Raw genomic sequence first — 144,179 nt, 5'->3', positions numbered from 1 at the left:
GACTAATAGATTGTGGGAGAGAACGAAAAGTGATTTATTACAGAAAAGTTCTCTTCTTGTGCTGGATCAGTTTAGCAATGATTTGAAAAATTCTGTGAAAGAGAGACTGAGACAGAGAAATACAGAGCTTGCTGCTGTTCCGAGAGAACTTACTTCACCATTGCAACCTCTTGATGCCTCGATAAATAAACCGTTTAAAGTGTGCCTGAGAGAGGAAAGGAACAAATGGATGATGGATGAAACACAGCATGAACTCACACAGAAGGGAGCTTTAAAACGATCTGCAATCAAACAAGTGTGCCAGTGCAAAAAACAGTCGTGGTCTAGAGAGAGAGAAGACATTATTGTTAAGACATTCAACAAGTGCCTCGCAAGAAACGCTCTCGATGGCACTGAACACCATCTTATATATGAAGAGGACAACCATGACGACGAGGGAAAAGAAGAAGAAGATGATGATGACGATGATGAAGAAGAAGAAAGCACAGATGATTTTCAGGAATTTTAAAAGTCAGTTAGGTTTTAAAAACTAAGAGTCTTTTCAATCTGTCTTTGCAGTCTCATAATAAAAATGGTAAAAATGTTACTTCTTAACAAATTGTTTAAAAATTAAGGGGCTTCTTATAGTCCATAGCTTCTTATTGTTCGTCAAATATTGACAGCAGCAATTAATGTCGAGTTTCAAACAGATTGTGTTCGACAAGGTGTAACACCAGTCATTGGTCTCTGTCGGTTAGTATCTTTTTCAAGTCCACTGTTCTTACTCCCTGTTACATGCTTGTGAGTTGCTGACTATGCTTTTTGGACACGTTGCACAGTCTGCGATGATACAGCAACAAAACGAGTAACTCCATTCATGGTGTCGCAAGGTGCTCGTCGAATAACGATAAATAACGGACCGACGAACTGCGACCCGCGATGTCGTAATGTGGGACTGGTAAAACCATGTTTCTTTTTGATATGACGCATTGAAAGAAACAATCAGAAATCTTCTGTGCTTACTAGCTGCAGCGCTCGGTGTTGCCTGGTCACACAAAGTAATTGGCCCTGTGCCATCTTCATATACGCAGCGAATGCAAGCCGCATGGAAAACTACGATCGCTTTAAGAAAGGCATATTTGAATCTCAGGGTGTCAATGGAATGCGACGAATGTATACGGCCTCACCTGTGTGAAAATTTGATTTGTTGATAAGTATCTCATTGTGTTTTGGGAGATTTCGCCTTCCATTGTTTCAGCGGTTTTCACTGTTTCAAGCAGGGTTGTCTTTGAGCACGACTCGAACTGCTCGAACAGCTTACACCAATGTTTGGGAAATCTTGGTTTCTGTTCGATCTTTGGATCGGCCTGAGATCTAGTGACTTCTGTTGGTAGTATATCCACGACCTGCCTTAGCGTTTGCATGCTACTGTGGAGTTTAATAAGAAAAACAATTTTGAAACATGGACTAACATGTCTTCTAGGACATACGTCATTTGTAACAATGGCAACTAATCAATAAATAAGAGTTTGCAACTAAGTTTATGTCAAGATCATGAACTTTCGCTTGTCCCACGATCTAGTCATGTCTGTTCGTACTATCTCCAAGACGGGTATTGCCGCTGCAATTTATTCTCGCAGTAGGTATTACAGTCAGTTTACCACTGTATGTTTCTCTCCTTAGGCATTTAATTTTTCATTCATTTTCTTCATTCTTTCATCTGAATGTAGAAATTTGCAACAAATCGGCTAAGAGCTTTGAAGTAGTTCGGTTAAGCCACGCAAAGATAAGTGTGCATCGTCATAAGAAAAGACAATAATAGAAATATATGCCTTTCATGCATGAAATATGTGATTATATTCCATTCCTTTCATCTCAATATACAGCAAGTATACGCATTTTAAGTCACAAAATGAAGTAGAAAAATAATTAACAACCAACTTTAATCTTAGTGCTGGCTTTCTGGCTACTAGGTTCGCTAAAGTCGTTTCAACTGTCAGACGATAACAGCTTCCACAGCACTGAGCGTCGTGGGTGTATAAACTAGAATGTGGTTAAACTCACTAAGATCTGGCAAAACCGGAAAATATCCAGTGCCAGGAAGATGAGCTTAGTGGAATCATGTGTGTTTCCGTGTTCTTGTATGGCTACGAGACATGGACGAAGGAAGATAGTGGTCAGTGCCAAATTAATGCCTTCGAGAAGTGGTGTAGGCGCAAGATCTTAACGCCTACCACGAGCAGGAAAAAGAACCAAAGCTTCCATTATAGAAGAGCTTCGCATCACAAGAAGTTCATCTTGGCGTGTCAGCCAAAAATACTTCTAGTTCCTTGAGCGTATTTTGAAAAGAGAAGGGAATAATTTAGAAAAGGTCAAGGCAAAATCGAAGACAAGGAAGAGCAACAAGTAGATGGTTGAATCAACCGGTAGACATTACCGGCATACCTGAAGATCGCTGTGGATAGAGGCTTCTAGTCGAAGATTCTATTACACAAGAAATACTTATAAAAAAATTGAAATTTGTGGTGTTCCTATGAGACCAAACTGCTGAGGTCATCGGTCCCTGCGCTTACACTCTACTTAATCTAACTAACTCACGCTAAGGACAACACACACACCCATGCCCGAGGGAGGATTCGAACCTGCGACGGGGGAGTCACGCGAACAATGACGAAATGATCTCACGACACTCAGCAGTGAGTAAACGACTAATTATGATAAAACGTACAACCAAAAACGTCACACTGCCCATTCACATTAATACTATGTTGTGTCATACGATATGGTCCCATTTTCCTGTACTGTCTACTTCGAAAGAAAGTTACCTATCAAAACTTTGCAGTGCATACGCCATCTTTCTTCGTATTTTTCAGCGACGAGGTAATGAGACGTAACGCAGTTCCAGAAGATGCAACTTGGAGCAGTAGTTACATTAACTTCAGCTCTAGTGATACACAAAACAGATGGCAAGCTCATTTGGCCTATACGAGATGATTGTATAAGCAAAGTTCATAGTGCGCTAAGATATTGGTTAAAAATGGGTATACCTAATATTTAATCCATGTTCATCAGAAATATTTCACAAAAAACCTGTTATGCCGAATCAGATTACGTTGCCAGAGATACATATGTAAATCTGAGGGTCTAAATCAGGATAAAAGTTGAAACATCGTGGCAGATTAAAACTGTGTGCCGGTCCGAGACTCGAACTCTTGACCTTTGCCTTTCGCGGGCAAGTGCTCAACCATCTGAGCTACCGAAGCACGACTCACAGCCGGTACTCATAGCTTTACTTCTGCCAGTACCTCGTCTCCTACCTTCCAAACTTTACAGAAGCTCTCCTGGGAACCTTCCATAACTAGCACTCCTGAAAGAAAGGATATTGCGGAGACATGGCTTAGCCACAGCCTGGGGGATATTTCCAGAATGAGATTTTCACTCTTCAGCGGAGAGCTCGCTGATATGAAACTTCCTGGCAGATTAAAATTGTGTGCAGAGTGAAAATCTCATTCAGGATAAAACTTGTTGAAAATTTCTTTTCAACATTTAGTTGAAAATTTTCAAGACGGGGTAGGGTTTCAAACTTTATTTTTGTGAGGTGATAATTAAAAACTTTTTACTACACTCGTATAATAACAGTGAAACACCGGAAAGATTCCTTAACATAGTCAACGCTTCTTTGAGCAAGGCCCCATCTGTGTTCACTGTCTACTATTGCTCCATGTACGACAATTCTGATATTTACATAATGCCAGACCATAACGTTCCTTTCCTCCTTTCTTCCTTACAACTTACCTGCAACTCTCTTCTACTGCTTTACCATCCCAAAGACTGCACTTACTCCGATAAAGCTCGTTGATTGGATATCGCACGTAATACTAACAGCGTTTCTCTCACGTTATGTGAAACCACAGCGTGGCGAGTAATTGTCGCCTGCTCGCACACTAGACTTGATGACACGAGAGACCTCTCTGTAAACAAACTTGATCTTGTACCTGAAAACAGAGAGGCAGCTCGCACAGGCCTTCAGCGATGCCACGATGTCGGCACTTAACTCTTCACCCCAGCTTCGAACAATTTTGACAAGAACTATTAGACAGGAGAGAACAATGGAGGGTGGTAATTATGGAGGGAACTATGTTTTATGCGAGATCCGTGACCGTTCAAGCCCCTCCGTTCACCGCTCATGTCAGATCATTTACCTGTCGTGCAATTGCTCTGCTCTCGAGCAAAGCACCACCACGTTATACCAGAGTTCCCTGTGAAAGTACAGAGTCGAGCGAGCCTTCTAGGTAGCTGACATATGTAGGAGAAAGTAAGGTGATTTTTCTATGACGGGGTTTCAACGCTACAGCTTCAGAGGTTGTACATCAATGCTATCAATGTGTACGATTTAAACAGATAAGCACAAATCGCAAATACGTTTCGTGGAGCTACGGTCTAATACAACAGCTAGTCAGCGACGAGCGAGCAGAAATGTGTTGGGTAAGCAAATGTGGTTTGAGGTCATAACAATCATTTGCAAGATGTCAGGAATTTTTGAAAGGCTGCGCCAGTTATTTATTCGACGATGCAAATTTTACATCGACGGTGGGGGCAGGATTTTCGACTATTCCCTGTAAAAAAGTGACGAAAAAAAGGTTCTTAAAAATTTAGTTACTGTTTTTCGCCACTGACTTAGTTCAACTTAGTGTTCACTGTAACTTCTTTCAGGGTCTCTTACACTGAGAAATTTTTTTAAAACAATAACATTGCAACGTACAGTACCACACGTCAAATATCTTATTCCAGTGCTGTTTCTACGGTACGGCTAACCTTAAATTAATGACATTACAGCAGCTTTAGTGTAGTTGATTTATTGGTCAGGTCTTACCCATTCCGATCTAAAGGTATCAGCTGTGGTTAGGATTTTAAAATTTGCCTATGTTTGATTGTCCAACTGAATCCATTATCCTCAGCTACTGAGCTCTTTACGGGAACAGCTATCTCTTGACGCGAGTCATTTGAGTGCGCTACACTTCATCGTCTCACATGCTGGCAGTCGTTTTGTGGCAACAGCAGTTCCGACCAAAGGTAAAGGCTCTGACCTTGTTGTCACGTAGTATTCCTCCACCTCGCATATTACATTCACAGTACAAAAATATCTTAGAATGAGTAACACTTCCTAAATAAGATTTGTGATTGGATTGAGGTCTTTCTTGCAGACAGTATTCAACATGTCGTTCATAAAAGAACGCAACCGACAAAACACGACGTTGTCGTATACAGGAAAGTTGTAATTCCAGAAGCCTGAAACCATATGTGGACTACCAGAGCATCGATGTTTGGAACGGGGCTTGCTGTTGACCCTCGACCCAAATAAACGTAACGGACTGCGCATAGACAGGCGAAAAGATCAGAAAAGCTCCAGGGTCGAGACAGTCATCATTTGCCACGAAGTTTCAGGCGAAGAGATCAATTACTGTTCTAGAATGCTACTGACGAAAGATAATTGGAAACAATAACTATCGTATAATGGCTGGGTGTAGCCGTCCGGAATACTTGTATCGGAATGATCGTAAAATACCTGGTTGTAACAATGCGGAGAGACCTACATTGGAATGACGACATAAACCTAACTAACGGAAATGTAGTTACCAGGCTGAGATTCATTGGAACAATCACGTGGCGGCTTCCGTACTTAAAAAAATAATCTGAATAATAATCGTATCCTGAGCTCTGAAGTTCAAGTTTTTATAGTCCATTTCGAGCGAGCCACTGCTGTAATAGGCCCGAAATGAAAAATCCCCGGAAATATTAAAATCACAACTGTGGCTCTAGAATACGCATCTGAGCACGGGTAATACTGTTCCGCCACTCCGAGACCCTCCAAGCCCCAAAGAATACTAAATGATGAATGAAGGTAGTCCATGAGGTTTTGTGAATGCAGCCGAATGACGTCAACATCTTCCCATGTCAACAAAAACACCCTGAAGAAGGTCAATTGCAACAGTGACCGAAACATCGCCAGTTTAACATACTGACAATGCGGTCACAAAACCAGGAGACTTTCACTGACTGTTCGTGGAATACTCTTTACGCGGGAGACACTTCAGGGGTAACGCTGGAAGAGGGAATAACGAACTGTCTCATTTCCAGGAAGAACTTAATTGTGCTCAGTTACAAGAAACAGTTCATACATATAAGCTACTCTACCGTTTACAACCAAACTTCGTACACATATTAGTTACCAACTGTCAGAGGGGTTGGGATGAAGAAGAAGGGTAACCCACAACACGTAAATATTCAGACTTAATTTATCCAGTATTTGCAAATGAAAGCACTTGGTGACTTGCAACAAGCCATACACTTTATTTCAAACCTTTATGAAATATTTCCTCGCTGACAGCCCACACGAAGTGACAAAAGAAAAAAGTTTGTGGCTTACTACATTTTCGCTATTCATTCTACAATACTGCCATATAAGGCATGGCGTTTTCACATTACTTCTTTACTATTAACTGTATTCGCGACACATTTTGTACACAGTGTTTCCATATACCACTGAACGTACCAGCAAAATTATGTCATTGTACAACAATTAGCTCAGAAGATATTACGTCATCAACATTGAATTGTGTGAAAGCGAAACTACGAGGCGAAATCTGAAAGAAGTAAATGTGAAATATGCAAATAAATACGAGTGAAATATGTGTAAAATATAAGTTACATATAGGTATGCGGGCAAAGCCAAAAGTAAGAGGCTCCGCTTGAACCCCTGGATCGATCACAACCAAATTTGGTACACATACTACTTATCATCTGCAAAGAAATACTTTGGGATTAAGAACGAGCAACTTGCTGTTGGGTGGGAGTGATAACATGAAGACAGAATGGGGGAGGGTAAGATAATCAGAGAAGGATAAGGAGGAAATGGACATATACAGTAGGGAAGAGAAGAAGCACAAAGAAGGGCAATGAGGAAATGGAGATGGATAGAGAGAGAGAGAAAGGGAGGGAGGAAATGGACAGAGACAGGGGAAGCAAGAGATAGGCAGAGAGAGAGAGGGAGGCAGACATGGGGACAGAGAGAAGGAGGAGGTGATGGACAGTGAGAGAGGAGGGTAAGAAAAGTTTAGAATAGAGAGTAGGAGGAGAAAATGGACAGAAAGATGTGAGAGGACGAGATGGGCAGAGAAAGAAAAGAAGAGGAGATCGTCATAGAAGTGGGAGGGGGAAATGGGTAGAGAAAGGGAAGAGAAGGAGATGGACAGATAGAGGGGGAAGGAGATAGACAGAGACAGGAGGGACAGAGAGGAGAATGAGATGGGTGGCAAAAGGGCAAGAGGACGTGGGGAGTAAGAAATGGAGAGGAGAAGGGGAGGAGGGTTTGGGTACAGAAAGTGGGAGAAGAAGATGGACAGAGAGAGAGATGGCAGGAGGACAGAGAAAGGAAACTGGAGGTGGCCACAGAGAGGAGGACAGAGGATCTGAAGAGAGGTGGAGGTGGATGGACACGGAGAGAGGAAGGACAGATGGGTAGGAGGAGATGGATAAAGTGCAGATAGACATAACGGGAAGGAGTAGATGGACAGAGATGGGAGGGAATGGAGGAGATGGATGGAGAGAGGGGGGTGGGGGTGTAGCAGACAGACAGGGAGAGGGGCAGGAGGAATAGACTTATAGAACACTGGAATAGTCATATACTGGGCAATGTTGGATATTCAGCTAGTACTAGAATATTTTCAAATTAGTTCGCTTTGAAAAATGAAACGACTGGTTACTGGGTTAATAACAAATGATATGCTCCTTAAAGAAGATGACAGGCGCTGACACTAGCCCTATGATGCCTCAAATATAAACACATCAGTCTAGAATGGAAAAACAAACACTGACTATATATTGTTTAATTTCTTGTTGTTCCTTGCAGACAACTGTAAGATGTTGTTACACCACTTCTTATTTGATGGTTCCACGCCTACACCACAAAAACACAAACACACACACATACACACACACTAAGTTGGGTGGCGGTTCGAAAGTTGTTGGAATGAAAAAGGTTTTTTTCAAAAATTGTTAATAGAAGGGTATCTCCCAAGTGTCGTCCTTCTCCCATCACTCAACAACACTTTGAAGTTAATGTTTTTCCTAAGTTATATTTGAAATTAATATTTTAGAAAGGAATAAAAGAATCTTAATATTTTGGTTGCAGTCACATCAGAATTTTGTAGGGTAATGACCTTATCTACTTACGCGATAATGGCGTTTAGTCTTTTACTTGCTTTCTGTCATCACATCATACATATTTTGATTTTGCAAAGTTATCTGATTTAGGTCTTGTACGCACGACCCGGTGGAAGACTTGTTTCGAGCCCTCTAAGCAGGGTCACCGTGGCCCAGCGGTAAAAAATGGCCATGCTTAAAGGAGGGCTTCGATTTAAATCCCCATCCGCCCACCCGGGTTTAGAATCCCCTCTCTTTCCCATGGAGTATTCTTCTGGCAGCATCGTCTTCGAGAAATTCTGCGACTTACATCGTAGAGTGCACTGTTCAACTATTTCCTTCAAATCAGTGCTCTTTAAACATTAAAATGCATTTGCTTTTATGTTACTTGTCTCTCTCTGAAAGGCAGTGAGATAAATAGAGATGAATATACCAGGAACTTCCATAGTCATCTCCTGTAACTGCGTATTTTTATTGCATTAATGGGCAGTTGAGTAACCATCCTCCAGTTACGTCACATTCGGCGTCATAATTTGAAAGAAATGAGTACGCATCAAATGGTGCGAAGACTTTACTCACTTGTCCAAGGAATGTTAGTTTGATGACCTGTAATAAGTAACAAATGCAATAATAGCGTTCTCCGGTGTTTATGGGCGTCTCCTGTCAACTGGCGAGTAGTTTTCCGTGTCGTTATTAGCACCATTACATTACTCTTTATTTGCCGCAGTTTCCATCTTGTAAGCAGTTCATCTTGTCATAATTGGGGACGTCTCAAGTCGCGAATGCATTCTACCGTCACCGGGAGACGCCGCAGTGTAATAGCGGTAAACACGCCATGTGGGTGGCAAGACGGCAAGTGGACAATGTCCCGTCGACGAGTTCATTAGAGCATGTGTACTGCTTGGGCAAGGATGGGGAAAAAAAGATTCCTTTCAGAAAAACGTACCGACCTCCAGCGTAACTGGTTTAGGTGAAAACTTCAATGACGATGGAGATTTAGTTTTTTAATTTCTTTGCTGTGTATGCTTTGGGGGCCTGCTTCCTGGAAGCTGTAGCAGGTTGTACAGGCCACATTACGAAGTTGTTGGGCCCATTAACCAGCAAACGGAGACCACAAATTTCGATAATCGCTCTTGACCTACCAGCGTTAAGGGTATCCTAAGCTGGATTTAGCGGCTACTGACTTCATTGTACACTGCCCAATCACATTAATATGACCACCTGTCAAAAGCATGAATAACTACCTGTTGCAGAGGCGTGCAGGAAGAGAGACAGTTTCCTGAGGACATCGACAGGGATGTGGAGCCATGCCGTCTCCAGCGCAGTGGCCATCCACGCTATGTGTGGTGTCACCGTCAGACACCACACTTGCTAGGTGGTAGCCTTTAAATCGACCGCTGTCCGTTAGTATACGTAGGACCCGGGTGTCGCTACTATCAGTGATCGCAGACCGAGCGCCTCCACACGGCAGGTCTAGTCTAGAGGGACTCCCTACCACTCGCCCAGTCGTTCAGCCGACTTTGCTAGCGATGGCCAGTGATGTACAACAGTTGTCTCGGCGTTGGTTTTGTGTAACCTTTTCCATGCACATACGCTTTAACCCATTATATCCCATCGTATGATTTATCATATGCTTGCTCTTCTCAGGCATATTTGTTTTCAGAAGCTCTTTGTCAACAACTGAAATATTTCTTTTATGTTTTATTGTTAGATTGAAAGTCCATTGTTGAAATTGATAGTAGGACTGGAGATCAGGATTGTTTATTTCCTGGTGGAAAGCATTTGGTCTAGTGCTATTGATTTTGCTGCTTCTCGTCGGGGACAGGCGGTATGTAATTATAAAATTATGATGTGCAGGTTCATAATTTCGCTCATATTATTACAGCTTAGTAATTTGAATACTTAAATGCAATATATAGGCACAAATTGGAAAATAGTACTTTATCTGCTTTGTTATGGTATTGGCTTGTAGCTTTATGTATGAAATATCATACGGTGGGCAGTAAGGGGTCATTTTCTCGCAGTTGGTCCGCTGTAATTTGGAAAAGGAGAGGGCCTTAGAAGAGGTTCTAAATATCGTGTTCTTGACGGAAGAAGATAATGAAACTTTGTCTGACATATTTGATACACGTCAAGAGCCTGAAGTGTACTTGTTCCGCCAAATGATTGTGAGGATATTGATAAAGATGATGCAGAAGGACGCCCTGCGACTGTTCCTGGTTTGGAGGTGAAGGCCCTGGGACAAAGTGCAGTGATAAGATCAGTAAATACTGACGGCCTAGCTGAAATTGCTACATCTTTATCCACTCAAGAGGAAAATCCCTGCTGTTCCAAATCACGATCGCGGTTCCGAGTTAGGGATGCAAGACAGTGGACAGTAGGAAGACTCTTCACAAAAATTTGAGGCATCTTGTGATCCTACACCGGATATAACAGAACATCTCTGCACATCAAACTCGACTCCGATAGATCTTTTTCGTAAAGTTTCCGATGCTGATTTGGTTGAGATTCTGACGAGAGACAGTAAAATATGCTGCTCAAAAGGGACACAACATACAAATAAGTCATGTTGGCATCTATACATACATCGCTATTTTGCTGTTATCCGGATATTGTAAGGTCATACATAGACGTATGTACTGGGAGATCAGACATGACACAAATAATGTTCTTGTTACGAATTCTAGCACCAGAAATAAGTTTGACAAAATTCATAGATTCTTCCATGTCAATCACAGAGACAGCATTGAAAAAGAAGATAAAGTTTATAAGGTTCGGCCATTAATTTCACATCCAAATAAGAAATTTCAAGACATCACAAAGCCTCTGGTATCAAACTTCTACTTGGATGAGGCCATGGAGCCTTATTATGGCGATCATTTTGTGAAACGGTTTATAAGAGAGAAGCCTATTCGCTATGGTTTCAAATGGTGGTGTATAGCTACATCTAATGGGTATCTCATCAGATTTGTCATTTGTCCTTTATCATTACAGTGTCTTACTTTGTTCACGTAATGCAGTACAGTTATTTTGTTACTATATGGATTTGCCATGTATACTTGGTGTATAATCCTGCCTCGGGCATACATGTGTGTGATGTCCTTAGGTTAGTTAGGTTTAAGTAGTTCTAGGTCTAGGGAAATGATGATCTCAGATGATAAGTCCAAGAGTCCTTAGAGCCATTTCAACCATTTGAACTTGGTGTATAAATAAATAATGTAAACTTAAAATATAAATAAATTGAACATTACAATACCTGGAAATTATTATTGTACTTTTCCTTCATTTATTCGTTTAATAAATGATAATCACAAACAATTCTACATATTAGTTGTGGTAAAGTTGTGCAAGGAATTCTACCCCTTACTGCCCATCGTCTGATATATCATACCTCAATAACTTTACCCTCTACGTTCATGTTGTATCCATGTGTGATGTATTCAACGACACGGAGGAGTTGTTGTGTTGTTGAGTGGTGATTCCTGAAGCCGAATTGCTCCCTTCTCAGGGTGTCGTTTGTTATGCAGTGCCTAGTGAGTCGTTTTAGTATTACCTTCTCAACGATCTTACTGAGTGCGCTCAGCAGACTGATGGGTCGGTAATTTTGTGGGAGGGAGTAGTCTTTCCCCGGCTTCCTGAACACCAGGACCTTGGCCGTCTTCCAAAAGGCGGGGAAGTGTTGGTGTTTTACTATGGCATTCGTGATATGTGTGAGGTATTCTACAGCTTTATCCGTGAACTCCTGGAGAACACGGTTTTGAATGCCATCATGGCCAGGGGCTTTCCTAGCAGCGGTATGCATTATAGCCCAGGAGACTTCGGCTGTGCTAGCATGTCGAATGTCATCGCGCGATGGTTGGGCTAAAATGCGTGTAACCTCCTGGTCAGTAGCAAGTGTGAGCACTGGATCTGATGGTACCAGGTTCGGAGTGAATGACGCTGCGAGTGTGCGGGCCATCAGTTCTGCTTTCTCCTCCGCTGAGTATGCAGATCCGTCTGGCCCTTGTAGCGTTGGGGTGTACATTTTCTCTCTGGTGGAGTGTCGGGCTAGACGATCTTCCAACCACACACAACACGACGGTGGCAATCTACGCGGATGACACCGCCATCCTCGCGCAAGATTGGAAACCATCAAACATTACGTCACGATTACAGACTGCACTCAGAGCAGCTGAGCCTTGGCTGGAGAAATGGCGTGTTAAAGTAAACGTCGACAAGTGCGAAGCCGTTCTGTTCACAAGAAGACCGAAACATCTGCGCAAACATCGGCACTGCAGATCAATAACACTACATGCACGCCCAATACGTTTCTGCGAGAAAGTCAAATACCTTGGTGTCTGGCTGGACCGGAAACTACTCTGGGGGGACCACATACAACACATGACCAACAGAGCAAGCGCGAGGCTCAGACAACTCTACCCTATGCTCAACAGGCGTAGTACACTGAACAGACGGGTGTCGAGGTCCCTATACATGACACTTATTCGACCCCTGATGACGTATGCAGCCCCTGTCTGGGGATACGCTGCGCCCACACGTCTGCGCCGTCTGCAGATCATACAAAACAAAATACTCAAAATCATAAGCAATGCTCCACGATACACACCCATCGCGGATCTTCATCGGGAATACCGCCTTGAGACTCTCACGGAGGTAATCCATAAACTCGCCACGAGACTATACAGAAACTCTAGACACTCGCAGAACCCGTTTATTCTGAATCTGGGGAACTACGACCACAACCATAGATGGAAACATAACAGACCAAAAAAGATACTTGCTAGGACCTAACATCTATGGCCAAGTGCACGCAAACACAACGGTACAGGTGAGCCCCTGCCTATCAGCCACGACTACTGGATAACCAGCTGTAACACACCTGCCGAAGAACCGGCAACACGCAGGGAAGCCGTATCGTACACAACATGCAGACAAGCTACACCCACCCCTCACACAGTGAGATGATTTTTGGCCAATCACCCACTAATATATAACGAACCTTGATTGTTTCAGGACTGTTTCAGGAATGCAGCAGCAGCAGCAGACCAGGACACATCGCCATTGCGTCACGGTATGATGCATGATACCCACACTAACAAACCCAACCTTGCATGAACTGTCGCAGCTAGTAAGCCACTACTGCTCTTACTACCCATCCCACTGTCGCAGAGGTTTTTTTCCCTCGACACGAGCCTTGGCACTTTTTTTCCTCTGCTCTTCAAATCGCTACCCTCATTCGCGTTTCGCCCACAATCTATCACCTGATGGACCGTGTTAATGCGTAATCTTACCCAGACGCACGGAAAACATCACAGCCCAGCATCCTGTGATCCACTAATTAGATAACTAACAAGTTGACGGAGGTGACAGTAGAACTTTTGGTTTGGTCACCACGTTGGTGTGGGCGTGGAGGGGCCCCATCTCTTTTTTTACCCATCGTATGATATATCATACGTTAAAAAAATATGAAATTAAGGCCATCATCATAAATTAACATTCATAATGTGATTATTAACCCATGTGGGTAGTGGATCTGAAATTTTATCAAAATATAAAAAAAAGTTACTTCTGGGATATAATGGGTTCCGCGGCAGCATGCGAACAACGTTCAAACCGGAAACGCACCCCTCAATGCTTATCCAGTTTCGGGCGTCAGATACAATGCTCTGTTTTCACATTACGACAACGAGTGCACTGTTTTCCGCAATTATACGTTGTCGTGTTGGGAGTCAGATCTGGAAGCTAGAGAGATCTGTAGAGATTGAATGAGAGTCCCTAACCGTTCTGTCCATCAGCCTGTCGGGTCCTAAAGTTGTGTGCCCAGCGCAGAAGACAGCTCGTCGGTCGTGGGGTCTTCTTCGGTGGAAGCTGCTATGCTTTAATCTCGAACTTTCACCTGCGTTTGTGCTTTTTTTAGTGGTATGCCACTTGCCCAGGTTAGTCTCTGTATCTACAGAGGGCAAGATCTCTAGTACTGACAATGATGGTAGGTGACACCGCTCAATAATGTATACTGTTTGTTTATTTTTTTTTAAATATCACTTTTTACACTGTCTTCCACAACACTCGACATAGCTTTCTTAATAGTACGATAACTTTTCTGACAACTTCTGATGTAGAGGGTGGTCCATTGATCGTGACCGGGCCAAAAATCTCACGAAATAAGCGTCAAACGAAAAAACTACAAAGAACGAAACTTGTGCAGCTTGAAGAGCGAAACCAGATGGCGCTATGGTTGGCCCGCTGGATGGCGCTGCCATAGGTCAAACAGATATCTACTGCGTTTTTTAAAATAGGAACACCCATTTTTATTTCATATTCGTGTAGTACGTAAAGAAATATGAATGCTTTAGTCGGGCCATTAACTTCACTTCGTCATAGATGGCGCTGTAATAGTCACAAACATTAAATTTTGAACATTTTATTTCGGTTGTTCCAATGTGATACATGTAGCTTTGTGAACTTCTCATTTCTGAGAACGTATGCTCTAACAGCGTAATTACCTGTAAATACCACATTAATGCAATAAATGTTCAAAATGATGTCCGTCAACCTCAATGCATTTGGCAGTTCGTAACGACATTTGTCTCAACACCGAGTAGTTCGCCTTCCGTAATGTTCGCATATGCATTGACAATGCGCTGACGCATGTTGTCAGGCGTTGCCGGTGGATCACGATAGCAAATATCCTTCAACTTTCCCCATAGAAAGAAATCCGGGGACGTCAGATCCGGTGAACGTGCCGGCCATGGTATGGTGCTTCGACGACCAATCCACCTGTCATGAAATATGCTATACAATACCGCTTCAACCGCACGCGAGCTATGTGCCGGACGTCCATTCGCCATTCTGTCATGCAGTAAAACATCTTGTAGTAACATAGGTAGAACATTACGTAGGAAATCAGCATACATTGCTCCATTTAGATTACCATCGATAAAATGGGGGCTAATTCTCCTTCCTCCCATAATGCCGCACCATACATTAACCAGCAAAGGTCGCTGATGTTCCACTTGTCGCCTCCATCGTGGATTTCCCGTTGCCCAGTAGTGCATATTATGCCAGTTTACGTTACTGCTGTTGGTGAATGGCGCCTCGTCGCTAAATAGAACGCGTGCAAAAGACTGTCATCGTCCCGCAATTTTTGCCCAGTGGTTGAACTGTACACGACATTCAAAGTCGTCGCCATGCTATTCCTGGTACATAGAAATTTGATACGGGTGCAATCGATGTTGATGTAGCATTCTCAACACCGACTTTTTTTAGGTACCCGTACTTATACGTTTGTGACTATTATAGCGCCATCTATGACAAAGCGAAAAAAGTGGTCCAACTAAAACATTCATATTTCTTTATGTAGTACACGAATATGTAATAAAAAATGGAGGTTCCTTTTTTTGAAGAAACGCAGTCGACACCCGTGTAATGTTGTTGCTTTAATTTGTTATGTGAAAGCGGTGCTGATAGACAAGACAATAAAAGCGGGTTAAAAGCTGTGAGCTATCTGAGGAAGTTAACGTTGCATTACTGAGCAACTGTTTCACCAGGTATCCAGTCTAGGTTACCAAATTTACAACCAGACTAACATTAATTATAATCTTTTAATAGTCATACGAAAACCGGTGATACATATATAAAAAAGAGAATTTAAATAAAAAGAAATAAATCAGTTTATATTTGGAAATTTATTTTAACATTGATCATTGAAATTTCAGCATATTAAACTTGAGTCATAACTAAGCTGCTGCCTTATTTAGGATTGTGAAAATGTGAATTTGTAATCTTACGGAACACATCAAATAGGGATCCAAGATTGGGAGACTGCATACAACACTACATTCATAAAATAACACACGAAGAACATTGAAACATATGCAAGAGGAAGTTAACCATAACCAACCGATTCAATTTTCACCCAAAGAAGTTACATTTGTAGCGCAATCCTGTCCGTCATGTAATTACCACACACTGGTATACTAAATTCATACTAACTCTCTGAGAAATCTTCCCGAAAAGAATAGCTGAGGGCTACTTTGATGATTACACCACATGCTTCACGTGGTCAACTTGGTTTACACAAAGAGTGTTACTCCACAATAATGTTGATAATTAAAATAAATTAGATCGAAAAGCAATTTACAAAAGAAAAACCTCGAACTGGTTACTATCGTCTTACTATTAACCTGATGGGTCAAACAACTGTATAAGCACGTGGTACTGGTCTCACAAAGTACACCCCACGTGGGTTGAACATAAAGAAAAGTTGCTATATTGAAAAATATTGTCAAGACGAGACGTTATAATCTCACGAACATTCGCATTTAAGATTGATGATCTTAGTTACAGTTACTGATCAACACGTGGTTCCACGTTACTCACAAAGTAGTGACGAAGCAACTACTGGAAGATATTCTGAAGTTGTCACTCGAAATACACTGTGTTGCAATTTATGATAACATTAGATATTTTAGAGCTAAAACCTGATATAAAGGTGATTAAATTTTCAGTTAGGCTGAACTTAAGAAATCCATTGTCCTGCGGACTTAGCAGACACGCGCTTAGCCGGAGATCTTACCACTTCAGACGCTCGCCGCGGACAGACTGACCTGCGCTCCTACCGAGCGTGCTTCCCGATACAAAACGGAAGTGACCAGAGAGGCAGCTTCCTATACCAAAATGACAAGGGACGGACAGAACCATACAAAGGATAGAAACGTCTTTGCTTTTAAAAAGCGTAGGTACCTGTTCCGACGTTGGTCCTACTGTTCTCTAGCAGACAGGCTGGTCTGCTACACTCAAGCATGCAACTAGAAATACATTTGCTCATTCATCCTTTCACACAGAAGGGAAGGGGGATGACAGTATCTTATCATATACAGTATATAAAAGAAAGCGGATGTAGGTTGCGTATGAGACTGTGTGACATGAATTTCATATAAACTGTGTTTTAAAGTGTAGTAGTGTGACAGATCGTTCTCGTTTATGTGTAAAAGTAACACGTTCCACTACTCAGTCTCCTCGCAAATAGTCAGAAACTCCACAGTGAATTTAGAAGAGGAATTTATGCCGTAAATGACAACAGATTTAAGAAATTAACATGAAAGGGATCCAACAGAGACCTTTCACCCGTTTGACCTCTGGCAACGCCATCCAGCGGGCCAAACATAGCGATATCTGGTTTCCCTCTTCAAGCGAGTTTCGTTCTTTTTTTTATTTTTTTCGTTTGATGCTTATTTCGTGAGCTATTTGTCCCGGTCACTATCAATGGACCACCCTGTAGAGTACGGCATGTCCGTCCAAAACAGAGATACACGTCCGGCTTTGAACTAACACCCGAAACAGAGTGACTAGTGCACTTGAACTACTTCGTCTCCCAGGGGCGCCCAGGCGACTGGAAGGCGTCCGAAGCTCATCGGTTGTAATATCATTACTCTTATGCTTCTCAAAACTAGTGAAATTTAATAACGGTAGACCTGTAGGGCAACCATGAGAGATGTCATACTCAAAAACTGTGTTAAAGACAATGAAAAGTATATAAATAATTAATAAGAGAATTTAGGCGTTTTGACACCTAACACCCGAATGTGCCGACGAATCAGAAGCAAGTTCAGTACGGCTGGCGGACTGTCGCTCGATAATGGTACGTACTGTACCATCTGCTGCTTGCACCTCGCTCCACTTTTGTACCATATGCTACTTCAGATGTATCAAGCTGCATCAAGGCGAGCTTTTACCAAGGTAAAATACTGGCGGCCACAGCCAGGAACATCACAGCATCCTCCCGACATGGTTCATATACCTTCCATTGCTCGTGCTGCCATGTGTTGCCTCTGAGTGGATACTGCACGTTGACATCGAACAAAGGCATTGGTCACATTAACTTGACAAGATCGTATACAAGCAAGAATGAGTCGAATGGCTCGAGTCTTTGTTGATGCTGCACCAGCGACAGGAGGCAACCATTTCAAAGTACGATCACAAAACTGGGTCCATCGCTGTGATGCAGAAACTACAGTCCAGTTGTGGTGTGCGTACTGTAAGACCTTCGGTACACACACCATCAGATTATTTGACTTGTCGCTCAAACGAAGTAGGCGAGTGTCAGCAAAATGTCTCATGGTGTTATCGTGGCGTGTTTATCTTCTGCCGTTAGGTCAGACGATAGAAATGCCACTTGCACGCTTAGAGTAGCAGATTGACGGTGACCAACTTTAAACAGAACTTGATTAATTTTCACACAAATTTATTAAAATAATAACAAGCATAAAGTTACTTAAGTTGATTCTGGATGCTATTTACAATTGAGAACCTGAAGTTCCTTTGGTCTTGGTACATTAATCTTATTCTCACCTATCTCTGATACTTGACAAAGTGTTTATACATTTCTCTTCATGGTTATGAACAGGAATATGATAATCTTATTAAGTGCAGACTGAAACTTGACTATAGACTGGTACAGACAAATGCAGACTGGTACAGACTAATGCAGACAAATGCAGAATGACTAATTGGAGGTCTGTACACTCATTATAATACCTCGCGAGTGTGATCCGCGAGGAGAAAAGGTTCTGTGTTAGCAGCAATCTCATTGGCTGCGTTACATATTAATACACGGAACGGCGGAAGCAGATTTTGGTCCGTCTCTAAGGCGGCGCCATCTTGTAGTGCAGAGACGGACGAGCGCTGCGCCTGCGCTGTTGTGCTTAGCGGGGCGCCCTCTATTGGGAAAGTTGTGTACGCACTGACTATGTGGAACTATGTACACAACACCAGTCAAAACAGTGGAAGCATCTGGAGGTATCCAAAAAGACAAGAGCCCCATCTTTGACAGGTTAAGTTATTGACCAAAGGCGCAGGTATCATCATGGACCAGCCTTACTTTCTAGGAAAAGTTATTACGATTCCAAGGACATTATTTCATTCCAGCGGAATCTGTGGTGGCGGCAGCGAGACACTCTCTAATGTGAATCTCTGCAGGCTGGAAGAACAGCTGCGCCGTTCGACACAGCACAATAGAGGAATATTAAGAAAATGCAGCTCATCAGCGAAAGAGGTGGATTACAAAACAGTTGTTCGGCCGATTATTGAGTATTACTCATCAGTATGGGACTTTTACCACGTAGAATTAATAAAAGAGAGAAGATCCAATGAAGAGGGCGAATTTGCTCACTGAGTCGTTTAGTTTGCGTAACACCATTTCAGAAATGCTCAGAAAACTCAAGTAAGAGGCTTTGTGAATCACGGGGTTCGCTAGTGAAATTCCGAAAAAGTACATTCCCTGTAGAGTTCCCCCTCTAACATACGACTCGCGAAGTGAACGAGACAATTCGAGAAACTGGAGCAATAACATAGGTTTAACGACAATCATTCTCTGCACGCCCAAGTCGCGAATTAAACACAGTTTGGGGGGGGGGGGGCGAGAGAGAGAGAGAGAGAGAGAGAGAGAGAGAGAGAGAGAGAGAGAGAGAGAGAGAGAGAGATTATATGTAAAGGAAAAAAGGTCTACATACTACTTTTTATCACTCTAACACACACACTCACAGAAAATCTTCATTACACGAACTACAGTGGTACAGCAAGCACCAATAGAGCCAGCTAAATAAAAGATTCTGACTACTGTAGGCTCTAACTACTAACAGGCATGTGGTTAGAAAAGGAAAGATTTTACTGTAGAGCAAACAATGTATTTAGCAAAATTTACCTTAATAATGTGACATCCAGTTCAAAGAATTATATAATCGTCCGTGACATCCAGTTCCAAATATTATGTAATCGTCAACAGTAATACATTTCCATGACAGACACACTTCCAGATCGTCAGCTTGCGCTAACACTTCTGACCTCTAACCTCCATCAGTGCTAACTATAAACTTCCAACCTCCATCACTGCTGGCCATTCACCTCTATCTTCCATCACTGCTGGCTATTCACTACCAACTGCGATTCCGACCAGCAACAGACTCTCTTACAGAGGGCACGCAGCGCTGTCAGAGTTATTAATGCAGTTTATCGCGCTGCCAGCATATAAACAGGCTACTTAGAACTGGATCACAATTTTGACATTCAAGTATGTATATTTCTGATCCCTGGAATTTGTCTCTCTGGTTTGTTCGTGGCCCTTTGATTGACTGGGGGACTTGCACAGTTTTATATGCTGTATGGAAGCACTGTTTCTTTAGTATATTTGCCACTGTGTGTGTTAATTTATGTGTGCAAGACATAGTGTACCATCTGTTTCTTTTCTGCGTGGTGTTGACATTGTGTATATGTGTTGATTGTGTTTGTGGGTTTGGGGCTTCTGAGTTTTCCTGCATTCTGGAGATGTTGTGTTTCTTTTTCATTGTTCAAAAAATGGTTCAAATGGCTCTGAGCACTATGGGACCTCTGAGGTCATCAGTCCCCTAACCTAAGGACATCACACACATCCATGCCCGAAGCAGGATTCGAACCTGCGACCGTAGCGGCGGCGTGGTTCCAGACTGAAGCACCTAGAACCGCGCGGCCACTCCGGCAGGCGTTTCTTTTTCATCTGTGTTTTGATTTTTTGACTGAATCTGTGTAGTATGTGAGCGTCACACCCACAGTAAAGTCGAATCCCGTTTATTCATATAACATGTGTCTTAGTATTGCAAGCTTCTGGTTTATAGAGATAATTAGAAGTGGAATTTATTATTGTGTGTCATTGCGGGGTTTCTGAAAATGTTAAACGAATGTTTGCCGATTTCCATTATTACCTTTGTGCCGAGAAAATTTATTTCAGTGTGCTTTGTTGATTTTTTAGATTTTGATTCATCTGTCTTTTTTTTTTCATTTGGCTCATCTACCTAACAAGTAATGTCATCCATGTATCTGTACCAGTATATGATTTCATACCTTTCATTTTTGATTTTCAAATACCTGATTTCCTAAATGACTGATAAAAATGTTTAAAAGTTACTGATATTGGCAGTCCATCACTTTGCAGATAATATTCATCCTGCGAGGATACCTGCTATTTTTGTTATTAATTCCTTAGTGAGATTTCAGTCGGGTGTGAGATTTTGGTCTGTTTTCTATTATAGGGGTGGAGACATACGTATTTTCTACATCGAATGAAATGAGCGATGCTGTGTGTGAATTTTTATGCTCGGATGTGTTATATTTGGTCTCCTGTGTACATCCTGTTCTGTTGTTTTCTATTTTATAGTGTATTTGATTATCTTTTAGAGATGTTTGGCCCAGTAGTATGTTGAGGCTTACTTTAAATTAATAACTTATCGCATTGGTGTATCGTGTTTCTAAATTTTTGTTTGGCAGCGGAATGTTGGTGTTTGTGAGTTCTTCTGTGTTGTGTCTTACATTTATCCGTGTGTGCATGTTCAATGCTTTTCAGTATTCTCTTCGCATTTGCCAGAAATTGCGTGGGTGGATCTGATTTCAGGTTTTGTGTGGTGTCTGAACTCGTACGTATTCCTTGGTTGTTGTGATGTTTAGTTATTTATCCATGAGTATTGTTACATTCAATTTGTCCACTTACGTTATTATATATTTACTGATTATCAACGTGCGTTTCAATGTTTTCATGGTGACTGCTTTTCTTTGGTTGTTCTTATTCCATTTCTTTACGCTTTTTATTTCCTTTTCTACTAGTTATCTTGTCCGTGGCATGTCTACTTCACCGTTATTGTAGTGTTCTTCAAGTGCGAGGATGTGTTCAATTTCTACTACGAGATTTTCTAAGTATTGGTTGCTTAACGTACTACTGGTGTAGTGTTTCAACCCTTTTTCCAAGAGCAGTTTTTAGTCTTCGTGTAGTTCTGTCTCTCTTAGATTTGCTAAACGCAGATGAAGTGCATGTTGAAGTTCTTGTGCTTTCTCATTGCAAATGCAAATTTGTGTTTGTGTCTGTTTTACTGTTAGTTTTGTTACTTTCTGTTTATGCGTATTTTGTATATGTTTCACGCGTGTGTATGTGTAGTGTTCAGTTTTTTTTCTGTTTGTGCCATGAGGAGTGTGGGGTTTCCTATGTGCTGTGCTAACTCTAAAGTAGTGTCGTACAGTATCACGTTTAAGTTCTGTTTTTTTTCCGAATATATAGCATCTTAATTTCATTTAGTAAACAATACCGTTCTTCATACTATTTCTACTTTTGTGCCATTGTGTAACTGTTTTTAAATATTGCAGTAATGTAACTTCTGATTAAGTCGTTCTTTTTGCAATTTTTGTTGAATGTTATATGCTGCGTCGTCTTATGAAGCTTCAGGTGTATTTCCTTGGCCTGTTGTACATTTTAACAGGGAATGCTTGACATAGCTGTGGCAATGTGTTCAACTTTTGTAGTCCTGTTGTCCTCAGTCGCGTACGATTTTACGATATGCTGTTAATCATCAGTTTGCGAACAGTCTAATTACAAGTGAATGAAACACAATTTCATGCCATACGAGTTTCGCCTTTACTCTTTGCAGTGGCCTGGAATGTATATATATATTGTTTATACTATTTAGTTTACATTTAGGACATTGCATATGCACAGGTTATAAACAGTTACGACGCTTTTTTGCTTTTCTGTGAAGCAGTAATAATTTAAAATTATGCTTCGGTCTTCGTGCATGTTGATCTACATGTTGTGTTTTCGTTCCTTTGTTATCGCTATTCTACTTCTTATAACGAGCATTAGAAATTTTTATTTCAGACTTCACAGCACTAGAAACATTAGTTTTGATGTTTTGATTTGATTGGTGTTGCCCACTGTCGAATATGTTGTCTCTCACTTTGTATTAACGACAGAAACATTACCCTCTGATAGGAGGTATAGTTATACAGGTACGTATATTGGGTGCGAGCTACAGCACCTTCACTGGCACATATCGCGATAAAAAGGAACACCGCCCTATCTACAGTATTCCATATCATAGACACCGTGGAGTAAATAGTCCTCCTGTTAAGTCAACAATACAATGGCTCTGAGCACTATGGGACTTAACATCTGTGGTCATCAGTCCCCTAGAACTTAGAACTACTCAAACCTAAATAACCTAAGGACATCACACACATCCATGCCCGAGGCAGGATTCGAACCCGCGACCGTAGCAGTGGCGCGGTTCCGGACTGAACGCCTGGAACCGCATGACCACCGCAGCCAGCCTGTTAAGTCAACAATACAGACAAGCAGACTAACAAGTTAAGACCTTCTTGTTCTCGATCATACGTTTGTCACACTTCCATTGCGAAGTTGCTAAAGTTAGAGAGAAAACGCAACGGTTACGCTTTTACATCCCAATACAGTTCATTTTTTAAAAAAAATAATGTATGACTGCATTCATTTTCACACTTCTACTTGAGCACTGGCCAATAAAAAAGCTTTTTCGATCGAAAAATTATTCTACTACCATGAGACCTATTTAAACTGGCATCCTGAAACGAAAGTAAAGGTATTAAGCTCCATCTGAAACATAAAGTAGAAGCTAAACCAAATCACACTCTTAGTGTGTTTCTATCTTACTTAATACACAGAACAAGATTCCGGCCAGTTACAAATTTTCAAAAGATCGTGGGTTAGCAACTTTAAGAATAAAAAGAAAAAAAAGGAAAATTAAAAAGTAAAAAACTATTGAAGTGGGATATAAAACATGCGGGTTATGACTCTGTGAAAGAAAAGGGAAGGACTTATACCACATCAACTTAAGCAACAACTATTGTATCACAGATAAGGCAGATTATACAAATAAAGACATTTCAATTATAAAACGAAACTATATAGTCGACATCACAACCCATCACTACAGCCGAGAGCATTAAAGTGCAGATTTCCGGATACGAGGAAACGAGCCTGCCCCGGATCGTTTCCGCATTGCCGATTAATGATTTGGGCTGGTGAGCCGGTTACCATGCATGTGGTACCCACGTACAGCTTCATATAGCCTACACAAACATTTAGGTAACTTTCGCTCACTTGAGATTAACTCTAGGCGGAAACAGATGACGTATGCAAGACTTCGGTGCGGGGGAGTGATAGTACAAGGCAGGAGATCTGGCCCAGAATACTTCACGGCGGCCCACCAAGCAGCTCTGCTGGGCTACGGGCTCCACTGGCCCAGTCCGTAGACGTGAGGTGGCGTGACGTAACGTGACGTGACGTGACCGCACTGCCGGCCCGCAGCACTTGCTGCTCAGCCCGCTGCACCGGACGGGCTGCGCCGACTGTCAAAAATACTGTACACCGACCAGCCATCTGTGGCGTGGATAACTGTGGCGTCGCGTTCTGGTATGGAAGCAATGAGGTCTTGGTGGGCCACTGGAGGGAGTTGGCGCCACATCTGCATACACAAGTCACCTGATTCCCATAAATTCCGCGAAGGGTGGTGATGAACTCTGGAGCCACGCTCAATCACACACAGATGCACTCGATCGGAATCAGATCTGACGAGTTGGGGGGCCCAGAAAATCTACTGGAACTCGCCACTGTGTTCCTCGAACCACTCCATTACACTCTTGGCCTTGTGACATGGCGCATTATCTTGTTGAAAACTGCCACTGCCGTCGGGAAACATGATTGTCATGAAGGGGTGTACATGATCAGTGTGCAATACTCTTTGGCCATCATGGTCCCATGCACGAACTCCACTGGACCAATGGATGTCCAAGTTAATGTTCCCCGGAGCATAATGGAGCCGCCGCCAGCAGGTCTCTGTCCCACAATATATGTGTCGAGGAGCTGTTCCCGTAGAGGATAATGAAGAAGGTATCGTGATTCGTCAGACCATGCACCGTTCTGCCAGAGCACGAACGTCCAGCGCCGATGGTCAAGTGCCCATTTCTTTCGTAGTTGCCGATGTCGTCATGTTAACATTGGCACATGCGTTGGTTTTCGGCTCCAGAGGCCCTTCATTGGGAGTGTTCGGTGCACTGTGTGTTCAGACACACTTGTCCTCTGCCCATCTCTGACGTTAGTTAAGCCAAAGTTCGCCGCCTGCCCTGTTTTACCAGTCTGCCCAGATTACAACGTCCGACATCTGTACTGAGGGGATTCAATACACTTACGAGGTCCGGATGTGGCTTCACCTTGGAAGCACTCTTCGAACTGCCGAGAAGTCGTGCAGTTTCCGAAATGTTCCTGCAGAGCCTGCGGCCACCACACTCAGCCCTTGTTCAAAATCTGATAGATCGCGCTCCTTCCCCATTCTACACGCTGACAGCACGGTCACTGACACAACATCCTCTGTACGTGTGTGTCACTGTTGCCTGGAAGCGTTTATATAGATAACACGTTGGTGGTCATAATATTCTGATTGATCATTGTATATCCCGCCCGACGTACCAATCTCTGCCTCTCTCAGCCGCTGGCCGCTGTGGCCGAACGGTCCTAGACCCTTCAGTGTGGAAACGCGCTGCTGCTACTGTCGCAGGTTCGAATCCTGCCTCGGGCATGGATGTGTGTGATGTCCTTAGATTAGTTAGGTTTAAGTAGTTCTCAGTCTAGGGGACTGGTGACCTCAGATGTTAAGTCCCATAGTGCTTAGAACTAACTGAACCCTTTGAACTCTCTTAGCGAGAGATTTTCATAAATGCCGTGAAATGCGTTTAACACAGAATTGAGGGGTCGATGCATTTTTACCCGTTAAAAGAATTTCGTTTTACGATAAGTGCGAAATAAATGCTTCAGCAATATATTCGACGCAATGTCTCTAATATATAGACATTCAGTTGGTAATACATATGAGCGATACGTTTGTCTACACTTTGAATATCTTCATTTCAGGCGAATTCTTTCCTCTGCCATTAAACACGTAAATTATATTCCGACACACAAGCATCTTCGACACATCCAGAATTGTATTTGAAAACTAACTAAATCTGCCCGTAAGCAGTACTGTTTAATTTGTTCGAACAAACAAAAGTAAGACAACTTCTGAGTGTTGATGTGACTGCATAAAGTAGGTACTGAATATGTACTTTATCCGAGAAGCGACTTATTCTCACGTCAAACCATTTTTGTTTTGTCCTATAGGAAACTGAAGTATGGCATTACGCCTCGCTGACGGTACTATTTGGTGTCAAAAGATAATTCATATTAACCGTTTTTATGTTTAACGATTTTCACTGCACTAAATTCAAAACATGATTTCTTGCTGTGAGATGAAACCGCAAACATCGCATCTACAACGCAATAAGGAAATAGTTTCCTATATTCTGCTGAAATAAATCAATACTAATTTGACAATCTGCATAAATGAAAGCTACTTGACAAACAGGTACAATAAGCGACAACCGATTTACAGATGACATAAAACAAAACATGGCGAGCAAAAATATTTACAACATATCTTTTCATTCATTTTCTGTGATAACGGAGTTGCTGTTAGGAAAGAGAAGAACACCAAAATTGTCGGGATTCCAAGGTAACCGTAGCGCACTTAGAAAAACTTGGAGAATTAATATTTCTCTCTGATGCAAAGCTGGATAATAGCACAAACCAAATTTTTCTGGCAATTTTCTGAAGGCCGGAAAAATATTGCCATTTTCATTCCAGTAAAACACCATATTTACGAGCAATTAACAATTCTGGTTTAAGTACCTATGTAATTCATCTGTGAGCGTCAAATTATCGTCAATATCTGCCCACAAAGCAAACTGCTCTGCTTTTGTTGGCTGCAGTACTTGACGCGAATCTGTTGAGTACATTGTTTCTTCGGTTTTCGCGCTTGCATCTTTCAGCATAAGGGTTTTCAAATATTTGGAAAAACAAAGCACAGACTTTTAATATACCATACGGCTCATCAGCAAAATATGAAAGTACTATTGAAAACAAAATCAAATGTTCCGCTCTTATAAATATTTGAATTATTTTCCAGTGTTTCAGAACTTCATCAAAGCCGCTCTCAGATGTTGCGTAAACAGGGTGACAAACACTTTACATGTAATTCGCTAATCTTTAAGTGAGAATATACCTGAGGTGACCACCTTTTCTACGGCAGAATTTGGTTTTGTTTCGTAGACTTCACTTGGGTAGGCGACATCCTTCTGTAACTCGTTACTTGGAGTTGTCCGTCCCTGGTAGCTGAGTGGACATTCTCGCTTCGCGCGTCGGGCGACTAGGTCGTGCTCTTAGTTCCGCCTCTACCGTAGCGCAGCGTGTTTTCCTCGTCAGTTTAGTGCCGTGTTGGTCTCCGTGCGCGTCGCATCGCTGGTTGTCGGCTGGTGTTTGGTGTTCGTGCGGCCCTTCCTGTCGCGGCGTCGTCTCTCGCCGTGATGTCCACCATGGTTCCCACGAAAGTTCCGCGTACAGGTACAGTCAGTTTTACCTTTGACAAATCCACGCGTCACGTCCAGCCTGGTTCTTTGGAGATACATGACTGGTTAGTCGATACAGTTAAGGTCACTACTGATCAGGTGCATACCGCATATTTCGACAGCGAATTATATGTGTTTTTTGTTAAGTTTCTTGACCCGCTCCAGGTTGATAGGCTACTTTCTCGCCATGGTTCTCAGGTACCCTTTACGCACCGTGATGGTTCCACTAGTATGGTTCTCTTGGCAAATGCAGAAGTGATATATACGAATGTTCGGGTATTTAACCTTCCGCCCGAGGTTGACGACTCTTTTCTGAAGTCCGTTTTGCTTCCTTATGGGGACGTACGCCCTATTCGAAAGGAACGCTGGTCTGCTCAGCACCGCTTACAGGTATATAGTGGTATTCGGTCGGTGGAAATGGTGGTCAAAAAACCTATTCCTTCTCACCTACAGGTATGTGGTTATAGGGTCCATATCACGTACAGTGGCCAGGAAGGAACATGTTATTATTGTAATGAAACTGGTCATTTCCGTACTAATTGTCCGCGGCGTGTGGTGGTATTAAAACCTACATACGAACAGCGTAAAAAATTGACTTTAGCTGATCTTCTCCCGCAAGGATCTCGGACTGAATCGCTCACTGTTACTGAGGGACGCAGTGATCCGTTGCCCGACAACGGCCGTGATTTTCCCCCGTTGTCCTTGAGTAGGGATGTTGCTGCCCTTAATTCCGATGTTCCCGCGCTGATTTCTCACAACAAGCGTCGGCGAACACAGGATGATGCGGCTGATGAATCTTCCTTATTGGCTCGCCCTTCCGATGGGCCTCCGGTAAAGGACTCTCTTTCTCAGTCGGAAATCGTGGATGAGGAAGCCACAGGTGCTATCACGCCTTTGCAGAAGCTCCCTGACACCTTATCTGACGTTGTTCCTGCTACCGCGGCAGCCTCTTCGGAGACGCCCGTGACGGAACCTGCTTCTGGTTGCCACGTGTCTTCTCCGGTGCTCTCTGACACTTCTCCTATTGACTCTGTTTCGCATCCCCCTTCTGGAACTTCTGTCGCCCCCTCTGGGTCACAGCCTCCTCCCATCAAACAACTGATTGATTCTCCAGAGCCAGTGGATCCCGTTGTTATTCACCAACTGTCCCACCGTGAACCCATGTCTGCGGACGAGTGGGATGTAGAGGCCTCTCTCTCGCAATCTGACACGGAATGTCTACATGATGCTCCTACGCAGCCGAACGCTGCAGCGTCGGCACCGCGGAGCCGCAGTCGAATCCGTAAACAGCCACGGAGAGCCGCGTCACGGCCGAAGAAAAAGCAGTGGGAAGATGAGGGTTCTGTTTCGTAGTTTTTCTCTCTGTGGTTCAGCGCTTGTTTCTGGTATGATTACTTGTATGCTGCTCCGTCAGCTGACGGCTCTCTACCGATCTTTGTTTTTCTTTCTAGGTTGAAGTTCCATGCAAGCATATACATTTCTTACTCTGAATATTAACAGAATATGTTCTGAGCTTCGGCTCGCCGCTTTGCGACAGTTTATCTATCAGTCTGGGGCAGATGTTGTTTTTTTACAGGAAGTCCTATTCGACCAGTTTTCCATTCCTGGGTTCTCGACGTTTTTTAATGTCGCTTCCGAACTTTCTACGGGCACTGCCTTGTTTTATAGAGAAGGCATTCCGTTGATGAATTTCGAAGTACTCGAAAGTGGAAGGGGGATCGGGTGCACGTTTTATGATCTCAGTTTACTCCTTCTTTATGCCCCTTCTGGTTCGGGTTGTACTACCGCACGCTCGAGTTTCTATAAAGAAGAAGTCATTTACCTGCTTCGTAAATCCCCGACAAAGATAATTTTAGGTGGGGACTTCAATTGTGTTCTACGGCCGGTAGATCAGTCTCCTAATTTTAATTTCAGTAAAGAACTCGACGACCTTGTGCGCTCCTTGCACCTGCGTGACGTGTGGGTTTCTCGCTATCCTACACTTGTGCGACATACCTACTTTACTCCCACGTCTAGCAGTCGCCTCGATCGCTTTTACCTTTCCGATTCCTTGTGTGGGCAACTTCTGGCTGTTGATGTGATACCAGCCTGTTTTACTGATCATTGCGCTGTAGCCGTTACGTTTAATTACGAGCGACAACCGGTAAAATTGTTTCGTCCTCCTTGGATGCTCAATATCGCGTATTTGCAAGATACCTCCCTTGGTATCGTCCTGGAGGACATTTGGACTCGTTGTTCTCGTACTATGGACCGGTACCCGTCTATCGTGGCATGGTGGACACTGTATGCAAAACCACACATCCGTAGGGCTCTCATGCGTTTTGGGGCTGCGAAGGTGGCAGAAGATCGACGAACGCAAGAATTTTACTATTCTGTCTTACGTCAACTGTACGATAGTGCTACGCATGCTCCCCTCCGGGTTACTGATATACAGCGCATCAAAGCCAAATTGCTGCAGCTCAAACGCATTCAAATGGAGGGCCTGCGGACGAGGTCTCAACCACGTTCCCTTCTACAAGAGGAACTGACGTCACTCTACCATCTAGTCCGTTTACGGTCGCGCCGGAAACGTGGGTGCCTTGCCTCCCTCACAACCGCTGACGGCCGCGTGTTCACCTCTCACCGTGACATTTCTGACTTCGTTTACACCTATTTTACTGATCTGTACGATACTCATGTCCCGGCGGAAACCTCTCTTGACGACTTTACCTCCTTGCTGCCTCGCGTCGTCACTCCTCAATTAAACGACGCCTTTCTGCGTCCCTTTCAGAAGGATGACATATATGATGTTGTTGCAGGATCGCAGTCCCGCAAGTCGCCTGGATTAGATGGTATTCCTAAGGAGTTCTATGTTCAATTTTGGCCGCTCATTGGTGACACCTTAACGTCAATGGTAAATGAAGTGATGCGGGGAGTCTCACTTCCTGCTCCTTTTCAGGAAGGCAGAATGGTCCTCCTCCCGAAATCCACAGGTCGACCTGCAATTGATTCCCTCCGTCCTATTACTCTCCTTAACATTGATTATAAACTTGTCGCTCGAGCAATTAATATCCGTCTCTCTAAGCTGCTCGATACCATTATTGCCGCCCACCAAAGCTGTGTGCCTGGACGCACGATACTGACTTCCGTTCTCGAATGTCGCGATGTAATCTCGGTGGCGGCTGCCGCTAATATCCCAGGGGCTTTGCTTTTTCTTGATTTCCAAAAAGCGTTCGATCGCGTCAGCCATGATTTTTTATCGAGAGTGCTCACCGCTGTTGGCTTTAATAATGATGCTCGACAAGTCTTAACTAATCTTTTTACCGGTATCAGTGTCTCGGTGATTGTGAACGGTCACCCTACCCCCCGGATATCGATCAGACGGGGGTTACCCCAGGGAAGCCCCTTATCCATGTCACTTTTTGTTCTATCCTTAGAGCCCTTACTTCGCCATCTCACCATGCACTTACGTGGCTGGAATATATTGGGAGAAATTTTTGCAGTCCGTGCATACGCCGATGACGTCATGGTTTTAGTACGACATGCCGAGGATATACCGCGGCTTAAGGATACCTTGGATTCATTTTGTGGTCTTGCTGGTGCTCGCATTAATGATCGCAAATGCACGTTCCTGCCGTTGAGAGGCTTTGATCATGTCGTCATTCCTTGGGCGACGGTTGTCGATCGCCATAAGACCTTGGGGATCATAGTGGATCGTAATCCGATCAAAATGGCGGCACTAAATTGGCGTGAGGTTACGAGTCGTGTTCACGGGGCGATCCTTGAACATGACCGCCGTTCCCTTAGCCTCCTTCACAAGGCACGGGTTTTAGAGACCTATGTCTTCAGTAAAATATACTACGTTGCGCAGGTCTTCCCGCTTCCCGCGATGATGGCCCGCAGGCTGAAACAGCTGTCTAGTCGATTTCTGTGGCGCCGCCATGTCTTCCGTGTCCGGTATGAAGTTGTGGCCAGGCCTCGGAAGCTTGGAGGATTGGGTCTTTCAGATATCAAAGTGAAGACGTCCATCTTATTTGCCCGCCGCAATGTTTTAACCTGTACGCGGGCTCCGCATTCAGTCACCTCTCGTTTACTTTCCCGCCTCCGGCCGGCCAGTCTGACCCCTCCTGTTGATGTTGGACGGATTAATCCTAAATTGCGGCACATTCGTGAATACTTTGTACTTGTCGGTATTCTGGGTGCTGATATACTTTCTATGACGCATATTACTACCAACATGCTACAAATCCGTTGGGGTACAGCATGTTTCCCTTCTTCTGTTGAACTTGCTTCCCCGTCAACGTCATGGAAAACGGTCTGGTCTCATCTTAGTCTTCCCATTTTGCCGATGGAGATTGTTTCAACGTGGTATAAGGTCATTTACCGTCTGATACCTACTGGTGATCGTCTTTTTCGTATTGGCCTTCGTCCGACTGATCAGTGTGAGGAATGTCATCAAACTGACACCTTACTTCACAGGCTAGTTGCTTGCGGACGGGATCATTGGCTCTGGGCCCGCCGTCAATTAGCTTTTCTTACTAGAGGGGCTGAAACCGCATTCCCAGACGACATCTTCTTACATCCGGACATCTCTTATTTTCCTCAGACGAAAACGAACACGATTGTCTGGCTCTTGGGTTACTATGTCCATTACGTCATTGAAGGCGGTAATGACCCAGATCCCCGCGTTTTTCACCATTATTTGTCAACTGCACATTGGAAATGGCAGCGGTTACCACAATACCGAACGCTTTTTGCGAATATGCTTTTTCTTGTGTTTAACCGTCAAGGGGTTGGTTAAGTTCCCCTGTGATTCCTGTTTCTTCCCTGAGCTCGAGTCCCCCTCCCTTGTTGTATTTTTTCGTAATTTTTTTTATTTTTATTTTTTTTCTCTCTCTCTCTCTTTTGCATGTATATATATACACCCAACATTCATACGGGTGGGGTAACGGGTTGGTCTTCCCCTTCAGAAGAAATGTTTTATTTGTGTTTCACCTAATTTGTTGATTTTCTTTTTGCAGCTAATATTAAATGATGATTTGACTATGGTTGTCTGAATTCTCGTGAAATATACCAAGTCAATCTGATAATAAAAAAAAAAAAAGTGGTCAGCACGACGGAATGTCATACCTTACGGCCCGGGTTCGATTCCCGGCTGGGTTGGCTATTTTCGCCGCCAAGGGACTGGGTGTTCTGTTGTCCTTATCGTCATTATTTCATCCTCATCGACACGCAAGTCACCAAATTGGCGTCACCTCGAAAGACTTGCAGGCGAACGGTCTACCCGATGGGAGGTCCTAGTTACGTGGCATTTACATTTCCAATTGGAATAGTTCATGTATCAGTTTACACATTGTACACCTTACCTCTTATATGTCATCACGGCTCTCAGATACATACAGCATTTTCAGATGGCGGAAAGGTGCCCACACGAAAGACATAGCTCGTGGTGCTCTAACTTTACCTCTACATAATTTTTAAGTCAGATTCACAAATGGTTTGTTTCAGATGCTTCTCCGTCCTGAGGTTCTTTACTTAAGCGTTTCGCCGGCCGCGGTGGTCTCCCGGTTCTAGGCGCGCAGTCCGGAACCGTGCGACTGCTACGGTCGCAGGTTCGAATCCTGCCTCGGGCATGGATGTGTGTGATGTCCTTAGGTTAGTTAGGTTTAAGTAGTTCTAAGTTCTAGGGGACTGATGACCACAGCAGTTGAGTCCCATAATGCTCAGAGCCATTTGAACCATTTTTTGAACTTAAGCGTTTCACGAGCGCCACCTTCTATGGTAACAGGAGGTGTCATGTAGGCGCTTTCTCAGTCTGTACTTCCTTCGAGGCGTCCTTGAAGGTCTGTAAAGAAAAAAGCTCTACAGGATACATACCAAAATGGTTCAAATGGCTCTGAGCTCTATGGGACTCAACTACTGTGGTCATCAGTCCCCTAGAACTTAGAACTACTTAAACCTAACTAACATAAGGAGGCAGGATTCGAACCTGCGACCGTAGCAGTCGCACGGTTCCGGACTGCGCGCCTAGAACCGCGAGACCACCGCGGCCGGCTAGGATACATACCGTCAGAGGAGAAATCAGTTCGTCCATTAGCGTGATATGAATACCATCTATTTTCTCTGTTTCTTCTTTCTCAGAGAACGTTGCACACAATGCCAAGTATTGGCGTTTGACCCATTCGATCGTGGTCCCTCGCGTGTTCCAACCCGACTGCTCCAGAGTTCTCTCAAGACTATGAACAAGGCCACTTCGCTTTGCATATGTCTCAAGTTCCTCCACCGCAGTCAGAACAAAATTGAGTTGAGGGCAATTGGACGACATGTACTGCACATTAAATGCATTTCTTAGCACTTTATACATCATATGACAGGAACAATTCAGTCTAGAATATCCATGAAGAGCGGTGATAATGTTAGCATCTCAACCAGTCTTAGACAGTACATCTTTGAAAGTATTCTCGTGAATACCAAGGGAGATAAATCATGACAACAATTCCTTTCTAATATTGTCTCCTGTTTCTGACTTGTCTGGAAACCTCGTCGTAGACAACTGAGGTCCCAATTAACAAAATAGGAAACTGTATATGTTAGGTAATGATTTGTCCTTGCAGTATGCGTCCACATGTCTGTGGTCACCGAACATTCACCTCTGTTCACCTCATGTATTACCTCAAGCATTATTTTATCCCAAGCCTTTTCACTTTTTCTGTCACATGTCGTAAGACGGTTCGGGGGGTGAGGCACAATAGCTTTTGCGGATAGTTTTCCTTATGTCGCTGTATTGTCAGCTAATGTTTGAGCCAGCTGCAAAAATCCTTCATGTCCAATAGCTTCAAATGATCCCAAGTCTCTTGCACATATGGACTGACATTTGTCAGTAAACTTGTCCTGACCAGATCTGAGAAGGTGTTTTGGTCAACACATGTCACTTGTTTATTACACACGCGAATGGGGTGAAATATGCGAAGCACCAGATCAGCCGTTAGCATGCAAATTAAGTTCACTACATTTCACACAATACACATAGTTTTAACAGTGTGGCCATCACCATCTGATATAGCCGTAAACACTGACCAAACTGAACTTTCGAAATTTGGATCAGGACCTGTGGTTCTGTACTCACCAGGCGTTAGTTTGTTTAATTTTCCATTTTCTGGACATACTTTCCTTTCTTTTCGAGCCACTTGCAATTTAGGCACTCACATCCTATAATAAGAAAAGCGTGAAACTCTGTTAATACAAGGTCAGTATCATACCATCACTTTTATCTGAAAAAATAATTAGACAAAGTATATTTGTAATACCATAAATACGAAGTTTTATAAACCATTTCCTACAATTTATCAACGATTCACGCCTCAGTTTCTCGCCTCCACCTTAATACCGTTATTACTAACTGTGTTGGTGCAGCCGTAACACAAAACATCTACTTTAGTATGAAGCCGGCACTGTGTTGTAAAACTGCCGCCTGCCTAGTTAAAAAAAAAGCGTAAACAAAATGTATGAGCATACACGCGGAGATTAGCGTCATTAGGGAAGGCGATAAAGTAGCCGATGTGAAGAAAGACACTAACGAACTAACGAGCAATTATAACACACTTCATTATGTGTTAACATTTTTTATGTAATGTTTTGACATAATGCACACACCATTGGAGAATGATCTTTATTAAAAGGCTTAAGCACACACGGAGACAAATCTTCAACTTACGCTAATTTTATTGCGAGTTCACAACGACACACGCCTTTGCCCCGTATGTTACCGACCTAGAGACGTCAAAATTCTTTAGTACGCGGACGACGTCCGTATATATTCTCACTCGCCGTGCTTTTGGGTAAACGCCTATAGTTTACCGACGTATGTGAAATGGTGGCCGCATGGACGTTCAAAAATGGGCCCACTTCGTCTCCTGACAATTCGGTTGTAATGATATTCGTTTCATCTGTTCTTCACGCCAGCCCCTGTGGCAAACCTGTCGTCCGATTTCCGAACGGAGTGTTTTCTCAGTATAAAATGGCGACAGTGCTCCCACAGCTATACGAACGGTTCCAGATCTGAGGCGGGTGTGAGATACGCCTTCTTTATCCCTTCTAGTGACGCCTAAACGGTTTGCACTTCAACCTGAATCTTCTATCTACACGGGGGAGCTACTGGCCATCAGGAAAGCTATACATTATGATACCAGACATTCAAGTTCATCCTGATCGTTACGAACTCTCAAAGAATACTGCATAAATTGCAACATCCCTCGTTTGAAAAAACAGACCAACAGGTACGTTACGGACGTCTTGGGGGCCGTAAGAGACGCACGGACCTTGGACATTGCCGTTCAGTTACTCTGGAGTAAGGGACATCGTGTCATACTTCGTTCTGAAGCTGTTGACCGTCTTGCCAAGATGAGTATTACGGAAGGCTGGTATGCCCAATGCCGGTCCATAATGCGGATCTCTCTTCGACGATGCTGGAGGCTACTGATCACTCTTGGAACTATGAATGGCTTGCCTTTCAGCACTCTAATGGCGGCCACATGGTGGGCATGCAACCGAACGTATCTTCTCGACCATGGTTCGCCTCATTGCAGCTTCGTAGGCGTCATCTGACTTCTATCATTCGCTGGAGGCTAGGACATGGGTGTTATCCCGCGCTCCTGTATCGGTTTAAGATTATCACGTCTGGACCCTGCGATAAGGACACAACAGCAATAGCGGATCTTAGCCATATAATATTGGCATGTGCAATCAGACTTGTATAAAAAATTAGTTACGAGAGGGTATCCCCACCAGTGTTGCTGTATTACTCCACCGTTTTGATAAACATAAATTGCTCACAGGCTGTTTGAAAGTCGCTAGCACCCAAAATTATGCGTTGCCTATGTCTTCATTTTCACATGGCATCAGCCCGGTTCGTAATCGGGTGCGTAATTTTGCGTACAGACCCCTTTTTCTTACATTAAATTTTCACTATTGCTCTATTGTGCATTTTATGTCACTATTCTACATACCGTTCGTTGTATTGTGTTTGTCATTTTGTGTTTTTCTTTTCTTTGAAGTGCGCCTGTCTGTATGCTACACTTCTCGTATTGTTCTGTGGTTTGCAATTTTGTTCTTCAGCCATTTTTGTACGTATTGCCCTTTAATGTTTTGCCTTTCACTATAACAGCATATGCATGTTTGTCATAATGGTGTACAGCGCTATTCGTAACTCTGTTCCAGTGTCACTGCCAACACTGCCCCGGCGCTTTTATCTTACTTTAAGAGTGTTTTTGTGTGCTGATTCCGTAATTTTTCGCTATTCTGCTTTTTTGCTATTACGTTTATTTCTCACTTTATAGCTGTTATTGGCTGTAAGCCCCTTGTAGTTAAAATCCTAAATAAATAACTAAAAAAAGAGCAGACACCAGTATTGGAAATGTAAAGCACTATTTTTTTCAGTTCAAATACATGTACGACAGGACATTAGCATTTCTCACAGCGTATTTCGTCATACTTCAGCTTCAGACACTACAAAAACTATTCGTAGTTTCAGAAACTTTGATTTGCTGAAATTAATAAAAGATCTAGTAAAGAATTAAATTGAATCTTACGGCATGGCAGCTGCGTGTAGGATTTGTAGCCACAACAGTGAGCTACTACATATGTTGACTGAAACTTACTCCCCAACAATCCTGTAAGTATACTGTGATTGGCCCTTAGTTTTGATTAAATTGTAAAAGTAAAACTTCATTTTTGAAAAAAAAAAAAACATTTCGTTCAAACGGCTCTGAGCACTATGGGACTCAACTTCGGTCATCAGTCCCCTAGACTTAGAACTACTTAAACCTAACTAACCTAAGGACATGACACACATCCATGCCCGAGGCTGGGTGTCGAACCTGCGACCGTAGCAGTCGCGCGGTTCCAGACTTTAGCGCCTAGAACCGCTCGGCCACCCCGGTCGGCTCATTTATGAAACGGAAGTACATAAATTAGCGGAAAAATGAAGTGTTGTTTTCCAGTTATGAGGATGAAAGGTAAAATTATTGTAAAAAGCTTTAAAATGATTGTAGAGGCGTGCAAACTTCTTCCGTGCTGTGCGCAGCAACCTGCCCGTATGTTGACGTCACGGCCTTCTATCTTCCGACAGTCTATTGCCGAGTGCGGAGCAGTTCGGTGTCAACTATGTGTCCTATTTATATGAAGGAGCGAGAGGGCTGCCCCAGACCACCACACGCTGCTGACAAACCAACGCCGACTCAAAGGAAGGCCTCGGCGCTTGTTGGTGACGTCAGGTCAGCTAGGCACGACGAACGCCAGGTCTGTTGCAGGCAGAAACGCCTGGGCGTGCTTATCACTATAAATCTCTTATTATTGGACAAAATGTTTGGTATTGTTTTGGATTCTGCAGTTTTATTTAGATGAAAGATTTTCTTACTATCGTAAAGCTATAAATGAAGATCATACTTCTGTACTACTGAATCCTGTCGAAACAAACGTAGATCAATATGAGAAGATGCTTTTCCCCATTGCAAGGTTCGTAAATTTTACATTCAAGTAACTATATTTGCTTGATGCATTTTGTTATCTGAACTTACCCCAACCTCCTTACAATGAACTCGTTTCTTTTATTTATTTATTTATTTTCATTTGACATCGTCACTGGAAATGTGAACTAATTTACATGTGTAAATGTCCAACTGTTGCCAGTCATTAGATTACAGTAGTTTTCAACGAAAGAAATTCTAAACAGGAAACAATATAGCTTCATACATCGAAAATACTGCTGAGCTTAAACTTTTTTAAACATGCCCATTAGAAAAGATAAATATTCCCCTCTTGCAACTGAAAGGAGAAACTTTATAAGATAAAAAATTTTATTTAATAAAACAAGTATCTCTCTTTTGCCTCTTCCTCTGTCCCCCACCCCTTCCCCCAACGTGTACAATCGCAAGATATTTCATTAACGTTCAGTGCTCCTCACCCCATAGTCAACCAAGATACCTAAAGAAGAGCACCAATATGTTCACACTTTCTTGTAAAAGCAACCCAGTAAAAACGTAACTTCCTCAGATTTACAAATAAGGTAAAGAAGCACGAATTCTGTTGCTGTTGGACCATGAAATTGTTTTTGTATGTCAATCCTTAAAACAGGTGGAAATTTAAGTTCAGGAGTACACTATTTCTTAAGAAGTGTAATGAATTGCACAGTTAACTGATTGCAGAAATCTCTCAGAACAATGTGTGTTGGCCAACTACCGCCAATAGTTTGACATTTTCCTGTGTCAGAGAGGGAGACACCACCATTATGAGTATGCCTGCAACAGACCTGGCGTTCGCGGTGCCTAGCTGACGTGACGTCACCAACAAGCGCCGAGGTCTTCCTTTGAGTCGGTGTTCGTGGCACCCGCCTGTGACACCAGCCGCTTTGCAGGACTCTGATCTGGCCACCAACTGTGACTACCATTGCCTGAAACCATACAACAATGACAACTCAAGAGAAAATCAGGAGAAAGCCAGAGAAAGAAGAAATACACAGTCGACAGCACAGCACGTTGCAGTCGCGAATAAAGCAAAAGAAATCGAAATCTCAAATGATTCGAGGCGAGTGCTAAAGAGGACAGAGAATATTAGCATTTTAGCGATAAATACATTTCGTATTCACAATTGTTACCGCATGCTGAAGATTTGAGTCTACTAGTTACAGGTCTTATGAGTAAATCATTGGACCCGTATTTTCTTACGAAAGTGACACGTCGGGACTTCAGCTAGCGAACATCACGGACGCTTAGTCGATTTTAAGTATTGACGATGTACGCTAACGTTGATGACTATGTGACGCGTTACTTTCATAAGAAGATACTGGTTTGGATGATGACTCATAAGGGCCGAAACACGTAGATTATCACAACTCCACCACAGGGGGAAAAGACAATTGTGAATAAAAAGGATAATAGATTTTGTGCTCTAGGTTGATAATGTTTTTTTTATTAAACGATGGTACAGAGAAATCATTACAAAAGAAATGTGTTACCCTTCAGTTTTCTTTAGTAGGTAAGATTTCATTTTTTTCTGTGCCGTCTATTACCTTGAAAGGCCACAAACACAACGTCAAGAGTGAACGTCGCAGCCTTTCTTCCCAAGTTCCTACTGGCAAAGTATGCACACAGAGACCTAACAGCTCTTGAGTTACTTCCGATAGACTCATACCGTGCAGCCTAAAAGAAACACCCACTCCCAGCTGGTCTTTTTAATATGGATGTTGAACAGTGAAGCCGGTGGGAAGATGTTATCTAACTGCTTAACGGCCATTCCTATCTGCGACCTAACGCCGTCGTTAGTGTGTTTACTAAATGAGATAGCATCAGATCTCCGATAACTTATTTCGAATGTTATGGTCACGACCGGGCGTGTAAAACGTTTCGCTCCAGAACATAGTGTACACTATTTACACTTAAAATCCCTGTAATTGGATCGAAGTGCCTCCGACATTCCGTAACAGGAAAAATAAGAAATGGGAACGCTGGCAGGATTACAGCTGTAACTACGTGCTACGGCAATCAGACGGGTGTCAGGAGTGGGTGCAGCCGAGGAGGCAGAGACGCCCAGCCAGAGGAACGCGCCGGCAGTAAAAAGGGAGCTAGCTGCAGCGGCGGCTGAGGCAGTAAAAGACCCTGCGCCAACGTCGATCTGCATTCCAACGGCGCCGCGCCGTAACAGTGCCTCAGCCCCCAGGGTTTCCAGCCAGCTAGCGGCTCGTCCGTGGACTCCACGTAGCCGCATAGGACCGTATCTACAAGTGTGTGAAACTCTTAGATGGCAGACCTCTCCCTAGTCCTGAATCGGTAGAAGTCGGTAAACGTCGGGAGGCTTCGGTAGGCACGCAGTTTCGACTGCTGCCAACATAAAGTAGCTGACTGTGTTGTACAAGGTAGCAATTGTTGTCTGCTTCGTAATTGTTTTGCGCTGTACTGTTCTGCGTGTTTTTATTGTGCAGTTGTGCTAAACATTATCAAAATGGGTGAAGAGGGAGTTGATAGGCCGTCTCAGGAGTCGCCAACAACTCCTACCGGTAGGCCTACGGTTAGAAGGAAACCAGTATTATACGAAACGATGCTCGCAAAATTATATTGCGTGTGATTGAATGCTGCGAAAGGGAAATGGAGCAGAAAAAATTGCTTCACCCCATTTACAAATCTTCAGTCAGAGCTGCTACATACACAGGACAAAGCATGCGTAGCATTGGAAGATACAAACAGTTTTCTAAGAATCGTCCTGGAGTAACACCACAAACGCCTGGCAAGGAAAGGTGAGTTTCCATTTCAGATATTTTGATCGCGATCGCTTTGAAGGAGCCCCCTATTTCTTCCGAATTACCTTATATTTCATTTTTCCTTGCTATCGTATTGCTTTGTATGGAAACACCACTGGTTACTGTATTATTTCGAAACACACTGATATTACAGTACTTTGCAATCGGATGAATGCTTTGTGAGCGCATAGTAGACAAACACACCCACCCACACACACACACACACACATATATATATATATATATATATATATATATATATATATATATATATATATATGACGATTTCAGTTTCGTTTAAGAACAACATTTAAAGCGAGTTTACTTCCAAGCCTTTCGTCTGCTTTCGTGTAAGCATGACGCGCAATTTTTAGTGCCAGCACTGCAACTGGTAGGCGTGCCTTGCCCCCCCCCCCCCCCCCCCACTTCCCTCCAGCAACTCCACTCCCCTCGGCAGCCACTGCGTGCTTCCTCCTCTCCCCGCACTCCCAACACAACACAGCCGTCTTACAGTTAACGCACTGTACTCACGTAGCGGTACTTACGGGGTTTGATGCGGTGCCCCACTGCACACTGTTGACCAAAGTCTGAGCATATTGTTTAGGTTCTGAGGTATGTGAGCGGCTTGAAAACTTTTTAAGCAATAAAACACTGTAGGTGGTTGTCGGTGGTGAGCGACAAGGGTATCATCAGGAGAGCCCCAGGGAAGTCTGATAGGACCGTTCTTGTTCTCTATTCATGGTGTTTCAGGAGTACTAGTAAATATTTTAGGAGTGGGTATTATAGATGAATTGCAATAACAAATGCCATATAAAATGTGTCAAATTTTTATTGAGTACAGAGATGCAGTTGTTAGTATGCATTGTATTGTATTGTATGTTAACCGGGGACCTAGAACGACGGACAGGCTCTGTCCCCGCCGCAGCCGCAGTGGTCCACAACCCCACAACTACCGCAGTCCATTTCACCCCTCCGTCGCCACACACCGAACCCAGGGCTATTGTGCGGTTCGGCCCCCCATCGACCCCCCCCCCAACCCCCGCCCCCCCCCCCCCCCAGGGAACGTCTCACACCAGACGAGTGTAACCCCTGTGTTTGCGTGGTAGAGTAATGGGGGTGTACGCGTACATGGAGAACTTGTTTGCGCAGCACTCGTCGGCATAGTGTAGCTGAGGCGGAATAAGGGGAACCAGCCCGCATTCGCCGAGCCAGATGGAAAACCGCCTAAAAATCATCCACAGACTGGGCGGCTCACCGGACCTCGACACAAGTCCGTTGGGCGGATTCGTGCCAGGGACCAGGCGCACCTTTCCACTCCGGAAAGCCGTGCGTTAGATCGCTCGGCTAACCGGGCGGGCGCTGTTAGTATGTGACGCAAACAAACTTGATGCAAAGGCAAGTGAGGGCGTTAGCGGTTGTTTTTCAAAACTTCCACCGCCAATTTGAACGCACTTTTGACTTCTCTTGATAACACCACGTGTAGCTCTTCTGAGGTCATCTTTGCGTTCTTTTAAGAGGACTACACTGCTCATAATCCGAAGGAAATTTTTGAAATTTGCGGTAAGTTCTGTGGGACCAAACTGCTGAGCTCACCTGTTCCTAAGCTCACGCACTACTTAATCTAATTTAACTAACTTACGCTAAGGACAACACACACACCTCCGACAGGGTAGTGCGCGGAGGGGGGGGCAGCACGAACCGTGACAAGGCGCCCGAGACCGCACAGTTTCTCCACGCGGTTATCCGGAGGATCAAATCGACTCTTGTGGTTACTTTTCCTTCATAGAATTCGCCTTTCAACCATCCCCACACGCAAAAATCTAAAGCGGTAAGGTCAGGGGACCATGATGGCCAAAAACGCGCCCATATCTATCGACCCATTTCCCGGGTAGTGTTAGGTTTAGATGATGTGCAGAACCCCATCATGCTGGATGAATATACACATTCTCGTAGCCAAAACAATCTCCTCCAATAATGCTGGAAGCTCATTTTCAAGAAAGTGTAGATAATGGGGTCCTGTAAGACGACGCGGTAACACAACAGGCCCAGTCCACTGATTGTCTATCAAACCACACCAAACATTTACAGAGAAGCGTTCTTGAAAATGTGGTTCCACAATGGCTTGCGGGTTTTCTTCAGACAACTGATGTGAATTATCCGTGTTACTCATGCCTTCACAAGTGAAAGTGGCTTCATCACTGAAGAGCAAAAATGGGATTACCTGGAGATTTTCAAATATCCAGTGACAAAATTCCAATCGTCTACCTTTATCTACTGCTCGAAGGTGTTGAATGATCTGTAAACAATACGGATGGGACCCGTGCATGAGTAATGTCCGCCATACTCTTGTATGATGAAGACAGACAAGTGCAGAAATTCTACGTGTGGTTGTCGAAGGACTACGTTCTACAAACTTCATCTACATCTGTTCATTTATACGCTCAGATGCAGTATGACCGCTGGGCGCTGTACAAGTGTCAGGCAGTGTGAACACTCTTCAGTCTGGTAGTCTGCGGTTAGGAAATCGTATGCCGTATTCTGCAGAAGCAGCAGCAGCGTTTACATTAGGAAATTCACACACAAATACCATATCGCCATACTCATCATATGTTAATACGTGCAGCATGTTTACACGCTACAGTACAGCAGACTTGGCTAACAAATCACAATGAAAACTTCAATGTAAACTAAAGCACAACTTCATAAAGTGAACATCAACAATCTACTGCTGGCATTCCATAAACACGCCCATAACAACCCGTAGTAACCGGTGAATCAACACACGAAAGGAAAATGCATTTGACTCAGCTGTATCTCTGTACTCAATAAAAATTGGACACACGTTATATGGCATTTTCATTGCAATTCGTCTCTACTACCACATCCCAAAATATTTACCATTCCTCCTGAAACACCATGTGTACACAAATAACCTGACAGACAGGGGAAGCGGCAATTCACGACTGCTTGCTGATGAGGTTTTGGTGTATAAGAAGGTGGCGTCGTTGAGTGACTGCACGAATATACAAGCTAACTTAGACAGAATTGACAGTTGGTGTGACGAATGGTGGCTTGCTCTAAAAGTAGAAAAATGTAAGTTAATGCGGTTGAGTAGGAAAAACACTCCTGTAACATTCGAATACAGCATTAGTAGGGTACAGCTTGACTCAGCCACTTCGATCAAATATATAAGCGTAACGCTGTAGAGCGATATGGGATGGGATGAGCACGTCAGATTAGTAGGAAGGGAGTCGAGTGCGAATGATCGACTTCGTTTTACGGGAAGAATTTTTGGAAAGTCTAACTCATCCATAAACGAGAGGCGTATAGAATTCTAGTGCGGCCCGTGCTTGAGTACTGTCCAAGTCTGTGGATCTTCACCAGAATGGATTAAAGGAAGACATGGAAGTAGCTTTGAGGCGTGCTACTAGATTTGTTACCAAAAGGTTCGATCAGCACGCAGTTGTTTCGAAAATGCTTCGTGAACTCAACTGGGAATCCCTAGAGCGAACACGATGCACTTTCCGCAGGACGCTGTTGTGTGTGTTTGGAGAACCAGCATTTGAGGCCGACTACAAAATGATTCAACTGTCACCAGCGTACATTTCGTGTACAGACAATGAAGATAAAATGCGAGAAATTAAGGCTCGTACGGAGGAGTTTAGACAGTCCTTTTTCCTTCGCTGTATTCGCGAATGCAACGGGAAAGGAAATGACTAGTAATGGTACAAGATACCCTCCGCTACGCACCGTACGGTAGCTTGAGGATTATGTGTGTAAAAGTAGAAATACTCCACGAGTGGAGGGTGGACAATAACACGAGATGCTCAACTTCCCTGAGACGGAGCGATTTCGTGGCGAGCATGGAGGCTAACGGTGAAACTTCCCCTATGCATGTAAAGAATGACAGTGCTGGAAAAACTCAAAAACTATTGCGTTATTTAATTTTCAAACATCAGAGCAAAACTCAACGTACTCAGACAGTTTTCTCTTATTCTGATCATCACTAAACTGACACACAATATTTTAACGCAATCTGACTTTCAATAATCCCTGCAGACGAATGGCCCTTACTAACAATAACTTATACCTTTCATGAATCACTGACCTCACGAAAATCTTCGTGACTCGAACTACTGCAATACAGTGAGAGCCAATACTGCCAGCTAAATAAAAGTTTCTAACTACTTAAGGCACTAACTACTGATAGGCACAGTTTGCAAACGAAAGATTTTGATAGATAACAAACAATGTATTTACATTAACAGCGTTCTGACGGACACATGTCCAGATCGTCCGCTCATAGTAACCTCTCAAAACTCTGGCATCTCTCTCCCCACTTCCACCACTGCTGGCGGCTCACCTCCAACTGCCCAACGCTACGTGCTGTTCACATCCAACTGCCCAACACTACACTAGCGAATATTCCAACAATGAGTCCAACCAGCCACAGACTGCACACAGCGCAGTCAGCGATTTTCGTACAGAGCACTACGTGGCGCTACCAACATAAAAACCTAAACAGCCTACTTACAACGGGCGTCGCTTGCAACAGCCGGACACTGAGCACCGAATTTTTCCGAGAGCTTGCACAGCATAGAGAAGCATGGAGAGCTGCATCAAACCAGTCTCAGGACTGAAGACCACAACAACAACAACAACAACAGCAACAGGGAATGACTTGAGGGGGAATGAGGGATCATATCCGTCCTTCTGAATCAGAAAGTGTGACATTCTACAAAATTTACAATTTCGTATTGCACATGAACATTGAACTTTATGAGTTTCTGTGGCTGTCAGTAAAAGCACAACAGGAACTCGGACCAAAGCGCCTGATGGTCGTAACAAGGTGCTGAAAGTCTCATACTAGCCAATGATCAGAAACACATTTAAATTGGACTCTGCGATGGAAAGAAGGGCTCTTCAACCCACATGTGTATCAAGCAATTACACCAAATCCCATTCCAGCATGCAGACAGGAAACACAATAGATGTAAAAGAAAAAAAAAAATAGGAAATGACGCAACGATCAAGAAAGACAAACTGCAACTAGTACAAGAAAATTCGTGTGAAATTATACCTTGACGAAGTGGCAATTTTGAATTGCTTATTATTCCCCCTCAGTCCTTTGGTCAGATTAGATGTGTCGCAAGATGTGCCCGTTTTGTCATCGCTTCTTGGCAGTGAGGAAAACAATGGCTCTGACTGTGGAACTTACCATCTATGGTCATCAGTCCCCTAGAACTTAGAACTACTTAAACCTAACCAACCTAAGGACATCACACACATCCATGCCCCAGGCAGGATTCGAACCTGCGACCGAAGCAGTCGCGCGGTTCCAGACTGCAGCGCCTAGAAGCGCACGGCCACTCCGGCCGGCAGGCAGTGAGGAGCGCGGGAGTTCTGTCGTTAGCGAAGTAGTGAGACGGGCGCCGAGAGGAGGACTTGTGCCAATGTAGACGTAATATTAAGTGCATCTGTGTTTAAGTAAAATGATTTCTGTTTGAATATTGTGAAACAGAGGAGAAATATTCAACTAGTGATTTAGAATGAAACGAGATTTAACAAGATTGGAAAAGAGTATGTGGGGGAATGAAGGTAGTATTCTTATTTAGTGGCACTGCAGTCGTGCGTAGTTTAGAATCATTGTTGAATGAGACATCCATATCAGGAAACTTTAGATTTTTCTTTAAGACTGATTAATTTTCGCTGTAAGGTATTTTTTAGGTTTATCAATTTTTTCTAACCTTTGTGAGAGTTAGAGTTTGATGTCAAAGCTGCGCTTTGTCAATGTTAGTGAGTGTTGTAATATGGATTTCATACAGTTTATAATACAGGACATAGGCAAAATAATGTGAACAGTTGTAGCAATAGGATGGTTGTGTCTGACGGTCAACAGTGCAGGTAAGGTACATGTCGCGCTGGACCGAGCGTGTTCAGTACGCAATAGACATCAGTGCAGGTTGTTTACGAGTAGCACACGAGTATGAAAGGCCTGACAAGAGTTCCAAAGAGGGCAGATTGTGGGGGCCCGATTAGCTGGAGCATCGGTAACCAAGACAACCAACTTATTGAATGTTTCAAGAGCAACTGTCTAAACAGTAATGACAGCCTGCACAAAGCATGGAAAGTCATCATTGTATAAACGAAATAGTGGGCGTAAATCAAAACTAAATCACAAAGATCGTCGTTCGCTAACCGAATTGTGTCAAAACAACACAAAAATACGGCGTCTAAAGTGACTGCAGAGCTCAATAGCCATCTTCGAGACCCCGTATCTATCGACACTGTCCGCCGAGAACTCCATAAAGCGAATATTCGTGCACGAGCTGCTATGCCGAAACCATCAGTAACGACAACCAACGCAAAGAAGCGTAAAACATGGTGTCAGGAGCACAAATCCTGGACAGCTCCTCAGTGGAAACATGTCATATGGTCCGACAGTCAACATTTTCGTTATTTCCAACATCGGGCCGGGTTTACGTCTGGACAACGCCAAAAGAAGTCTACAACCCTGATTTGCTTGAGTCCAACGGATAAGTATGGAGGTGAGAATGTGATGGTGTGGGCAGCTATATCACAGTATTCTGCTGTCCCATCATTACTCGCAAAGGCCGTGTTACAGCCAACGAGTATGTAAACATTTTAGGTGATCAGATGCTCCCGTTGATTCGAATGTTGTTCCCCAACAATGATGCCATATTTCGGGACGATAATGCACCCATTCATCCAGCCAGGACAGTACAATCGTAGTATGGGAAGCATGCAACTGAACTGCAGCGTCTTCCCTGGCCAGCACAGTCCCCGGACTTGAGCGTTATTGAACTTTTGTGGCTGGTATTGGAGCGCAGGCTCCGGAAGAGATTACCGCCTCCCTCGTCTCTTAGAAGAGGTTCTGATCGAAGAGTGGCACAACATTCCACTGAAGACTATACAAGCATTATATGCCAGCATTCCAAGATGAATCGCAGCTGTATTACGAGCAAATGGAGGCCCAACACCTTATTAATAACCCATTCTCAAATAAGTACAGCTTTTCACATTATTTTACCTATGTCCTGTGTATCAAATACACTCCTGGAAATTGAAATAAGAACACCGTGAATTCATTGTCCCAGGAAGGGGAAACTTTATTGATACATTCCTGAGGTCAGATACATCACATGATCACACTGACAGAACCACAGGCACATAGACACAGGCAACAGAGCATGCACAATGTCGGCACTAGTACAGTGTATATCCACCTTTCGCAGCCATGCAGGCAGCTATTCTCGCATGGAGACGATCGTAGAGAGGCTGGATGTAGTCCTGTGGAACGGCTTGCCATGCCATTTCCACCTGGCGCCTCAGTTGGACCAGCGTTCGTGCTGGACGTGCAGACCGCGTGAGACGACGCTTCATCCAGTCCCAAACATGCTCAATGGGGGACAGATCCGGAGATCTTGCTGGCCAGGGTAGTTGACTTACACCTTCTAGAGCACGTTGGGTGGCACGGGATACATGCGGACGTGCATTGTCCTGTTGGAAAAGCAAGTTCCCTTGCCGGTCTAGGAGTGGTAGAACGATGGGTTCGATGACGGTTTGGATGTACTGTGCACTATTCAGTGTCCCCTCGACGATCACCAGAGGTGTACGGCCAGTGTAGGAGATCGCTCCCCACACCATGATGCCGGGTGTTGGCCCGGTGTGCCTCGGTCGTACGCAGTCCTGATTGTGGCGCTCACCTGCACGGCGCCAAACACGCATACGACCATCATTGGCACCAAGGCAGAAGCGACTCTGATCGCTTAAGACGACACGTCTCCATTCGTCCCTCCATTCACGCCTGTCGCGACACCACTGAAGGCGGGCTGCACGATGTTGGGGCGTGAGCGGAAGACGGCCTAACGGTGTACGGGACCGTAGCCCAGCTTCATGGAGACGGTTGCGAATGGTCTTCGCCGATACCCCAGGAGCAACAGTGTTCCTAATTTGCTGGGAAGTGGCGGTGCGGTCCCCTACGGCACTGCGTAGGATCCTACGGTCTTGGCGTGCATCCGTGCGTCGCTGCGGTCCGGTCCCAGGTCGACGGGCACGTGCACCTTCCGCCGACCACTGGCGACAACATCGATGTACTGTGGACACCTCACGCCCCACGTGTTGAGCAATTCGGCGGTACGTCCACCCGGCCTCACGCATGCCCACTATACGGCCTCGCTCAAAGTCCGTCAACTGCACATACGGTTCACGTCCACGCTGTCGCGGCATGCTACCAGTGTTAAAGACTGCGATGGAGCTCCGTATGCCGCGGCAAACTGGCTGACACTGACGGCGGCGGTGCACAAATGCTGCGCAGCTAGCGCCATTCGACGGCCAACACCGCGGTTCCTGGTGTGTCCGCTGTGCCGTGCGTGTGATCATTGCTTGTACAGCCCTCTCGCAGTGTCCGGAGCAAGTATGGTGGGTCTGACACACCGGTGTCAATGTGTTCTTTTTTCCATTTCCAGGAGTGTAGTTTAAAAAAATTGTTAAAATAATGTGTCACGTAAGAGCATTGTCCACGTCCTCGATCCAACTCATTTTTATTTCTAGGAACGTCTCACTCACTGACGTGTACAAAATAGTTGTCCGGCACATTGCACTAAGCTCTCAACAACTGTAGTTAGAAATTTGTGAACGGTGCACAGAGAGCAGAAAGCACCTCGTTTCCAAGAAATTACATTACAATGTAAGATATTTTCATTTTAGGATCTGTTTTCTACGAAAATGATCAACGCACAGGGATTATTTCAGGAACAGCATTATTAGGCAGATCATTAATGCACAGGGACCACTTGTTAGTTTAATTAAAGGGATTAATAGTAAAGTTCGGGATTTAATCAGTTCGCACATTTTAGAATGATTACAAAACAGAGCCAAAAACTCATGTTTTATACTCGCAAGCAGATATATATGGTTTTTCTCGCAGTTGAATGCGCAAAGTCACCCAAAGCTAAACAACAGCAAACTTACTGTCAACCAACCAAGCCAGTATGAGTTCAAAATCAAACGAAAATAACTATTAAAGGAAACTTTGTACTGCATGACTGCAGTCTGGTATCCGACCGCCGCGTGGTATTAGCCGAGCGGTCTCAGGCGCTGCAGTCATGGACTGTGCGGCTGGTCCCGGCGGAGGTTCGAGTCTCCCTCGGGCATGGGTGTGTGTGTTTTTACTAGGATAATTTAGGTTAAGTCGTGTGTAAGCTTAGGGACTGACGACCTTAGCAGTTAAGTCCGATAAGATTCCACACACATTTGAACATTTTGGTATCCAACTTACAAAACTGGTACAACTTGACTGCTCACCTTGTAGCGTCCCAGATAAACACTCTTACTTACGAGAACGTGGGCACTCAGCGTTCACCGCAGATAGCGAACGAAAATCACATAAGGATTTGGACAAGGCGAGTTAAAAGCAGACTCCAGAAGCGTTAGTCACGGAAATCACTGTCGACACTGTTAACTCATACGAAGAGGCTAACACCTGCTCGGAGGGTTGACTCATAGAAACTTATATTTACTATCTGGATGAACGGTGTGGCATATACGAGGGGTAATGATAAAAGTCCACCAAAACATTATAAACAGTCAGTGAATGGTGACTATTAAGGAGGTTTTCCGCCAGGATGGTCAACAGTACGTCAAATCTTCGTTCTCCTACAGATCACCGAAAAACTGAAAGAATACCGCAAAGAACTACACTTTGTTCGTAGGTTTCAAGAAGACCTACGACGGCATACACCGCAAGAGTCTACTCACTTGTCTAAAAGAGTTCGGGATGCCATAGAAGCTCATCAACCGGATGAAGTTCTGCTTAAGTGAAACACGCGGTGCGGTGAAAATGGAAAACCGAGTAATAGGAGACTTGGAACCTGCGACCGCCTCAGACAAGAAGATTGTTTATCTCATACTCTTCTCAGTTTTGGCACTGAGAAGAACATAGGTGCGACATTTAGACAGAACTTTGAAGGGGTCCAAGTCTAAGGAAAGAACCTGGTACAACTGGCCTACGCAGATGATATATAGATAATCAGCGGCTGCGAAGAGGAAATAAAACAATCGACCAGGATACTGGAGGTGGCTGCCAGCAATTTTGGGCTGCTCATTAACGACGTCCAGGGTGAATACCTCGCTAAGACTCGTCGACAAGGTCAGGGCACTGATAAACTACAGTCTCTGCGGGTGGAAGACCAGTTGTACAAAAGAGTCAGCGAGTTTAAATACCAGGGAACACTTTTCACGGAGAATTCGTCATACGAAATAGACATCAACGCCGGGATAAATTCATGAAACCGATCCTTCTACAGCCTAACAGAACTACTTGGGTCCAAGTGTCTCTCGAGACATGGATGGATGGAGAGGGTGGTATGGGCGCACGACAGCAAGGTTTTCAGCGCCCTCTCAGTACGATTGACACTGGTGTCAAGCAAAGTCTCAGAACAGTAAGGTAAAACGGAACGTAAGACGCAGGTAACAAGCTTGGAAAAATATGTGCCTACCCACACCTGAGCGTGCCGTTGGCAACACAGCAAGAAAGTGGTAGAGGGCGCTAAAACAATATAGCAACAGTACAAGATTCGGATACGCAGGATGATTCTTATTAACGTTTAAAAACCTCCGAAGTGAGGTAGGGGACACTGAGACAAGTAGCTTAATGAAAGACACACGGGGCCGCAAATGTCGGGAAATACCCCAAAAGTGGATGACGAATGTTGAACATGTGACGTCACCGGATAACGTAATTACCACACGTGTTGTGGTTGCGGAAGATATGACTGAGCGATACAATACTTGCATTCGAGCAAACAGTGTTAATATTGAACACCTTTTGTAAATTTGATCTGTTGTAAACGTAAAATATACCTTGTTATCGCCCTCACTGCAAGCATATAAAAGCTGTTCTTATTATATGTTTCCCTTTGTCCTTTCGGTTCTTGTTTACAAACATTATTTAGTAATAAAACCGTATGTCATTTACTGGTAACGATGCAATTTGGAAGCTTATACTCAGTTACTTGTGGCGAAATAAGTAGGCATTTTTTGTACTGTGCTTTGCAATGAACTAGCGTAGACCACGAGCCGGTAAATAAAATAATAGATCTTATCTTAATGAAGACACTTCATTGTCTAACACAATGAGAAAATACCGCCCGCCAGCCGCAAGACTCGAACCCTGAAACCCACTTGCTAAAAACGCGGACTAGGCCCGGAGCCACAACGAAGTGAATACTTGACTGCGGTTGGGATGATCAGATGAGGCAGACCGTTGGGATCAACCGCGGGACGTGCGGCGAGGTACTTCATCTGGTGACGTCTCATGTTCAACATTTGTCATCCCTTTTGGGATATTTCTTGACATTTGCGATATCATGCGTCTCGTAGCAAATTACGTAGCCTCATCTATGTTGCCTCGGAGACTTTTAAACGTTAATAAGAATAGCCTTGTGCAAAATCTGATCCAACCCTTTGATACTACTTGGTTACGAGACGTATGAGTATCTGAAAGCAAGACTTCCATAAACTTTTGGTATTTGAGAGAAAAATGATGAGGAAGATCTCTGGTCCTTGTTTGGATGCAACCACTGGTGAATGGAAGATCAGATACAACCATGAGCTAGACGAACTGCAACAGATGTCACTGTAGCAGGGATTGTAAGACGTAAGTGACATCAGTGGGCTGGACATATCCGGCTCGGGTGGAAGACTACAGGCTTCCACGAAAACTGCTGATTTTTATCTCCCCAGGTAGAAGACCCTCGGGAAGACCAAGGAAGAGGTGGAGAGAGGACCTCCACGAAGATCTCCAACACTCAGCGATAGATGTGGACGGATGACAGACACAAGCAATGGGTAGAAAACAATGTAGAACGAAAATTATAGCAGCACGCACTCCGTTTGGGCTGTTTGCATTAAAATAATATAATAACTATGCAGTTTTGCATCACCGTAAAGAATTAAATTCCATATTTGCTATTTTTCTTTATTTAGAGACACATGTCGTGGTACTCACTGAAGTTCTGACGCTTTTATATCACAGTAAGCCGGTAGACAAAATAGAATGGCTTCATTATTCTGTTTTTGGCTTGTCTTCCGGCATGCTATGATACATTGGCCTAGGGGTTTTAGTGAGTACCACCGTTACAGACATGCACCTCCAAAGAAACAAAAATTGTAATTCCTCGGTATATATATATATATATTCAACAGATGCGTTTCACTTTGTTGAGGTCAAGCATCATCAGTGGTGGTGCTTTCCGCATGGTTTCTCGGCATGCGTCGGGAAATGCCGTCTGCTAGCACATCTTTGGTGTTTATCTTCGTAGGACACTGATACTTGTATTCTAATTTTAGTTGCTCGGCAGAACTACAAATTTCTCACGTTTTACACAGCACACTTCTTCGCACATGCATTTCTTGTAATTGCAGCGACAGAACGGAAATATCCCCAGGAACTGTAAAGCTGTTACGGACAATGTGGCCACACAATTGAAGAAAAAATAGTAAGCATGTAACTTTATTCTTTTCAAGGTGATGTTTAAGATTTTATGACTGCCCTCTTATATGGCACACATATTGTCTGTGTGGATATCCGACGGTGCCCACTAAGCAGTAATACACCTGCAGAGACTGTCACGTTCTTCTGTTTCATGTTGGAAGAGCGAGCTGTCATTTCTCTGATCTGAAGTTTTAAAATATACGTCCACGAAACGAGGACATCGTCTTGTAAGAGTACACTAGCATAGGGACGTTGGGAAACGTCAAGGTTGTAATCTCTATAGCACTGATCGGTCATTGCTATCTGCCAGCAAATAATAGTTCAGGCGAGACCATTGTTGGTATCAGTATGCTAGAGTACCACTTTACACTGCAAAATCCACGAAGAACTGCTATTACTAGAATGTCCACAATAATCGACTAGCCTGTTCCACATTAGAACGAAACCGATCATTTAACGAATAGTTTATTGAGCCGATTCGGCACCGTGCTACAAAAGCCTGCATTTACGGCTGATCTCATCGTAGCTCTTCGCTAAAAATTGGCTGCCATTACGCTGGTAATCTTTCGTCATCTGATTACATGTGTGCCTGCAAGAATGGAAGCTGTCGCAAAGATAAAAGAATCGCTAACACCATACTGCATGCTGGTACGCTCCTATGCGAACATCAGTAAATTTCTGAAAGAATTTGAAATGGGAACCCAGATAAAAAGTATTAAGATAGCGCCTGAGATGCCTGATTATCGTGAATGTCGTAGTTAGACTCCTGTGTGTTAGTTAAAAATAAACAGTACGGAAGTTCTCCTATCAAAAACTGTCAAGTGTTATTATTAACTTGATGAATGACGTAAGGAAATATGTAAATCTCTTTCTCTGACTACAGTATCGTTACCTATACCTTCTTTCTAAAATATAGCAAGGCAATCTAGTGAAACTTTATTGTCGTTATCATAAAATCTGATACGTAGCCGTACAACATGTATTACGAAAAACCTCATTATGGCAGGTCAGTATACTGATAGAGAACAAAAACAGAACTTAATTACTCTTCCTAAAAAATCTTGAAAAATCAAATCCTTAGAATATGACTGCGATTTTAGAAATATTCTCAAACGTCTCCTAGCAATTATACTGAGTTCACCTGCACGCAACAGACACCTTACCTTATCTTGCCGCTGCAACCGCATAAATACCGCGTGATCAAAAAGTCAGTATAAATTTGAAAACTTAATAAACCACGTAATAATGTAGATAGAGACGTAATGACACACATGCTTGGAATGACATAGGGCTTTATTAGAACAAAAAAAGAAAAAAATAAAGTTCACAAAATGTCCAACAGATGGCGCTGGACAGCAAAACTGCTACCGTGACGGGTGAGAGGTACGCCGATATGTTACAGAATCGCATCATCCCCAGTCTGGCTTATAAACATCTGCTGGAACGTACGAAGTTCATGCAGGATGGCGCTCCACCCCATATTGCTAGACGCGTGAAAGATCTCTAGCGCGCGTCGTTTGGTGATGATCCTGTGCTCAGCCGCCGCTTTAGTCGCGCTTGGCCTCCCAGTTCCCCAGACCTCAGTCCGTGCGATTATTGGCTTTGGCGTTACCTGAAGTCGTGGGTGTATCGTGATCGGCCGACATCTCTAGGGATGTTGAACGATAACATCCGACGCCAATGCCTCACCACAACTCCGGACATGCTTCACAGTGCTTTTTACAACATTATTCCTACTACAGCTATTGTTGAGGAATGATGGTGGACATATTGAGCATTTTCTATAAAGAACGTCATCTATGCTTCGTCTTACTTTGTTATGCTAATTATTGCTATTCAGATCAGATGAAGCGCCATCTGTCGGACATTTTTTGAACTTTTGCATTTGTTTGGGTATTATAAAACCTCAAGTCATTCCAAACATGTGTGTCAATTTGTACCTCTCTGTCTACATTATTTCGTGATTTATTCAGTTTTCAAATTTATACTGACTTTTTGATATTGTACCCAGGAAAGTGCTAAAACAATTCAAAAGAAATACTGCGATCCACGCAGAGTGCAATGCATGAACACAACTAATGATGCAACTATTCCTTTGTACTATCTTTATAGAAATTAAATGATCAGGAGGGGTTTTGTCAACAAGCCTTGAGCAGTGAAAAAAAATATGAAAGTAATCAATAAAAACTTTTAATTTACTGTATTCTGAAAAGTGAAGATTAATACATTGACAAACTTCAGTCAGGCTTTCCTTTTCCTTGGACTGTTTCACTAGCGAAAACTTTAATTAGTCCACAATATCTATATGGATATGAGAGGGTGGCATTGTTGGCCGAGAGACCGCAGAATGCAAGTCTTATTTCAGTTGACGCCAATTTGGGCGACTTGTTCGCCGGTGATGATGAAATGACGAAAAGAACAACACAACACTTAGTCCATGAGCGGAGAAAATCTCCAACCCAGCCGGGAATCGAACCAGGGCCCACTGCATAGGAGGCAAGCACGTAACCACTTTTTTTTATTTTTTTATTTACCTAGTCCCTGGGCGGAGAAAATTCCCCGACCCAGCCGGGAATCGAACCCGGGCCCAGGGGACTGACAATCCGCCACCCTGACCAATTTTTTTGTTTTTTGTGTTTTTTCTCTTTCTTCATCTTTTTTTTTTTTTTTAAGTCATAAAAAAATGGGGTAAATGTGATTTGAAGCTCACACTGAGACTTCAACGCTACTCTTTTATTTATTTATTTATCGTTATTGTTTTTTTTCAATGTCAGGCTTACAACCTTTGCTGACAGACATTTTGTTGCACTACCGCATAAATAGTGTCTACAATGTCCAAATGTTGACAAATAATGGCTAATTAGAAAATTAATTAACTAAGGAAATAAATAAAACTGAAAATATCCAAATGAAAGACATGAAGACATTGCAGATAGTACAAATACAAAAGAAACATACTCCTGTAGCAACGAAATGAAATTCGTGTCAGGGGCGACACCTGCTCACGACCCGACGTTCGATAGAGCAAGAGAGCCATCTATCGACTCGTTCTCCAGACGTTGGTGTAAGACTGTGTCGTCTTCTCGAAATTTCTGAGGGTCTGTAAGTGTAATCGATGTCTATCTCGGCTTCTTCGTCTATCTCATCTCTCACCCGTCACACCCCATCTGACTGGCGGGTCGGTAAATGTACGTCGCAAGTAATTAGCGAAGTCTTGCCCATATTTCTTGTGCTGTTGCAGCTTCGCGTGTCCATCCAGGAGAAAATGCCAAAAATCCATTTTGTCCTTTTCCGATTCACTGTAGACGTAGGCTAAGCTAAGCAGGCGCACACATAATCAGTGATCACATATCTGATGAGAACAAAGATATGAATACTCCAATGCGCAAGCAAGCAACAACTGCGTGCAGCAAAAAAGGAAATTACCGAAAGTCGTCGATTAATACGCCAGGGTGCGTCCCGGTACCCTCAACTAACAATAATAATAATATCTCGGACTCAAGTGTTCGCGTAATCATGCAACAGACGAATAAGCAGCGAACTTTCCAAAATAAGGATATGAAAGTCCAACTTCCAGGTATTTATAGCTAAATTGAAATTATCAATGTTTCATTCAGATTTATTCTTAAATTGTTTATTTGCATCGTGAAATGGTGGATGTTGTAACAAAAATAAAGCAAACAATACAAATTTACCATACAGCGCTATAAAATTCAATTTTATAAAGAAAGAAGTGAAACGTCCCCTTAAAAAAATCTGTGAATTACTCTGCTGGTAAAACTCTTACACTATTTGATTTTCAAACAGCTGAGCAAAACTCTACGTACACAGACATTTCGCTCTTTACCTATTCTGATCAATACTAAACTGACACACAATATTTTTAGCGCAACGCAGTCTGACTTTCAATAGTCCCTACAAAAGAATGGCCCTGACTAACATTAACCTACACCTTTCACAAATCACTTACAAAAATCTTCGTTACTCGAACTACTGCAATACAGCGAGCGCCACTACTGCCAGCTAAATAAAAGATTCAAACTTCTGAAGGCACTAACTACTGATAGACATAGTTAGCAAATGAAAATGTATTTACCTTAATAGTGTTCAAAAGTCATAATATATATAGCAGTTCATGACATCCAGTCTTACAAATTTACTGTCTGTGATGGACACACGTCCATATCATCCGCTCTCAAAACTACGCCATCTCTCTCTATACATTCACCACCGCTGGCGACTCACCTCCAACTGCGCAAAGCTACGTGCTGTTAACACCAATAACTACAACAGCAAACAACAATGCAAACCAGTCACAGACTGCACACAGCACAGCCAGTGATTTTCATACAGAGCGCTAGGTGGCGTTACTAATAAAAAAACCTAAACAGCCTACTTACAGAAGTAAAATAAAAAAACCTCGAAACAATAAAATATCAAACATCGCTTCAATACTTCTTCGAAATTATATAAAACATGTTTCATTCATAAACAACTTTCACGTTTATTGATAATTACAGGTAGCTCTAAGCTTTGGTCATGATGAAAAACTTTCTATTGAAAACGAAATAACGACAATAATGACGTTTATCTCTTTTATGTTTGTGCGTGTAATCTATAATTGTATCAAAAGTAATTACTTTGTTGCATGAAAGCGCAGACGTTACGCGATGAACTAATTTTTATTACTTACAAAATACAATTTATATTCTGTATGGATGTAAAATACGCAAAAGACTAACAGTGAATGACCTGTGTTTCTAATTATGTACCAAACAAACGAACAAAAACAGGGAAGTCGTCGGCTCCTAGTTTCTTTCTTACACATTCATTTGTGTTTCTTTACCTACTCGTGTTATTAACTCTACCTTAAATCATACCATTTACTGCGTCGTATATGTAATGAACGAAAACTACCGAAAACTAGTTTTGGTAGAGCGCAATACTAATCACAGGGCTTGACAACAATACAGAACTCGTTTAGAGTCTCAGACTTCTTTGAAGATATCCTCACAAGCTCTCGCTCTCCATATCCACTTGCGAATCCGAAGACAGAGCTACTAAAAAATTAATACTAAATTCATACAACCAGACTATGGGTTCTTTGGTATCGGGCATTTTGAAGACAATGAGTGGATCAAATGGAGCAGAAGTAAACAGAAAGAGGCTATTGGCTGGTCAGGCTAGATTCAGTATTCAAAACCCAGCTTCCATTTTGTCAGCTAGTAATACTATTTTTATTGAGGTCTGAGATGGTTTTTAATGCAAAAATGATTCAAATACTGCCAGTTACTTAGTGAGCAACGGATAGATGAATTCTTGGTATTATCGTGACAGGCAGGGAAACTAACAAAGGAAGGGAATGGAATAGAAAACGTAATTACGACTGTAATGAAAATCAGAACGTGTGGGATATGTAATCGGGTGAAAGGATGATAGAGGGACCAAGGAACTTCCATAGCACGTTCCACGACAGGAGTTCATAACAATCGCGGGGATTATTTCAGAAGGGGTAACTTAGGTCTGTATGCTTGAAATGGATAACGTAAGGAATATTCTAGATAAGCCCTTTATCTAGCAGTGGGTGTCAAACGGCTGTTATTATCGTCGTTCTAGTTTCTGATGATGATGATCGTGATGTACGTACCCTATGTGATCAAACCTACCTGGACACCTGGCTCAGAATGGCTTACCAGCTCGTGGTGCCCTTCATCGGTAATGCTGGGATTCAATATGGTGTTGCCACCCCCTCCCCCCCCCCCTCTAGCCTTGATGACAGCTTCCACTCTCGCAAGGCATACGTTCTGTCAGGTGCTGGAAGCTTTCTTCACGAAGTGCTGCGCTGAGGAGAGGTACCGAAGTCGGTCGGTGAGGCCTGGCGCGAAGTCGGCATTCAAAAACATCCCAAAGGTGTTCTGTAGGGTTAAGGTCAGGACGCCGTGCAAGCAAGTCCATTACAGGTATGTTATTGTCGTGTTACCGCTCCGACACAGACCGTGCCTTATGAACAGGTGCTCGATCGTGTTGAAAGATGCTATCGCCATCCCCGAATTGCTCTTCAAAAGTAGGAAGTAAGAAGGTGCTTAAAACATCAATGTATGCCTGCGATGTGATAATGCCACGCAAAACAAGGGGTTCAAGCCCTCCCCATGAAAAAGACGACCACACCGTAATACCACAGCCTCCGAATTTTAGTGTTGCCGCTACACACATTAGCAGGTGACGTTCACCGGACATTCGCCATACCCACAGTCTACCATCGGATCGGCACATTGTGTATCGTGATTCGTCACTCTATACAACTTCTTTCCATTGTTCAATCGTCCAATGTTCAAGCTCCTTACACCAAGCGAGGCGTCGTTTGGCATTTACTGGTGTGATATGCGGCTTATGAGCTGCCGCTTGACCATAAAATCCAAGTTTTCTCACCTCCCGCCCATCTGTCATGGTACTTGCAGTGGATCCTGATGCAGTTTGGAATTCCTTTGTGATGGTCTGGATAGATGCCTGCCTATTACACATTACGACCCTCTTCAACTGTCTGCGGTCTCTGTCAGCCAACATCCCCATTACCCAAAGTGACACTGATTTCGACAAGACGTGAATCACGCAAGACAGAGCTCGACATCGGGAATAGTCGACCTAGGGATTTTTAGGAGTATGGAAGTCTCGCATACATGCATATGACACAAGTGACACCCAAGCACCTGACCACGTTCGAAGTCCGTGAGTTCCTCGGAGCGCCCCATTCTGCTCTCTCACGATGTCTAATGAGTACTGAGGTCGCTGATATGGAGTACCTGGCAGTTGGTGGCAGCACAATGCACTTAATATGAGAAACGTTTGTTTTTGGTGGTGTCCGAATACTTTTGATCACATAGTGTATGTTGCCAAACGGCTAAAATGGTCAATAACGGCTACCAGGGGAAACAAAAATTTGATTTTCAGTATTCCATACTGTTACCAACTGAATGTAAATGTTTAGAAAGCTTTCATAATCTACTCGTTAAGTGGTATACAAGAAGAGAACTACTGAAGTGAGAAGCTTTGTATGTCTTGTGGCAGGCCGGCCGCTGTGGCCGAGAGGTTCTAGGCGCTTCAGTCTACAACCGCGCTGCTGCTACGGTCGCAGTTTCGAATCCTGCCTCGGGCTTGAATATGGGTGATACGTTAGTTAGGTTTAAGTAGTTCTAAGTCTGGGGGACTGATGATCTCAGATGTTATGGTCCATAGTTCTTAGGGTCATATCTTGTGGCAGGGTAACTTTCTGCAAACAAATTACACGCAGTATATTCACACAGTACTTAAGAACAAGAGCATTAGCAGTTTCCGACACATTTCACACTTATATTCGAACCTTTTAGAAAGATCTTCTCGGTGTCAACCGCCACGAAATAATGAAACCAAAACAGTTTAGAGTTTACTATATTTTTGCTGTTCATTTAGTAAAACTTCAGCATCATGAGAGACGTTCTAAATTATTACTTCTTTACTACTAATTCTATTTGCGACTCATTTTGCAGACGGTATGCATTGAAAGGCAGGAACCAGGAGCTGGGAACAACAAGTGCCAAGCTCCAAAACAAAAGCCGCATTCACATCAAGATTGAAAACTGCTATTCAGTCTGACCAGTACTGAATTGACTCAATTAAAGACCCAAATAAAGAAACAAATGCCTAAGATACACAATAAAATAAAGGTGGTGAATCAACCAGCCAGGTCCTTCACAATAAGCTGATAATGAACCTCGCCGGCCGCTGGCACTGGAGGTATCGCCCCACACAACTTCCGCCTACGTTTTCACAGCCACTGCCTGCACTACAACACCCAGAAATTCATGAGGTTGTGTCCATACCCGCACACGTCCATCCGTTCGATACAATGTAAAACGAGACTCGTCCGACCAGGCAACACGTTTCCAGTCATCAACAGTCCATTGTCGGTGTTGACGGACCCAGGCGAGGGCTAAAGCTTTTTGTAGTGCAGACATCAAGGAAACACGAGTGGATCTTCCGCTCCGAATGACCGTATCGATGATGTTTCGTTGAACTTACTGATGGCCCAGCACTGAAATCTGCAACAATTTGTGGAAGGGTTGCACATCTCTCACGTTGAATGATTCTCTTCAGTCGTCATTGGTCCCGTTCTTGCGGGATCCTTTTCTGGCCGCAGCGATGTCGGAGATATGATGTATTACCGAATTCTTGATACTCACGTTACGCTCGTGAAATGGTCTTACGGGAAAGTCCCCAATTCATCGTTACCTCGGAGATGCTTTGTCGCATATCTCTTGCACCGACTACAACACCACGCTCAAATTGACTTAAATCTTGATAACTTGCCGTTGTACGAGCAGTAACCGATCTAATAACTGCGCCAGGCACTTGTTGTCTTATATTTGCGTTGCCAATCGCAGCGCCGTATTCTGCCTGTTTACATATCTCTGTATTTAAATACGGATTCCTACACAAGTTTCTTTGGCGCATCACTTTTATGTGAGGGACAGTCACACTAGGAGCACTCGTATACTGTTACAAATAGCACCTCTTTTAGTGAAAGCCTTACTGTAAATTTATTGTTTATGTGTGATAATTGAATATAGTGATATTACTTAATCTACATCTACATCTACATTTATACTCCGCAAGCCACCCAACGGTGTGTGGCGGAGGGCACTTTACGTGCCACTATCATTACCTCCCTTTCCTGTTCCAGTCGGGTATGGTTCACGGGAAGAACGACTGTCTGAAAGCCTCCGTGCGCGCTCTAATCTCTCTGATTTTACATTCGTGATCTCCTCGGGAGGTATAAGTAGGAGGAAGAAATATATTCGATACCTCATCCAGAAACGCACCGTCTCGAAACCTGGCGAGCAAGCTACACCGCGATGCAGAGCGCCTCTCTTGCAGAGTCTGCCACTTGAGTTTGCTAAACATCTCCGTAACGGTATCACGGCTACCAAATAACCCTGTGACGAAACGCGCCGCTCATCTTTGGATCTTCTCTATCTCTTCCGTCAACCCGATGTGGTACGGATCCCACACTGATGAGCAATACTCAAGTATAGGTCGAACGAGTGTTTTGTAAGCCACCTCCTTTATTGATGGACTACATTTTCTAAGGTCTCTCTCAATGAATCTCAAACTGGTACCCGCCTTACCAAAAATTAATTTTATATGATCATTCTACTTCAAATCGTTCCGCACGCATACTCTCAGATATTTTACAGAAGTAACTGCTACCAGTGTTTGTTCCGCTATCATATAATCAAACAATAAAGGATCCTTCTTCCTATGTATTCGCAATACATTGCATTTGTCTATGTTAAGGGTCAGTTACCACTCCCTGCACCATGTGCCTATCCACTGCAGATCTTCCTGCATTTCGCTACAATTTTCTAATGCTGCAACTTCTCTGTATACTACAGCATCATCCGCGAAAAGCCGCATGGAACTTCCGACACTGTCTACTATATTTGTTTCATGTTATGTTAAAACTTATACTGCAACTGTACTACACCTTGACATGTCGAAAGGTTCTCTGTTCATTAAATGCACGCAAACATTCCAGTACGAACCGTTTCTTCGGTGAGCGAATGTCTTCGAGGTCCAATAAAAGAAGTTTTCATTTGAAAAGATATTCACCGCCGAGTAAACGAATCAAAACCACACACAAAGCCACTGTCACCGAGCGAGGTGGCGCAGTGGTTAGACACTGGACTCGCATTCGGGAGGACGACGGTTCAATCCTGCGTCCGGCCATCCTGATTTAGGTCTTCCGTAGTTTCCCTAAATCGCTCCAGGCAAATGCTGGGATGGTTCCTTTGAAAGGGCACGGCCGATTTCCTTCCCCATCCTTCCCTAATCCGATGAGACCGATGACCTCGATGTCTGGTCTCCTTCCCTGCCCTGCCCAAAGCCACTGTCAAGTGCGCCAAACAAGAGAAATGGATTGACAAAAATCATTTATTTAAGAAATTAATTGGTTATTTTAATAAGTGTGGCTCATTCCAGACCATTTATCCATGCACGAACCTGTCTGAATTAATAATAAAAGAAAATTTAAATTTGTAAATAATAGATTTCAGGTATCAGTTGTCCTTTGGAATATTTATTGGCAGATCTAGATTTCGGCTAGCAACTAGCCATTCTCAGTGCACTATCCTTTTTGATTAATGGATGTAATGCCTGTTGGTCTGGCTTTTTGCACAGACCAACAGGCATTACATGCATTGACCAAAAAAGGATAGTGCATTGAGAATGACTATTTGCTAAATCTAGATCTGCAAACAAATATTGCAAAGGACGAATGATACCTGAAATCTGTTATTTACTAATCAAAATAACAGTTGCTGCGTGCAACAGCCTCTGAATGGAGGGTAACCTGATGAAAATTTAAAAATTTTACTTCAGAAGCAGGGGAATTCCTCTGGTGATTTAGGCCAAATAATTGACAAATATAAAACCCGGAACACCAAGAATACAATGAATTCTACAGTGCGATAACTACAGCAAAAAACATGAAATAACAAGCTTAAAACAGGTTAATAAAAAGGACACAATAATATTCTATAGTTTAAATAGGAAAACTAGTTGCGTATAATGACCCAAGTGCTTTGTATAGCCCGTAAGGGAGTTTAAGGTAGCCTACCAAAGATACTCAAAAGTCAGAATTTCAATAACAGCAACCATCTTAAAGCCTTGGGTACGGACCCGACATTCTCATTAACGAGAATTCACAATTTGAGGTAGAATAAATTAAAATCCGCCACAAACAGCACACAAGGGCATCCAACAACTGCTTGCGACTTGTCGTACCACATTACGAGGCTACCGAGTCTACTTGTCATCACCGATTTCATCCACGTTTATAGAATAGGCAGGACTGGGTCAGAAATTAAAGTGTCAGAAACGGGAGCACCAGATGGCCAAGCAACTAGCAAAAATACCAATTCTGGGCGCAGGATGGGTGACTCATGAGCTACTTAAGTTAACATACGTTCCAAACAGCGGTCGGTGCAGCGGAAAAAGTACAGACCGGCAATACGATGGTCGTGAGATCAAGTCACTAGCTGGAACTTTGTTTTTAATTTTTTGTTTTCAATTTTTACGTTACTTACACAGGAAATAAACGAAAATAATGGTCCGTATAGTGCCTGTATTAATACTTTCATGAAAGGTTCAAATGCTTCAAATGGCTTCGAGCACTATCGGACTTAACTTCAAATGGTTCAAATGGCTCCGAGCACTATAGGACTTAACTTCTGAGGTCATCAATCCCCTAGATCTTAGAACTGTTTAAACCTAACTAACCGAAGGAGATCACACACATCCATGCCCGAAGCAGGATTCGAACGTGCGACCGTAGCTGTCGCGCGGTTCCAGACTGTAGCGCCTAGAACCGCTCGGCCACCCCGGCTGGCCTTTCATGAAAGGCATGAGGAGTTTTTCGACTAGTGTGGTGAAGCCCCACGCACATAACAATTTTTTTTCTGTTAACTGACTCGAGGGGAGGACAAACAAATCCACAATTGTACGAAGAGATGTTCCAAGATGAAGAAGCATTCCCACCGTGCCGGACTGAAGTGATTCTTCTCAAAATGCACTGCTCGGATGCAACACTAAGAGATCGGCATTTAACGCCACGTAAAAATCCTGATCATAAACCTCGAAAACCGGCCTTTCCGCATCGAGAGCGAAAAAGAAAAATGCAGAGAAGACCGCGTCAGAATACGCACATTACCATTTATTCTTCCCAATGTCTGACGAAATGATCCGTTGCGCGTGGTTTACTGCCATTGCGATGAGGACGGAACTTTAATGAATGCAAACCAAGCTTGTAAGTCTGTAGACACTTTAAAACAACTACGTAACTGTAAAAATGTGGCGTTTGTACCGTGGGCAAGATGCAGACAAAATATCGTGCCCAGATATTTCGTCCAAAGTGAAACACAATATTCTTCGTCAGATATTTAGCTAATAGCAAACGTAGTGATGTGTTTGTGTCAAACAAAAACCAGCTTGCTAGGCTATAACGTGTTATTTTAAACATCTTACAAAAACTTTTATCGCTCTCTTATTGTGATATTAAAATCAACGGGAATCCTCTTAACGAGTGTAGATATGTCTTGCATATTTTATTTTACTAATGTTTTAAGTAAATCATGAAGATTTTAAAAAATCAGGATTTCCTGTATCAACCATATACCGCTATAGTGGAGGTAAAGATGTCTAGACTGATTGCAAGCCAGAAAGGACTATTTAAACAGTCGTATTTCTCCAATACAGCAGTGTGAGAGTTAACGCCAACATTTCTCACTTTGAGCTCTGTGTCATTCTGTTACAGGACGTGTTAGAGATTGATCACCGTGACATGTACACTACCAGAAGAAAATATATATGAGATGATTTGGCTCAGCCGAATTTTAAATGATTGACATACAAATTGTATGAAAAATGCTGGGAGATGCTAGGGCGAGATGACCCGTCTCCAGCGAGATCTTTTTACATAGAAAGAAAGCTCAGGAAAGGATGAGGTGGAGCAGCGGTAAGGCCCGTAGTATCCATAGGACATCTTTGTCAAGTACATTTCATCAAAGATGTTTTATAAAATCTTAGGCAATATACTCGGATACTTTCGTCATGTCGTTTATAAAACTCAGAGCATGGCTTTTGATTTTATGAAAAAAGTGTCGAAGAAGTTGGACAGTTTAGTACAGGCCTTAGAAACAAATGACTGCTATCCGCGAGGGGGGCGGTTCACCAACCGTCCATCAGGATTTAGGTTTTTCGTGATTTCCCCAAACAGCCTAAGGTGAGTACAGGGGTTGTTCCTTTGATAAGATCCGTCCTTCCCCAATCTAAGCTTTTGCTCCATCTCTAATACGACTCAGTACTCGACAGGCTCTTAGAGCCAAATCCTGGTTGCTTCGTCCCTGAAAGCTTGGTTGGTCGGGATCCCTCCGTAGTTCTTTCCTTCCTGAACATTTTGCTGAGAATGTGGTGTATTAAACTGGAATATATGAATATTATGGCACGTTAGACGATGAAACGGCTAGTAAAAGAATTATATCACTAAAAGATCGGGCCAGTCAGGTTTTGTTTTAGGTTATTTGTCCTCACATTTACTGCACCGTATTTGATGTTATGAGGAACAGTACAGAAAAGAACTTCTTATTACCAGGGGTAGGAAAAAAAAGAAAAAAACGGAACAGATGGAAAAAATAAGTAAGCAGTTTATTATTTCAAAAGTAATCCCTATAATGGTTAATATACACTGCCCATTACATTGTGAAACGTCCCCTTAGAAAAATTATACATGACTGTCCTTAGACTGACAATTATTATTTTTAGCGCAACGCAATCTGACTTCCAAAAATCCCTACGAAAGAATGACCCTGACTAACATTAACCTATACCTTTCACAAATCACTTACCTCACAAAAATCTTCGTTACTCAAACTACTGCAATACACGGAGCACCAATACTTCTAGCTAAATAAAAGATTCAAACTACTAAAGGCACTAACTACTAATAGGTATAGTTAGCAAATGAAAGATTTTAATAGAGAACAAACAATGTATTTACCTCAGTAGTCATAATATATATAGCAGTTCATGACATCCATTCTTACAAATTTAAAAACTCTGCCATCTCTCTCCCCACATCCACCACTGTTGGCGGCTCACCTCCAACTAAGAAACGCTACGCGCTGTTAACATCCAGCTGCCCAACACTAAAATGGCAAGTATTACAACAATGCCAACCAGCCACTGACTGCACACAACACAGCCAGTGATTTTTCATACAGAGCGCTATGTGGCGTTACCAATAAAAAAAACCTAAACAGCCTACTTACATAGCCCCCATGCTCCACACAAAAAAAATTTACAAATTGTTTTGGGCAGTGGCCAATACAGATTGGAATTTTTTTTCATAATTACATTAACAAAGAAATGAAATGCACACACTTATCGATACAAAGTTGGTCAAAAGATAAAATTTTCTCACAGTCCATAAAGACAGTCCTGATTGTTCATCACAGTAAAATAGCAGTGTTTTTGCTCAATGTCTGAGCAGTAAAAGAAAATGCACACGGAAGTAGTGGATTTACATGCAGTCTTGAAGAAGTAGTGTTGTCCTTCCAACGGAAAGACAGTGCTGACTCTTGACATGCTGACAGGTAATGGGCCACAACAGAGCAAACCCACAGCAGAGTCAGTTTAAGTTTTAAAGAATATTGGTAGGTTGGTCATCACACAGCAGACCCACTGTAGTCCTAGTAGAGATTATGGTATTGGTGGGCCACCAGAGGTGCAGACCCACTGCAGTCCTTGTAGAAATAATGGGATTGGTGAGTCATCAAAGGTGTAGACCCACTGTAGTCCTTGTAGAGATGGCTAGCAGCCATTTGTTGCAACTGTGCAGGTGCACAATCACCATTGAAGAGTCTTGAGGACAATATAGCAAGTCCATAAACCACTACTTGTGCACTCACAAAGTATTTGGAATTGTCCTTAAAACCAGCAATGCTGTTAATCAGTCCCTTGCTGAATTATCAACACATGTGCAAACACTAACGGTCCCAACTTCTAACATATTGTGCCTACACTATGACTAACAGAAACGTGTGCGGTGAAATGTAACTTAATTTGAAGAACTGGTGTCTATACAATTATAAATTTACAACATAAGAATACAATTACAAAGGTACAAAATACATCATTAAAGAACGTAACAGTACAGATAACATTTGTAGTAACACAGGCTTTACAAAAGCATAGAAATAAACATATACATAAGTGTTACAGGAATTATGACATAAGTACATGCATAAAAGATCAGAATAACTTTTGAAACATCAACTTCACACATGAGCATTAGAGCAAAACAGAATAAATAATGTGTAAAACATATTTACAAAGTAAATAACATGTTATTAATGCAAATTATATTTGAGGATAACAGTATCCCTCATCATAGTGAATGTAGCTTAGTATTAGAAGAAAAAAAATTCTATGAAACAGTAGACAAAGACAGCAAGAAAATAAATACACAAGGGTACACAAACACATAGTGGGATAACACAAAAGGAAAGGACAGGGTTTGTTTTCAGGGTAACATTTTGTACTGCAGTCCAACCCAAAACTTCATTCTGTAGATCTTTCGTCTTATCTCAACATTTGTTTCCTCCAAAAATATCCTATCCAAGCATGCTTTCTCTATTTTGTTCACATCCTCTTTCAAACATTATTTCTCAGTGTACAATACTCATTTTGGCCCAAACCTTTATCATATAACTTCTCAATGCATTTATTCCAATTCATCTCAACTTCTTCTCTCATATAGCCTACCCCATCTTAAGCTAACTTAAATCTACAGAGATCAGATATATATACTAAGAGACGAGGCAATGCAGCAGCACAAAACAAGTAATAGAAACAGCAATGGAAAAAAATGGAAATTGTCAAAGCAAGCAGTAACGAATCTAAATTACCAAGCAATGCAACATTACAAATAATATGAGCCAATGTGCAGAAAAATAAATCGGTAGTAAAACTAGCTTAACAGAGTAATACAAAGTGAAATTTATTAGCACTATGCCTGGCAAACAGCAGCAGCTAATGCAATAACTTATATCTAAACATGACAAAGCTCAAGCAGAAAAAATATTACAGTAAAGACAACAATGCAGAAAAGGGAAATGTCTATTCACATATTAATATCTATGTCATTAAAGTGGTGCACCACAAAACTAATTCTACAAAAGATAATACCAAGTAGTTGAAAAGAAAATTAAGTATGCAGTAACTGTTATTTACCCCTTCACATTGTTCTTTCATTTCCAAGTGCTCCTTTTTCGAAGAATGTGGATTATAAAATGATTATTTAATAGATCTGTTGACAGAATGTGTTCACATTAGCAAAAGCATTTAATTTTATTTTATAAAACCAATGCTGCAACACAGCTGGAAACCAGATATCAAATGAAATAAACAACTATGAAAGGCAAAGCATAAAAATATCATTCAATAGTCATGTGACATTTCATAAGTTAGTACAAATTCTCTCAACTCTTGTAGCAAGATTCTTGTCATAATCAGGTGTGCAGATGTAAGAAAGTATCTTTCCAAGTAATGAGCGTGTCGTTTTTACGATGCTCTCTACAAAGCAATGTCAATAGCGAGGATAATGGCCTCTTTCTTTCTTTTCATCTAATGGCTTTCTTTTGTCAGGTCGCTGTCGCGCAGCTGGGTGCCCACGACGCATTACGTGCAGGTGGTCACTTAACTGTCTTACCGAAATATTTACGACACCAGTTTCCGCTACAGTGGCAGTCTCATATAAAAAATTTCACAGGTCGAAAATTTGTGTTACAAATGTGTAGAAACAAAATCCTATAAATATAACTATGTGTCCAAAAAATTTCCGCCAGCATAGTGATACATTCACGCATATCCACACATTTCATAACTCTTAAAGTACGATTCTTGCTTTCCAACAACCTTTTTCACAAACCAGAGTCCCTAACCACTACTCATTATTCCTTACCTTATTCGTCGACACTTCTTCAATATTTCATCATAACAGATACTCATATAGCGTCAGCTTATTGACCATAAACATACCGCAACAGCATAATACACATAGTCATCGTAATAATAACATCATAACACCTCAGTCAACTCTCAAAATCGTCGTAGCTTCCTTCAATAATTTCAAAACCTAAAAAAAAATTCTCTGCTCATGTCAAAAGTGTCATCTGCCTCAAACGTACTTTAAAAATCATGATCCCATGCCAAATACATCATTCAAAGCTCACATAGTATCACAATGGTTCCGAAAAAATATGAACATTCCACAAAGTACAGACAAAATACAATTTCATAAGTATGAAGTTATCTAGCTGTGTAATTGCGTAAACATCTGTCACTGATGTAGTAAAAAAAATGTTTATCTCTCAGTTAAATGATCAGATAGCTGTGTAATTTATGTGTTAGAGAAATATGGTATAGATGTGTAAAGTTGTATAAGCAAATACCATATTAGCTAGGGCTCCTTGTGTTCGTCAGACACATGGTACACAACGTAAGCGTGTACCCCCTGAGGATTAATGTAATTATATCCTCAGGTGTTACAGATTACAGCAATGGAATGAAATATATCATGAAAAACATTTGTATCATTGTACTTCAAATAACTTTCAAAATAACTGTTTTAAGTACAAAATTAATCACTCAAATACGTGTACTGTGCGTCTTGTAAGATAATCTCTGTGGAAGTGTCGTAGTTATCATCCTCCGAAAGCTAAGTTCTGCAGCAGTCAGTGTACTTACCTCATGATAAACAAAAGTGAAATGCTTTGCGTATAGATATCGTAGTAACTACGCTTACTGCTGTGATGAAGTAAGTACTGTACTGGAACGTATTGTTGTGCTACAGAAAAGACTGTCTCATTGTAGCTATACCACAAAGTTACTACTAAAACATGTTTTCCTTTCCAGAAGAATTCAGAAAAACTGTGCAGATATAAAATAGGTACACCGCAAAAGCACAATGTAAATTATGTCACACATTAATAGCGTCGTCATATAATCGTTTAGCTATCAAAGAAACCAAATGCTAAGTGATCTTTAATCTTACCGAATGTACTTCAAATAAAGAGTATTTTTTCAAGTAAACCAAAATGTTGCATTAAAATCTCATTGGCAGTATATGTTCTAAGTATGTAAGCCTTATAGTCGTTAGTAATCGTGCAACTAACAAGCAAGAATGTACAAATAACAACACTGTGTCGTCAGTTCACTATAACAATGCATTCGTAATTTTTGTTTGGTTCTTGGCTGGATATTTAACTTCAAAATATTGTTTCATGTTAACAGTTTCTAAGTGTGACAAAGCATTCAGGTAACGTGAAGTGAAAAATTTTATAGGAAAGACTTAGTTAAAAAGCAGATAATCTCTCAACAAACGGTTTTACATGTGAAATGTGGTGCAAGCCTTTACTCTTCCTAGTACTCAGAGTTTCAACTTGAACGCAATTATCATGCGGTAGACGTCGGTAAAGAATACTGACGTTTTCTCCAGGTTAGCGCCTATGTTACTTTTCCCTGAGCCAGCCGGCGCACGTGGCTGCCTGCGGTGCGAGGCATTGTCTGCTATCTCTTTGTTGGCGTGTGTCGTTATTGGGATTAGGAGACCTAAGTTCTACAAATTCACCTTGCCGAGAGGGCCCAGCTCTGTTTGAATCCCGCCAGTTCTGATGAAATTCCGGTCTGTCGTTATGATTATATCGTCTGTCGTCATGTCGGTAGTTCCTGTAGTTTCTTTCTTGTCGGTTAAGTGGTGGAGAATTTCTCCCTGAATTATCACTGCGCGGTGGACCCTTGCGTCTGAAATTATTCTGTCTCCCGTGATAATAATAGTTCTGGTTGCCATATTGTCTGTTTCTATGATTGTCTGTGTAATATTCATTACTACGGAAATGCGATCTTTCTCTGTAACTATTACTGTGCCAGTGGTTGTCATATGGGTGGTGTCTGTTTTGGTCACGATTTGCGTTGTGAGAATAGCCGTGTCATGTCCAGTTATTATTTCTTTCATCGCGGAATTGCGACGGATGATACCTGTAGTGATTGTTTTCCTGTTTACGCATCCCGCGACTGTTTGTGTCAATTTCTAATTCTTGTAAGAGTCCCTGAAAAGCTTCAACGTCGTCTTTGCAACGCCCTGCCAAAATAATATTCCTTAAATGTTCCGGCAATTTCATTAAGCAAATGCAGATGAGTTCTGAAGGGCTGCATGGGTTTGAAAGATATTGATTCTTATGCAACATGTCTTCAAAATATTTGACAAGACTGGAAAATTCAGATTGTTCAAAGTGTTTCATCATCATGATGCTATGTTTTACTCGGTCTTGTGTAGCTTGATACCAATATGCTGAGAGGAAGGCATGATAAAGTTCTCCTTCAGTGTGACAATCGTGAATGACCGATCGCATTCTTACAGCTGGTTCATTCTCCAAGTAGCCACACATAAATTCTAATCTGTGCTGCAGTGACCAGTTGGGAGGAAAAAATGAGAGAATTGATGAAGCTATGCTCGTGGATGAATGTCGTTACCAGAATTCTTAAATGTTTTGAATCTACGTGTAGTATGAACAGCTTATTGTCGAAATCATCGTGTCGGCGAGTAGCATATCGGTCATTGTTACGTCGTGTCTACGGTTCCATCTCAAAATTCGGTGCACCTTGCCAATTTCTTTCATGATTTCCGAAATACCCTGTGATATTATTTTGTGGCTTTTCCGTATTTCTATGTCCCTCTTCCCGTATTGGAGCGCGAGTGTCCTCTGAAATACGTAATTGTTGTATTACCTGTGACAGCTGATCTTGTACTTCCCGGATTTCTCTTTGGTGTTGCGTACTAATTTGATTCAGACTTTGTTTGAATTTCCTAATTTGTTCGTACTCTTCTGTGTCATTAAAGACTACCGGTTTTGTGTCATTCAGATCATCATCTACCTTTGCAGATAAATTAGTGAACTGATCCGAAAGTTCGGCTACTTTCTCCGATAGTGAGCACATTTCCTCAGTGCATTTTTCTGAACCAAGTTTCAGAATGTCCATTTGTGTTGAAATCGAATCTACTGTGTCCTTTAAGTTTTTCTGAGTTCTTGCAAGTTGCGTAACCGAATCGGTGGATGCAACTGAGTCCATTTTAGCTTGCAAGGTGTCGTGATTTTCACGAACAATAGTTTGCAGTTCTTTTATGGCTGATTCGTGATTCTGTAATGCATTTTCATGCCGCGAAAAAATAGGTTGAAAATGCTCAAAAATTTGTGTTTTTACGTCATTACAGATTTTTTGACATTTAGATTCAATGTTATGTAACTTAGTAGTTAAATCTTCACGTGTTTGTTCAAGTGTGGTGTCTAACTTCCGAAGATTTTATTCCATTGTGTCTAACTGTTGCTGTGTTTGTCTCTGATTTTGTTCCATTTTGTCTAACTTTTGAAGCTTTTGCTGTGTTTGTCTCTGATTTTGATCCAAGGTGTCTAACTTTTGAAGATATTGTTCCATTGTATCTAACTTTTGATGATTTTGTCCCATTTGTTTCTGATTTTGTTCAAGCTTTGTGTCTAACTTTTGTAGCCTTTGTCCCATTTGTTGCATTAACTGTAATAACAGCGCACTGGTGTCTGAAACATGTTCTTCAGTGCTATTCGGTAGTGCATTTGAACCGGCAATATTCGCATTTTGAAAAGCAGAAAATGTGTCTTGATTTATTTGAGAAAATGGTGAGGACGCAAAATCTGAATCTACAGTATTTTTCAATATTGTGTCCTGTCATTTCGGAATCGTGAGGCGAGCTGTTGCCGATCGATCGATCGATAATGTTTCCCTGTTCACTAATTGTTTCACTGCCTGCGCCATTATTTGTAGCCCGCTCCATTTCCCTATGCACAGTTACCAAATTACTACTTTGAACATTAGTTAATTCATTACATGTTGGCGCTAACACACTGCTTTCGTCTTCACCGTCATTTCTCAGTTTACTTTGGAGCCTAGTATTACGTTTTTCACACGCCATTATTGTCACAATATTTCACACTACAACACAGAAAACCACAATTTGAAGAGCAAAAATAAGAAAACACATTAACATAGCACTGAAAATAATATGTAGTTAATTGCAAGCGCAGCTGCGAAATACTTGGTGCAAATCTACATACATGCCACAACTGTTTTACTGTACAACAATGAAAAACTACAACTACAGAGGAAATTCTCTCTACAATTACGCGCTAGCAATAAACAAAGGCTACACTAACTACAGAAACTACAAGAAAAAAATCAGAAGATTCCAGTGAGGTATCCTCGGCTAAGGGTCGACATATGAAACGTCCCCTTAGAAGAATTATACATGACTGTCCTTAAACTGACGATTATTATTTTTAGCACAACGCAATCTGACTTCCAAAAATCCCTACGAAGGAATGGCCCTGACTAACATTAACCTGTAAGTTTCACAAATCACTTACCTCACAAAAATCTTCGTTACTCAAACTACTGCAATACAGGGAGCACCAATACTGCTAGCTAAATAAAAGATTCAAACTACGGAAGGCACTAACTACTGATAGGTATAGTTAGCAAATGAAAGATTTTAATAGAGAACAAACAATGTATTTACCTTAGTAGTCATAGTATATATAGCAGTTCATGACATCCATTCTTACAAATTTCAAAACTCCGCCATCTCTCTCCCCACATCCACCACTGCTGGCGGCTCACGAGGCCGTTTGGATCCAGCACGGTGTTCCGTATTACCCTCCTGAACCAACCGATTCCATATTCTGCTAACAGTCATTGGATCTCGACTAACGCGAGCAGCAATGTCGCGATACGATAAACTGCAATCGCGATAGGCTACAATCCGACCCTTATCAAAGTCAGAAACGTGATGGTACACATTTCGCCTCCTTGCATGAGGCATCACAACAATGTTTCACCAGGAAGCGCCGGTCAACTGCTGTTTGTGTATGAAAAATCGGTTGAAAAATTTCCTCGTGTCAGCACGTTGTAGGTATCGCCACCGGCGCCAACCTTGTGTGAATGCTCTGAAAAGCTAATCATTTGCTTATTGCAGCATCTTCTTCCTGTCGGTTAAACTTCACGTCTGTAGCACGTTATCTTCGTGGTGTAGCAATTTTAATGGCCAGTAGTGTATTTATCCGACTGTGAGAAAAGACGGTCAGTGTGTTAGTGCAAAAATATTTACGGTTGCCTACAGAACAATGATTTTACCGAAGCGTGCACCTCTTCATCCGAAGGAAATCGACGGCCGCGAATGTTTTTCTTCAAGGCTCCAAAACTTCGGAAATTGCATGAGGAACATCGAGACTGTATGGAGGATGTGTAAAGGCTTCCAAACGGAACTTCTGCAGCTTACTTGAAACAACCTTAGCAAAGCCTGGGTGGGAATCATGCTGCAGCAGAATGATGACATTTCGACTACGATACAGAAGTTTCGCTGGGAAGTCGCTACATATCCCCCATACAGTACCGATCTCTCCCCACACGATTGCTAGGGATTTTCAAGTTTATTTCTAATAGGCACTGTAAAACACCTGCCATCCCGGAGGAAAGCACTCGCTCTTGAAAAAAAAAAAAAAAAAAAAGCATAGTCCGTCCAGAAGGACAACCACTTAGCAGGATTATGGGACGACCAACCAATTCTTTCCAAGGAGGAAAAAATTTCCGATGTCCATACCATACACTTGTCCTCACACTCACGAAACCGAACAGGACGAGCACACAGACGCGGCCAAGGAATTCTATGTTACTGTTTCTGTTCTGGCGTAAACACAAGCGCCGGAACGAAGAAGAAGAAGAACGGAAGACCAGACAAGGCGGTGAGACGACGTTAGCCAATGGACCCCTGACAAAGACCACTCCGTGCCAGGAGCGACCTCTGCAAGAAGTGAATATCAGCGTCGCTCCTGCCAAACTCGGTCGGACGTTAGTGGAAAGGATTCGTGGAGTATTTACGCGGCCTAGCACAGAGTGCAACGAGAACAGTTAGTAGTGATCCACAAATTGTGTTACCGAATTACCTGAACATTGCATGGATCACAAGACTGATTTATATTGCCTGTCTCCCATCACTTGCGACCCTTGTTCTAAATCCAAAGTTAAGTATTGTCAATTTGCTTTATTGAAATAAAACTACGAATGTTATTTGCTTGAACTATTATATAGCATTGTCAGAACGCAACATCCCTTTGGCACCCTATACAAGACGAGTGGGCAAGACATAACAGTTTCAGTCTGACTTTGTGCTCAGGTCTTTGACCGTATGTAAGGTGACTATAGCCCTCGCACCTAGTCGAGGTCCAGCGTGCCCGCCATTCTGTGGGTGGTTTTTAAGGCGATTTTCCATCTGCCTCCGCGAATGCGTGATGGATCCCCTTATTCCGCCTCAGTTACACTATGTAGGCGACTGCTGCGCAGACACTGTCTTCACGTACGCGTACACTATCATTACTCTACCACGCAAAAGAGTCCCAAATTTTCATTGACGTCGTTCCATTTTACAGCTGATGGTAGTCCATATTCGCAACGGCGAAGACATTTCATGTATATCACGACGGCTGTAGTCTCCGCACGTTCCTTCGAATATGCATGCCCGTCCGATGGAACATTACATCGTAATTCGGAATAACGCAGGCACTGCAATATCGTACTAATGGGGTGAGGTTTGACGATCTTGCAGGCCAATGTACACGCCCTCCCCGGCGATCCACCGATTGCCAAAAGTACTGGTTATTACTGGTCAGACTGGTTCTACACTGTGTGCCGGACTCCATCATGCTGAAATCACATCCTTCTTCTGCCTTCATGCGCACCGTAAATAAAGTGCATGTCTCGCAGTGCTCCTTATGTGTGGCGCTCCGTGTTTGACACTCCAGCTGTCGTGAAACTTCCTGGCAGGTTAAAACTGTGTGCCGGACCGAGACTCGAACTCGGGATCATTGCCTTTCGCGGGTAAGTGCTCTACCAACTGAGCTACCCAAGCACGACTCACGACACCTCCTCACAGCTTTACTTCTGCCAGTACCTCGTCTCCTACCTTCCAAACTTTACAGAAGCTCTCCTGCGAACCTTGCAGAACTAGCACTCCTGGAAGAAAGGATATTGCGGAGACATGGCTTAGTCACAGCCTGGGGGATGTTTCTAGAATGAAATACCCCAGCTGTCATGCATCCACAAATGCTACCTGCTGTTCATTGACTCAGTGTCGAAGAACATGACACCACAAGACACTACGTATCTCAGACTAACATTTGGTGTAACAACGTTAGACCCAACGACTTTTATCCGCCCCATTCGTATATTATTTACGCATGCTCAGTGCTTACACAATATGGAGATGGGGTGCGCCATTTGCTTTTTACTACTCTAGCGACGAGCTAAGCTGTTTTGGCACGGTGCTGTCAGCTTAGAGAGACTGCCGCAGTTTACCTGAAAAAAAAAAAAACTTACGTAAGAACTTCATTATTTCGTGGTGAAAATTAAAACGTTGACTACCCTGTGCAGTGTTTGATACCACTTACAGGTTACCTTAATGTTTCAAGTAAACATGACTATTATAAACATTAAGTTAACGAAAACTGGGAGCCTTAGAACATTACGCATCTCAAAAGAAAGCATCTGTATTTAATCAAACAGTAGTTTTTCTAGAATGAGATTTTCACTCTGCATCGGAGTGTGCGCTGATATGAAACTTCCTGGCAGATTAAAACTGTGTGCCCGACCGAGACTCGAACTCGGGACCTTTGCCTTTCGCGGGCAAGTGCTCTTGGTAGAGTGTTTGGTGCAGTGTTTGATACCACTTACAGGTTACCTTAATGTTTCAAGTAAACATGACTATTATAAACATTAAGTTAGCGAAAACTGGGAGCCTTAGAACATTAAGCATCTCAAAAGAAAGCATCTGTATTTAATCAAACAGTAATTTTTCTAGAATGAGATTTTCACTCTGCATCGGAGTATGCGCTGATATGAAACTTCCTGGCAGATTAAAACTGTGTGCCCGACCGAGACTCGAACTCGGGACCTTTGCCTTTCGCGGGCAAGTGCTCTTGGTAGAGCATTTGCCCGCGAAAGGCAAATGTCCCGAGTTCGAGTCTCGGTCGGGCACACAGTTTTAATCTGCCAGGAAGTTTCAGGAAGAGCACTTGCACGCGAAAGGCAAAGGTCCCGAGTTCGAGTCTCGGTCGGGACACAATTTTAATCTGCCAGGAAGTTTCAGTAATTTTTCTATTTTAATTTGTGACCGCAGATGGAGCCACTCAACACAAATAGATTTAACATGTTGTTGTTGTTGTCTTCAGTACTGAGACTGGTTTGATGCAGCTCTCCATGCTACTCTATCCTGTGCAAGCTGCTTCATCTCCCAGTACCTACTGCAACCTACATCCTTCTGAATCTGCTTAGTGTACTCATCTCTCGGTCTCCCTCTACGATTTTTACCCTCCACGCTGCCCTCCAATGCTAAATTTGTGATCCCTTGATGCCTCAGAACATGTCCTACCAACCGATCCCTTCTTCTAGTCAAGTTGTGCCACAAACTTCTCTTCTCCCCAATCCTATTCAATAACTCCTCATTAGTTACGTGATCTATCCACCTTATCTTCAGTATTCTTCTGTAGCACCACATTTCGAAAGCTTCTATTCTCTTCTTGTCCAAACTAGTTATCGTCCATGTTTCACTTCCATACATGGCTACACTCCATACAAATACTTTCAGAAAAGACTTCCTGACACTTAAATCTGTACTCGATGTTAACAAATTTCTCTTCTTCAGAAACGCTTTCCTTGCCATTGCCAGTCTACATTTTATATCCTCTCTACTTCGACCATCATCAGTTATTTTACTTCCTAAATAGCAAAACTCCTTTACTACTTTAAGTGTCTCATTTCCTAATCTAATTCCCTCAGCATCACCCGATTTAATTTGACTACATTCCATTATCCTCGTTTTGCTTTTGTTAATGTTCATCTTATATCCTCCTTTCAAGACACTGTCCATTCCGTTCAACTGTTCTTCCAAGTCCTTTGCCGTCTCTGACAGAATTACAATGTCATCGGCGAACCTCAAAGTTTTTACTTCGTCTCCATGAATTTTAATACCTACTCCAAATTTTTCTTTTGTTTCCTTTACTGCTTGCTCAATATACAGATTGAATAACATCGGGGAGAGGCTACAACCCTGTCTCACTCCTTTCCCAACCACTGCTTCCCTTTCATGCCCCTCGACTCTTATGACTGCCATCTGGTTTCTGTACAAATTATAAATAGCCTTTCGCTCCCTGTATTTTACCCCTGCCACCTTTAGAATTTGAAAAAGAGTATTCCAGTCAACATTGTCAAAAGCTTTCTCTAAGTCTACAAATGCTAGAAACGTAGGTTTGCCTTTTCTTAATCTTTCTTCTAAGATAAGTCGTAAGGTCAGTATTGCCTCACGTGTTCCAACATTTCGACGGAATCCAAACTGATCCTCCCCGAGGTCTGCATCTACCAGTTTTTCCATTCGTCTGTAAAGAATTCGCGTTAGTATTTTGCAGCCTTGGCTTATTAAACTGATAGTTCGGTAATTTTCACATCTGTCAGCACCTGCTTTCTTTGGGATTGGAATTATTATATTCTTCTAGAAGTCTGAGGGTATTTCGCCTGTCTCATACATCTTGCTCACCAGCTGGTAGAGTTTTGTCAGGACTGGTTGTCCCAAGGCCGTCAGTAGTTCTAATGGAATGTTGTCTACTCCGGGGGCCTTGTTTCGACTCAGGTCTTTCAGTGCTCTGTCAAACTCTTCACGCAGTATCGTATCTCCCATTTCGTCTTCATCTACATCCTCTTCCATTTCCATAATATTGTCCTCAAGTACATCGCCCTTGTATAAACCTTCTATATACTCCTTCCACCTTTCTGCCTTTCCTTCTTTGCTTAGAACTGGGCTGCCATCTGAGCTCTTGATATTCATACACGTGGTTCTCTTCTCTCCAAAGGTCTCTTTAATTTTCCTGTAGGCAGTATCTATCTTACCCCTAGTGAGATAAGCTTCTACATCCTTACATTTGTTCTCTAGCCATCCCTGTTTAGCCATTTTGCACTTCCTGTCGATCTCATTTTTGAGACGTTTGTATTCCTTTTTGCCTGCTTCATTTACTGCATTTTTATATTTTCTCCTTTCATCAATTAAATTCAATATTTCTTCTGTTACCCAAGGATTTCTAGCAGCCCTCTTCTTTGTACCTACTTTATCCTCTGCTGCCTTCACTACTACATCCCTCAGAGCTACCCATTCTTCTTCTACTGTATTTCTTTCCCCTATTCCTGTCAATTGTTCCCTTATGCTCTCCCTGAAACTCTGTACAACCTCTGGTTCTTTCAGTTTATCCAGGTCCCATCTCCTTAATTTCCCACATTTTTGCAGTTTCTTCAGTTTTAATCTACAGGTCATAACCAATAGATTGTGGTCAGAGTCCACATCTGCCCCTGGAAATGTCTTACAACTTAAAACCTGGTTCCTAAATCTCTGTCTTACCATTATATAATCTATCTGATACCTTTTAGTATCTCCAGGGTTCTTCCACGTATACAACCTTCTTTCATGATTCTTAAACCAAGTGTTAGCTATGATTAAGTTGTGCTCTGTGCAAAATTCTACTAGGCGGATTCCTCTTTCATTTCTTAGCCCCAATCCATATTCACCTACTATGTTTCCTTCTGTCCCTTTTCCTACACTCGAATTCCAGTCACCCATTACTATTAAATTTTCGTCTCCCTTCACTATCTGAATAATTTCTTTTATTTCATCGTACATTTCTTCAATTTCTTCATCATCTGCAGAGCTAGTTGGCATATAAACTTGTACTACTGTAGTAGGTGTGGGCTTCGTATCTATCTTGGCCACAATAATGCGTTCACTATGCTGTTTGTAGTAGCTTACCCGCATTCCTATTTTCCTATTCATTATTAAACCTACTCCTGCATTACCCCTATTTGATTTTGTGTTTATAACCCTGTAGTCACCTGACCAGAAGTCTTGTTCCTCCTGCCACCGAACTTCACTAATTCCCACTATATCTAACTTTAACCTATCCATTTCCCTTTTTAAATTTTCTAACCTACCTGCCCGATTAAGGGATCTGACATTCCACGCTCCGATCCGTAGAACGCCAGTTTTCTTTCTCCTGATAACGACATCCTCCTGAGTAGTCCCCGCCCGGAGATCCGAATGGGGGACTATTTTACCTCCGGAATATTTTACCCAAGAGGATGCCATCATCATTTAATCATACAGTAAAGCTGCATGTCCTCGGGAAAAATTACGGCTGTAGTTTCCCCTTGCTTTCAGCCGTTCGCAGTACCAGCACAGCAAGTCCGTTTTGGTTAATGTTGCAAGGCCAGATCAGTCAATCATCCAGACTGTTGCCCCTGCAACTACTGAAAAGGCTGCTGCCCCTCTTCAGGAACCACACGTTTGTCTGGCCTCTCAACAGATACCCCTCCGTTGTGGTTGCACCTACGGTACGGCCATCTGTATCGCTGAGGCACGCAAGCCTCCCCACCAACGGCAAGGTCCATGGTTCGTGGGGGGGGGAGATTTAACATGTTGGGCTAATAATAAATTTTAACATGACTTCAGAAGGCGAGTAATATTTATTCTTAGAGACAACCCGAATAGCATAAACTTTCCACTTCATCCCATTTCTTTCACTAGTGTTAGTTAATTCGGTGATCGCACTGTCCGATTTCGACAACTGGACAGAGTCTCACTTAGAAACGTAGCATTGAAAGATATCAGACAACATTTATACGAAACACCTACAATGCCATTGAACGTGACAGCTAGGTCGCTTAGTAGCAACAAAAATAGGTGCTTCCAGAATGAATCTTTCACTCCGCAGCAGAGCAGCGGGGGACTGTTCGGAAACCTTCAATAGTATAAAAACTGTGTGCCGGAGCGTTTCTTAGCTTTCACGGGCAGTGCTCTTACCGACGGAGCTATACAGGCACGACTCGCATTCGTCTTTACAGCTTTGCATCTAGTATTTCCCTCGTTCTTCACAAATTCGCGGAGTTTTTACTGCATAGCTTGTCAAACTGGAATAGAAGAGAGAACCGATAGAAGTACTCAAAGTACCCTCCGCCACACACCGTCAGGTGGCTTGCGGAGTATGGATGTAGATGTAGATGTAGATATGGTTTCCCGACGAATGGTTGCTTTACGGAGCGTTATTGTTTTTGTCTCGGTATCATCACTGTTAGTCGGGGAACTGAATTTTGGAATCCTTGTGTAAATTCCGTCGGTCTTATCACACCCGAATAAACAGCAATAACATGCTCCTGACTCAGTGTTGATCTCAACCAAAACCGATCCGCCACGCCAACTGTCCGAGTGCGAAGAGCGGCCTGCACCTTTACCGCCCATCGGAAGGTTCCTCCCCTGTTCTGCTTCCCGCAACACATGAGTTGCTACGTGCGTCGAACACCCAATAGAATTACATGAAATCTGATATCGCCCGTGAATGATCTAGTACTTTCCGTCAGTTATATTTTCATATTTATGAAGTGGAAATTTTTCCATTTTTTACTCTTGTTTCTTTCACAACGTAGTAATCTGAGAAGTTCTCAAAGCGATTACATTAATTTCGCAAGCACTCTCCATTATCAAAAAATTCAGGTCACGACACGTTTTAAGCGCCGTAGTTCCATCGTGCTAGGCCCGCCGAGACAGTTGACATTTGGGGTGTCGGGCCGGCTTAACTTCTCACCCGAGCGCCGCGACAGCTGCCTGACTGTGCGTGCGAAGCCCTCCTCGCAGATTAACGCTGGTCCCCTGGGCGGACCAGCCCACAACTGTCCTACCTTAAAAGGCGAGCGGGCTGCGCCGCTGACAGCACCTATCTACGGATATCTGGCTGCCCAGAAAGGCTTTTATGTGCCCGATCGTATCGGAATGAGATTACGGCGAAGATTAATTACTGGATAATTCCAACACTGGGCCAACTCGTAAGTTTGTGAGTTACAAAAGTGCTCCCGTCGCGAACCATAATTAGGGACTTACATCATCGTATGATTCGAAATATTCGCTTAAAGGCTGTACTTACTGCACAGTCCGTCAACGTACGTGTAATTTTGCTACCTCGCCAAGTGTGCAGTTGTGGCAGTTATGGTCAGTCGTTTCCGAATGAAGACATTTACCTCACCAGGGATGTTATTTCTGGTACCTGGAAGTGTTGGTCTCCACAGCTATCAGTACACTGCATAATCTGCAGATTTCTTTTTCTTTTTACTTACATATTGTCGAGGGAGAGAGGGAAACACAGTAGGTAAATATGGATTCGAGGTGAGAAATGAAAGAGGAAGCCACCTGGTATAATTTTGCACAGAGCATAACTTAATCATAGCTAACACGTGGTTCAAGAATCATAAAAGAAGGCTGTATACATGGAAGAAGCCTAGAGATACTAGAAGGTATCGGATAGATTTTGTAATGGTAAGACAGAGATTTAGGAACCACGTTCTAAATTGCAAGACATTTCCAGCGGCAGATGTAGACTATGACTACAAACTACTGGTTATGAACTGTAGATTAAAACTGAAGAAACTGCAAAAAGGTGGGAATTTAAGGAGATGGGACCTGTATAAACTGACTAAACCTGAGGTTGTACAGAGTTTCAGGGAGGACAGAAGGGAACAATTGACAGGATGGGGGAAAGAAATACAGTAGAAGGAGAATGGGTAGCTTTGAGGGTTGAAGTAGGGAAGGCAGGATAAAGTTGGTAAAAAGACGAGGGCTAGTAGAAATCCTTGGGTAACAGAAGAAATATTGAGTTTAATTGATGAAAGGAGAAAATATAAAAATGCAGTATATGAAGCAGGCAAAAATAATACAAACGTCTCAAAAATGAGATCGACAGGAAGTGCAAAATGACTAAGCAAGGACGGCTAGAGGACAAATGTAAGGTATATAGAGGGTCTATACAAGGGCGATGTACTTGAGGACAATATTATGGAAATGGGAGCGGATGTAGATGAAGATGAAAGGGGAGATAAGATACTGCGTGAAGAGTTTGACACAGCACATAAAGACTTGAGTCGAAACAAGGCTCCGGGAGTAGACAACATTCCATTAGAACTACTGACGCCCTTGGGAGAGCCAGCCCTGACAAAACTCTACCATCTGGTAAGCAAGATGAACGAGACAGGCGAAATACCCTCAAACTTCTAGAAGAATATAACAATGCCGATCCAAGGAAAGCAGGTGTTGACAGATGTGAAAATTACCGAACTATCAGTTTAATAAGTCACAGCTGCAAAATACTATGCTAACGCGAATTCTTTACAGACGAATGGAAAAACTGGCAGAAGCCGACCTCGGGGAAGATCAGTTTACATTCCGTAGAAATATTGGAACACCTGAGGCAATACTGACCTTACGACTTATCTTAGAAGAAAAATTAAGGGAAGGCAAACCTACGTTCCTAGCATTTGTAGACTTAGAGAAAGCTTTTGACAATATTGACTGGAATACTCTCTTTCAAATGCTGAAGGTAACAGGGGTAAAATACAGGGTGCGAAAGGCTATTTACAATTTGTATAGAGAGCAGATGGCAGTTATAAGAGTCGAGGGATATGAAAGGGAAGTAGTGGTTGGGAAGCGAGTGAGAGAGAGTTGTAGCCTCTCCCTGATGTTATTCAATCTGTATATTGAGCAAGGAGTAAAGGAAACAAAAGAAAAATTTGGAGTAGGTATTAAAATCCATGGAGAAGAAATAAAATTTTGAGGTTCGTCGATGACATCGTAATTCTGTCAGAGACAGCAAAGGACTTGGAAGAGCAGTTGAACGGAATGGATAGTGTCTTGAAAGCAGGACGTAAGATGAACATGAACAAAAGAAAAACGAGGATAATGGAATGTAGTCGAGTTAAGTCGGGTGATGCTGTGGGAATTAGATTAGGAAATGAAACACTTAAAGTAGTAAAGGAATTTAGCTATTTCGGGAGCAAAACAACTGATGATGGTCGAAGTAGAGAGGATATAAAACGTAGACTGGCAATGGCAAGGAAAGCATTTCCGAAGACAAGAAATTTGTTAACATCGAGTATAGATTTAAGTGTCAGGAAGTCGTTTCTGAAACTATTTGTATGGAGTGTAGCCATGTATGGAAGTGAAACATAGACGATAGATAGTTTGGACAAGAAAAGAATAGAAGCTTTCGAAATGTTATGCTACAGAAGAATGCTGAAGATTAGATGCGTAGATCACATTACTAATGATTAGGTATTGAATAGAATTGGGGAGAAGAGGAGTTTGTGGCACAACTTGACAAGAAGAAGGGATCGGTTGGTAGGACATGTTCTGAGGCATCAAGGGATCACCAGTTTAGTAGTGGAGGGCAGCGTGGAGGGTAAAAATCGTAGAGGGAGACCAAGAGATGAATACACTAAACAGACTCAGAAGGATGTAGGTTGCAGTAGGTACTGGAAGATGAAGAAGCTTGTACAGGATAGAGTAGCATGGGGAGCTGCATCAAACCAGTCTCAGGACTGAAGATCAAAACAACAACAATATTGTTGAGTTGGAGAATGGCAATCGACTAAGTAAATGATTCCGACGTGTTACCTCTCATGTTGCAACTGAACCGCTATTCTGCTTCTCTCTAAGTAAATCTTCTAAAACTGTCTACCAATATTTCTCAATAAAGTTAGTAAACAAACTAATACCTAACTTAAACTTGTGTACTGTACAGCGCACTGGCTATTCGGAATACAGAAAGACTTAATAAGATTTGCTCAACACTGTCTACAAATTGAAGCTAAGTGTTTCTGTAAAAATGAACGCTATCTTGAATGTAACTTGACTTCAGAAATAAATGCGCAACTCAACATACAAAGATATTCTTCTCCGTAAACTGTATTTTCACTTACCTCGTGTCTCGACAAACATTTCTGCTGAAGTTTCGAAAATATCGTACAGGACACAGCAACAATGCAGCATTAAAAACTACGACTGAAAATTCCGTACCACAAAGTGCAATGTGCGTTCTTGCATGAAAAACTAAATTAAGAGTGGGAATTTTAACTGATAAGAATTGACATCTGACAAAATTCGTGAAACTATGTATTCAAAAGTAATGCATTAAAAATCAACTAAATGCACACAATAGCAATCACATAAAATGACTTTACGAAATAACTTTAAGCAAGGTTACTTTTATCTCTCTATTGAAACACTCCATAAAACAATCTTACCACCTGAGCTTCGTTACTACATTCTCAACAACACTTGCGCGTTTACTTCAATCTCTCGACATTCCAGAAAAACTCACAAATAATCTCCTTACCTTCTCTCTCCGTAACTGCATCAAAAATAGTTTTTGATGTTGCCGATCAACAGTCATACAATAAGTCACGGAATAATAGGTACGATATTCCTTGATGGCATCGTGATTACTGAACGGCACGTTATGGTTTTGGAAGATGATTTCATCCCCACTACACAAAAAAATGGTTCAGATGGTTCTGAGCACTATGGGACTTAACTTCTGAGGTTATCAGTCCCCTAGAACTTAGAACTACTGAAACCTAACTAACCTAAGGACATCACACACGTCCATGCCCGAGGCAGGATTCGAACCTGCGACCGTAGCAGTCGCGCGGTTCGGGACTGCGCGCCTAGAACCGCTAGACCAACGCGGCCGGCCCCACTACCCAAAGTGACACTGATTTCGACAACATGTGATTCATGCAAGACGGAGCTCGACATCGGAAACAGTCGACCTCGGAATGTTTAGGAGTATGGAAATTTACAGACATATGACACAAGTGACACCCAATCACCAGATCACGTTCGAAGTCTATGAGTTTCGCGGAGCGGCCCATTCTGCTCTCTCACGATGTCTAATGAATACTGAGGTCTCTGATGTGGATTACTAGGCAGTAGGTGGCAGCACAATGCACCTAATATAAAAAAAACGTTTTTTTTGGGGGCGGGGGTGTCCGGATACTTTTGATCACACAGTCTTCAAGACTCCTAGCATCATGATGTGTGAAGTCTTCGTGTCATAGATGCTACTGACTGTGGGAACTCCGACGGCACAACAGTTCACCACCATCTCCATATCTGTACCCGGTAGAACACTAATAGGACCAGTTCGAACTTTTGCTTCATTCCTGGGTCAGTATCTAGGGTACCAAGGACCAGTTACAAATTTTGGGGACACATTTTCAGTCAGTAAACGTCTAAACATTCATGGTGTTGTCTGTTTGTTCTATATCGTGTCTCCCTACCACTTTCGCGCAACGACGCTCTGAGCGTGTTTTTTAGGGAATTGACTAGTTTGAACCTGGGACCTGTTGCTGGTAAGGAGACGCCAGACCACACCTGACATGTAGAATTCAGAAGAGTTCAGTGTGACTAGCGATGATATAACCAAATACTTAATGATTTTAGCGTCAGCTCCACTACACTCCCTGTAAAAGAATCTTAATACTAACTAAATTTAGTGGAAGGGGTTCAACGCTTTCCTATTTTTAGTTAGCTGGTAAAATAACGTCGAAAAAGCAGTTAAGTTTACCATTGGAAATTTTATTCTACTCACAAAACATCGTTTATAAATTGCACTGTTGATAAAAGGAAATGTTTTAATACAGGATGGTAAAAACCAACTGCGTTCAACAAAAATGTGAACGAATATTACCCTGAATGGGTTTCCAAGCTCTACAATGGATCGAAGGATGACCTATGCCCTATCACATCTATAATCTAGGTTTAAATTAAGTTTCACAAAAGAGAAAAACTATCAAAATGGTCTACAGTAACCCTCAATTATCTTTAATAACTTATCTAACTTGTCGTAAATTACAGTGGCTGATGTGGCTTCTCAATAATTACATAACAGAGAAATCATCGCGTTTTAGATTTTTACTTCAAGTGGCAAATGTGAACACCATGAGCTTTAATTTTCGATCGACACTAGTATTGCGTAGAAAGGGGGCGTAACAGATGAGACTTCTGCAGTTCTGGGTGAAGCTTTATGCGCTGTTATGCGGCATCGCGTGCGTTCATTATCTTGTCGGTGTTCATCAGGGGGGCGGCGGCCGGCGCAGCAGCCATCCAGCTCGCCGTCTCGGAACTAACTCTTTTCTCCTAACTTCTCCTTACTACAATTTACCGTAGTTGGTTTAAAAAAACTATCTGGCTGTGTTTTCATCTGACCAATCAGGGTCTCAATGTTAACCTCAAGCTCCGCCTACAAAAATTCTGTCTATGCAATGAGAAACGTTATACTTTTCGTGGTGGGGCAATGTTTTTAAAGTTTGCAACGTAACAGAGACGCGACAAAGTCTCAAGCTAAAACCTGCAGCAGGTGTAGTCCTTTCAGCGATATCATAAGATCTATACTGTTCTTCTGGAGGACTATCTTTTAACATGGGCTGGGGGGTGGTCCTAATGTAACAGACACGCGAAAAATTCTCACTATAAAAATTGCGGGTGGTAGTGGCCCTTTTTGTGTTATCGTAAGATCTGTACTGTTTTTTTGGAGGCCTCTAGCTTTTAACATGGGCTGGGGGGTGGTCCTTGACGTAACAGAGACGCGAAACAGTCTCACGATAAAACGTGCGGGTGGTGTGCCCTAGTGGTTAGCTGGCGACGTGGGTGTCCAGTCCGTCCCTTGTCGTAGGGCCTTCTAGCTTAACACGGTTCTGCTCTCAGCCCGGAGAAGGCGTAGACGTACACGTGGAAACAGGAACGGGAACACACGTGCACCACAACAAAATACCCAGCGACAACTAAACAATGACACACAGACACACAGTCAGCAAGCCAGCAGCTCCAGCACACACACTACACCACCGCCCACCACGTCTGACACACAGGCACCTCAAAATGTTCCACATAACAGCAACACAAGCGCCAGCCCACACATAACGCCAACACCCGCGCCAGCGGCCGCCAACACCACAACTGAGCCACAGGCCGACACACACAACACCAACACAACATTTGAGGGTTTATTGGGAACAATATTCCCCCATCACACGACCGCTCAGGTCTTTAACAAGATCATGGCGGCCGTCGCCACACTCTTCACACAGCTCATGTCTGCTCAACCTGGGCAGTACTGGGCCTCCATAAAAACAGCGTTCACCACACTGTTTACACCCATAGATGGATAACACGCCACACCCCGCCCCCAACGCAAACAACCGAACACTAACACAGATCCTTTTCTGTAATGCAAACGGGATCAACAACAAAAGGGCGGAATTTGCCGCGCTCATGGAGCGTAAGGGTATCCTTATCGCACTATTGAGCGAAACTAAGCTCAAACCAGACCGGACGGCTCATGTCATGGCGGAACAGCCATCATCATACACAAAGACATAGAACACACAAACATAGTACTCCCTGAACTTGAAAAACTAGAGGCAACCGCCGTCAGGGTCAAGTTCAACGGACCCTACACTACACTGGTGTCAGTATACAACAGCCCTAAAAACATTATAACACGCGACATCAGCTCAATACTCAACATATCACCGCGCGTAATAGCCGCTGGAGATCTTAACGCAAAACACCCGGACTGGAACTCACGAATACGAAACTCCAACGGCAAGAAACTATACGAACACGCACTAGGACGAAACTATATCACACTAGCGCCGACCGAACCGACGCACATTCCCTACCGAAGGGGACACAGGCCAGACGTGTTAGACATGGCCCTCATCAAGGGCATAACAACGACACTCATTGTTGCTGTTGAAAACGATCTGCCCTCAAATCACCAACCCATTGTACTGTACATCGAAGAAACACTGCAGCATATGGAACAACGCAGGATATTAGACTACAGGCGCGCGAATTGGACCCAGTTCAAGGAAACGCTTGACTGTCGCACCCCACCCACCCACGCGATTAACGAGAGAGCCCAAATTGACGAGGCAGTTGAAACCCTCACCGGCGCAGTCCAGGACGCAATAGCCGACACCATACTAATCCGCACGCCACAACAACACAGTGCAGCCCTGCCTGGGCCTAATCTCAATGAGGAACCGCCTCAGGAGACATTGGCAGCGTACCAGGCGCCAGCACTTCAAACAACACATTAACAGGCTGCAGAGTATAATCCGGGAAAAAATACAAACATTCAAAACACAACAGTGGGACCAGAAACTCGAAGGGCTGGACACCACGCGACCTGGTGTGTGGCAGCTGGTCCGGCACTTCACCAGGGAGAAACTGTACACCCCCACGCTACAAGGGCCCGACGGACCAGCATATTCTGTGGAAGAAAAAGAGGAACTGATGACTCTCACACTCGCAGCGTCATTCACACCGAACCTGGATCCCTCAGACCCAGCGTTCACACTTGCTACGGACCAGGAGTTCACACGCATCTTGGCCCAACCAGAGCGCAACAACATCCGACAAGCTAGTACAGCAGAGATCAAATGGGCCATCATGCATACCACCGCTAGGAAGGCCCCTGGTCACGATGGCATTCAAAACCGTGTCCTCCAGGTGTTCACGGACAAAGCTGTAGAAAACGCACATCACGAATGCCATACTCAAGCACCAACACTTCCCCGCCTTTTGGAAGACGGCCAAGGTCCTGATGTTCAGGAAGCCGGGGAAAGACCATTCCTTCCCACAAAATTACCGACCCATCAGTCTACTGAGCGCGCTCAGCAAGATCGTTGAGAAGGTAATACTTAAACGACTCACCAGGCACTGCATCACAAGTGACACCCTGAGACCGGAGCAATTCGGTTTCAGGAATCACCACTCAACAACACAACAACTCCTCCGCGTCGTTGAATACATAACACACGGATACAACACAAACAAGGCAACTGGGGCGGTGTTCCTGGACATCGAAAAGGCTTTCGATCGTCTATGGCACAACGGCCTATTACGCAAACTTAGCGACGCAGGGTTCCCCGACGGGCTCGTACGTCTCATACACTCATATCTCACGGACAGGAGTTTCAACACCGACGTGCAGGGCAAACAATCGACACGACGTGGTATACAGGCAGGAGTACCCCAAGGAAGTATCCTAGGGCCCTTACTGTTTAACCTCTACATTAACGACCTCCCAGCTACACATAACACGACGGTAGCAATCTACTGCCATCCTACACACGCATCACGGACCTTCACCGGGAATACCGGCTAGATACCATCTTGCAGGTATTCCAAAAACTCTCCACACGACTGTACAATAACATGAGACACTCGCGCAACCCGTTTATTCTTTCTCTGGGTAACTACGACCACAACCATAGATGGAAGCATAACAGACCAAAGATATTACTGGCTAGGAACTAAACATCTATGGTCCATAGAACGCTAACACGACAATACTGGCGAGCACCTGCAATACAGTTATTACTGGGAACCCAGATGAGCAACCAGCCGAAAATCAGGCAACCGCAGGGAAACCGTACTGTACACAGCACGCAAACCAGCCACACACACCCCCTACACCGTCTGTGAGCCGATCTATGACCGATCGCCCACTAATCTACAACGACCTTGAACTGTTGCAGGGACGCAGCAACCGCAGCAAGCGCCGCAACAAGCTCCAACAACGACAAAGGTAACGATGCACGATACCTTGAACTAACACAACCACACCTTGCATGCACTGTCGCAGATAGCAAGCCGCTACTGCCCTTACTACCCGTCCTACTGTCGCAGAGGTTTTTTCCCTTGGCTCTTGCCTTGGCACTTTTTTTCCTCTGCCCTTACATCCGCTACGCTTCAATCGTTTTCGACCACTTCTATCTCCCGATGGACCATGTTAATGAGTAATCTTAGACAGACGCATGGACAACATCACAGCCCGCATACTGTGACGCCTGATTCAAAAAACTAACCTGTTTACGGACGTGACAGTAGAACTTTTGGTTTGGTCACCACGTTGGTGTGGGCGTGGAGGGGCCCCATCCTAAATTTAAAAAATGGTTCTGCTCTCGGCTTCTGTTCTCGTTTCTCCCCTCGGAACTGCGTCGGTCTCACGGTGGGAAGGTACGACATGCATTTAGGCATTCTTGTGTTAGTCTGTGGTATTCCATTTGCTCGCACGTTACTCGTATTACTTTGGTTAATTTAATGTCACCATTTATTCGGAGCTATGTGCATACTACTGGATTTGCTTATCATGTCATGGTTTTCATGGAAGGTGTTGGATTTGCCTGACACCTTCCAAACGGCCTCATAGCACACTTCCCAACCAAACGAGTGCAATCACCCAGACCGGGTGTCGCAACGTCATATTGATAAGCGGTTTCAAACTGCCAAGTCCTTTCTAATCACTGAAATAACATCGCATACGATCTCAGCACATAAAGTTTCATTTCGTTTCCTCCTTCCTTTCTTGGTGCTCCACTTTTTTTGTCAGGGACTGTATGAGCCTTAACCCTGCTGATGACTATACCTCTCATCTAGAGGGGCCAGCATGTTCTCCAAACATGAACGCTAACGAACATGCCTGGGATAGATTGAAAAGGCTATTTGTAGACGACGTGATCCAGCAACCACTCTGAGGAGGGATCTACGCGGAATCGCAATTGCGGAATGGGACAACCTGGACCTACAGTGCCTTGTTGAACTTGTGGATAGTATTGCACGACGAATACAGACATGCGTCAATGCAAGAGGACGTGCTACTTGGTATTAGAGTTCCTCGTACTTCAAATTTGGATACATTATTTATTATTTATTTATCTTATGACATGACAGCAGCATATATACAAAAATTGTCATTACAATCGAAACGAATATATATATATATACAAATATATTTAAAATAATGAACTACTGAATAAAATATTTCTTATACATGCAAGTGGTCAATGTGATATGATATACAGAAATATGATCTGTATCACACGAGATTAGAAGCTATTGGTTACACATCGATAACCAGGTCTTGGATCCACTTCACAGCTCGAGGTGTGGCTTCTATGAAGTTATCTTCTGAGCCACTGAATTTCCTAGTAGGGCAGAGTTTTGTGATGTGGTCCAGAGTTTTCTCAGGTGCTCCACAGTCACAGCTTAGGCTATCTACGAATTACCATTTATAGTGCGTGGCCTTGCATCTAGTGTGGACACTTCGGATACGTTTGAGCTTAACCCAGTCGTTCCTAGCAAAGTCGAAACCTTGCCGTGCTTTTGAGGGGTCAGTTATAAGGTGATAAGTACTGACTGAGTTCTCTCTTTCCAATCGTCTGTAAGGCTGAAGCTATCCTCTCCTCTTATGTAGCTGTTATTCCATATCGGGTTTCGTGACTTCATTCGGTGACTTGGTAAATTTAAAATGACGTTTGGATACTTTGGTAATAGATGTCATGTCTTGAAACAGTTCTACTTCGAGGATTTGAGCAATACCAGAAATAAACTTCGCCAGGCTACGTAACACAACGCGATTAGGCTACAAAACATTCTCAAGGCAGACCTGAAAGAAACTTCTTGAATAGTACACACACGATCGACATCCATGCCGTAACGCACGAGAAGTACTTCTGCATAGCTGTACCTCTGAACATATGAAGCTATATCACATTGTTCAGAACTTTCCTGGTCTAACGCTGGACAGTATTAAACGAAACTTTTCCAGAGCATACTTAACTACACATCAGATATTCAGCATCTTCATTGACATCGGAGGCAAAAGAACCTATCGTCTGACAAATACAACACAGATTACACGGCTACTTCTTCGACAAGCATGTTGTTAACAACACGTCCTAACAACCAACCACTGCCGACTCTTTTACTAAAATACGACTGTTATCACAAAACAGAAATCAAAATCTTAACCTTTTCTGCATACCATACCACGAACCCAGTTAGTACCTACCGTTACCATCTATCGTGTCAGACTCCTTGCATTTTTGAGTTCGAGAAATTTGTAAAAGTCCTTCAGCACAGACTCATTAACACTGCTGCATCTTCTATTAATCAAACATCTCTGTTTAGTGCTGACCTCGGCGAAGATGCATTGTCACAACTATTTCTGCCCTAATGTCTAAGAAAATGTTTGTTGCTATAATATAAAACGCTCTGATATTTAGGTTGGATCACAAACACCATGACTGTAGCACCGGGAACTTCGAAACCTTTCTCGTAGTCATCATACTGCCGACAAAGAAAACTTCGCTTGACGTGGTCCGAACGTGCTTTCACCGATTACCCACCATTACTAGCAGAAATGTAAATAGATGAATTAAACTCTACTGAGACAGTCTCTCATGCCACACCTGATGTATGTAAAACACTTCCCTGAATTCAATTTATAAAATGAATTATTTTGTTAGAAAACCACTAACTAGGGCATCTACTGACCTGACAGCAAATCCCAAGAAGCTGAAAATGTCTCTGAGCACTATGGGACTCAACTTCAGAGGTCATCAGTCCCCTAGAACTTAGAAATACTTAAACCTAACCAGCCTAAGGACAACACACACATCCATGCCCGAGGCAGGATTCGAACCTGCGACCGTAGCGGTCTCGCAGTTCCAGACTGTAGCGCCTAGAACCGCTCGGCCACTTCGGCCGGCAGTCCCAAGAGGTTTTGGTATTATGTTAAATTAGTAAACGGATCGAAGCCATCTGTCCACACTTTCTGCGATAATGTCTACATCTACGGCTACATCTACATGGATACTCAGCAGATCACACTTAAATGCCTGGCAGAGGCTTCATCGAACCACCTCCACAGTAATTCTCTATTATTCCACTCTCGAACAGCGCGAGTGGGAAAAACGAACACCTATATCTTTCCGTGCAACCTTTCATTTCCCTTATGTTGTTATCATGATCGTTTCTCTCCCTATGTAGTTCGGCGTCAACAAAATATTTTCGCATTCGGAGGAGGAGGTTGGTTACTGAAATTTCGTGAGCAGATTCCGACACAACGAAAAACGTCTTTGTTTTAATGGTGTCCATCCTAAATCCTATATCATGTGACATTCTCTCCCTTATATCGCGATAATACAATACGTGGTGCTTTTCTTTGAACTTTCTCGCGAACTCCGTTAATCCAATCTGCTAAGGATCCCAGATGCGCAGCAGTACTCCAAAAGAGGTTCAAAAATGGTTCAAATGGCTCTGAGCACCATGGGACTTAACATCTATGGTCATCAGTCCCCCAGAACTTAGAACTACTTAAACCTAACTAACCTAAGGACATCACACACATCCACGCCCGAGGTAGGATTCGAACCTGCGACCGTAACAGTCGCGCTCCAAAAGAGGACAAGCGCAGTAAAGGTAGTCTCTTTAGTAGATGTGCTACAGTTTCTAAGTGTTCTGCCAATAAAACACAGTCTTTGGTTTGCCTTCCTTACAACTTCTATGCGTTCTTTCCAATTTAAATTGTTCAAAATTTAGCTACTAGGTATTTAGTTAACTTCACAAACTTTAGATTATATTCATTTATCGTGTACCCGAAGTCTGACGGATTCCTTTTAGCACTCATGTGGATGAGCTCACACTTTTTTTTATTTATGGTCAGTTGCCAAACTTCGCACCATTCAGGTATCTTTTCTACATTGTTTTGATGTTCTGTTACGTTTGCTCTACGATAAACGACAGTGTCATCTGCAAACAACCCAAGACGGCTGCTCAGACTGTTTCATAAATCGTTTATGTAAATAAGAAACAGCAGAGGGCCTGCAACAGTACCTTGGGGAACGCTAGAAATCACTTCTGTATCCCTCGATGACTTTCCATCAGTTGCTAAGAACTGTGACTCCTCTGAGAAGAAATCACGAATCCAGTCACATAATTGAGACGATATTGCACAAGCTCGCAATTTCACTACAAGCTTAGCCGAGCGGTCTAAGGCGCTGCAGCCATGGACTGTCCGGCTGGTCCCGGCGGAGGTTCTAGTCCTCCCTTGGGCATGGATGTGTGTGTTTTTCCTTAGGATAATTTAGGCTAAATAGTGTGTAAGCTTAGGGACTGATAACCTTAGCAGTTAAGTCCCATATGATTTCACACACATTTGAACATTTTCGCTACAAGCCGCTTGTGTCAGACAGTGTCAAAAACCGTTTCGAAATATAGAAATATGGAATCAATGTGAAATCCCTTGTCTGTAGCACTTGAAACGAAGGATGACACAGAGAAGGTCAAAATACTAAATGCCTTTTTCGAGAAATGTTTCACTGACGGAGACCACATTTTAGTTTCTCCTTTAAATCGTCTCAGGAACATCAAAATAATATCGAAATAAGTGGACATGGGACAGAAAAGCACCTGAAATCGTCGCTGTGCCTGACGGGACATGAATGCTATTCTATATAGAGTATGCAAAAGAATTTGCTCCTTCTCCAGCAATAGTGTACCATAGGGCACTGGAAGAGCGAACCGTGTCTAACGATTGGAAATGGCGCAGGTCATTCCCGTTTCCAGCAAGGTTCTTGGAAAGGACGTACAAAATTATAGGCCTACATCTCTGACGTTGTAGAATTTTGGAACATGTTCTATGCTCGCCTATTCTGACATTTCTCTGTCTCCCATAACTGAGTGGTCCGTACAGATGTCTGCCATGCGGACGACTCTCGTTCGACTCTCGGTGCTGCCAAGGATTTGTCCTTGGTGGAAGGACAGGTACGGGGTGAACTCAGCCTCATGATGTCGGTTGAGGAGCTACTTGACCGAGTAATAGCGGCACCACGGGCTGAAAAGTTTGCAAAACGGCCAGGAGAGTTGTGTGTTGATCGCATGGTCCTATACATCGCATTCCTTGAGGCAGAGGATGAAAGGGCGACTAGTACATACTAGAGATCAGAAATGAGCTCTGTATACACGCTTTAAACTCGTCAGTGAGCCGGCGCCAATGAGATATACAGGCCCTGCAACGAACTTGTGAGTCACACTAGTAGGCTTTTCCGCTACACTTCGTGAACGCTCGGTTGCGTACAGGGTCCACGCGCTGGCACTCGTAAGACCTGCAGTGTCACGTGCTGTGACGTAAGCACCACGACCTGTCTTTCTCGTGGGCCTCCTCAGTGAATCCTGTGACGTCATCTACGATCGCACCTCTCCGTGTGCCCGTAGACTCCACTCGTGAGTATCCACTGCAGCCCAGCCTGTATTGTTGTGTAAAAGTTGTCTGGACTCAATCAGAAAAGAAAGTGAATACACGAGTTTGCAAGTGTAAGTGCTGTCTCGCAGCATTTCCGCTACGTACGCAACCGTTCTGAAAGAAATTTCCACAATTACACTCTTAATTACTATTTATTCATTTGAAACAATTATGATTTCGGCGATATAGTCGCCCTCAAGTATAAGCTGAAATGTCACAAAATGTCCGACCTGCCTAAATGACAGAAGCAGATTATGTGCCAATATAATGACTGGTCAGTGCCAATGATTATTATTCTGTTTATACATACAGTACAATTATGTAGATAAAACGTTATCGAAGACTGGTGTAAATTTATTTTAATGTTAAATACCCATTCAGAGAATATCAAACAATTCCGTTGACATACATACACTTTCGAGTCTGTGAGGGCAGTACAAGAAAAGATCACTTGAGGATGAAGCGTAATCTTTATAACATCCACACCCCAATTTTATAGTCGATAAAAACATTTTTTATTATTTTTTTTTAACACGTGATATCGTCAGAGACAAATGTGTTGTCAAGAAAGCAGTTTGGAATTCACTAGTGCGTAGACGGTGTAACAGTATCTTCACAAGCCACAGAAAATATATTGAAAACAATGAAATCTTTTAATTATAAGAACAATTACTATTATCTCTGATTTTTTGTTGCATTCTTTCTTCTTGTTCGGGTAGCCACAATGCTAGCAAGACGCACTTTAATCTGCCGCCTTTGATAAGGTCTGGAATTATTACTATTATGTAAACTACCTATTGTAAATTATTGGAGAAAACTAGAGAATAATGTTATTCAAGTTTACCTCATATTTTCTGTAAGAATGTTAATAATCTTGATCCTCTGCGTTCCATGTTTGCTTCGTTGCGGACGAGCTGCAACGCCGCCATTAGCGGTTGTATATCTATATGATTTTATTGGCAAGAGCTAGAGTTTTATTTCAGATTGAAAATGCTGAGATGAATTATTTAATGTTCATTACTGTTTCAAATCGAATCCATTCAGTTATTTTCATGTAATCGGAACAGATCGATTCTGTGATACACCGATGTTCCTTTATCTGCCGCCATTTCATGAAAGCCTTACGCGGCGAGTTTAAATTGGTGAATAATTCAGAAATATATTTTTGCCATTGTAAAAAGAATCCACGTAAAGGTAACTTGATTGTATATCGAATTCTATGCTATGAGAAACGAATTTAACTTCTAAAGCTCAGAAATCTTTTCAGTACATTTCGCCGATTCCAGTGCTGTGTGTCTCAGTGTTATAAAAGTGAAGTGATATTCAAGAGTGATCTAAGTTTGTATGAAAACAGTCAACGAACATAGCTGAATAATTTCAAACAGATACACTTATTTTCAGACAACATATGAAAACGGTTGTGTGTTTCAATTTAGTTCACATTCATGCTCATGTCATATTCTAGCCGGGTAATTCAGTATTTGAAAGAAAATTTAGAACTGTAGACATATTTAAATATATTGGTCGGTCGCCTGTCTGTCAGTTAGGTTGCCTTCAGATTAGAAGTCGTTGGACAGGCTGCCTATCTCACCTAAACGGGCTTTAGTGCCAGAATCACAGCTGACAATTAGAAACTTCTGAGCGCAGTTCATTGTGTGTTACATAGTAATTTACCTGTTTGGGTTTTATTATTTGGTTGATGTGTGGCCTTCAGCCGAGTATCAATATCCGTTAAATTAATGTTTTTGTCTTGCCCTTAAGGTATGAGATTATTATTCTTTTGTATGGGGCCTTCAGCCGAATTTTGCATGAAATGTTTTAAGATAAGGCCTTCTGCCTTTTGATTGTAACTCTTCTTATTGCTTAACATGCGGCCTCCCGCCAAGTTCCATTAAAATTAAATTGCTAAGGCCTTCAGCCTGTTTATGTTGAATATTTAGAAAATATTTTTGGATGAAATCTCGAGAAGAACCTTGTATTTCAATTTATTGCTTAGGCCTTGTGTCTTGGATTTTGAGTGTGGCCTTCAGCCGATATGAAGTTAATCAAGGCAGGTCGATTAAAGTTTTGAGTGTTTTGCATCCTTGTTGTAATATGGTGTGTTCATAAATAAAGTTGGTATGTTGAATGCAACTGACAGCAACTTGTTCTGGCCCACAACCTAATCCGCTCTGTCCTGCTAGCGCAGCCATTTCAATAGTGTTTTGGTAGCTGCATATATTTCAGATTCCCCGTATGAAGCTCTGCCTGACATCTTCTTTCGCTGCACTTAGCTTAATTTAATTATTCCATAGTGGGTTGTCCTGCATGCCCATCTCTAGTTGTTTCAAGAGATCTGTGGTCAACAGCGTAAGCGTACAGCAGTAGTTATAAGCAACACATTACGTTTATTCACAGTGAGAGTAAACTGGCAGTCCCTGCTCCAATATCGATCCTCTGTAAGTCTTCCTGCAATTGTATTCAGTTATTTCGCGTCTCTAAGCTTCCTATACACATCTGTATCGTCTGTGAAAGCCTAACAACATCAATGTGACCACCTGTCAAAGGCCTGAGTAGCCATCATTTGCAGCAGGAATGTCTGTGAGACGCGCAGGTACACAATCAAAGAGGTTCTGCAAAGCACCGGCAGGAATGTGGAGCCAAGCGGACTTCAGTTCTCTGGCCAGCTGCGCTAGGCTCAAATGGCTCTGAGCACAATGGGACTTAACATCTGAAGTCATCAGTCCCCTAGAACGTCTTAAACCTAACTAACCTAAGGACATTACACACATCCATGCCCGAGACAGGATTCGAACCTGCGACAGTAGTAGCCACGCGGTTACGGACTGAAGCGCCTAGAAATGGCCACAACGGCCGGCCCATCTGCGCTAGGTTTCTTGGCTAAGGATCCATAGCGCGAACAACGCGATTGAGGTGGTGTCACAGACTATCGGTTGCAATTGAGTCCGGGTAGTTTGCTGGCCGGGGCAGAACGATAAACTCATCCCGGTACTCCTCGAACCACTTACGTACACTTCAGGCCGTGTGACAGGTTGCAAAGTCCAGCTGATGGATGTCATTGTACCGAGGAAAACAAAAAATTATTTGATGGGGTGGACATTGTCCCCAAGCATAGCAGCTTACTTGTTGAGACGTGGTACTTAGGGAAAGCAGGAAAAGGTGTGGACGGGGCCTAATCGGATACCGTCGGTTGCACAGTAAACACATACACTTTATTTAAGGATATAATTTTTTAAAAACAATCATTTTAAAAAAATTGACTGCAACACAAGCTACGCTGATGGCTGTATGCTTTATTAAGAGAGAACTCAAAATTATTTTATGACTGAAGGCCACAAGCAATACTTCAGAACAATTAGGGGCTGACGGCCTGAATTACAGGTGAGGAAGGCAATTACACGTTAAAAATACAAAAAAAGTTTAAACAATCTTTTTAAAAAAGATTGATTGTAAGACAAGCTACATTGATGGCTGAAGGACTTATTAAGAAAGAATTCAAAATTATTTGTTGGCTGAAGGCCACAAACAATACTTCAGAACAATTAGCGGCCGAAGGCCTGAATTACAGTTAAGGAATACAACCACACATTGAAAATACCAAGATAATTCTTAAAACAATCATTTAAAAAACTGGCTGTAACACAAGGTACACTGACAGCTGACGGCCACAAGCAAAAGGAATAATTTATACAGAATATTATTTTTAAACATTTGACACAATCAGACCAAATAAAAAATGCTCCAACGACCGACCTGAGAAAAATTCCTACAGCTGCGTAAGTTGTGAGACAAGCAGCCAAGAGTTACGCTCGTCTAACTGAATGGCAACTCAAACCATGAACTGTTTAAACACCGATCAATCCTCTTACCAGATCCACCTAACATGTGACAGCTAGTACAATGAATGAATAATTCAAGCGAGGGCGAAGTGACGGACAGCACTGCGTCTTCAGAATCCAGTTTTTAAATCATCGAAAGGCAGAAGGAACCACTACAATCAAGGTAGACAAAAGAAACCGCAATCAAGGAGGCTGTCGAACTACACTTCATGCCGGACAGCATCGGCAAGACGAGGAAAAGTACACTGCTTCAAAAATAAGCTAACCTCCAGAGCAGGTAACTGGGGCGATAGCGGCCACCAGGCAGTAATATACCTCTGGAACACAAAATTCCAAAACTAATAACAGGCAGTAGAAGACAGCTAATAAATTCCACAAACTCGACAAGCTCCATTTGCTGCTGTTCGTCTCACGGCGATCCTCGAGCAGCAAAGCACGAACAAACGGCGTGATCACCATAGTGGAGGTTTCACTACTGCATTAATGTTCACTCTACTCAACGTGCTGGGTCCGGTGGACAACGAGGCTGTGGCCCTCGCAACCACAGCCCCTCTATCCGCAATGCCCGCGTGCTGCCAGCCGTTCCACTACGTCCTCACGCTGCCGCACCTCTCTGCTGCTCCATCACAAACGAACCACCCACACACCCGACCCATAAAACACTTCACGACCTCCCAGTACTAGATATCGATGAACCCAGGGAATGCCACGAAAACTTTACCCAGACCATAACGCTCCGAAGATTGTTCCAGTGTGTCTCTATTCAGACATTCCACACTGTACACACCAGTGGCCGCAAGTCCGATGAAGCATAAAACGAGATTTATCTGGAAAGGCCACCTGTTGCCGTTCAGTGGACGACCAGCCGCGGTAAAGGAGTGCAAATTCCAGCCTTCGTCGCCGACGAGCAGCAATCAGCATGGGTGGACCAACCAGGCGCTAGTGCTACTTAAACATCGATAGTTGACACATTCGATATTACCGATAGTATTTGTAAAACCTATCGATGTGTCGATTAACTATCGCTTGTTTTGTGCAGGTATTTCAAATGAAAAATAGCTTTCTAAGCATTTTTGTAGCTTAAAATACAACAATATGAGATATACAAATTTTGTTTTATAAAAAATTTAAATTCCTGCCCTTTAGACTGTTGTTTAAAATACAACATTAAAAGATACAAGGGAGACTTTTAAATTCTTCTCCTTTAGTCTGTCGCGTTTTCCAGTAATTATTTATCCTGCCTTGGAGAAAACCCTCTCTGCAAGAACTGAAGTCGCTGGAGACCACAAAAATTTAGTGGCCATTACACGCAACACACTATTACATTTTGCGCAATATTCTAATACACAAGCATGCTTTTCTATTACAGGTTTTTCAAAATATTGTTGTAGGTCTATTAGGGTATCACTGACGTGTAACGACATCGATGTTACGCTGTTGCTAGTTGGGAAAAAAAAGAAAAAAATTCAAACTAGTAACAGTAGACATACTAGCACTGCTCATGGAAGCTTCTGTTTCAGGTATTATTCTTGTAGTTGATGCGATGATAACAGCATACTCTTTCAGAAGTACTTGTGTAGCGTTCTCTGCCTCTTGAAATGTCCTGAAACAAGTTTCTTAAACAGAGGATCTAATAATGACACAAGCATATTAACAGTCAATATAATAAATGGTTTCACTCTTTCATTAACTGCCTTAATCAAGGAATCCAGAACACTTTGCTCTTCATTAGTTATTAAGATACTTTCCAAGTATAAAAACTTCGCAGCAATATCCCGTATAAGAGGTATAATTAAGGAACTAGTGATTTATGACTCCCCAGAGATTGTTGTTGTTGCTACATCAAAAGGTTCAAGAGGGACTATTATCTGTTGTATAGCTAAGTAATATTCTGCTGTGAGGGTAGGCAGTGCTTTTGAACTTTCATTGATCGCAGTATCCAGCTCACTTCGTACTTCCAAAATTCTTTTGAGAATGTGGTAAGAGCTGTTCCATCTGGTCGGTACCTCTTGTATCAGTCTCAGATATTTTTGTTTGCTGTTTTTTCCACACGGCACAGTTTGTCAGTGGCTAATGTAGAGTTATGAAAGAAAGTCACAATAGCCTTTGTTTTCAATAAAATTTTGGAAAACGTTTCTGCGTTCGAAACAACCTTGTACTGTTAAGTTGCCGCAGTAGGAAAAACAGGGTGCAATCCCCACCATACAAATAAAGAAAACTTTCCACTCGATGGGTTGTGCTTTTACTGTATTCAGTTTTTTCCAGAGCTGGTGCGTCCTTGGAGGAATAAGCTCCGCTAATCGCACATAACACGGGCAACTGACATATGAACGATTGTTGTGCTTCTACAAAAGCAGAAGTGACGTAGTGGCATTAGGATCGCGTCAGTATTTTGCTTTTTCGAATCACCTTACACGTTAACATGTACAACTGGAAACACTTGTAAGTACAATGAGGACTCAGAAACAGAAGAGGACAATAGCAGGTGTGTTTAATTATTAGCGATAATAATTATATTTATTTTAAAATACAATACGCAGCACAATCACAAACGCTGAACAAATCTTTGAAATGTTATTTTTTTCCTCTACTAACTGCGTTGTATGACAAAAGCCTTATTTACATTTTTATTCCTTGCTATAAGTAAGCAAGCTCACACTTTTAAAGATGACACTCTGTGCAATGCACAATCACGAATCCTTGTTATTTACGTGTGTAGTTTTTACGATAAGCATCTGATCGGTACGAAATACGCACTACAGTGAGTTGTCGTCATTGGACGACAAACAAGAAGAGTCCCTCTCTCACGATCATTCCCCCACAGCGATCAATATATTACCAACATAGTTTATAAACAACATAGACTGGGTAAGGCGCCACAATATTTGATGTTGATTAAATACCTCCATACAATCTACTTTCCTTCTGCACTCCAAACGCCATATTGTAAGTACGCTGTTTAGGTTTTTTTATTGGTAATGCCGCCGCCACGTAGCGCTCTGTATGAAAATCACTGGTTGTGCCGTGTGCAGTCTGTGGCTGGTTTGCATTGTTGTCTGCCAGTTGGAGGTGAGCCGCCAGCACTGGCGGATGTGGGGAGAGAGATGGCGGGGTTTTGAAATTTTTAAGACTGGATGTCATAAACTGCTATATATATTATGACTATTAAGGTAAATACATTGTTTGTTCTCTATTAAAATCTTTCATTTGCTAACTATGCCTAAAAGTAGTTAGTGCCTTCAGTAGTTTGAATCTTTTATTTAGTTGGCAGTAGTGGCGCTAGCTGTATTGCAGTATCTCGAGTAACCAAGATTTTTGTGAGGTAAGTGATTTGTGAAACGTATGGGTTAATGTTAGTCAGGGCCATTCTTTTGTAGGGATTTTTGAAAGTCAGATTGCGTTGCACTAAAAATATTGTGTGTCAGTATAATCACAGCTATGTATAATTGTTCTAAGGGGACGTTTCAATATAGGTAATGGGAATCAACAATTTTTCAGACGCGCCAGTTAAAAAACAATTACTTTAGAAATGATAGTACTATCGATAGTTAAGCCAGACTACCGACAATGGCGGCAGAGAAGATGCTATCTATTAATCGATAGTTTATCGTTGATAAAGTAACACTACCAGGTGCCTGCTGCTGAGGCCCACACGCAGCAGCGATCGCTGAACGGCCTATGAAGAGATTCTGTTTGTAGCCCCATGGTTCATCTGGGCGGTCAGTTACTCTACATTTGCACATCAATTCACCCGTAGACATCATAGCAAACTTCATTCAACCCTGTCATCCATGCGCTGTGGTGCAGCACGATTTCCGCGGGGCCAGTTTTGGATAGCACGGTACAATTTAGCCAAGGCGGCACGCGACCAGTTTACAAAGATAGCCGTTTCTGAAATAATTCCTCCTTTGGTCCGAAACCCAAAGATGATGCCCTTTGGACGTCAGATAAATCGCTCCGTTTCCGCATTACAACAATGACAGCACTAAAAAGAAAAACCAAACCAAGTTGCCAGTTTTCGTTCTACTGATAAGAGGAATTTGCTGACCCAAGCTACTTGAGCATGCTGAAAGTTCTTAAATGACTGTACTGTTTTCTACTTTATATACCTGTCAGTGCTGCCACTTGCCGTCTGCGTGAGTTCATTGGACGTTGATGTCGAACATAGGTAGTGGTCACAGTAATGCGACTGGACCATGGCGTATTCACGAAACAAAATTTACATCTGCCAGTTTTGTTCCGTTAAAAATAACATAAAGACTTTTATCTGGAACGATGTGCTACAGAAGATCAGAAATCTTGTTCAGTACTGAACAAGATGATGCGTGTACTATGTATTGAAACTGGGAACCTGGAAACGACAGAGAGGCTTCGTGCCGCCGTAGCCCTCAGTGGTTCACAACCCCACAACAGGTCACAGCAGTCCACCCATATCACCACCGCTCCACACCGAGCCCTGGGTTACTGTGCGGTTCGGCCCTCAGTGGACACCCCCCCCCCCTCCCCCCCCCCCTCCCCCCCCCCCGGAAACGTCTCATCGCAGGCGAGTGTAACCCGAAATGTTTGCGTAGTAGAGTAATGTTGGTGTACGCGTACGTGGAGACAGTGTTTGAGCAGCAATCGTCGACATAGTGTAACTGAGGTGCAATAAGGGGAACCAGCACGTATTCGCCGAGGCAGATGGAAAATCGCCTTAAAAACCATCCATAGGCTGACCGGCACACCGGACCTCGACATAAAGCCCGTATTACACGATGCATCTAAACCGTAGACCTATGCACCAGCGCCCCAAGCGTGCATATCTGTAACTACAGGCTGGTTTACTTAGAACTATTACACCATCCACGAGGGATATACCTGGTGCACATGCGCAGCAACAGTGACAACGCTCGGGACTCAAACAGAACTGTGTGATCTCTTGTAAAGTCGTTCGTTCTACCGCGCGAAACACAAGAGAGACCATGTGACATAATGGAACGTCATCCGTTCGAATTATTTATGTGACTCAAGGTTCCTATTACATAAAAAATAGTTTTTATCATTACTTATTAAGTACTTGTTATTCTCTCATGTAGGTTACTATTGTTCTGAAGTGCAGACTCAACAGTTACTTTTATATTACGACACTTGGTTACACAGGTATATGTATTTTTACAGCACATGGACATGGAGGACCCAATTGTTTTGGAAGCTATTGCCCTGGCAGTGACAGTAAATCTTCGGATTAGGGCAGAACGATGATGAAAACTAAAAGCCAGACGTTGGTGAGCTCGATCGTGGCTGAAAAGAACGGACAAAGGCAGGCAATTATATCCACTGTTTATGAAAGAACTGAGGCTCGAAGATCCGCAAGAATTGCAGAGCTTCGCGAAGATGCAGACACGACCTATTTCGAGAATCTGCTGTCTATGATAGAAGATGGAATTAGCGAGTGTGAAACGATCATGAGAGGGGCTGTCTCACAGTCTCGGAAGTAAGAATGAAATCATAAGTTTATACGTTTTGTGATCTTACCAGTCTAAATCACGAAAAAAATACCGGTAAAGGCCCTGTTCTGTTGCAGGCTGGTTGTAACATTACGTTTCCTGGCTACTGGGGAATCTTTTAAGAGTCTGGCTTTCAGCCACAGAATGGCACAGTTCACCATGTCAAAAGCCGTTGTGGATATATGCAATGCAATTTGCAACACTTTAAAGGACCAATACTTCAAGGTGCACTTGTGTTGGAAACATTCCAAATTTCGAATATATGCTACTCAGAATTTTGCAGTCCTTGTCTCTGGTACTGGGCGAAACTGCACGGACTTTCTCCCCTATCGCTGCCAGTTTCTGCTTTCTGGCATGCTGAAATAAAGCAAGAGATGAAATAAAATCAAAACTGAACTTTGTAAATTAAGGCATTACGATACAAATCGAAAATCAGCGTATAAAGTTATTTGCATATTACTCAGTAAGAAATCATTGCCGACGTATGTTATTACGATACAGCAGGTCGTACATACACCTTTCCTCACTTTACGACACTTAACGCCTCTTTGTTCCATCTCATTTCTAGAATACGAAGCAATCAATAGAAAAAATGCTTTCACAAATAGGTAGCATGAAGGGAGTCTAATGCAAAATAAAAGTTTATTCCTGCATTTATGAAACCTACTTACTAAAAAAAATTCCCAAACAGGAAAATCTGAAATTAGCCACTAGTCGCCTAACAATAAGCAAATAACAAGCAGAAAACAGGCGATTTATTGCTGCCTAATGCGCATACGTAGATTGACGGCAGTTTAGAACTGCTCCCTATTCTCTCGCGCGGATAATGTGTCTGCTAATTTTCGTAGTTTTCATCCGTTCTACCGCTAGATGGCTGTCGCGCTAGACCAGCACCGTTCACGGCGTATCATCGTGTAATACCCGCTTAATGCGCCGGGTGGATTCGTACCGGGGAACGGCACTACTTCACGCTCGGGAAGCAGCGTGTTAGACCATGCGGCTAGCCTGGCGGAGTAACAAGATGGTACTCTGTTCACTAAACGAGAGTGTGCAAATGCATTAAGTGGCTTCCTGAAGTCGAGGAAAACGACAGTCTCAACCAGTACTACAATCTACGTTACAATGGATCAACTGCATCTTCCATTGGACAATTACTGGGTGTAGACACGTGATTTTCATTAATTTTCAGTTAGACGCTTCCTACTGCAACACTTTATTTTTTTCATCGCTAGATTCCCATTTTTAGTTTTCTTGCCGGCCGTTGTGGCCGAGTGGTTCTAGGCGCTTCAGTCCAGAACCGCGTTGCTGCTACGGTCGCTGGTTCCAATTCTGTCTCGGGCATGGATGTTTGTGATGTCCTTAGGTTTGTTAGGTTTAAGCAGTTCTAAGTCTAGGGGACTGATGCTTAGTGCCATTTGAACCATTATTAGTTTTGTTCTACTAACATTTGTTCGTCTACATTTGTGTACAACATTCCTTTAATTTGTCGTCATAGCTGGAGACACCTCAGGCAAAACGAGGCTCCAATCTGCAAATGAGGCCGATAATTTGGAAGAGAACAGCGATAGTTGCGACGAATGCGTATTCTCGTAGATTTCGGTGGATGATAGTAGGCGGTGTCATATGGAGCCGACGTGAACCGACCGTAAGTGGCCGACATCTCACTATCGTTGCACCCCCCCAGGATGAGGTGCTGTGGTTTCGATCGTATTCTTGGTGCCAAATTTGGAGATTTCTTCAGATAACGATTAGAATACTTTTACATACATTTCTCTTAATAACTGTAGCGTCTAACCAGGATAGTAAAACTTCTTCCCAGATTAAAACTGTGTGCCGGACCGGTCCGGCACACAGTTTTAATCTGCCACGAACTTTCATATCAGCGCACACTCCTCTGCAGAGTAAAAATTTTAGTCTGGAAACGTTCCTTAAGCTGTGGCTAAGCCATGTCTCCACAATATCCTTTTTTCCCAGGAGTGCTAGTTCTGCAGTATTCGCTGTAGAGCTTCTCTGTCAAGTTTGGTAGGTAGGAGACGAGGTACTGGCAGAATAGAAGCTGTGAGAACGGGTCGTGAGGCAGGCTTGCGTAGCTCAGATGGTTCAAAATGGCTCAAATGGCCCTGAGCACTATGGGACTTAACAGCTGAGGTCATCAGACCCCTAGAACTTAGAACTGCTTAAACCTAACTAACCTAAGGACATTACACACATCCATGCCCAAGGCTGGATTCGAACCCGCGACCGTAGCGGTCGCGCGGTTCCAGGCTGAAGCGCCCAGAACCGCTCGGCCACACCGGCCGGCAGCTCAGGTGGTAGAGCACTTACCCGCGAAAGGCAAAGGTCCTAAGTTGATGTCTCGCTCCGGAACACAGTTTTAATCTGCCAGGAAGTTTCATATCAGGGCACACTGCGCTGCAGAGTGAAAATCTCTTTCAGGATAGTAAAACATCGAGTACTTTTTGTCACAAATTCAATGTGCAACAACGACCCGGAAGAAAACAACAAAGTTGTAAGAGTAGCAACAGAAGATGAGAAGATATAGACTAGTAATCATGTAGACACTTAAAGAAAACAGCAGTTTACACCGATTGTCTGGATTTTTCCCATTTGCGTTCCTTCCGTTCCTATGCCACTGTGTTACTGTTTATGCCGTCTGAGTGTTGTGTCAGGCATGTTGACATCAGCCCCGCCCGCCGGTGACAGGTGGCGTTTCTGAGACATGGAGAGAGCGGGCTGTTTGTGAGTCAGCGCGGGCCACGGGCCGGCGTGTCGTGTTGTGTCGTCATCCCAGCTGTCAGGCGCTGCAGCGCGCGGCCTTTGCGGCCGGAGTGAACCACCTTCACCTCTGTGCTCGCCAGCACACTGGCGCCATCGAACGCGCTCCACGCGATCGCTGAAGTCTGCACGGTATCTTTCCGAGACGCTGAACCCATGACGGGATTCAGCTGCTCCTAGCCATGAGTTTTATGCAACCCGCAACACCTTCAAACACCACACACATAATTTTCATATTCTCTCGTTCACTATCCGAGAACTATTAGTCCTAAAGCAAAATTAACGGGACCTTTTTGCAGGAAATTTAATGTAATTAAATTTAGTACTGGGATACGTTTTCGCTAGAGGCCTAACTTTTCGAATTATTCAAGAAAAACGCAAAAGTGACCTTCATACGCGTTTCTCTTCAATAACTGGAAAACCGTGGCCTCCAGCGGAAACATACCCCAGTACAAAATTTAACTACATTGAATTTCCTACAAAAATGTCCAGTGTACTTGTTTTCCGTAGGACCAATAGTACGCGTGTAGCGAGCGAAGGAATATGAAAATCTTGTATGTAGTTTCCATAGTCATTGCAGGTTGCATAACACCTATCAGTAGGGGCAGCTATATCACCCTGTAAACACGCCACTCGCGCCTCTCATGTAGGTCCCTACATAATCGATTTAATGAAAATGTATTTTAATTGACAGTTACCACCGCGTTGTAGATTATGTCATAAAACATACCTGAGTCATTGTTACATTACTGCAGTCCACATTATCTCAGAAGCGAACAGTGGAACTAACAAACCAGACCCGTTCACAAACACAACAAGATGCTGTTCTATTACCCCAACCTTTGAAACAAAAGCTCTTACACTTCTCATGCCACCTACACCAGCTCCTCAGCCCTGTCCCAGCTCAATTTTTTACTAAATTTCAATATCATTACCCAGAAACGATTATCAAGCATTCAGACAGTATTCCCCAGCCCCTTATTCAGACGTACCTACATAGAAATGGAAATGAGCGTTTGGCCTCATTGACCGGCAGGTCCCTTGCGGGGCAGGTGCGGCCGCCTTGGTGCAGGTCTTATTACATTCGACGCCACATTGGGCGACCTGCGCGCCAGATAGAGATGAAATGATGATGAAAACAACACAACACTCAGTCCCTGAGCGGAGAAAATCTCCGACCCACCCGGCAATCGAACCCCGCCCGTAAGGACGGCAATCCGTCACGCTGACCACTCAGCTATCGGGGCAGTACCAACATTATCACCACACATATCATCATGGGCGCCTCAACGATCATCTGCAGAACAGTCATCACAACATCTAGAAGATCTGTTTTTAATAATATCATCTACTTATTTTCTATCTGGAGAGCAGTTTTATCTCGTTGACAGAGTATTCCACTTTTGTGAGTATCGAATACTAGTAGTAGTAGTAGTATTCGTGGCAGTAGTAGCTGTTGTTGTCGTTGTTGTATTGTCATTATTGTTGTTGTTGTCTTCGTCCGTAACACTGGTTGGTTACTCTCTACGCTCGTCTACCCTGATTAGACTTCATCACTTCTGCATAACTGTTGCAGGCTACATCCACTTGAACCTGCATAACAGAACCCCTGTAGTCTCCAGTTTTCACCTACACACATAATTCCATAGCCAAACTGTCTAATCATTAGTGAACTCAGGATCGTATCATCCAACCCTAAAAATGTTTTGCCTCACCTCCCTTTCTCCGCTGTTCGATTCGCAGTACGACGTCACACTTCTATCTACACATCTACCGTAAGCTGCAGCGTTCTTCGGTAGCATAAAAGAAAAAAAAAATCAACAATAGATCTTGGTAAAGGTTGTTATATAGGTCTAAATGTAAGTCGCTACGACTTATTAGCAGTATACAGGTTGTGCCAAGACGTGGAAATCTCTAAAAAGTATTTCACAAATGAGTTAGTGTATTTATACAATATTTTCGGGGAATAGTATTACACAAACGAATTTAAGTCTTGCCGTTCGGTGAACACTTCTAACTCTTTCTTTTATAATGAAAAGGATGTACTTTTTTTTAACCAGCGCGTATAACCTGAACCAGTGTTGGAATAAAATCTTTTCTGTAAAATGTGAGTAGGATACGTATTTCTGCAGTCGTAACGACCTTCCAGCGCCTAATGCAGCTCTGAAGATTACACATCGTTATTTCGGCAGAGCGTCATCTCAAATTCAGCACAATATTTTACTAATTTCGCAAAATGCGTCTGCGATCTTTTACCTGAGTTCACAGTACGTCTGATAACACGAGTTAGAGAATCCCATTAGAAAGAATACTTTTCCGTTAGAGTCTCTGAATACTTCTTTATGCTTGGATACATATGAATAACACCACGTAGGCAAAATAGTAGAACAGTGCGATCCTTCATTTGACCAAAACTGTGTTTCTGCGTTTTGAAGCGCATGTGAAGCGTTACATGAAACAATGCACGTTCAAAAGAGAGCAATGAGGAACAGACGTCATCACACATTTCGGAATATTTGACTTATGCACTAAAATAATTACTATGCGTGAGCGAGATAGTCACTACAATCGCACTATCCTCTGTGCCCTCGGTGGCTCAGATGGATGCCGGCACGGTAGCTCAGCGTGTTCGGTCAGAGGGCTGCGTGCTCTCTGTAATTAAAAAAAAAAAAACTGAGTGGATGAATCAACAAACGAACTTGAACGGATGTCATGTGACGTCCGCAACGACCAAACACAACGATCAAAAAGAAAAAAAAAGATGATGGATAGCGCGTCTGCCATTTAAGCAGGAGATCCCCGGTTCGAGTTGATATATATATCAACGCCTGTCAGCAGCTGAAGGTATTAATACATAATTCTAAAATAATTACTGGACGAATCTATTAACTCATAACAGATTGATATATAAACGCTATGCTAACAATTTTCTACGTGGTTACGTACTTAGTGATGCTGTGCCTCCTAAAGTACGAAAAAGCTGCTTAGTTGAACTGAGCTCAAGTAGAAACACTATATTCAAGCAATGTGCAATTTCTTTCTTCTTTTGTTGTTAATTACAAGTTATCCACTACTTTTCTGATTTCGATCAGGGGGTCAAATGAGTAGTACTTGAATATTCTGAAGAAAATGGAGGCCTTCGGCATAAAAAGCTGTGGCTTTGCCGTCAGCTGAGCATACTTTGGCAATGTGCACTTCCTCACTGCCGACTTCCCCCCCACATTTTTAATTTAATCCATACTCAAGCCCTTATCCTAGTTTACTACATTTAAGTGTCTGAATAAGGCGAAAGTAGTATTTTAAGGAAGAGCAACTTTACATTTGGAGCAACAATTATAACTGTAACCAGAAGGCTACTCCTCTGAAATTCAAAGTAGTGTAGTTGTTTTAAACTGAGAAACTCTTAATTATTTTCGTGGTAAACTATAAAATAATGATGAAACATTGCTTGCGATTTTGCCGTAGTGAAGAGGTATACGATCTTGGATTTAAGACATAAAAATAAAAATTATTAAAGCTTTAACTCACAGTTCTTCGACTTAACCAATAACATACTTTTAGTCTTTGTGCTGCTGAAAACTGTTCAGTCGCTCCGTAAAAACTACATTGTCTCATGGTTTCAATTACTAAGCAGACTTCATTCAGCTGACATTGTCCTATAGATGATGCCCATAGGTAGATCAGATAAAGATTTTTCGCAGCTTGCGACAGAGACAGCGAATGCCTGCAAAATTTGGACGGCTACTCTTGAAAACGCTTTTAGTCTCCGTATTTAGCAACGAAGACTTTTTCTGCTCTAGAGAGTCTTGATAGAATTGCTGTTTAGTAGCAAAATCCTGTATTCCAATATATTTACATACAGTTGTTCATCATCCACGTCGTCGCTGTAAATCGTGCCACAATTTGCACATTTTGTCCTCACGTTCTCGTTTTCACTATCGTAGCGCAACCTTCTTTTGTCAAGAAAACACCAGAACTTCCCGTAGCTTTCGCTCAATGAGGAGTACGCTCCCCCTCCTTTCCACCCTCTTTCCCTTTTCATTTGTCCTTCCTCATATTTACCTCTAGTCACAACACAGCGTCCCTATGCAAAAGGTGCAGGGCCACATGCCCCACTGCAGGCCCCAGTTACGCACTGGGCTTTCCATTTGAAGGAAAGCATTTACTGGGACGCGTTGCATGCGGGACCCACAGGACATGCATTACGTAAAAGGACTGTGTTCTCCTATAGCGCCGTAAGAAAACAAGCAATTGCCGTGTTGTTCTATCGCAAGATTGTGCTATATACTGTGTGCCGTTGAAGGAATGAATGACAGTGTAGAAATAAGTTCCTTTGTGTGCTTCATTACGAAAAGGAAAAGGTGCAGGAAAGATGCAGTGAAGTATTTTGGATACATAGCAACTGCAACAAAGTATCATGAAATATTTCGTAATCAGTATCTGGATTTGGCCGAAGATGACTTAAAATTGTTTCACTGTCCTCTAATAACTCACGAGGGATTTCCGTGTCTTCTCTTGTTTTGAGTGATCTAATTAGACAAAACATTTCAGGAAGATGTTTGTCATTCTTGCTGTTTGCGCAATTTTTGTTAGGAATGGTACGTGTCATTGGACACAAATTGTTAAATATCTGCAGATCACACGAGAAGCTTTCAGAATTTCGTGAGAATGAGAAGAATGCATCATATAGCTCTTTGACAATGAGAGACTACCTAATGCGTTTTTTTATCTATTTGGCAGCATACTTAATGAAATGCCACGAGGCCTAAAATACAAGCAATGATCATATAGCGACCTTGCACTCACGTTATCAGACAAAAATATATAGCTAAATAATCATAGAGAACATGCATTTTTAACGTGATTGTAATTTTCACAGTAACTAAAAACAAAAAGAAATCTTAAAGACTTACGTGATTGTTTCATAATTGCTCTTTTCTTTCATGGGTATTGTCTCTTTGTTGATGCTTGCATTATTCTGATCGTCTGAAGGGTAAACAAGCCTTCACAATTTTGCAAAAGTGTGACAACTAGCCCACGAAGCATTGCACCTGCTACTTAATGCCTGCATCACTCGCAGTTAGCTTTTACCTTACGCGCGTCATTTGGACAATAAATCGTAATGACGTTGAACACATTATTTTACACTCATATTAACATGCTGACCTAGCTATTCCACGACTGAATAGATCACGTTGTCAAGCAAAGAAAAATATTTCAGTTTGTTTTCAAATTTAGCTTCCCTGTCTGTCAGACATTTTATATATTTGGGCAAGTGATCAAAATTGTTCAAATGGCTCTGAGCACCATAACATCTGAGGTCGTCAGTTCCCTAGAACTTAGAACTACTTATACCTAACTAACCTAAGGACATCACACAAATCTATGCCCGAGGGAGGATTCGAACATTCGACCGTAGCTGTCGCGCGGTTCCGGGCTGAAGAGCCTCGAATCACTCGGCCACAGAGGCCGGTTCAAAATTGTTGGTGACATCATTATGCATCCCTGCTTGTACTGAAAACAACAATGTGGAACAATGAATGTCACCTCTTCTTCTGGTATTATAATTACGTACAGTTTTGTTCGTTTTGTAGAGGATTATTTACATGATCGTGGGTGAGCACCGCATACTATTCTTACAACACGTTTTTTACCAATGAAAACTTTGTTACGTGAAGATGATATAAACTTCACGATTACTCCATATTGACTTATTTCATGAAAGTGCTCGAATATGTTAACTTACTGATCCGTTGCTCCCCAAGTGTTGCAGTGATTCGAAATGCAAATGTGGTTGAACTGTTCTTTCAAATCAAAGATATTAGTTTGCAAGTTTAAATTCTTATCAGTATCGACACCTAAATTTTCTGAACTTTCCTCTCTAGTAGATATTTTCTCTCCGTGTTTTACATTTGTCGTCGTCGTAGGACCTCTTGACGTGCAGAACTGAATTAATTATGACTTCCTGAAACTTAGAGACCATTTGCGGAAAATCATTCAATAACATTAATTACCATTTCTTCTGTTGCTGTTATTTGTATGGTTACAATACTAGTGTCGTCCGTAAATACATTAGAGGGAAACTCGTTTACATATATCAGGAATAATAAATGTCGACGTTGATTCGTGCCGTGTCGTTCACAATGCAGAATTCGCCTCTGACGTCATCCGCGCGAGCCGCAATCGCTGTGTGCTTTGCCACTGCCTGGAACACAATACCCGCCACGTTCTCCGCCGGTCGGCTTGGGGACGTCCCCTATTGCGAGCGTACTTTGTACACGCTATTGACAATACAAAAGCGCTATTCCTACTGCTCCTGTGGCGTATGTAGAGGAAGTATTTAAAGCGATCGTATGATGCCTCCCTTTCACCAAATAAATTAGTAAATCTTGTCTCTTATTTTAGTTGTAAAAGTCCGTCCGCTATTCATAAAATATTTGTGATGGTATATATTGTATCAAAAGCTATTATAGTGCTCCGTTGGCACGTATTTATGATTGAGTGACATTCACTGATACGTCCTGCCATTTCAGTGAGCTCAAGGGCTGGAAAGAGGAGAACTCCATATTAATTCGTCTCAGCTGAAAATAAATAATATTACTTCATTTTATTTGCCTATCTACTCAGCTGCATTGCTTGTTTTCTAGTTGCAATGGTTTCGAAGCCACAGTTCCATCGTGAAGCACAGCAGTGCAGGAATCGACATACACTGAGCTGACAAAAGTCGTTGGATAGTGATATGCACATATACAGATGGCTGTAGTATCGAGTATATGAGGTATAAAGGGGCAGTGCAACGGCGGAGCTGTCATTTGTACTCAGGTGATTCACGTAAAAGGTTTCTGGGGCGATAGTGGCCACACGACGAGAATGAATTTGCACTGAACGCGGAATGGTAGTTGGAGGTAGACAGCATGCGACACCGTTAGGGAATTCAATATTCCGATATCTACAGTGTGAAGAGCGTGCCGAGAATATCAATTTTCAGGCGTTGAATTACCAGTGGTAAGAGCTGACTGACGGTCCTCACTTAACGACCGAGAGCAGCGGCATTTGGGTAGAGCTGTCAGTGCTAACACACAAGTAACACTGCCTCAAATAACCGCAAAAACCATTCTGGGACGTACGACGAACAAATCTGTTACAACATGGCGGCGAAATTTGGAGTTAATGGGCTATGGCAGCAGACGATGCAGCCGAGTGCCTAACAGCACGGCATCGCCTGCATTGCCTCTCCTTGGGCTCATGACCGTAAAGGTTGGACTCTACACGATTGGAAAGTCGTGGCTGGTGAGATTGGTCCTGACTTCAGTTGGTAAGAGCTGACGATAGGTTTCGAGAGTGGCGCAGACCCTATGAAGCCATGGACCCAAGTTGCCAGCAAGGCACTCTGAAAGCTGATGGTGACTCCACAACGGTGTGGGCTGTGTTTGCATGGAATGAACTGGGTCCTCTGGTCCAACTGGACCGATAATTCACTGGAAATGGCTGAAACCTGATAGTTAAGGAAGGCAGGGTTTGGTTACGATTGTGGACGGGACCGTAATCAGTTACTATTGGTTGGCCTTTTTTTATCACACACAATTTATTTGAAATCAACAACATATAAAAATATTGGCAATAATTTAAGAATTGTCTCACAGCTGAAAGCGTTAATGGGCATAAATTAAGAATTGTTTATAACCTACAATTACAGTTATTGAAATATATCACTAATGATCTTGAAGCTCACTGCTGAAATGCAATTACCAAATTAGGATTTTAAAACAAGTAACCATGCTCACAGCTGAAGGCCTTCCCGGCAATAAATTAAGAATTATTTCACGACTGAAAGCCTTACTGGCAATGAATTAACAATTGTTTCACGGCTGAAGGCTTTAAACGTCAAAACGGCAATTACTAAAAAAAATTAACAAATATACTGTCAAACAGCGATGCAACAGAAAACGCTAATTTGAAAGACAGACAACTGATCACCAAACAAGTGAAACAAAATGATAATAAACTTGGTAGCACAACTTTTTAAGTTGCGGCAGCGCCAAGAGTGCCAATTATATTTAAAAAAATTAGAACATACAATAAAACAGCAAAAATATAATAACAAGGTTAATTCAAAAGAACAAGCAACTGATTCCCAAACAGATGAGATAAATGATGGTAACTTGGTAATACAAATGTAATTTCTTTTTCTGTCTCCACGAGAAAAGAACAGTTTTGAAGCTTTCCTTTTCACGCCGTTTATGCAAATAACAATAAATACAATATACCGAGCATTGTTTTGGTTTATTGGAAGCGTGAATAATTTGATAACTGAATATAATTCAAAAACATCTCTGCATACGGACTCGACGCCACGACCCTCCACGACCCTCTCTCGTTCTCTTTCGGCTGCGCGAACCGCTCCCTGCAACTTTCGCTAACATAAGTGGCCCATGTTCGCCAAACGATTGGCGACGGGTCCCTTGTGAGTTCAGTAGAGAGTATTGCTATGTCTTGAATTGTTTGTCGCTCTCCGTTGCTTCTAGTCATGGCCTTAGGTACGTAAATCTTTTCAGTCACGTTCGCCATGCAGGTATCAGTGCATTCCCTGAACTTTTTAGGCGCACATTGTATGCAGATGTACAAGCGAGGCGGTAAGTCGGGCCGTCATTGAAGTCTTACGACGGTGTCGGACAGGTGTCGCCTAGGTTAGGATAGAGGGCCATGCGCCGTGACAAGCTTGGCGGTGAATGGAAGAAAACGGGCCTTGTGTTCGCGGAAATCCGCGCGAGGAGAACGCGGTTCAGCTCGACAAACGCTACTTAAACGAAGTGAATGTAGCCTGACAAAAGAGCAATCAGGCTCAGCGTCGGTCTGAAAACGTCACGGTGTTTCGTGTAGGCGCCAGTGACTACGCAGTTACAGCTGATCCTTCTTCCTGTTTCATTCCCTCGAAAGCGATTTCCTGGTATCCAGTGTCAGTCACCCCAAATTTCTTGCCATTTTTCTACGATGATAGTGAAAATGCCGTTATTACTTCTTTATGCACGCCTTGTGACCTACGCACACAACATTGTAACTGATTGTGCGAAACACACACCATCCGTTCAAAATCGTCCGAACATCACTACGTATTGCGCAATTGGCCTCCAGACGTCAAAAGGCGCGCAGCCGCCATTATAAAAAACCGCTGGGAATATTGTGTTGACAGCAGCAAAGCAGTAACGACAGAATGTCTCGGTCAAGTGAGCTCAGAGCCTTCGAAAGCAGACTATAAGCCGTTCATCGTAAGGATAAACCTAATGTAAAGAAACAGAAACGCGATGATTGCTCAGAAGCCGTAGCACTCGTGCACTGGTGTTGTTACGCTCTTTGGATGTAGGTCTTACTTATGTACTAGATATCTTATTACTAAGTTACGTTAAATGAAACTTTATGGTATTCAGATGTATTAACAGCCATCAACATTTTTCTTAATCCCACTTAAGCTACGTAGCTATTATTTCAAAAATCGTGTACAGTCACAGGGTCTGCAGCGTTGTGCTCTGATAGGCGCGCTGTTGTTGTGTAGTGTGAAAATCGCTGAGGCTGCTTTCTGTTCCGCAGTGGAACAAGGTTAAAAAGTGCCGAGAAATAGGTTGTTCTTAACGTTTTTCATAAATTTTAGGAGATAATCGGCTTTGAAGTTTTCCCAGCGTTGTACGTACCACGCTTGAGCACGGAGCTCAGTCGGTAGCGAAATAAAATATGAACCACACGCGGTCATTTGTCTGGAGGTTCAAGCCTGAACAATATCAGTTTTTTTTCTGGTTGAATTTGAAATACCTACATCTCGTAATCATAAAAATCATCATCATGTTTTACGAATAATGCACGTCTACTTATTTTTAATTACATATTGAACGTGAAATTCCTGTTTCGATGTCAAAGTGAAATTCTTAATTATCGATATCTTATGAAAGACTGTTCATAAAGGTGTTTAAATTAAGAGAACATAACAATTTAATTTTTAAGGCAGAAATGAAAATCCAAATCCTCTTCATTAGGACTATGTCCATCGTCTTTTACCACAGAACGAGATAAGTATCGTAGAAACATGGAAAACGATCATTTTCACAGAATCTAGCACGTCACACAAATGCTGCATTTTTACATTTGCTGCTGTACCATTACAATATGAACTTAACAGAACAGATCTGGGCCCAAGCTGCGGGATTTGGTCCAGGAAGTAACGAGACTGTTATGCTGCCAGATGTACTGAAACTAACGCACGCAGATATTTTGAAGAATCAGCCTCAGCTGCGCAAATTTTCTGGTCTTTACCAGGTTTCGGCTAAATTAATCTAGCCTTCTTCAGAAGCATAAAAATACTACAACATGTCAGAGTAAGGCACAGTCAACATTAAAATTGAAACCTGTTGACTGTGCCTTACGCTGGCATGTTATAATATTTTTATGTTTCTGAAGAAGGCTAAATTAATGTAGCCGAAACCTGGTAAAGACCAGAAAATTCGCGCAACTGAGGCTGATTTTTCAAAATATTAGTCTATCACATTTGCTGACGGGGGGGTTGCAATATGCTAAAAATTCCTAACGCACGCAGCTTTTTCGCACGTCACTGACGAACGCTGGCGGAATATAGAACGGCTCGTCGTAAAAGAAGAAGAGAAAATGCTGCGCCTGGTACTCATCGTGGATTCTGTTGTAGATAGGCTCGTTACCAACCTAGCAGGTGACACTTCCAGAACTGAAATTTATTTCTAGGATTCGGATAAGCAAGGAGCTAAGAAATTACCAGACGACTGACTGTAAGTAATACTTCTAGTGGCTTCAATGTTCAACTATACCGTGAAATCCTTCAATACTCTGTTACGTAACACACAGCTCACGCATAGAAAATATCCTGTAGTTTAGTCAAGAATTTTCGTCATTCTTGCTTTTAATTACAATAGTACGTTAATTAAAAGCGATAACGTGTTGAGGTTTAGTCTAGTTTTCTAAGGAGCGTATTGTGCGAGATTTGCAATGTGTTATTTCACTCAGCTCAAAAACTAAATGACATTCAAAGCTGTATTGCTCCTCTGCTCTGCTCTGGCGTCCCCAGAGTCCTTCTGGTACGAGTTCCAACATCGAATTTTGTTGCAGACCCCAGCGTACAACAGCACTACCTTCTGTGGTTTCAGGTTGTGAGCCACAATTTGCTGCCATTCCTCCACAAATATTCAGACACTTCACTGAAAATATCTGCATCAGAGATAAAGCTGTCATAAAAGAGAAGGTTGGACTCACCCCAAATTAATGTCTTAACAGTACTCATACAATAAAATTTCCCAACGTATCTGTGGAAGTGATTAAGGCTGACGTACTACTCTTGAATACCGAAAAGTACAAACAAAAGACGTAGAACTACTTAAATTCTAGTTATTTGAGGCAGAGAAATAGTTTGCTGCATCTAATCTACAGTACATTATACACATCCTGTGTTTTGATGTGGAGACATTAGATACAAAATACGAGGGTTGCCCAGAAAGTAACGCACCGCATTTTTTCTTCAACAATTCTTTTTTGAACATAATGAGAATTACACACACGAAAGAATGGTGTTTTATCTACGCACCCTATTTTCCAACGTAATCTCCATTCCCTTCTATGGCCTTCCTCCAGCGCAAAACGAGAGCGTTTGTGCCCTGTCGGTACCAATCCTTCCCCTTGTGGCGGATCCAGTGCTTCATTGTTTGTATGATCTCCTTATCGTCCTCAAAATGTCTTCCACGAATGGCATCCATTAATGGCCCAAACAAGTGGAAGTCCTAGGGGGCTAGGTCAGGGCTGTAGGGTGTGACAGCCGTGGGTGGTCTCCCCAACCGCTGCAAATCGTGGAACTCCGCCGAACCGCCTTCTGATGTCCGCACCCTCCATGCCCAGCGACTAACTATACTTTGGTCAACAGCAAATGCTCAACAGACTTTGCACAATCTTTTGTGAATATTCCCCACAGTTTCTTTCTCTTCAGTGACAAATTCAGTGACGGCACGTTGCTTGTAACGTACAGCACCTACATACGCCATTTTGAAACTGTCCTGCAGCTACGCTGTCTGTCAGAAGTAACGGAAACTTGGCGTGCTCACTCAGGAGACTTCAGATAACACATATGTAACGTTTCCCAATCGTAGCATTGTTTTCAGCTGAAAAAAAAATGCGGTGCATTACTTTCTGTGCAACCCTCGTACCAATTGGATCACGTCGATTTCATAATGGTTCAAATGGCTCTGAGCACTATGGGACTTAACATCTGTGGTCATGAGTCCCCTAGAAGTTAGAACTACGTAAACCTAACTAACCTAAGGACGTCACACACATCCATGCCCGAGGCAGAATTCGAACCTGCGACCGTAGCAGTCTCGCGGCTCCGGACTGAGCGCCTAGAACCGCGAGACCACCGCGGCCTGCAATTTCATAATCTTCTAAATATTTCTGGCATGAATATGTAGTTCTCATATTGACTTCCGTGACGGTAAGACATTACTAAAATTAAGTGAATGCAATTAGCGTATTATTGTCGTCACAGCCGGCTGGAGTTTTGCCGTATTTCTTTGAAAATATCGAAGTAAGTGTTTATTCACTTTAACAGCAGTGGAAAAAGACATACTGTGTATGGAGATTAAGCGGTGAACTGATTGTATTCCTTTATTATCTTTTACGACACGTTACTGTCAATAGGAGGAAGAAAAACAAAAATTCATCAATGATACTTTGTTTCTTCGTTTCAGCTACTGACAGTCGAAATATGACCACTAGCTAGTCAAAACCGGTCACTTTATTGTGAAATTTTCACGCGATTGTAAAAAAAAAATGAAAATAAAAGAACACACTGAATGTTTCCCTGTGTATCGTACAGAGAACAGATAATTTCCGAAGATGTCATCGTTCCATTCAAATGCTTTAGAGTATGGATACACCCGTACTGTGTAAGGAATGGGAATGGTCGAATGATATCGTGCTAGTTCCATGACAGCTGTGCATTGGCGATACATCTAACTGGAAACATGAACCACTGAACTGTCACTGTCGTTTTGGCATGGTTCAATAGACTCAGTGACGACAAAAAGACTGAAGAAACAGGTAAACAACGATAGACTGCAAAAAAAAATTGTGTTCCAATCGCAATTAGCACCAACTATAGTAACCAAATAAACAAGTCTGAAAATGAAGAAGGAGGTTCTTTTTTTACCAATGCGTACAGAAACATTGTACGTGGCTCGGTGATGAAATTAAACACCGATTTAGGCACAAGATGGTGATAAAAATTTCTAAAATAATAGTGAAAAAGTACACAGGTAAACAAGCATTGTGTAAAAACTTACGTAAATTAATGAAAATCGTAAAATTCAAAGATCAAACAACTGCTAAAAATTAAGAAAAAAAATTGAAAGTGCAAATGAGACGGATACCAAGATTTGCAGAGGAGATAGCACTACATGCCGTAAAAAGTTTGCAGAAGACTTTCTAATGGAAACTCCTTAGAACTGAATTTGTAATTGTGATAAACAAAACAAATATGAAAGTCTAAGACACTAATCAAAAAGTAGAACAGGTACTCGCCATCAAGACATCAGTACAAGTAGAAATGAAAGATTATCTTGGAAAATGTGATCGAACCATGTGACGCAGCATCATTAGAGTGATCCATCTGATGAAAACTTCCTTCGAAACGGGGCTCTTTTGGAATCTAAAATCAAATATTGACTTGAGACAAGCGAAGTAGTTCCTGAAACAGTATGTCCAGAGCATTTCGTTGTAGCGTTGTAAGCCCTGTATCGTGAGGAAAAACGGCAAAGAACAAACTGGAAGCTTTGCAAGTATGATGTTAAAGAAGCACGCTAAAACCAAAGTAACATATAACAGTTGCTACAGGAAATGGATGAGAAACAGGACTTGTGGAGCGACTGTGCCACAAGAACAAAATGTGAGAATAATTGAAGTGGAACCTTAGGCAGAAGTAAAATAGAAAAATTATAAGTATAGACAATGGCTGAAGTGTGTAAAACACAACATGTGAAATGAAATATGACAATACGCAAAAAAACTGATAGGCATCATCATTAAATGAAAGCAAATTGTATTCACAAAAAGTAGATGCTTAGTTTTGACCTATGACAATGATTTTAAAAAATGATCCCTTTTTTCTAAATGCAAAGAAAGCTGGAGGAAGGTGCGAAAATGATAAAGATAGAAAAAAAATGCACGCGATATATTGACAATGAAGGAAATTTTAGTGTTATAATAGTTGTTAGCAGTGGACGCGCAGAACACATACGGTTTTCATTGAAAAATGACATCACGTTCTATGAATCAATCGGAAATGTGGTCTTCCCGAAATGCTATTCTTTTTGGACCAATTTCGGAACATTTAAATATAAAACTGACGAGATTTCGCTTCTTACATTTGAATCTTACGTTCCTTCTTCTTCTGCTGGGCATCGTTGCCTCCCTCAAAGTTTTACCTATTGTATAAAGAAAGCTCGTCTGTAAACCATTGATTTTCGTTTAATCAGTTCGACAAAGAGAAAGTGAGACATTTTGATACGACATTGTAAAGTTGATTTGACAGTAAATGAACGCAAAGTACACTACTGGCCATTAAAATAGCTACACCACGAAGATGACGTGCTACAGACGTGAAATTTAGCCGACAGGAAGAAGATACTGTGATATGCAAATGATTAGCTTATCAGAGCATTCACACAAGTTTGGTGCCGGTGGCGACACCTATAACGTGCTGAAACGAGGAAAGTTTCTAACCGATTTTTAATACATAAACAGCAGTTGACCAGCGCTTCCTGGTGAAACGTTGTTGTGATGCCTCGTGCAAGGAGGAAAAATGTCCAGGCGTGTCAAGGCCGTTTCTACGGCCCGAGGTGGTTGTTCTGTGTACTAATTTATCAGGATCTATGCACCCAAATTGAGTAAAAATGTAATCATATGTCAGTTCAAGTACAATATATTTGTCCAATGAACACCCGTTTATCTTCTGCATTTCTTCTTGGTGTAGCAATTTTAATGGCTAGTAGTGTATTAAAATAAAAGTGAACATACTTGTTATTAAAATATATTGACAGTAGATAAACAGAGACAGGAGAAAAATGTGAGAAGGCGAGACGCATGGAGACGGAGGCAGCCACTGCGGCTGTGGCAGCGCCGGCGACGCCGTCCTTGTGAGGTCAGCGCTCCGGCTGCGCGGATCTGGGCCAGGGCGGCGATGCCCGTAAGTGGCGTCGAACAGGCGTACGTTCACGCCGCGGTAACGGCTCCAGAATTGCCCCATTGAGAGTGTCCCGTAATTTAGTCCACTCACATTAATAAGAAGCCTTCCAGTGCGCCCGCCGGCCTGTCGTAACCGGCTCGCTGCTACTTGTTCCACAGTCAGCTGTTTCGCAAGAGCTGCGCCGGCGCCAAGGCACGCCGCCCGCCGCAGCCGGCAGAGGTTCCGCACCCCCTCACACCCTGCACTCGGCGCCTGAGGACGCACGCTGGTTACCGGCTCGAAACGACCCTGCAACTGAGCTCTTCATTACGGCACGCCAATAACATCTACACTATAACACACATTAAAAATAACTAATACCAAGCACATTATTCCGTAGCTTTCTGTAGACGAATTATCTGACGGGGAAGCACTGTGACGATCTTTTGGACTTACCACATTGTGGAAGTTGGTGACGCATGAAGCGACAAATCTTGCCACGAAAGTTCAGAAGTAGGGGTGGAAAAGTGATACTCGTAATGGCACGAGATTTCCCGTAATGCCACAGAACTTGTAACGTGACACGTATACAGGGTAGTCCATTGATAGTGGCCGGGCCAAATATCTCACGAAATACGCGTCAAACGAGAAAACTACAAGGAACGAAACTTGTCTAGCTTGAAGGGGGAAACCAGATTGCGCTATGGTTGGCCTGCTAGATGGCGCTGCCATAGATCAAACGGATATCAACTGCGATTTTTTAAATAGGAACCCCCATTAATTTATTACATTCTGAAAACATCCTCCAGGCTGTGTCTAAGCCATGTCTCCGCAGTATCCTGTCTTTCAGGAGTGCTAGTTCGGCAAGGTTCGCAGGAGAGCTTCTGTAAAGTTTGGAAGGTAGGAGACGAGATACTGGCAGAAAAGCTGTGAGGACCAGGCGTGAGTCGTGCTTCGGTAGCTCAGATGGTAGAGCACTTGCCCGCGAAAGGCAAAGGTCCCGCGTTCGAGTCTCGGTCGGGCACACAGTTTTAATCAGCCAGGAAGTTTCATATCAGCGCGCACTCCACTGCAGAGTGAAAATCTCATTCTGGTCGTCGAACTGTTCGTGCAGATGGTTGTTGTTACGCAAACGTCCCCATCTGTTGACTCAGCGATCGAAACGTGGCTGCACGATCCGTTACAGTCATGCGGATAAGATGCCTGTCATCTCGACTGCTAGTGATACGAGGTCGTTGCGATACAGCACGGCGTTCCGTATTACCCTCCTGAACCCACCGATTGCATATTCTGCTGACAGTCATTGGATATCAACCAACGGGAGCAGCAATGTTGTGATACGATAAACCGCAATCGCGATAGGCAACAATCCGACCTTTATCAAAGTCAGAAACGTGATGATACGCATTTCTCATCCTTATAAGAGGCATCACAACAACGTTTCACCAGGCAACGCCGGTCAACTGCTATTTGTGTATGAGAAACCGGTTGGAAACTTTCCTCACGTCAGCACGTTGTAGGCGTCGCCACCGGCGCATTCTTGTGTGAATGCTCTGAAAAGCTAATCATTTGCATATCTCAGCATCTTCTCCCTGTCGGTTAAATTTTGCATCTGTAGGACGTTATCTTCGTGGTATAGCAATTTTAATGGCCAGTAGTGTATATATGAGAGACTACGAGCTAGCTAAAAGAGCGAGCTGTAGCTGTGCTTACAACTGACATAGAAGAAAATGACATCAGTTGCTACAACTCGTTTCGTATGTAAACATACACTGATCCGCCCTAACATTATGACCATTTGTTTAATAGCGTCCTGATCTACACTCCTAAACGCAAATGCGGCACATTTCTACATGGTATAAATACGGCAAGTCCTTGGTACGCTTCTGGAGATATGCAGCAACAGGTGTCCAAGCTCAGGTCGCGCAATTGCCATAAATTACGGACCAGCGGTTGGTGGGCGCGAAGTTGGCGCCATACGGCGCCTCAGATGTCTGCCGCTCAGACCAGGCGAATTTAGTGGCCAATACATCAACGTGAGTCCACCATCATACTCCTCATATCACTTTAACATGACTCTGTCCTTGTGACAATGACAGTTATCCTGCTAGAAGACGTCAACGGCCTTTGAACGTATGAAGGGAGCTGTTGGTTCGTAGCTGTCAAATGCCTTCGATTACCACCACAAGCCCTATGGAAGTCTATGTGAATGCCTGCCAAGGCATAATACTACCTGCAACTGTATGAGTCCGTTCTTCACCCACTGCCCATATAGGCTCACGATAGTAGGATGCGAACAGCCGACGAGCTTCTCCACTTCCGAGATGTGCTCACTGCAGTAACAATCCCTCCTTTGCCAAATTGCTTCTCTCACTGCACTTGCCCATTGGCGGCTATTACCGTCGCTGCAATGATTCCTTCAAATTTCTCTGCTCAGCTTAGATACACACATCAAAAAATATTTTGCATCACCTCGGTTCCGACACTTCCGGAATATGTACAGAAAATTGGAGATCAACATGAACATCATTTCCGCTCTTTTTATTGCTCATGAAAACCACGCATTGCATGTTGTAACACCATGCAGCGAGACCTTCAGAGACAGTGGTTCAGATTTCTGTACGCACCGGTACCCCTTAATACCCAGTAGCACGTCCTCTTGCATTGATGCATGCCGGTATTCGTCGTGGCATACTATCCACAAGTTCATCAAGACACTGTTGGTCCAGATTGTCCTACTCCTCAGAGTGGTTGGTGGGTCGCGTCGTCCATAAACAGACTTTCGGATCTATCCCAGGCATGTTCGATAGGGTTCATGTCTGGAGAACATGCTGACTACTCTCGTCGAGCGATGTCGTTATCCTGATGGAAGTCATTCACAAGATGTGCACGATGGGGGTGCTAATTGCTGTCCATGAAGACAAATGCTTCTCCAGTATGCTGCCGATATGGTTGCCCTATCAGAGGATGGTATTTACGTATCGTACAGCCGATACGGTGCCTTCCATGACCACCAGTGGCGTACGTCGGCCACACATAATGCCACCCCAAGACAGCAGGGTACCTCCACCTCACTGCACTCGTTGGACAGTTGTCTAAGATGTTCAGTCTGACCGGATTGCCTCCAAACACTTCTCTCACTATTGTCTGGTTGAAGGCATAATCGAGTCTCATCGGTGAAGAGAATATGATGTCAATCCTGAGCAGTCGATTCGGCATGTTGTTGGGCTCATCTGTCCCGCACTGCATGGTGTCATGGTTGCAAATATGGACCTCACCATATACTTCGGGAGTGAAGTTGCGCATCATGCAGGATATTGCGCACAGTTTGAGAGATAACACGACGTCCTATGGCTGCACGAAAAGCATTATTCAACATGGTGGCGTTGCTGTCAGGGTTCCTCCAAGCCATAATCCGTAGGCAGCGGTCATCCACTGCAATAGTAGTATTTTACACAGGCGCACTGCGTTATCCGCCATGTTATTTTGAACAATTAGTTCATGAGCCCAATCGAAGCGTAAATGGTTGCGAAAGCATACTTGACCTCTTAGCAACAAATAATCCTGGACAAATAGAGAGTATCATGACGAATACAGGTATTAGCGACCACATGGCAGTTGCTCCTAGGCTGAATACCGTGACACCTACAACCATAAAAAAGAAACGGAAAGTATATCTATTTAAAAAAACTGATACAAATGCTCTTAACGCCTTTTTAAGAGACAGTCTTCACTCCTGCCGATCTGATCATAAAAGTGTAGAAAAGTTGTGGAACGTTTTCAAAGAGACAGTATCGATAGCAATTGAAAGATACATGCAACATAAATTAATAAGTGATGGTACTGATCCACCATGGTGCACAAAACGGGTCAGATCGTTGTTGCAGAAGCAACGGAAAAAGCATGCCGAATTTAAAAGAACGCAAAATTCCCAAGATTGGAAAAGTTTTACAGAAGTTCGAAATATAGCGCGTACTTCAATGCGAGATTCTTTTAATAATTTCCACAACGAAATTCTGTCTCGAAATCTGGCAGAAAACCCAAAGAGATTCTGGTCATCTATAAATCACACCAGTGACAAGATGCCATGTTGTAGGCAACATGTAAAATACGTGACAAAAAGTGTTTGTGCTCTTACAAAAAAGAAGAAAAGCCAAGAAAAAAAAAGGAGAGGAGAATGCCAGCTGCAGCATCCAAACTGCTGTCGATATTGTACCACTGTAGAAACGGAAGATACATGTAATTTGCCAGCTGAAGGTGGGTGCAAACCCGAAATGCATGTATGCTTCAACAAAACGCATTAAAAAAAAGTGGCTGGTCGCTGTATTTTTATAGTAAACTATCATTATCCATGGCTACCGAGCTCAACAATCCAAATAAAATGGACAAATTGTTAATTGTCTTGAAGTTCAAAACACAAGACGAACAGAATAAAAATTCTACATAAAATTACAAACCGAATTTTGAGAGAGTATATATGCAAAGTGCTTTCATAAAAAGACACACTAATTTAATGCATGCAAACTGACTAAACAAAACTACGAACTAGTAAGTGATGTACACGCCAATGTAACAGTGCACTGCAGGAACAAGACTGAGATCTTAAATGAGCTTTACCTAAGCTGACCGTGATAATAATTTTGAAATGCAACGCACGACTGTGAATGATTGCACTGCGCGCTGGCAGTAATTTTAAACCGACTGTTAAATTTTTCGTGACTTACCTTGCGGCAACGGATAAAAAATGCAGCGCAGCAAGAAACCAGCTATAGAAAAAAAACCTTGCCCAGTGCAGTGCTGGGGAAAGCAGCTATGCTAAGCTCTTACTCTCCAGCAGCTGTTTCTGCATAGAGTAATGCGGTCGGCGACACAGAAGTACAAAACTAAATTTTCGTGAGGAGGCGGTAGCAGAAACTCGGGTTACTTAATGATTGGAAAGAAAACTATTATTCAAAACTCTACTGTGAATGCTCTGATTCAACTGAAATTATCTTTATCAAATTATATCCAATAAGAATATGACTCTGCCATGAAATTCTTTAATAGACTGGTAAAGAAGTGGTGTGTCTATATCTCTGAGTACAAGCTATGTGAACTGATAACCTGTTTGATCTCGTTTCGACGATCAAACCAACTGTCTCGAATCAATAAAGAGAAAATCCAACAAAGATTTGCTTTTCTCCAACTCATAATAAACTGCACACAAGCAACCAAAGCAGTGACACCATTACCTGAAAATCTTGACACTTCTGAAATCAGTCTTCACAAAATCGTATTTCGCAAAAGCAACGTCCTCTGCATTTGTATTTCTGTGTTCTGCTAGTTATTTCCCAACTACTCAGCAGCATAACCGACACCGCACTCCTTCACTTACTTCTCACTACAACGACAATGCTACTGATAACCAAAGATCACATTGCTTGTACGCAGAACTTCTGTTGTGTAACATCTCGATCGTCAAATACGTCTGTTTGAAAAATGTGCAGTATACAAATGTGAAGTATGACACATCGAAAAATGTATAAATTCTAATTAATAATATTTTTGTTTATAAGACTGTCATTTAAAATAAGACGTAGCAATGCCGTTTAATATTGTCACATGTAAAACTTAAAAATGTTGCAATATATACAGGAGTGTCATAGGCAGTATTTTAAGAGTACGCACAAGTACTGTTCCCTCTCGATTACTTTATTTCTCAGTTTTCATCTGCAAGAACTAATTATTATTTATCGAATAATCTATACAAATGGATGTCTCTTGTTACACCTTGAAATTCTATCTGTGCAGCATTTACTGCAACACGTCAGTTAACGATTTTTGCAGCCTGCTTAATGGAAAGCGCCCTGCTAGAGTGTCTATTGTTTCCATAACAACATGCTGCTGTTCATGGTACGTTTGACTATCGATATTACAACCTCGTTGGAGAGTAGCCTGCTACCATATCTTTGAAATGGCGTCTATACTTACCATGGCAACCAGTAGCTTCTAAATGGTTCTCCAAGAGGCCCAGAGAGGGCAACCCATGTACTGTCGAAACGATTTTTATTAATCTCATAGGTTTAATATTTTTACATATTTTATCTGACCATAGATTTTGAACCAGTTACGGTCCATGTATTTCTATTTTTCATTCTTGCCATTGTTCTTTCAATTAGGAAATTTTACGTTGTTATTTGACTTTTAACACATTGGTTAGCGATGACAACATACTGTCAAAAGTGGGTGGAGCCTCCAGTATATAAGTAAGACGTGGAGTGCTATACCTAGCAGTGATTTACCACCAGAAGGAGGTTCCTGCTCATACAGCATTTTGGTTATTCTTCGTTTTATGATTTTGTAGTTTTATATTATTTTCTGACCAGGTTTTGTATTGACTTGTACGTCTGAATATGGCCACAGGCGTCGTCGAAACGGGTTACCAGAATAAAAAAAATTGTGACCGAGACTGATTTCAATTATAACTATTAATCAATGTTCACCAACCTGTAGTCTTGCTGTCTTCCGCGCAGAACACAACACGTACGTCGTGATTCTGGTATTTTGAGGCCGTAATAAACTCTTAGCGAGGAACTAATATTTTATAAATAATTAAATTTTCAAAGAATCTGTTTGTACGGGACGTCACTCGCTTTTTATTAGCAGAATACAAGAAACTGCTCAATTATTTTCCGCTTTATAAGTCACAAACAGTCTTCAAACTTTCAAAAAAAGAAAACAATGAACTGCAAATCTGCGTGGTTACTATCAAATTGTTCTCAATTAGATGTCCACATAACCAAATATTATTAATAAAGTCTTAACTGACTCTGACTGCGACAGACAACTTGTCTGTCCTCCGAGGCTCTCCTACCAGCTCTGATATTTACAAACTAGACATAGCTAAACTCAGTCGTCACTGATACCGACTGCGGCAGATATGTTTGTCCTTCGAGACTGCCGAACCGTCTATGATCTTACCTCGAATCACTTCGCCCGTCATCCACGTTTGGCGTGATCCGAAGTTCACCGAAGTGCTCCGTCTGCCTTTTCGTTTAGCTGTTGTTTATCATACTGTTGGTTATTAACACATTTCAACTAATGTAATGACAGCCTGTCATTGAAAGATTCTTTAACATGAAATGCAAGTAAATATACTGTTTTTCTAATGTTAATAACACGAGATTATCATTTTGGCACGCAACTTCCGAACGCAGCAGCCAATCGCGAAGTAGGACCGCAATTTAGGTGATCTTTCTCACGATACCCGTACCGGACAAACTGTCTATCATCGGTACCTTACACCACATTACGTCATACTGCCACTGCTGCCTTCTCGAATGCTCTAAGAAGAGCTTCTCGTAGCCGAATATGGTGCTGGAAAGCCAGAAATATTACAGACGTTCTAACTCAGCGTAGATGTGTTGAACAATATTCAAGTCGGTAATCTTCACAGGCATTGCCTCACAGATTATATGTATTTTACGACGGGATGCATTGTCACTTTGAGACAAGCAATCATCGTTCCCGAACTTCACTGTTGGCAGTAGTCACGATGGTAGGTAACTGAGCCGTGCGGACTCATAACTATAGTGATTGTCCACTGTTATCTGTGGTAGTTGTCTAGCAACTGTATCAGCGGCGTCCCTTTTTTTTTGGGTGTGTAGATGTGTGTGTGTGTGTGTGTGTGTGTGTGTGTGTGAGGTGAGCCACAGTACTACCTTGCATTAAATCTGGACTTCTGGGATGTCTGTCGACAGGCATTTATTCAGACTTTGTTCAGACGTAAGCAGGGAATTGGGCTCGTAGGCCGTTGTCCTATTAAAAGTGTTGGTTTCCGCTGGATCGTGTTACTGGGGTGAACCAGCCCTTGGTGCCGTCGTTGTGGGGCGATAGGGACAGTATACACATGTGTCAGGTACTGGGACTCACTTCATCAACCCTACAGAGAAGTTTATGTGTTGCGTACGAGAATGTGATGTGATCGGAGATGCATGGGGCGTTCAGTTCGGCGTGAAAGTCTGCAATACGGGCGCATCTTGGAGCTCCTAAGATCAGGCGTAGGCATCTATTTTGAATGACTTGTAGTGGCCGAAGATTGGACGTGTAGGTAGTTCCCCACGCGGAGCAGCTATAAAGAAGTGCAGATAAAACCATTGCTCATATAGCCGAAGCTTCGTTCGAACGTTCTTCTGGCAACAGCTCAACAATGGGTACTATTGGTGTAGGAGATTTAATAGTTGAATCTTCTCGTTGTGGATATGATCTTTCAAAAGGAGTTTGCTATCCAGGGTACCCCTAAGTATTTTACTTCGTTCATCCACGCAAGTTCTTGAAAGTGAAGAGTAAGCCTGTCCCACCAGACGGGGTGTTTCCGAGTGAGGATAGCATTAGTTTTGCCGACATTGAGAAGAATGTGGTTATCTGATGCCCTCTGTTCCGTCAGCGTGAGCTGACATTATAGTCTCACGACCGCTGCAGTAATCCGCCGGCCACTGGTGAGTAAGACTGTGTCGTCTGCAAACTGAGCCAGGTCGACCTGGGGCAGAACGGGTAAGTCGTTAACATAAACGTTGAAAATAGTTGAGGATAGAACTGAGTTCTGTTGGAGACCTTTCCGTAGGCGTCTAAAGCTGGAGCGTTGCTTATCGATGTGAACCACTATCTGCCGGTGTTGGAGAAAACTGGCAATCATACGTAGACAATAGTCAGGCAAGGTTTGCATGTCTTGCAGTCTGATCAAGAGCTTATCAGTCCACATACGGTCATAAGCTTTTTAGGACGTGACGTGTCCACCAGTGAGAGTTTTACAGGATTCGCCGCACAGCCTACATTTATTTCTGCTTTGCCTTTCGGACTGGAGGTGATGGAAAAGGCAGCGCCGTGTGAGGACTCCGTTCCCGGACTGTGCAGATTCGCAAGAGGAAGCGGAGAAGCCGGCAGGATTCTATTCTGCGAAAATACGTAGTTCTCCGAGAGCACCGATTAGTGGCACATAGAGGCTGAACGGACTGAGAAAGTCGCTGCTGCTGACTCCGTCTCATGCATGGACTGTTATCACCGACAGAATTAAAATTGGTGAGTGAGTTTCTGAAGATTTGCTTCCGAAGAGCTTGCGTTCTGCGACCCGTGCCTCTCGACAGTCGATCTGCTCCGTTTTGTTTCGGTTGTGAAGATTCATCAGTTGCTGCAGAGACTGGTTCTGATATTTCATTTGTGGCGTGGTCTAGTCTTAGCTTCTGGTTATAGTAGAGGCCTGTGATCTTGGATAACTTGTGGCCTCTTTCGTGTTCTCCTAAGGTTCAAAACTGTCATTTCGTTCATTTTTCTGACTGCATTGGAGTTTAAGAAATTGATTCAGTTTCCATTGCGTTTTCTGAAGACTGTGTCGATTTTCGGCACGATTGTGTTCCGGCGCGAGTGTTAAGGTGAATATTTGCCTCGCCGAGTTGGCGTCGAGGACCCTTTGGTGACGAGGAGAGGTGGGTTGGAGCGTACCCAGCGAGGAGGACAGAACGGCAGAGTGTTCGGGTCCGGATGTTCCGAATTGTGAATGAATAATTTTGGCACTCTGTCGAAATGAACTGGTGGTGAACTGGGGCGCTTGGAAATTCAACGTTGCTGTGGAACGATAAGCCGTGGGCTCTGCAATTGTATGGACGCAATTTATGGCGAGCTGTGGCCGATGTCGTTTGTGGGTGGTTTTCCACTGTAGATAAACAACACAGCGTGGGCCCATCCTGAACAAGCTGTGCTGTAGCATGTTCGCCCACGATAAGGATGTCATGATATTGGAGAAGAAAGCAGTGGAATACGGTGCGTGTATTAATCTTCAGTCACTTTTGCGGTGTTAGTTTACTTAAGTGTGGAGACTGAGCAGTAATGTCACTTTTCAAAGAAATTTACGAACGTGTAAAAGTGTGGCCAATGCCGGATGGGAGTTTTCATAAAGTTATTATAATTCTTAATTGTGAACATAATTTTCTGTTATCAGGATTTATCATTGGATAGATTTTAAATTGCCAGTTCTGGCTATAAATGATGATGAGCGTATGGCATTGGTGGCCGTGAGACCCCTCGCCGGGCGGTTTGGCCACCGCTCCGCAAGTTCTTTAACGCCGCTACGCGCGACTTGTCAGTGAATGAGGATGAAATGATGATGAAAGACACACAACACCTATTCGTGGCAGAGAAAATCCCTGACCCCGCCGGGAACCGGAAATCGAACGCGGGATCCCGTGCTTAGGAAACGAGAACGCTACCGCAAGACCACGAGCCGCGGGTGGGTTATAAAGAATAGAATTTGATAGATATGCTAATTGTGAGTTTTGGATTAGCTTTTATATCTGCCTGTTAAAGGAAAGCAAATTTTGAAGTTCGTAAGGTACGTATCTACCATTACGAGTCTGTAGTTTTTATTTGGAAGTGATATTGTTTGCTACTGTTATTGGTTAAGGACTTTTTACCCGATTTCTCAAAGGAACAGTTATTTAACAAACCGTTTTATGAAGCGTTCTAAGACTTGTTTTTCAGTGAACTATTATTAATAAATTACGTAAATCAGTAATGTTGTGTAAGCAGTTATTGAAGGCACTCATCTCCATTAGCCAACCAATCATGGCCAGTTGCGAACGGTCGTTGATGTAACACTATGGGACTAGAGACAATTTGTTAAGTTGTGGCAACGCTAATCCTGTTGTTTGCTGCTGTTGTTGAAGTGTCTAGTTAAATTAAATTAAATACTAATTCCGCACAAAGCTAAAATTCGAATCTCATTAATTTTGCTTTTTCCCGCGAGTTAATGACCCTACTGGTTCTGACGGCTAAGATAAGGCGCCTTTATCAATGTTCATTGATCTTTCATGAAATATTAGCTGTTTCTGGGGTCTGGGGCTTAAGACTGCATCGAGATGTTCGCCCGTTTATTTTGTTATGCCTAGGTTTTAATACTTAGCCAGAGGCTCGGGCAGAGTACAAGTTCTGTACTGGTGACTGGGACCGGCTTTATTTCCAAGGATTATAACAATGTATTTGGCGTCTCCTTGGCACGACGTTTTTTTTTTTTTTTGTAGTAAATCTTTCGGTTACTATTAGCGCCTCTTAAGTGATTAATGTAGTAAACACAAACAATTGCCTTAGAAGGACTGAAATGACACTGATGGAATTCTTACTCAGACATCAAGATGAGTTGTCTACGTTGGCCAAGCCATTCTGTCGTTAGTGCTTCTCTATTGACAATAGTTCTCGCCTCCTTTTATACTGGTGGGTCCGCCTCTCGTGACATCTAGCGGTCAGTCCTGCGTTACATAATACACTCATGCTCACAAATTAAGGATAAAGCTGGTACATGGCGAAACAACGCTCTAGCGAGCGGGTTGCGGGATTAAATCACCTCGGGGTGTGACCATGTGGTGCGTTTGATCTGCGGTCGTCGAACGGTGGCACTGGCAGCAGTCCACATACGCAGAGGTGTGTTGGTGCGTGTGAGAGTACGGTGCAGCGAATAATTATGTCGACGTTTTCAGACATACTGTTGGTGACTGTGTGTTGAAAATGGCTCAGAGAACACTTACTGATGACGTTATGAAGGGTAGAATATTAGGGCGACTGGAGGCTGGTCAAACACAGCAGGTCGTAGCACGGGCTCTCCGTGTGCCAGAAAGTGTGATCTTATCATTACGGTAACGATTCCAGCAGGTAGGAAACGTGTCCAGGCGCAGGCGCTACAGTACGGGACGTCCACAGCGTACAACACCACAAGAAGACCGATATCTCACCATCAGTACCCGCAGACGGCCACGGAGTACTGCAGGTAGCCTTGTTCAGGACCTTACCGCAGCCACTGGAACAGTTATCTCCAGACACACAGTCTACAGACGACTGAACAGACATGGTTTATTCGCCCAGAGACCTTCAAGGTGCATTCCACTGACCCTTGGCCACAGGAGAACCCTTAAAGCCTAGTGTCAAGAACACAGTACATGGTCATTGGAACAGTGGTCCCAGCTTATGTTCACGGACGAGTCCAGGTATACTCTGAACAGTAATGCTCGCCGGGCTTTCATCTGCCTTGAACCAGGAACAAGATACCAACCCCTTAATGTCCTTGAAAGTGGACCTGTATAGAGATCTTGGCCTGATGGTGTGGGGTGGGATTATGATTGGTGCACGTACACCCCTGCATGTCTTTGTCAGAAGAACTGTAACAGGTCACGTGTATCGGGACATCATTTCGTACCAGTATGTCCGCCTTTTCAGGGGTGCACTGGACCCCACCTCCGTCCTGATGGATGATAAAGCACGGCCCCACCGAGCTAGCATCGTGGAGGAGTACCTTGAAACAGAAGATACCAGGCGAACGGAGTGGCCTGCCTTTTCTCCAGACTTAAACCTAATCGAGCACGTCTGGAATGCTCTCGGTCGACGTATCGCAGCATGTCTTCAAACCCCTAGGACACTTCAGGAGCCAGCCGGAGTGGCCGAGCGGTTCTAGGCGCTACAGTCCGGAACTGCGCGACCGCTACGGTCGCAGTTTCGAATCCTGCCTCGGGTATGGATGTGTGTGATGTCTTTAGGTTAGTTAGGTTTAATTAGTTCTAAGTTCTAGGCGACTGATGACCAAAGTAGTTAAGTCCCATAGTGCTCAGTGCCATTTGACACTTCACGAGCTCCGACAGGCACTGGTGCAAGAATAGGAAGCTGTACCCCAGTAGCTGCTCGACCACCTGATCCAGAGTATGCCAACCCGTTGTGCAGCCTGTGTATGTGTGCATGGTGATCAGATCCCATATTGATGTCGGGGTACATGCGCAGGGAACAGTGGCGTTTTGTACCACATGTGTTTCGGGACGGTTTTCTCAACTTATCATCAATACCGTGTCTGTTTTCTACCCTACTCTACATACCTGTACTGTATCCTGTTGTAGGTGGACGAAATGCTGTTCAGGCAGAACGACTGTACAGAAGACGATTCCCTGACAAGGCATCGCCTTCGGGCCGGATGTTTGGTCGTCTCACATCTCGTCTACGTGAAACGGGAAGCTTAAATCCAAGACCTCGACATCGTATGTGTCTTTTATATTCTCTATGTGCCTATGCTGTTAGTGCCAGTTTTGTGTAGTGCCACTTTGTGTGGCACCACATTTTGCTATAATCCTTAATTTATGAGCATGAGTGTAGATGCCGCTCCTGTCGTGATGACGTCCTGGTCAGCGCACTAATGGCCGACATCGTCACTCCGCCTTCTCTAATCTTGTGTTCTTCCTCTTCCTTCCGGCACTTATGGTTACGCCAGGATAGCATAGTAGTACCTAATTAGGTAGCATCTTTACTATTTTCTATTACTGATATTGCTGTATGACCTTTTATAATTTAACATACACTAACGAAGAAAAAAATCGCAATGTCAAGAAGGAGTTGCACGAAATTGACGAAAGTTTGTAGGCGTGTTTCTGCATCTTAAAGATGTCTATTCACATTTCGTGCAAGTCACATACGAGTTGTGCTAATAGCGTCATCATGAGGACACAGATCATGTTTGCTTCAAATACACGCTGTAACGGTCGTGACCGTTAGTTACCCTTTGAGACTGGACGTGGTGAGTTGATGTTCGTCAAGAATGCATTTAGGGAGACAAAGACGGCATTATCAACACCTCACTGACTTCGAATGAGGTCGTGTATTAGGGCTACGAGAAGTTGGATGTTCCTTTTGCGATACTGCATGAAGACTTGGCATTAATGTAGCCACCATACATGACTACTGGCAGCGATGGTGACGAGAATGTACGGTCGCAAGATGACCGTAGACCGGACGGCCACGAGGAGCTACCGAGAGGGAAGACCATCGTCTTCGGTGTGTGGCTCGGCGCATCATACTGCATCTGCAGCAGCGATCTGAGCAGCGGTTGGCACCACAGTGACAAAACGAACTGTAACAGATCGGTTACTTCAAAGGCAGAGTCAGACGCCTTTCACCGTGCATTCCACTGACTGGAAACCATCGGCATTTGCGACTTCAGTGGTATCAAGCGAGAGCCCATTGGAGGGCAGGAAGGAGGTCTGTTGCATTTTCTGATGAAAAATCTGGTTCTTCCTCGGGGCCAATGATGAACTTGTATTGGTTATCAGAAGGCCAGTTGAGGGCCAGCAGCCAATCTGTCTGTGCGCTGGACAGACTAAACCTACCCCTGGAGTTATGGTCTGGGATGCGACTTCGTATGACAGTAGGAGCACTCTCGCAGCTGTCCCACGCACCCTGGCTGTGAACTGTACGTCAATCTGGTGATTCGACCTATTGTGCTGCCATTCGTGTACAGCATTCCAGAACATGTTTCCCAACAGGATACGCTAGCCCACATACCGCTTTTGTAATCCATCATGCTCTGCAGAGTGTTGACGGGTTCCTGGGCTTGCTATATCACCAAACCTGTCTCCATCGAACGATAACTCAAGCGTCATTTACAAACAGCATTAACCGTTCCTGTATTGAGTCACCAAATAAAACAGGAACGGAACTCCATCTCACAAAATGACATCCGGCACCTGTACAACATAAGGCAAGCAACTTTGCATCCTCGCATTCAACACCGGTTATTAATGTATCAGTATTTCACATGTGCAATGACGTACCTCACGCTTTCATTAAACTGTAATATTGCAATGCTAATCACTTAAATATGTTACGTAGACAAACGTATTCCCGAAATTTCATTACTCTACAATTATCACTTTTTGGTGTTACGATTTTTTTTCCATCGCTGTATAAGAATATTACCTATGACGTTTGTGGGGTAAATATGATGAGAATATCGCGTTATTCCTTGATACCCTCTCTTCAGTGCACCATGGAAACTTATGCCGATACTAAAATGTTACCTGACATCCATCATACTGATTCTACTGTGCGCTTTTTGTAAATAATTTAATATACAGGGTGTACCAGCTATCTTGTCCACCCAAAATATCTCTGGAACAATAACAGCTATTGGAAAACGACTTTCACAGGTATCAATGTAGGGCTGGGGCCCATGAATGTACATATTTGGAAACATTCTAAAACGAAAGCATATGTGTTTTTTAACACAAACTTATGTTTTTTTTTAAATGGACTTCCTATATTTTTTCTTCAGCAATCCACAGCATGACAAAGCACATACACAATGGCGTTGATTGCATCGCAATATTCCCATTACATCCCGAGATATTGAGACGTCCTGAGGCTCGGGCGTGAACCCCATGCTGCCCGTAATCGCGATGTGATTGACATCCGTAATCACACCTCCATACTTATCAAGGGGTCCGAAACGAATAATACGGTCTGCTGCCATCAACTCTCATAAGCACATAATGGTTTCCCTCTTGCACGTTTTACGTATCTACGTACACAATATGAACCAGTACCGATCGGTGTACGCCCGTCAGGTTGTCTTATTTATCCTGCACACTCAAAATAAGGTTTATCTAATGCGTTGTATGATCCATTGTGCCTGTCGCGCAGGGCCTGGCTCTACCTAGTCAAGTGTCCAACGTAGTTCCCACTACTGCCACAGTTACCACTTCGCCTTGTTTATAATTTGCGACCCATGTTAACTCCTGTACTCCACCAGCCTCCGAGCATCCCATTTGTTGTTGCTTTGGCGTGCAGTACACCGCTTGCCAGTGTAGTCGTGCATCAGAGTAATCTAGTGACGGCACGGAGGTAGTACACATTATGAATAAACGTTGTGTTGTGGAACTTATACTATACAGTACAATGTACACACATGAAGATATGGTAGAAATGCTGCTGATCTATGGAGAATGTACGTTGACGGGAAATACGTTATGAGATTGCTTGTTTGTTGATAGTACTGTTAGCGAACATTATGATTATGAAGTTAATATGTCTGTTTTCTACCCTACTCTATATACCTGTACTGTACCCTGTTGTAGGTGGACGAAATGCTGTACAGGCAGAACGACTGTACAGAAGACGATTCCCTGACAAGGCATCGCCTTCGCGCCGGATGTTTGGTCGTCTCACATCTCGTCTACGTGAAACGGGAAGCTTAAATCCAAGACCTCGACATCATCCTAGAACACGCACAGATGAACGTGCTGAAGTTGCTGTGCTCGCTACCATAGCTGTGAATCCTCAAATCAGCACACGTCAAATTGAACGTGAAGTTGGTGTGTCGAAATCAAGTGCACAGCGTATTCTTAAACGTCATGCATTTCATCCTTATCATGTTCATTTACACCAGGATCTTCATGGAAATGACTTCCACAATAGGGTAACATTTTGTCGGTGGCCTCAGCAAAAACTTCTGACTAATCCAATTTTTTTTTGCAGATGTTCTCTTTACCGACAATCATCATTCTCCAATAAAGGAATTGTCAATATGAGGAATACGCGTTATTGGTCCGCTGACAATCCAAAATGGCTCCGTCAGTTAGAGCATCAACGTCCGTGGAAAGTTAATGTTTGTTGTGGGATTATTGGAGATAACATTATCGGACCTTTCTTTATAAATGGCATCCAAAATGGCAGACAATACTCCAGATTTATACGACACAATCTTCCTGTTCTTTTGGACACTGTACCTCTTCACTGGAGAATGGTCATGTGGTGTCAGCATGACGGATGCCGTGCACCTAACGCCTTACGAGCACGACGACTTCTGAACCGTAAGTTCCCTGGTAGGTGGATTGGACGAGATGTCCCAGTTAGGTGGCCTGCCCGATCTCCGGACCTTACACCGCTGGATTATTTTCTTTGGGGAGCAGTGAAGGATGCTGTTTACCAACATGAACCAACAACACCAGAGGGCATGAAGCAACGCATTATTGATGCCATCAAAGAGGAAACAGTAGCACGAATTAGGGCATCCCTCATCCACAGAGTGACCCTATGTATGCAAGCCAATGGGCATCACTTTGAGCATGAGATGTGAACGCTATGTTTAGTATGTAGTGCTGGTATCACATTGGAAGTTTCTACAACGGGCCATTTTACCCAGTGATGTTAAGAAACATTTGTTAGCAACAATTTGTCATTTAACGCATTAGATAACCATAACATTGATAATTATGTGATAATAAAACTAATTGGTTAAACATGTTTACATTCATTTTCTATGTCCTACCTGAACTTCCCAAATCAAAACATTTTTACCTAAACAACGGTAAAACTTTTAGTCCACTTGCCCGTTTCACTAAAACCATCAACATGAATTTCACTATTACGAGTGAATGATTAACTGTCACTTGCGCTAGATCTACAGTAAAGTAAAGTTTTAACGTTGAACGGCATTACCTTTTTAGTAACGGATAAACGATAAGCGAAGTTAACTTTGTGACTAACGTTGCGGTACACAGATATCTTACCGAACCGCATCACCTCTAGCCTATGGGATAAATACCTGCTGGAATGTACGACGTTAATGCAGGATGGCAGCAGACCGTATTATTCGCTTCGGACCTCTTGATAAGTATGGAAGTGTGATTACGCATGTCAATCACATCGCGACATGGGGTTCACGCCTGAGCCTCAGGACGTGCGCTAGCAGCGCATGTCGGGTGTTTCAAGCGTCAACTTCGCGTCTTAATATCTCGGGATGTAATGGGAATATTGCGATGCAATCAACGCCATTGTGTATGTGCTTTGTCATGCTATGGATTGCTGAAGAAAAAATATAGGAGGCCCACTTTAAAAAACATAACATAACACATATGCTATCGTTTTAGAATGTTGCCAAATATGTACATTCATGGGCTCCAGCCCTACATTGACACTGGTGAAAGTCGTTTTCCAATAGTTGTAATTGTGCCAGAGATATTTGGGTGGACAAGATAGCTGGGACACCCTGTAGATCCTCATCAGCTTAACGTCTCTCATATCGGGAACTATTACGATATCCAGTTTATAAATCTGGCATAGAGCGTTGACGAATACTTCATTTTAAAGCCACACTGCGAAGGATACGATTTACAAAACTCACTATTGAAGTCAAATGTCGTCACGTATAATGCCCTTCTATTAGAAACAATCTGTTTGATCACATTATTGATTTTTGTGTGACTTGATTGATTTGTACGTGAATCCTCTCCCGTCTGATCATTCTGCTGCACAGTTCAGAGTACTGATTAATTCTATTTTTGATTCAGAATTAAATCATGCCTGAAGACTGCTACCACAAATGATATTTGTTTTTATGAAGGCGCATGAAAGTTTGCATAATGGATGGTCTGATATTTGGAAAGGTTTGGACTCCTGAAATCCAAATACTGTTCTGTCGATATAGAAACGGCGCAAAACCTCAGTTTGACAAGCACACACACACACACAGACACACACACACATACACACACACACACGCAACAAGAAAAATATAAATACTGTATGTTGTTTCTCCTTATGGTGATGCTTCAAATTCATCACCAAATCCAAATGAATATATTTCAAACATTAGTGAGTTATCGCCATCCACTTCGCTTGTTGGACTCAGCAAGATTAGTAGATGTTGCCTCACTACGAAATATCACTGCTAATTCTCATACTTTCTATAATACTCCTTAGGAGTCGTTATCTCAATGTACCTCGCAAAAGTAGAGCCTTGGGAACACATCACCTATGTTCAAATGTTTCGTGGCCGTTGCGTGCTAAATGTTAATGAGGAATATATTAATGTGTATCCCAGAACAAGTGTTTGACTTTTTTACAACAATGGTGTATTGGAACTTGTGCACATCGCATATGTTTCTGTCTAATGACTCTGACAATTATTTCATACGTGTTATGCGCATTATGATAAATAAAAGCTTTTTCCTAAGTACCCGTGGTATTTAAGAAAATGACTGCGCAAAAATCGCAATAGGTACAGAAAATAGACCCATACCAGTGGATATGGGCACGTTTTTAACTCACATTACAGGTGCTGACTAAGGCTATCTTTGGTGACGCGGCAAATGTCAATACGATGGTCAGACATTTGCCACACTCGTCCCCACACGTTATGGTCGCCCTCATTAATTATCGATCCTTGCAAACTCCTCCAGATTGAATGACACTAGAGTTGTGAAATCACAACCTTTCACGTAACCCCATAAGAAGGGATAACATGGAGGTAAGTCAGGTGAACGTGGGACTACTGAAGAAGAGGAGAGCTTTACTGAAAGCATGTCCAGTCCAGCGTTGGAGCAACTCATTACTGTTTTAATCACGTAAGCGTTAGCTTTAGGTGAATCACAAATGTGTTTCACAGTCTCGTGTACGTATTCTGTACCCCAGGCACACACCGTATTGCGATTCACATTTGTAGACACATGAACCGCAACTTCTTCACTGAAAACCTGCTTTTGTCCTCGCAAAAGTCAGAAGTAACGATGCTAACAGCCCGGAATGGTAACCGCGTGTAACAGCTGCAGCCGCTATAGTTTTAAATGCAGACGTTTGCGTAGAATGTGCCAGACAGTTGAATGAGGTATCAGGATTTGCACGTGCCGCCGATCTCATCGGGCTCCAGGCGAATAATTCCTGCATCTAGTTCCAATTCTCTGCGCACGGTCCCGGCCGGCCTGCCTTCTTCGCGCCACATAACCAGCCACTCGCACAGAATGTGTTGAATCCAGTGGCGTATTCACATGCGGGTCTCGCGGAAGGGGGCGCAATTCTCCCTCCCCCCTTCCGCCCCCCTTGCGGGGCCACCCGCGCCGCACACTCTCCCCCCCCCCCCCCCCCCCCCCCCTCCACAGTCAACACGCTCACTATCCGTTTGTTCCTTCCCTCAGCCAGCTTTACTGAATCGAGTCAACAAGTAGTTGTACTTCCCTAAGTAGCACGCGCGTCCACGTCAACGTATTTTTTCTGATAGCTAAAACATACCTACGAGAAACGTCGCGCCCATTCTGATGATCTCAATACGTTGTTATGTCTGGTATTTGTTCGAGAAAAGTCACGAATATCCTACTGTTTTCTTG

This window comes from Schistocerca gregaria, chromosome 1, assembly GCF_023897955.1.
Source record: "Schistocerca gregaria isolate iqSchGreg1 chromosome 1, iqSchGreg1.2, whole genome shotgun sequence".
NCBI lineage: Eukaryota > Metazoa > Arthropoda > Insecta > Orthoptera > Acrididae > Schistocerca > Schistocerca gregaria.
This window is presented reverse-complemented; position numbering follows the sequence as displayed.